At 35.8% G+C, this 144,179-nt stretch overlaps 5 protein-coding genes and 1 long non-coding RNA gene across 7 annotated transcripts; 4 read left to right on the forward strand and 2 right to left on the reverse strand.

The window, feature by feature from the left end:
- Positions 1-28,270: 28,270 nt before the first annotated feature.
- Positions 28,271-52,817, forward strand: Lk6 (MAPK interacting serine/threonine Lk6 kinase). Of its 2 annotated transcripts, XM_073084952.1 has the most exons (7): positions 28,271-28,641; positions 42,137-42,325; positions 43,735-43,976; positions 46,466-46,735; positions 49,084-49,305; positions 49,675-49,868; positions 50,175-52,817. In XM_073084952.1, exons 1-7 carry the CDS (start codon positions 28,605-28,607, stop codon positions 50,476-50,478), a joined length of 1,458 nt encoding a protein of 485 aa, XP_072941053.1. In that variant the 5' UTR covers positions 28,271-28,604; the 3' UTR covers positions 50,479-52,817. The 2 variants fall into 2 exon arrangements, with proteins under 2 accessions (XP_072941053.1, XP_072941052.1); XM_073084951.1 differs by lacking the exon at positions 28,271-28,641 and having other exon boundaries at positions 42,082-42,325.
- Positions 52,818-56,702: 3,885 nt separating this feature from the next.
- Sec24AB (Protein transport protein Sec24AB) lies at positions 56,703-74,796 on the forward strand. Its single transcript, XM_073084916.1, has 16 exons — positions 56,703-56,869; positions 57,039-58,443; positions 62,544-62,646; positions 64,655-64,781; positions 65,377-65,564; positions 66,317-66,470; positions 66,896-67,053; positions 67,299-67,372; positions 67,767-67,918; positions 68,731-68,884; positions 69,634-69,809; positions 70,283-70,393; positions 70,849-71,033; positions 71,544-71,749; positions 72,462-72,698; positions 73,792-74,796. Exons 2-16 carry the CDS (start codon positions 57,050-57,052, stop codon positions 73,901-73,903), a joined length of 3,531 nt encoding a protein of 1,176 aa, XP_072941017.1. The 5' UTR covers positions 56,703-56,869; positions 57,039-57,049; the 3' UTR covers positions 73,904-74,796.
- A 4,406-nt stretch (positions 74,797-79,202) lies between these two features.
- LOC140750998 (cytochrome P450 6B6-like) lies at positions 79,203-85,357 on the reverse strand. The gene is made up of 4 exons (XM_073084781.1): positions 83,916-85,357; positions 83,173-83,310; positions 81,442-81,527; positions 79,203-79,586 (listed from the first exon to the last, which is right to left on the reverse strand). The coding sequence occupies exons 1-4, from the start codon at positions 85,273-85,275 to the stop codon at positions 79,272-79,274; spliced, it is 1,899 nt and encodes a 632-aa protein (XP_072940882.1). The 5' UTR covers positions 85,276-85,357; the 3' UTR covers positions 79,203-79,271.
- On the forward strand, positions 82,637-83,861 carry LOC140750999 (uncharacterized). The gene is made up of 2 exons (XR_012103262.1): positions 82,637-83,108; positions 83,553-83,861. It is a non-coding gene; the product is annotated as an uncharacterized LOC140750999 (long non-coding RNA).
- Positions 85,358-86,373: 1,016 nt separating the features above from the next.
- LOC140750707 (cytochrome P450 6B7-like) lies at positions 86,374-93,540 on the reverse strand. The gene is made up of 2 exons (XM_073084402.1): positions 92,143-93,540; positions 86,374-87,520 (listed from the first exon to the last, which is right to left on the reverse strand). The coding sequence occupies exons 1-2, from the start codon at positions 93,497-93,499 to the stop codon at positions 87,342-87,344; spliced, it is 1,536 nt and encodes a 511-aa protein (XP_072940503.1). The 5' UTR covers positions 93,500-93,540; the 3' UTR covers positions 86,374-87,341.
- A 4,060-nt stretch (positions 93,541-97,600) lies between these two features.
- Positions 97,601-102,431, forward strand: LOC140750957 (dual specificity protein phosphatase 14). The gene is made up of 4 exons (XM_073084723.1): positions 97,601-97,939; positions 99,533-99,761; positions 100,575-100,711; positions 101,123-102,431. Exons 1-4 carry the CDS (start codon positions 97,836-97,838, stop codon positions 101,310-101,312), a joined length of 660 nt encoding a protein of 219 aa, XP_072940824.1. The 5' UTR covers positions 97,601-97,835; the 3' UTR covers positions 101,313-102,431.
- Positions 102,432-144,179: the final 41,748 nt, after the last annotated feature.

Genomic DNA, 144,179 nt, shown 5'->3' on the forward strand with positions numbered 1-144,179 from the left:
TATTCACGGGTTCATGCACAATTTTGTGTATGTTTTAATATAGAGCTCTAAATGGTTCGGGTATTTAAGGTAGTGAGTAGAATGCTACATAGATCAAATTAATCAGAGCTGTTGTAACAAAAGTACAATTTAAAACTCAGCAGTCATTTTTCTAACATTACACGACGTTTATGCGGAGCGAAGAACTGAATCCATACGAACGAAGTAGCAGTCACAACTTGTAATATCAGTACAAGAATCATAATTTTGACCTCAATCTGTAAAACCGTTTACGAGGTAAATAGTCACTTAAAACTTAAAAGAAAAAAATACCATTAAATAAATATTGAAGTTACGAAGGTAATGGGCTCGAGGCCTTACAGTTAGGGGAGTTTCGTGGCCTCCAGCACATATATGGGTTGTAGACGGATTCTAAGCCGATCATAGGCCCACGGTAGGACTACAGATAATAAGACATTTAATGTACAAACCAGGGACAAATATTATCTTATGGTTGGTTTCAATATTCTCTTCGGAAGGTTCGGTGTATTTTTAGGGTTCCGTACACAAAGGGTAAAAACGGAACCTTAGATCTTACCTCTATTACTAAGCCTCCACTGCTGTCCATCTATCACGGTGTTTTATCTCTGGAACTGTGATAGATAGACAGAGTATATATCACGGTTGTCTCTATAACAGTAAATATTAAAAACAAAAAAGTTTTTAAATAAAACGGGCTCCCCGTACAATAAATTGCCTTTACACCGTTTTTTTCGTATTCTTTATCTGTTGAGCCGTAATAAATAGAAAGTTAAAATTTTCACACTGCATTACTCCTATGGCTGCTATGATATTAAATAATGAAAATAAAAACAAATGAAAATTAGGCGGTACGGAACCCTCCGTGCACGAGTTTAACTCCCATTTGGCCGATTATTTTGAACTGAGATTTATACCTTAAGTTAATAAGTACCCACCTGCATTCATGGCCTATTGAACTATTATTAGACATGCATAAAAAGCACAATTCTGCAACTTGCGAGGTCACCTTTATATTTCCTGATAATATATTTACTTTAAAGTTCATAATTTTCGAGGGGTTGTCGACCTATTTATTAATAAAAATGTAATACTAGAGCCGATCGCGACTGTGTCTGCGTTTGTATATTTTTTCAGGAGAGATATTAAGACGAGTACAAATCTGTACAAAAAGTAAATAGAAATCTATGTTTTTATAGACATCATAGAATACACGTCAAATTGTATAAACATGGCATAAACCGATTAAAGTAATGTTGGTAAAATTAAACAAACAACTGAACTTTAGCTTTTGGAATATTAGTAGAGATTTATATATGAGTGAATTTCTTTTGGAATTTCTCCAACATTAATGAAATATAAATCGGGCTGAATTTACAAAGACATTGTTTTTAGGCCATATTTCGCTGTAATTAAGCAGACTTGAAAATAAACGTCGCAAGTGTAAATTATTCGAATTTAATTTTAAAAGTGTTTCGCATTTTAAATTCTTGTTCCAATTTAACGGAATTCGCAAGAAATGTTCGCAGCCTATAATTTTCGGACGCGAGAGTAATGCGCCATTAATATAAGAACACTTAAGATGATTAACAATGCGTTTGAATGAAATACTACGTAGACAAATCGTCCACTTCGGTTGTTATACACGAAATGTGTACATCGTACGTCTATGCGGAATAGTGTTTCATAAACAAATGTAATGTATGGCATAGATATCAAAAATAATCAAAATATTGTATATTAGCATCAAAAAAATCAAAATAATGTTTAAGAAAAGACTGATACAAATTAGGTTCAAGACAAAACGGACATTTCAGTATTATTAATATGCGATAACATTGACGAAATCATATAATGACAAAATCAAATGAAATTAAAGTGGACTAATTATATGTAGTAAAAAAAATACTGCCTAATTAATTAATCTAACACAATATTAATAGTAGTTACACGTATTACACTACTTTTGCGCGATTGCTTATTGGTAACCAATAATCAATATTCGTAACCCAATAAACGTAAACAAGTAGGTACAATGACTAACGACACTGTTATGTAATGAAACTAACCGGTTTGCGAATTAAGGCAGGTGACACACGAGCGACAAAAAAATAAAATATGAACAATATATTGTGGTTTGTGTGATTGGTTGCCGCTCGTGTGCTAGCTTATGTATTTCCAAGTGTATGAAAAAGTTATTAAGTTATTGTAAGTATACAATTTGGGACCTGTTTGAAAGCTTTGCATGTGAAACGCGACGAGTATGCATGTATGCCAAGTTCTTTCAAATTTGAGACATATAAAATTCTAAGTTTTGACTAAAGTTTCGGGCATGTTCTACAGTGCACTTAAGGATGCCCAATTCGGACTACGTCATAAGTCACAACGTCCCGTTTATAACATCTTCAGACATTTAACGTGACATATATGGGCTGGCAAGCAAAATCATATTTTTCATTCATTTCAGTCACATGTATTATTTAATATATCAAATGGTTCTTCATAGCATATCAATTTGAGTTAAGAGAGATCGGATTGTTTGCCAAGATTTGAAGACAACTAATTTGAAGTGACTCTAACGAAAATAAATAAGAAAATACAGCAAAGTATTTACAGTGTATGTCATAAATAAGCATAGATATCTCTTCGCCTTGTAATTGAAGGAAGGCATTAAACGACTTAAACTGCTGACAATTCTGTCAGCCGTTTAATGGCTGTCATGGTGTAATTTACGCGGAATAATACCGACATGCGCAGTTAACACGAAATCGAAGAAAAAGTGCGGAGAAATATTCTTTTATTCGTAAATGATCTAAAAACTACATTTTTTTAATATTTTTCAAACATGAAAATAATTGACAGTGACAATTGTCAAAAGGTTATTTTCTTGTTATGTGCGAGTAATCTTTACTAATTTAAACAGGTAGGTACTAAGGTTATGTAACAACTGCGTCAATGTTTAAGTGCATATACTTGTAGACAAACACTTTCAGTTAAATAATAACCTGTCAAAACAAATCGTAATCGCATGTGAATTACAAATAGATTTTGCATACATTTTAAACTTGCTTTCCGGTTGGCGTGTTTGTAGTTTCACATTTTATTCAATAATAAATAAATTAGTCAGAAATTAATAATTATATATAACAGGTTACACCATAGTTGTAATTTAGTAGATATTTTAATGCGTAAATACTGTCTTCTCTTCCACAAGGAACATGAGGTATTTCAGTGTATTATGAAGGGCAGAAAATTGACTAATAACCATCTGTATTTTTATGATCACAAAAATATATTTGTTATATGTATATAGTAATTTCGTAAAAATAACAGCTCTTGGAAGGTGATGAAAGAGTAAGTATGTTTCGATAGGACAAGTACCTACTAACGCCGCAGAAAGACGATAGAGCCAGTATGGTTTGACCATACACCTCGTTGAACCTCCTGTTCAGCGCCACACACTGCAAACCCGAACCGAATATTTGGTTAGGAGCACTAACTCAAGCCCAGGCTAGCTCGAAATAGTCTATTTAAAGTGGGTATTGTATCACAAGGTCACAGATGTACAATCGGTGTGGAGCGGTCACGTCAACAATTACGAGTATTACCGCAGAGAGGCTCAGGTCAGGAAACCTTTGCGGGTATTATCCACTTGGCCACTGTTGTGACGTGCGTCGCCCACGTTTTATTCTTATAGTCGCAGTATTAGCGAGTAACGAAGAAGTTAAAGAACATCCAGTAATGGTATTCGTTGTTCATCGAAAAATCGCATGACGGTGACAAGTAAGTGCATTCCTCATTTGGCGTTCAGGACAAGGCCCGAATTTATTAGTGGATAATTATAAGTTTATGATAATGGATATGGGAGCTAGTATGTAAATTGGACTCGTCCCTAAATTAGTCTAATTACGTTTAGGATTTATATAAAAGAAGGGCAGAAATTATTTCGGATTTGGCGGTGGTGCTGCAAATGCTTGTGTGCATATCACTTAATTAATTTCATCGTTCACTAATATTCCAAATATAAATATTATATCATGTATGTACATGATAAGTATTCATAATAACAACGAGAATAACAATTCGGTAATCTAATTCCGGAAAAACAATATGTATATGCTTATCTTTCCTGAAATTTGACTGAGGATCTGTGTGATTATGTATAACTTTGTTATGTTCAGATACGTGTTGATAATATGTTTCTGTTACGTAATCGCTTGTTTTTGTTTGTGTCGTTATCGCGGGCTATCGGACGACAGGTTATCAGCAGTCTGAGCGATGAATTAGATAACAATTAGAATGGTTACACAGGACAGTTAGCGGACTTTTGACACAAACCTATTTCTAGCATGAAGCCGTTTCGGTGGAAGAGAATGGATACCAGTTGACTTAAACATGAAGCAATTTAATCCAGCATTGAAAACGTATGTATCTGTGGTCGGTAGGCTTGAGGTAGAATCCCTGTTATTTATGGAATTGGTTACAGAATACAGATATCCATTGGATACAGTGACAACTTACCATCAGGTGGACTGCTTGCTCGCTTGCTTCTTAAATTTTAAAGTGGTCGAGAGTTCTATCTCAGGGCGAGAGATGTTTAGAATTACATCATAGATCTATGCGCTGGACAATTGCGAATTGGTAGACTTCATGCACCTTTAATGGCTTATTTTATTTAAAATACTCTAAGGTGTGTGATTCCTCAAAGTGTGCAAGTAATATTTTTAATACGCTTTTATTAGCTTCAGACGTATGTATGTTGGTATGTTAGTATGTAACGGAATCTTTGAACATGATTTTAACCCCCTTCAAAACGTCGGATTAACTCGAAATTTGGCATACTTATTAAGGACCGATGACAATTCAATATTTTAAACATTCTGACCCGTTATCCTTACTAGGATAATCAGGATCAGCGATTTTTGTTTTCCTGAGACCCGGAAGGTCTGCGTTAAGACCAATAAAGGAATCTACCAGGCGCGCCGATCACCTAACCTGACCTGACCTGACCTGACCTGACCTGACCTGACCTGACCTGAACTGACCTGAACTGACCTGACCTGACCTGACCTGACCTGACCTGACCTCAACTTCGACGCGTCCGTTGTTAATAGCATCATGAAGCGGTGTCTCATCATCCTTATTCATTCAGCACTTCAACATCTGCACCTTCCTTTAACAAGATTTCCACTATTTCATTGTTCCCATTTCTTGCTGCCAAATGTAAAGGCATATGTGATTTCAGCTCATCGTCATAGTCACAACTTATATTATTAACTCGAGCTGTAAAATTAATTAAACTACTAACAGTTTTAAAATCTCTGCAGGCAGCAGCAACACAAAGAGAAGAAATTCTAGAATTATTTTTTATATTAACATCATCATGCTGTAATATTAAATCGATGATTGGAAGACGTCCTTTTGAAATGGCTAGATGTAAAGCAGTTGACCGTTTTTCTCTTGAGTATTGCCATCAGCGCCTGTTTTCAAAAGATGGTCTATCATCCTTTTATCTACTACTGTAATTTTTATTGTAAAAAAAGCGTGGGGTGCTTTTTATGATATTATCAAAATGATAATCCTTCTACTCAATATCTATCAATAAAATATTTATAACTATTGACACCATGCACCCCACGCTTTTTTTACAATAAAAAATATTTTTATCTTATTTACACTATTCTTAATTCAAATTTTTAAAAATTTATATTCTATTTTTTAGTTGGATTTTCTATAAAAAGTGTATTTTTTTAGTTTTTTTAAACTATTATTTATTTTAAAGTGATGATCGTAAAGCGTCTCTGCAGCTGAAGTATCTTCAATCATTAGTAAAAGAACCGAAGACCTACCTAGTCAACCGCAATTATGTTAATGCCCTTGAAAGCTAAATTGAAATGCTTCATGACGATAAGTCTGCCTTCCTACACTATTCAAACTGGAATAGAGCAACGAGTTTATTGCTACTTTAATGTAGAAATATATGGCTAGATATGTAAAAATAGGTTTGAAGGTGGTAGAACCCTTTGTGGTTCGACTCCGGCGGCAACACCGCCACACTTATTTCTGCCTTATAACAGCAGCGATAAGCGCTGCTGTGTTCTGTTTTGAAGGTGTGGTAAGGGAGACATACTTTTCGGAAGCGTCCAGCTTAGTCCTCAGGGGTAGCGTCGCATCTGTGGTCGGCCTCAGGTAGGAATATCTAGACCTATCTGGGGCTGATTACATATGTCCATGGGCGGCAATAGCCACTTGCCATCAGGTGGACTGCATGCTCGTCTGCTACTCCTATATTACTATAAAATGTAAAAATAATTCTATTAGATAAGTATTTAAAGATTATATAAAATTACGATTTCAAAATTCGTTTTACATCCGTTAACATCAAATAAATAATAGTTAAAAAAAACTAAAAAATACGCTTTTATAAAAAATTCGACCAAAAAATGAAAAATAAATAATAGTTTAAAAAAACTAAAAAAATACACTTTTTATAGAAAATCCAACTAAAAAATAGAATATAAATTTTTAAAAATTTGAATTAAGAATAGTGTAAATAAGATAAAAATATTTTTTATTGTAAAAAAAGCGTGGGGTGCATGGTGTCAATAGTTATAAATATTTTATTGATAGATATTGAGTAGAAGGATTATCATTTTGATAATATCATAAAAAGCACCCCACGCTTTTTTTACAATAAAAATTACAGTAGTAGATAAAAGGATGATAGACCATCTTTTGAAAACAGGCGCTGATGGCAATACTCAAGAGAAAAACGGTCAACTGCTTTACATCTAGCCATTTCAAAAGGACGTCTTCCAATCATCGATTTAATATTACAGCATGATGATGTTAATATAAAAAATAATTCTAGAATTTCTTCTCTTTGTGTTGCTGCTGCCTGCAGAGATTTTAAAACTGTTAGTAGTTTAATTAATTTTACAGCTCGAGTTAATAATATAAGTTGTGACTATGACGATGAGCTGAAATCACATATGCCTTTACATTTGGCAGCAAGAAATGGGAACAATGAAATAGTGGAAATCTTGTTAAAGGAAGGTGCAGATGTTGAAGTGCTGAATGAATAAGGATGATGAGACACCGCTTCATGATGCTATTAACAACGGACGCGTCGAAGTTGAGGTCAGGTCAGGTCAGGTCAGGTCAGGTCAGGTCAGGTCAGGTCAGTTCAGGTCAGTTCAGGTCAGGTCAGGTCAGGTCAGGTCAGGTCAGGTCAGGTCAGGTTAGGTGATCGGCGCGCCTGGTAGATTCCTTTATTGGTCTTAACGCAGACCTTCCGGGTCTCAGGAAAACAAAAATCGCTGATCCTGATTATCCTAGTAAGGATAACGGGTCAGAATGTTTAAAATATTGAATTGTCATCGGTCCTTAATAAGTATGCCAAATTTCGAGTTAATCCGACGTTTTGAAGGGGGTTAAAATCATGTTCAAAGATTCCGTTACATACTAACATACCAACATACATACGTCTGAAGCTAATAAAAGCGTATTAATAAAATCTGCAATGCGTGAACAATGAACATGTGGGCCTCTTAAAATTAGTTATGTTTATTATAGCCCCTCGCTACATAATAATGTAGCGGAAAAAATAATTAAAATTCTTAGTTACAGTAAACAAATTAATTTACTTCAGATTTGTTTGGAATGGTCTTTTCATAATCTAGCTCTCTTACAATATGCAAATACGCACAAAACATAGAAAAACTGAACGGACGAAAATTATAAAAATATATCATTATTATCATCATAATATATAAAAATGACATCGTAATTTTATGCCAGTGTCGGCAATAAAGAGGCCAATCCTCCCTATAACTAGCAGTGACAAATGTTTCAACAACTATACAATAAATATGAATAAAATTGAAATGTCCGTATGTAATTTTCTAACACATTTTCTAAGTTTAATAAGTACGATATTATAGTATTTTATATGCCCTAAATATTTTTTCGTGTCATTATTTTTTGCTGATAATATGACTTTTAAAAACAGATTAATTTAATAGACTTTAATTCCACGCAAAAGTATAGACTATTGTTTAATTGATTTAATCTACTTTTTCATTCAAAAGTATTTAGGATCCCTGTTTGAAAATATAATAATAGTGCATATCAGAAGCTTCAGAGCAAAAATATAATATTTTTTTCAGATTGAGCTTATTCTGAACTAAGCATGTATATATATTTATGTCTCTCTGTTATTTAGTTATAGGTAAACGCGCATTTTCCTTTATACCTAAAAATATAGTTTGTTTTGTTCATTTGAACTGTCGATAAACTCTTTATTTCTTTCTTTTGACGCACAATATGTGTTGAATGTAATAAACTATAACTATTACCTCGCGGTTATCACGGTTATATTAAAATAATTATTTATGCAAATATAAACATCAAAGAACCGGCAAGTGTGAGTCGGGATTACGTAATAATTTTCCGTACATGTTATTTGAATTTAAATATATGGGTGAATGAATTATATACTCTGTTTATGGCCATTTTACACAATTTACCCAGTCTTATTATAGGATGATGCTCTTCAATCAGTGATGAAGTACTTAATTGTGAATATTACAAGCAAATAATATGTCTGATAAAGAAGTGCCTTATAATGAATGGAAGGAAATGAATCTGTAATGAAGAAATCTGTAATTATTCTGTTTTTCCTATGCATTACGGAATACTAAAGATTAAAACACAATTCTGTTTATATTTTGTTATTTTTATCTTTATGCTATTTAAAATACCTTGTAGGATGTTATTTTGTACAATTCACTGATAAACTTTTTGTAGGCACGTTATCTACATGTGATTTTTTAACAATAATAAAATTTGGCAAAGGCCAAAAGGTTATCTTAAAATGCACGTGAGTTTACCTCACTATTTAAGAGAACTCGACTAATTTAATACCGATCCGTGGACTTTTCTCGTGAATGATCTTGACTTTCCTCATGAGTGAAATGACAGGTCATCTCCATCCCATCATACAACAGACTCGTGTCCAGCAACGCGACAGTTCCCACTGCTGGACACGGGTCTCCTTTCAGAGTAAGAGGAATTTGGGTATAGTTCACCACGCTGGCCAAGTGCGAATTGGTAGTCTCAAAAATGTGTTAGTTTTGAAACCTTTTTTTAAATAATGTGGAGGCAAAAAGCAGTGATAGTCTACTCCCTCGCTCCTTTTTGGTGCTGTCAGGAATTTTATAAATGATTTAGGTCATTTATAAAAATCCTCAATGTTTCTTCAATGTTTCTCATCTTAAAATATTTTTAAATTTCAAAATTAAAATGAAATTTAAAAATACGTGAATTGATAACACAGTATGTGTCCTAGCGTTATAGTAGCTGACGAAATACTAAATGGTGTTTGTCTGTCCGTACTTTGTAATGCATTTTTAACAGACTTCCCAAAGAAAATAGGTTATCGATTCGTCACGTATTTTTTTTCATGACCCACTACAAGACAGTCTCTCCCTAGAAATGGGGAAGGTTTGAGGGATGCTCCACCGCGTTGCTCCAATACTCATAAATATAATTCATACGTAATTAAATAATAATAAATGTAATTATATACTTACATAGAAGTTTAAGAGCGTAAAAACGATCCGGTGTTTTTAAACCACTGTGGCCACGTAATAAGATACAACCTGATGTAACGGTTTTGTTAACTTCACAAGCTGATTATGAAACGTACAATACATTATACAATGAATATACGCAGTTCTTATTCGATATCATAAAGGAGGTCTTGAAGGTGGTAGAACCCTTTATGGTTCGACTCCGGCGGCACCACCGCCACACCTATTTCTGCCTAATAACAGCAGTGTTAGGCGCTTCTGTGTTCCGGTTTGAAGGGTGTGGTAAGGGAGACAGACTTTTTCGAGGCGTTTCAGCTTAGTCCTCAGGGGTAGCGGCGCATCTGTGGCCGACCTCAGGTAGGAATATCTAATCCTATCTGCGGTTGATTACAAATGTCCATGGGAGGCAGTAGCCACTTACCAAAATCTTCCCGAAATAATAATAATAATAGTAGTATAATTTCACTCGTGATTTTGCATATCACGGGACGTATAAAATAGTGAGTAAAATAGGTTTAATTAATATTAAAGTTTTAGTGTTAATCAAACAGAAATTAAATCAAACTAAAATTATTTTTTCTCAATTTATCACAAAATGTAGTGTAAAAACGTTTAAAAGCTTACAACAAAATCAACGGTTAAAGCAACAGTAAATAAAGAATCGTACTGAAATAATACAAAAGGCATAACGTAAATAGGATTCAATTTAGCAATTTTACTTATAACGTACTTTTTTTAACTCGCAGACTAAAATAAACTACGACACAAAAATATTTTTTTTTCTTTATTCAATTTAACACTATTTATACTTTTTATTCTGTGGCTGTGTTTATAAAATCTTTTTACATCTTCCTAATCTGTATCTATTTAAATAGCTGCTCAACCTTGACCGAAAAACAAACATGAGTAACGTGACCGTATGATCGTATCTGGACGGATTACCGCGTGTTTTTTATTTTATCGACGAATGACGACGGAACTAGTATGACAGGTGCGTGGTAATATTTTGTGGATTTTATGACCATATTTATTCTAAGGAATTTAAATTGGTTTATTTATTATAGCCGTTGGACAACTGAACTAGATGTAAAGTAACTGTTTATCATTTATTGCGATCGATTAAATTAAAATAAAGCAATGCACAATTTTTCGTTTAGAGTTTAAGATGAATTGAATAAAGTATTTTGAATTAGCATTGATTTTTAGCCTAAAATTGATATCAGTGTGTTTTTAAATTACTAAGTAGTTGGTATTTTATCTCTGAATTTTACAAAATAATTTGCATTTGCATTGTATTCAGACAATATCAGTTGGCTCTACTTTTTCAAAATCTTCAAACCATACCGCTTATAAGTCCCTAAAATCATTATTTATCAGCGCCACATGTATATTGTAAGTATATAATTATCTTGACCATATAAAAATAACTTTGTGCCAGTATAAGACAATTAGTATTACGTCTGTTAGCTATGGTTTTAGTATAATTTTGAAATAAGTTGCCAAAATTTTGTAGAGCAGATTACGTGCAAGTTCGATAGAGCAAAGCAAAAATACCGAACTCTACAAAACTACGCGTTTGCCTCGCAAGATAACTGGATTTCGCTCGTTGGCATTCATTTCCTTTTATAATAGACATCTACTCAATAGTCAGTGTGGGTACGAGACGCGATTTAAATTTTAAAAACATATACTGAAGCGCCCGTGGAACTTTCCACTTATTTCCACGGCACATTGAATTATCTATAAGATAGTGGATACCTTATCAGGATTTGGAACTACACATCATACATTGCTTGTAAACTTTTGCGTCCAAAGTTTTGTGTCAACTAACTTCACAATGGAAGCATACGAAACGGGCAAACTTTGTTGTTTGCCCGTTTTACTTTGGGTATCTAAGGTTCGTATAAGGAACGCGATTAGGAGTTTAAAGTTAACCATCCAAGGTTGAAAATATACTAAACATGTCAGAATATCATTTGATTATCAAGAGTTTAGCTTCATATCGTATATTTACTTATGTAATGACGATGACATCATGTTCTCGCTAATGTGGCCAAACTTGTTATGATATTATTATGCCTTGATGTTTTGTTCCAGTGAATCTGAATGTTTATTTCGGAAGAAGATTTTATGTTTTGGTAGGTATTTATTGTAATACGCTTTCTTTTAGTTTTTTTTCGGAAGTTACGCCTTTTATAGAAACAATAATAACATTAACCGTTTTAAAGCGGAGCGGAAGAGGGTAGAGAAAAGGGGTAGAGGGTAAAGATGATTTAGCATCAAGTCTATCTTGTTTTTTTGTTTTCGAGGGGGAAACCTTTGAAAGGTACCCGGTGCCGTGGGAGCGACACAGAGTTATGTGGGTTTCTTACCGCACTAAAATCCCCCCGGTGGCCGTCCTCGGCGCTGCGTACAGGACTTCGAGATCTTCAGAGGAACGCAGGAGTATCAAGTCTACTACGACTGTAACTTATTTTATATATTTTTATCAACTACTGGGCTTGGTATATTCCCACCGCCAGTGTAGGTCAGGAGATATTTCTGTACCACCCCATAACATTCCTAACGCTTTTTTAGGGTTCCGTAGGAAAACGGAATCCTTATTAAAGATTTAAGTAGGAAATAGTACCTATGCAGTTGTAATGACCAGAGGTTCTAAAGCTGTTCATAGATACAATGCTACTCTTGAGGACTAACATGACGCCTCACATGCAAGCCAAACGATTAAGTTAAGAACACTACTACATTTACGATTTCTATTTTCCACAGGAATTAAACTCAGGACCTGCGCAATCGACAACCATGATTGTGCGCCGATCGCCGATAGTCAGTTTGTAATTGATAAGATAAACTGTTTATTTTAGTTGCTTACTAAATGTGTATTTCTAGAAACATACACACATGACATGCTTGCGACATGTGATATTATTCTTTACTAGCTGACCCGGCAAACTTTGTACCGCCTCAAAATCTATTTATCAAATATATTTCATATAAAATATAGCCTATGTTACTCGTAGATAATATAGCTTTCGAATGGTGAAATATTTTTTTAAATCGGTCCAGTAGTTTTTGAGCCTATTCATTACAACCAAACAAACAAACTAAGTTTCCTCTATTTAATATTAGTGTATAAAAAGTTTAATAAACAAGTACTTAAGAATGAAGTTGTTTTTAACACGAGTCTTAAAATTTGTCCAAACCATTCTGATTATTTACTGTACTGATTAAAAGTTTTTTAGGATTCTCAATAAAATAACTTTAATAACTCAATAACTCTAAATTAAATATGAATAAATAGAAAAATGTGGGAAAGATTTTTCTGATAGAAGTACTAACTTGCATGCAGACATCTGATGTGAAGTGCGGCTCAGCCCGATGGCTCTTGTAAGTAAGTACATCCCTTTCTACGCCCTTCAAACCAGATCGAAGCGACGCTACGTTGCTCCTCAAAAATAGGTGTTTCGGTGGTGTCGGCAAACTACAAGAACTCTACTACATTTCAAGTATGTTTATTTTTTGTTACAATGCACATTTTCTTTTTTTTCTATGAATGTACATACGAAGACTCTACTTCGGAATGTGTTCATTGTTGTGAAACTTCTTTAGGCGCGCCAATAGAGAAAAAAAATGTTAAGGAATCGGTTACGGTGACGAGTTACATTACAAAAGTATGTCTTCTTAACCAGCTTACCACACCCTTCAAACCAGAACACAGCAGCGTTTAACACTGCTGTTATGAAGCAGAAATAGGTATGGCGGTGGTGCTGCCGGAGTGGAACCACGAAGGGTTCTACCATCTAAAGTACTTTAGCTATGACTAAATCTTAACAAGGACTCATAGTAGTCATTTTCATGGCTGTTTGCGCGTGTTTGCCGTTTCACTAAACAGGGTCATTGATCCCGTGTGTATTAGCTTCTCCCCTCAGCGAATGGTGATATTCGGCAATCTGAATTTCCAATCGTCTTGTCCTTGGCTTGTGAAGAAGCATACAGGTGAATGTCGCCTAGTGTTTTGCAAGGATGGAGATTTTGTGTACTAGACCAATTTACATGTAAGGATGCTAAACAAAGTATCCAAATTAGTATATATAATAAATATAAAATACTTATTTAATTACCACTGATCAATTGCTCCATTGCGTCGATAACGCTGGACTAAGGTATAGAGGTAACCCAGAAGTAAGTAGTCCACATAATGGTATGTGGCATTACCGCTCATAATATTTAAAATCAACCCCGGATAAAATTTAGATCCTACTTGAAGTCGGTCATAGATGCGTTGCATTTCTGAAGACTAATTTGGAACGCCTCGTAAAACTGTATCTTGTTTACTATACCTTTTAAATTAGTGGTATCTTCGAAATATAGCCACTATGGGTCCTACCACCTTTAAAGTCGGTATTTAATGCGTTCACACCACTCTGGTACTTAAACTGCAAAATTTTGAGTGTTTTAAGACTAGAAAATTTACTTCGAAGAACTTATTCATACATACTTTGTCAAGGCGTATATACTATATCACATTAATTAAGAACTCTACCTTGTGTATAGTTTTTATAATACCTACTGTATGCTTATCTGTTCTTGAAATCATTTAATTATGTTATATTCATAGACTACAGAAAACGTGTTACTTGATTCTATGGTCCAAATCTAATCGACTAAGTCCATGTGTGATAAATAATAATTTTATTTCTCGATTAAACTTTAATCAGAAAATGTTATCTTATATTCTTGATTATATATTCGATATATGTGAAATGAAATGTGTAAAAATGTGGCAGGGAAGTAGCGAAAATAGTCACGTCGTTAACCTATTAGATTTAGACGGCTGTGCACCGGTCTCCTCTCAAAGTTAGAGGGGCTTAGCCCATAGTCCAAGGCGCTGGCGTATTGCGATTGGTAGTTTTCAAACATCTTTGAGAACATTTTTTAAAGAACCTGCGTATAGGTTCTTTGAAATAGAGTAAAATATAGAGAGAATCTTGGTGACAATAGCCAACTACGTCCCTCAGGTCCCGTGCACACGAATGCCTTATTATCTTCAGTAAAATGAGAAATACGCGAAAAAAACGCAGCGAGTGAACTCAAAAAACTATTTGTTTCTTTTCAATGTTTTTTTTAAACTGACACTAATTGCTCGTGCATCCGTAGTTCATAGACACGCCAAAAATAAAACAAAGAACAAAAACTAGAAATATTAATTCCGCAGAACCACAAAGTGTTAATAATAATAATAATATATTTATAACTACTTATTTTCGAAAAAGGTGTATCTCGTATTACATGTATTCAAATAACAATACATAATTACGTTGACCGCAACACGCCTGAGATAAGCGTTGAGTTCGAAGCGGTCTGCGGTCGCGTATGACCCAATTCCATAATTGATTAGCGACCATAATTATAATGAGTCTTCACAGCTCATTTTGCACGATTCTCCGATTATTATCTGCCGCAGAAAATATGTAGAAGGCGCTTACAAATGATTTTAATGTTTTTTGCAAAATCTATGACTGACCACTGATTGGCCACTTTTAGCAATAGTTGCGTATGCTCTCATTTTGACGCTTAAGATACTGAACAGTCGCTTGCAACTGCCGCTCGGGCCACCAATATATTTTATGGGTGACCGAAGAGCGGTACATCTTTGATTTTATTCGAAAAATATGTCAACAGTCGATTTTTTATGGTTTATATATGTATATGCAATTATGCATATGCTACTAAATAGTCGCTAAGCATGCATGAGTGTGCTACCTAGTCGCTCAAGCAAAAGTACTCGTAATAGCGATGGTAGATTGTAAATTAAAATCAAAAAGGTCGCTAAAACGGCTTTTTAAAACACAAAACGTTATGCGTTTGACGCGAATAGCGTTTGTGTTATTCTATATTCATTGTTTATTTTCATTATGCAAGCTAATCAACTTTATTACACTGCAGTCGTTGACCTCAAAATTGATAATTATAATTTATTTCACACTTGCCAAGTATTGTAATTTTTATATGTAGTTATTATTATCAGCGTTTTTTTAGGGTTCTGTAATTTTATAAGGCACAACTCTATATGTGGAACACTGTTCCTGTCTAACTGGATCGGGACGATCTATCTGTTCAACTGTCTGTCACAACTCACAACCCATTTTCTCCAATATGTAGGTACTTCATATTGAAAATAAAGTTTACCTTCTGCAACTTAACATATTTTTTTGGGTTTCTATTTAAGAAAGTATAACCTTTCGTGGTTCCTCTGCGGCGGGTCCACCAACAAAGCTTTTTGCTCTACCATAAGCACGGCTATGTTCTGATCTGTACCCTTACCATGAGTTTTTACGTTTTGACAAATATGACTGTTTTGGTATTTGTTTACGTATTTGCCCGCACTATTTCCAATCAGCGCCCCAAGCGGATTGTGCCAGAGCTTAAAAATTGTATAGGCCAATACGTAAAAAAAATACCAATTATATAATACCATATTTGTCGAAACGTAAAAACTCATAGTAAGGGTACTGTTTATGAAAAAGGCTTTCCATAAGGCGTTGGTGCTCGGTGTTACGTAGAAGTGATAGAATTTGAATCACTCACATCCACTTGCTATTCAATTTTAAAAAACAAACTCTTGACACCCCTCACAAACTAACAATATAAAACGCCTCGTGCGTCCTTATCCCGGGTGCGATAAATAAAATATTGTAATGTTTACATATCTGAGGTTGTCGGCACTGCCTCAACGAGCCTCATGTCATATGTTTTAAACATCATGGCACAACCGCGCAAAAACTTGGAATCAACAATGCAAATCTATTATGTTTTCCGTAACCTTGGATCGGGTGACCGTATACAATACACCGCGGGACGGTAGAATGACGTCTTTCTTAAAAACTTCGCTGATATTTTTAGACTTTTATATAAGATTGAAGTTTCAAACGAGCGCGCTGTCCACTTAAGTGGTAACAGCCGTCGATGTATCTGTAACTCCATACCGATGCAGAAGAAGGGCTATAATTGAATCCGATCATAGGAGCGTTCACGCTTTTGAGGATTAAACTGATTGCCTGATATATGAGCTGGCGTACACAATCTTCTACAGACCAGCAAGGGTGGTGCAGGGTGATCCGGGTGTGCCGGTAATATTTCCCCGACCGAACCATACTCGCTTTTTTATAATATAGGAGTAGCAGACGAGCATGCAATCCACCTGATGGTAAGTGGCTACTGCCGCCCATGGACATATGTAATCAGCCCCAGATAGGATTAGATATTCCTACCTGAGGTCGGCTACAGATGCGCCGCCACCCTTGATGACGAAGCTGGAACGCCCCGGAAAAGTATATCTCCCTTACCACACCCTTCAACCGGAACACAGCAGCGCCTAACACTGCTGTTATGAGGCAGAAATAGGTGTCGCGGTGGTGCCGCCGGAGTCGAACCACAAAGGGTTCTACCACCTGAACCAATCGCTCCACCAACAGTCTTAAGTGCAAGGTTTTACAGATATCCCGCAGGGCCCCTAAGTGTTACAAATACTGGCTTTCGGGGAAATTCCCCTTTATGTAAGTCAACGTAATCTAATCTTTGAGTAAAGTCCCATCAATATTTGACAAGATTTTTTCAGAACGATAGACAGCAACTTTACTAACATATTTTTGTTATATCGAAATCAGAGACAAAAGGATTCTACTTTATTTATTTAGTTGAAAATAATAGAATTATAGGCAGTTAATACAAAACCTATCTACGGCTTCTTACAACTTTGCGTCTAATAAATTTTCATTTATACATACATGTTTATCACTCTCTAATGCGATTTATAACATTCTAAGGTTGAGAACTCTATGTAGTGTACAGTGGCTCGTTGCCCTTTACATCCTATTTTGAAGTGAAAGTGGTTCTAGCCGACACACAGCCTACGTGTATTCTCATATGACCTCTCAATCTAAGGGTTTCAAACATTTCCGTATGCTAAGACACTTATACATTTTAAGATCTAGTCATAGAAAGTATTTCTAGTAGTTTAAAATAATCTATTGTTTTAAAATCTTTTAAGTGAAGTGGTGACGGTGGTAGTGGTACTGTCGTTCATAGAAATTTGGATACTGAATTGTTGCCCAATTAGGAGTAGACTGTAGGTGACTTACGTATTATTTCGCAATTGAACCCAAATAAAGGCAAACGGACTACCTGAGGGAAGGTAATCACTGTCGTTTATGGACATTTGCACCAGCAAAGTTTTCGCCAATGCATCGCCAGCTTTGAAGAAGAGTGTTCGTGAAGAGCCCCATGTCAAAGCGCTCCGGGAATGAATATATATTGCTACCCAAGAGAATTAAGTTTGAACTCGAAGTTTCCCTGCATAGTTACCTAGCTACACACTCCAAATCAGAACGCGGTAGTGCTTAACACGATTATTACAAGGCAGAAATAGGTGTGCGAATCGTCTGCATAATAATGATGTCGTATTAATTTTTATAACACATTTTTTCTTGTTTAAATCTTCGCCCACGTCAGAACAAATATTTAAACTCACGAACATAACCTTGATAGCGACAATAAAACTACTCCGGACATTATGGTATACGCTTACTATTTATAACTGATGGTTTTGACTTTCTAGGTCATTGAAGGGCTAGTTTAAGAATAGTAAACATAAACAGATATTACAATTCAAGGTTTGAAGGCGTGGTTAGTGGTGACGTCACGTCACTCGACAGTTGAATGCTTGTTAGTTTATAAGCAGGATTAACTGTTTTATTACTAAAAAGGTTCCTCTAGCATCTGTGGCTGAATAGATGGTGAGGATTGGCAATCATAGAGGCCTATGGCTAGTACATAATCGTAGACTTAGATTGTTTTCGCTTACATTCTATGGGCAAGTAGTAGAAAGATATACTTAAGCTTATTATACTGATAATCTTATATATAAAATTCAGTAATTTATAACATAGTAGGTATTTAAACTTATAGTGGAACTTTTATTCCCAATTTAATATTTAGTCAATTTTTAAAATATTAGTAATGTATGAATCTCTGGTGTTACTTTAATGTTTCTTGATCCACTAGTTTATGATATGCACTGTCTGTCTATCGTGTGTGTGTTTTATAAAGTAAATCACCTACATTTATTTGAAATTTTTACGGTGAGTGATACGTTTATTTTATATATAAAATTCTCGTGTCACAATGTTAGTTACCGTACTCCTCCGAAACGGCTTTACCAATTTTCATCAAATTTTATATGCATATTCAGTAAGTCTGAGAATCGGCTACTATCTATTTGTTATAACAAACCCCTAAGTGATAAGGGTTGTTCACCCTTAACATTTTTTTATTTATATGGCAACACAACGTTTGCCGGGTCAGCTAGTAGCTATTTAAAATTGTGTTACTACATAATAATGTTTGATATTGTGTAAGAGTTCATATATGGAATTGAAAGTCAATTTATATTCAAATTAAATTTACAATACGATACCTTGTTGGTATTACTAATAATGTAATTTCCAATTACAAATATAATTGTAGTATTTATGCTAGTGTAATATAACTGTAACTTTGGCTATTCTTAAAATATATATTGAGTATTTACTTTTAGATACTATTGTGAAAATAGGTATACTAGTTTGCCGTATACCCATTCTAGGACTACCTAATATTATGAAAAGTTAAAATAAATTACCATTTATTTTTAGTTAAGGTAAACCTGTATCTAGTAAAATACAATTGTAAGGAAAAACATAACAGAATCACTAAATTATAATAATACATGCAGTGTGATGATCTCACGGTGTATGATCGCGAAAACAGTGAAAAATATCCTTATGTCCTAATATGTTATGAGATGGTTGAATTGCAATGAGATATTAGCATACATTATTATTCTTGTTTCATTTTTCTTTGTAAACCGTTATTTTAAACTTTGTTAGGTTCCGTACCCAAAAAACCGTCCTACCAAGCCTCCGCTGTCTGCCTGCCTGTCCATTTGTCACAGGGCTTTATCTCTTGGACCAGAAAGATCAACACTTAAATATTATAAAGTATGTAATGTAGTATCATTGCTGTAGATTACGGGTTGTAGGCTATGGTGATATTCGTTCAGGTTTTATAAAAAATATTGTAATTGAAAATTTGAAAATGTCAATAAAATCAGGACCGACTGACAGGTCAACGTTCTATCCGATGACGTAAATGTTCCAGAGCTGGTCACTAGCGGTCACCTGAAAGTGACCGCACTCGAGTTATTGTCTCACAAAGATGCAAATACTTATTCTGATTCCTGTTGAATACTGAAAAAACGAAAGAAGAGATATCCGGTAAGACATCATTGAAAAGTAGTAGAAGAGTATATTTTGACGGTGGTGATACCACCGCTACACCTATTTCTAACGTGAAGCAGTCTTTGCGTTTTGGAAGAAGTGTATGAAGGCCGGTTGATTTAATACGAGGCGACTATCTTAGCCTTCAATGGCAACGCATCTGTAATCGGTTTCAGGTAAAGTCCCTGTTCTATATATAGTAGCTTATAGATTTCCATGGGCGATAGTGACCACTTATTAACAGGTGGACAGAATGTTCATTTGCTACTTCAAGCTTATATAGAAGTCTATTTATCATGGCGTGTATTTAATAGTAAGGCTCTTTTGCCTTAGAGAGACCTTGTATTGTCGTCTAGAAGTTTGGCGTAGAGCAGCTCCAATTCCCATGATAGAGGATAAGGCGGATTGAACCACAAACAACCTCGTAACTCCGGTAAATCGGATGCAATTTCTCAGTTCCACAAAACTATGAGCGCGTCACGACATATTAGTGTATGACAAATAGTCTGTTGATCCTAGCCGTTCTTTGCTTTGCAATTATCAACAGTTATCACTTGGAGAATTTTAAATGCAAACCCAGGAGTTATGTAACTTGTTATTGCAAGACTTAATGAAACGGATACATGAAGCCGATTCATGCTTAGTTTTCTTTTGTGAAATTGAAGCATACTGGTATATAAACATGCAGTTCACATGTATAGGATTTCTATTCTATTATTTACTATTTCTATCTCTTTTTGATTATTTTATGGTGAAATTGAAGCAGTGTCAGAGCACTCAGCTCAACTGATATTAAGTGGACATTGTTAAATGTAGATATCTGTAATCAACTTGAAATAAAATCGGAGTCCTATCCTAGGTCGGTCATATATTATTATGCATTTCTACACGCCGATGATTGTATTAGACCCCCTCGTCTGTTGTACATTGTCATATTTCTCCAATCAGAACAAAAAAGTATTTGATACTGTTTTTGTATGACATACGTAATACTGTGATAGTGAAACCACGAAGATTTGTATCTCATGTACTTAATTTTAACGTTGAAGTAAGAAAATACTTATATAGAGTCTGATTACATTTTCACTCCATAAACCGATCTATCCTTACATGCAAGGAGAAAGATGTGTCATCAGAAAGATGATATATTTAGAATTCTTATGTCACAAAATTTAAAAAATAAAGGCTTTCACTCACTCAAATTACGCGAATCTTATGGAACCTCATATAAAATCTATCGAGCCGTTTGGTTTGCATGCCATATATGCGCACGTATATATTTAGATACGTACATACATACACCCACCCGCTCAAGAACCATTACCCTCCGCAGCGGGGTAAAAACCGTGCACAGGTTCATAAATTTATTCAAATTCTAATCCCTTTGAAATTCGCTCACAATAATCATCCCCGGGTCCTTATTGTAACGTCCCTAATTTCTATTCGCTATTAAGAAACTGTAGACTTATTCCTTAACATTTTGTCAGGATCAGGTGGGTTTGGTGTACGTGACCAAGCGCAGCCACGCCAGGACAAAGGAACAAAGGAACAAAAATGTTGATCCGAGGGAAACCCTTTGTAGTAGGGTTGTCAACCGTGCTATAAACATGTTGTAGCATATTTCGGATTTACATAATATCGCAAAATACCTATTACTTATATATAATAAATTGGGTTAATAAAGTGTTGAGCAAGAAAAATTAGTTATTTAAGTCAATAAGATAATATTTTAAGTTTAATATTTTTCAACATTGAAGCTGTAAAAATGCTTAATACGGTTGCATTACGTTGTTGTTGACAAAAATTATTAAAATATTTATTGTTTACAAAAATTATTCAACTCTTCACCTATTTATTTATGTCATTTTTTTTTAGTGTTATATTTTTTTTTTTTAGTTTTTAGTGCTATATTTAATTCTGAAATAAAATATTTGAAAGAATGCTGGCAACCCTAATACGATCCCTTTATTCGTGGATCATAAAAGTAGGTACGTCCACTGTTTCCTGCGATTGCGAGTTCTATTATAAAGTAACAAGGTTCATCGTCCTTTGACAAAACGAAATTTGGGGAGCGTCTAATAAATCTTCAGTCTTCACAGCTACCGATGTATTATCATTGGTTGTGCAATAAAATGGTACTAGAACAATCTATGTTCTGTAAGAGCATTACTGAATGGCTTGAATGCGTAATATCTGATTATTATAGATAGGTCATGTACATCATAAAGATATATGCTTAATTGCACGTAACGAGATTGATACAAAGAATATTATCTTACTTTGATACAAGTAGTATTACTTTCTACGTCACAAGCTATAATTAATATATAATGCTATAGGAGTAGAAAGAGTGAGAAAATTGTTTTGAATTTCATCAAATTTTCTGCTCCGCACCTAAAGTTTATTTTCTGTATGCAAGAAACATAATTAGTTACGCTATTTATTTATACCCATACGATTATGCTACTAACTCGTAAAACTCAACAAACGCAGAAAAAGGGTGTATTTTATAATATGAGTCGGACTGCTGCCGCACATAGCCGAACAATTGTCGTACTGCATAGATGTGATGCGGATACGGATTACAAAATAGTAGAATGTGACAATCGCAAACTATCGTCCTGCTAATGGACGTGCAACGGACTGTTCTTGTACGTTCTTGCAGCAAAAAAATAAAAAAAAAACCGTCTGCGTGCAGTAACGACGTAACTACTAAAGTGCAGTAGCAGTCGGGCTCAAATCTTCTATTTTAAAAGGGTTCAAAGATATATTTGGTTATTCGCCAATAGGGTAACTTTAGTTCTGAAACCATATGACAACATCACTCTTCTAGCCTGCGTCTCATACTTTTACTCAGAACAGTCTAGAGTCGAGACGGATACTACAATGTTGATATTAATTATGTGGATTGGTACATGATGTCATTATTTAAACTGCACCTTGGAAGGTCTCACAAATGTCTCGACAGACTAAAAATACTGTCTGCGTTCCAACATGTGTTCAAAATAAATTTTGAACGGAGCCATTATATTGCGATTTCCTTCATTACCAGAATCAAAATCTTTGTTGTCTCATTTCTGGATGATAATTTCGTAGCCTACATATCTTTGACAACGATTCAAATCTGCGCTACCATTATTATCTTCGTATACAAGGTTTTCAGCTGTTTGTTTTAATTTATGTTAATCCTGTGTGTTACTTTTTAATGTAAGAAGTAGTATCATTCCATTGCTCTGTATGTATTAACCATCAAGATTAATTTAAAAATGTTTCTGAAAATATAAACCAACCAAAATACACATTGAGTAACATGTGAATCCAGAGCCAATAACATATCCGTCGTCTACCTCAAACTCTTTCTACTCAATTAAAGGTTTATGGGCAACAGAGTTACCATCAGGTGAACTGCATGTTCTTTTACTTCTTTAAGTTGAAACAGCCATACACTTCAATTGTACTTATAGTTATTTTTCAATTCATAAGCAGGACATTTTTAAAGTCTGTTGAAAGGGTTTTGATGATAACCTCGATTAGTTGTCTCTATCTTTGTCTAAGATAGGCGTAGGTTACATCAGCTAACTCAAGCTGAATAATTGAGTAGATTATGAAACTATGACGAAATAAGACAGGATGAGGCAATGCCGTGTAACTTTGACTGGTTAGTTACTATTGGTACATTTTAGCAGATTAAATTTTGTGAGGTGATATGAGTTTAGTGAAGTGGTGTAGTTAATTACACTCGCCTCAATTTCAATTCTTGAATCTTCAGCTACAGAAAAAAACAAGTAAGAGAAAGGTCTCTCTACCGGATACCTTCTTTATATCTGTTAATTGTGCAATATTATCTTCTTGTAGACATAGTCAGGCGTGTACATGTTTTAAGTGAATGACGTATTCAATTTACTCTTCCATAGCTCTAAATATTAATAGCCTTCTATTGGTGGTAGGTTCCACCTAAGAAAACAAATATAACATTCAAAAATATTTGGTAAATTGTAACACAAAACAAAGAAAAAATTCGTCACAAATCGCAGACATTTTGAAGTAAGAACTTTAAGCGAAACGTCTACAAAGGCAAGAAACAATGAAAACATAATGGTGCACTCAGAACTGAGGGCACTGAAGGAGTTAACAACCTGACTTCAGCGTTAGAATATTCTCCAGAACGTCTCAATGCGTACTACATGTTTGTCAACACATGCTCATTATGAGAAAATGCGAGCTCATTTTTTCGATTTTCCGGTCAATGTTACCCAATCGCTGGATCGGCTGCCAGCTCGCGAGATTCTTTCTTGATTGATTGACAGACGAGTGCGTAGTTAAAAGTTACGAGTATGTTTCATTTTGTCACAAAATCTAATATTGTCTCATTATTGTTATGAGGGCTGCCAACAAAAAATATTTTGAAATATTTTTCCAGCTCTAATATGGTTTAACAATTTTTTCATTTAGTTCTTTCTAAAAATTGGTAATGCTGGAGTCCAGTGTAACATCGAAAGAGTTACAGCAAAACTGCTTCTTCATGTTGTAAGTGACAAAATTACACACGAAGACATGTATTCAATCAAAGTGAGAAATGAAGGACATACTGCAGGAGGCCCTCAGACGTAATCCTACAATACTCTACACTAGTCTGATTATTATTTGTCGGTAGTCTGAATATTTTTAAGAAGTCGGTATTACTTCTAGCATATTGTTTTAAATAGATACACCGTAACAGCTGCAAGTGTTTCGGCGATTTTTCTAAGTATGCATAGTTCCTACTCAATACTTTTCAAAAGTAATTAATATCTTCACATAATGGACTTGCCTAATTGGATTTCGGTCCCACATTGTATGCGAGTTGCGCAAGTAAGCTAGAATTATGACAAGATTATGTAGATTTTATGTAACACGGTGATTTTAGGTAGGATGGGTATTTCGACTAGTTGCGCTGTCATAGTCGTTTTTAGAACAATTTTATTTTATCATACTTGAAGTTTTTCTTTGACAATAAAATATCTTATAGTAGAGACCTGGAGACTTGATTACCGGACTAATATACTATTACTACTCTTCCTAATGTAACGATTCTTTCATACATACTAAATATTTTCTGGGAGAAAATAGTTTCATTAGTATATTTATTTGTTCTATATTATTATTTATTATACTCTCCAAATCTAATACAGTAGCTCCCACTTATAACAGCATAAGGCAAAAATAGTCTGGCGGTGGTGTCACTACAATTGTTGCAGCCAACTGGAGACTGAATCGAACAGACGGATAATCGCCAACGTTGGTAGGGTTTCTGTAATTGTGCGAACCCTAAATTACTGGCGTTTCGTTTCAGCTGATTCCCGGAATTCGTTACGGTGTCGCTACGCAGTTTAGTTGCTAGCTGTTCCCGTGTTTACATTTCGTGGAAATCGAAAACCATACCTGAAGAAACCTCAGCAGTTCTCACGCGCTAAGTGATGATTAGCGAAATAATACGTAGTCTCGAATTCTGTTATACAAGAAGTGTAGTACTTCTATATTACAGATATTGTTGGCGCCATGAGACCTAATGATGATTGAAATTAATTGAGTATCGGAAAGAATATTATATAGACCAGGAATTTGTAGACCAGGTCTCCAAGCACCTGTAAATCAGCTTAATCTTTATTAATAAAGACCATGTCTTTTTCTTTCGGCCTACAGCGAAACAATTCACCAGTTTAAACCCTTTATTCCTGAATTTCATGCACATTAGCTGCACTCATACAGTCTTCCATACTTCGATTAACAAGATTTATTTACTGTGTACGTAATAAAAGTGAAACAAAAATCCTTCTGAAATGTCCTTAAATGACATGGGCTTCTTAAATGCAAAAATTGAAATCTCCCGACTTTGAACAAAAAATTAAAAGTTTTTCTTCATAATCGGGAATGCAATAGCTCACAAATATAAGTTGTATAGTAATAGAAGTACCTATCTATGAATATCACTATATTGTATCAATTAAATGAATCATGAACCAATTAAACTACTAGATTATAGTTAGGTATATAGTGAGATAAAAGATTACATTCTTACCTATGTGTCTACATATATGGACAACCTGTTTTATAACAGTAAACATGTAAATGATATCCGTCTTATAAAAGAATACCTTTATTACGTAAGCTAACTTGTATCTGACATTTGACTAAGCTTCTAATCTTATTATGAATAATTCCTATTTAGCATGGCAAGGACTACACCCACAATGTTACATATTACTTATGTGGAAGATTCCTACGTGTATCTGTTTGCTAAAATGCTAAAAACATTGTTAATTTTTTTGTGTTCGGATTTGAGGGGTGTGTTAAGGAAGATATGAGGCGTTTAAACTTTCGCCTTAGAAGTAGTAACGCATTGTCGATTCTATTCTAGTGGTATCTGGGGTTGATTATGGATACTTCTATAATATAACAAGAAAGAAAACAAACAAATTATAGAGCTGAGTGGTAAAAGATAATCCAGAAACCATGCATTTACCAAGTTACCAGGAAGAAACCCTTTATTTTTGTTTGTATATACCATTTTATATTTACAGAATAGGGACGCATAGGGGAATACATATTCATATTCGTATCGGAATGCATCGACGACATGAATGATCGACGTCAACTCTATGTCTCTACCAAAACGCTTAATGTAATACTTAAAAAGTAGAGTATTAAGTGGTAGAGCTTTTCATATGTGACTATGGCGGCGATATCCATGGGCGGCATTGACCAAAATACAATAAACTTCAGCCAGATAGTCATATAGGTACATGTGAACTGTAATTGGATAGGATTCGAGCATCCTATAATCTCATCGAACTCGCCGTGATTGCCTAACGATGTTTACCTCAACTTTTTGTGAATTAACAAAAAACACCTTCGTGTTTCTTGTTTAATCGCGACGCTCTGTCACGCTTTATCGGTTATCGGACATATTTTTTAGAGATAAACATCTTTTGTTATTCTCGAAACCACCGATACGATGTTTACCTACTGTTTACTTACTTAATAGATGATCTAACGCTAAGCTGCCTAGATATACAGTGTGTAAGTTTGTATATAACTGAAATGTAACTAATACGTGAGATTAGTATGCAGTAATTTCGTTTAACCAAACCAGTTTCAAAGAACGGCTCGATAGATGTGTAGCTGTACAATCCGCGGTGTATTCAATTTTGTTAGGTTTATGTTATTGTCGGTCACGTAGGCAACAGAGAGAGAGGTGCTACGTGAGATAGGTAGAGGTTGATTAGAGGGAAACAACCCGGTGAGTAAGCGAGAGGAGAATATGGCGTGACAATAAACATGGCGGTGCCGGTCGAACCGGTTGCCCCGTAGTGCCCCGTACCACGTGGGTATTGCGTCGTAGCACATCGTACTGCGGCGCTCCCGTACATTGTTTGTCAACAAACGCCCTGTGAAGGTCATTCATAGAAGGGATGGGAAGACAAAGGATTCGTATTGCATAACGCCGCATAACTACAAACAAAAGAAACTCGAAAGAAAACGGTACCCTGATTGTGGGAACAGGAAATTAGGAATAAGAATTGGGATCTTTGTTTATAGGGCATATTTATTTTTATTTATATGTAGGTAGGTTAGTATAATAAGGAATTTAGAATATTTGAACCATATCCGTAATATCATATAGTACAAAAACAATTGAATAGACAGTAATGATTAATTCTGTTGACAAAGAAAGCAGTAAAAACGATCAATTAGGTATTATTATGATTTTAATCCATTTTATCCACTGATCATATTTTTCTTTTTTAAAAGGGGAAATCAAATAACAATGATTACTTATCCTTTTTTTTTGTAAGATTGTCTTATCGATGAATATGTACTTTTACATTATGAGAAATATTTTATATTTAGATTTAGCTTTAAAATTAGCCACACAGAAACTTACAATATTATGTCAATACAGACTCAATATGATATATATAATATTATACTCAATAGGTGATTTCTACTATAATTTGTTGACGGGATGATGCAATAATTCGTGAATGGTAAACAATGTTTGGACGTTGATTTCTAGCGCTATAAAATCTATTAGTGGACTTAACTACGTCTTCATTGCGTTCGAAATAAGTATCTAACTAAGAAAACATCTGGTCTCTATGTGCACACTCATATGGGATGCTACGAAGTACCATACATCGATGCCTATAGCAACTACGAAAAAAACATAAGCGACAAAAAATGTAAACACGTCAGCCGTGCGAGTGAGTACGCGTGCGCGGGCGAGAGAACACTACGACGCACTAGGCGCGGGGTGGCGCGCGGGCGGCGGGGGGCAGCGCGCCGGGCGAGCCGGCAACCGACGACCGACTCGTCTCGTCAGTTGGATTTCAGAACATCGAACGGGCGGGCGTGTGTAGGATGGATCGCTAACGACACCAGTAGTTTTTTTTCATTCCGCCTTCTAGCAGTGTTTGTTTAATACCTTCCGGCACAATTTCCGTAAATCCTTCTCGACCTGGTGGTGCTTCATAATTTTTGATTTTGGCGTTTATTTTCTACTATCTTGTCTCCGAGCGCCGTTCCGATTTCACGTCGAGAAGGCAGCCGCACAAGTTTGAAAGCGGCTTTTAAGAGTAGTACCACCTACTCGTAGTATTTTATTATCGCTGTAACAACGCATCAAGCAAGCATCAAGATGGTGAAGAAGATCTCTGAAGAAAGTGTAGATAGCGGTAAGTTAAATTTTGTTGTATTTTTATGACGCTTGTAAATTGAACGTAGTTTGTGTACTTGGTGTATATTTATTTCGACTCATCGAATTCGCGCAACCGGCTTTTTGTAACAACGTCAAGCCGGCAATCTTTGGCTTTTAGTTGGACAAGTAAACATGAGGTTGGTTATATAAAGATTATTCGTGATCAAAATCGTTATGATTATAAATATTATAATGTAGCCGTTATTAAACCAAGTCAATCAAAATTTGTAGTTGTAGAAAGTGAGAGGGTAATATTTACAGGGTATTTAGAAATTATTTGGCTTTTTAATTTATGGCTTATAATTTATATACTGTTCAGATGGCATATAGTGATCCATGAAAATGTGTTTTAATTTGAAACTTTGAAGATTATTGAAAAAAGAATACCGGCCGCTAACGAAAAAGACCTTGATCTAACCGGCGTTTGTAAACTAGCATCGAAAACAACTCCATACTAGTTATGAAATAAGCAGGCCTTGTGTGTTTCATTCTATTAATACATGATTTATAATTTGATTTTTATAGTAATAGTCCTTATTTCTGAACATTTACCAGAAACAAATTTAAGAAATGGTCTATTGGTAATGTATGTAATTGGTATGGTAATGGTCCCTTATGGTACGACTGAAATTGGGATTTAAAATTTTAGAACTCTATTTAAGGGTACAACGCTGGTTATAGGCTGTTTTTAACTGTCCTCTTTTGCCAACTATAGATTATGGTCCAATTTCAAACGTAACAGATAATATCTAGGTATTCAATGAGCTTTTTACTATAACACCACATAGTCATCTATTGTAATTTGTTGCAAATTGTTATATAACTGACACTGACCACACTCAATATACCACATGTTTATAAGTTTATGACCGAACAATGATGTGACACTTTATAGTTCCTGAGAACCACACCTTCAGATCAAAATATTGTGGTTAATATGAAAATCCATTAAAGATAAGTTATTTAAACGAAACTGCTTTATTTCCTTTCTTTTTCTTTACTCGCTTAAAATAATAATTGATACTCTGTACGTGGTCAATGTTTTAGATAAAAATATGTTTAAATATACCAAACGATATTTTTTAAGAAAACATGTTGTACGATCAAAATAAACGATTAACCGAGAGGAATATTAGGTCAATTGAATGGAGGTCGATGATCGTCCACGTCACTCGTTTCAGATATGAAGTCACTAGCCACCGAAGTTTGTGTGAATGTGTAAATGAATACGAAGACTTGATGTCCACTTTAATGATTTGACAAAGCTTAACTAGCAGAAACTTGTAACATTAAACCTGCTGAAGTTGATTGGATGTTTTTGTGTATATTTCTTGCATATTTGCATAATTAGTAACATGCTAAGTAAATATTTTGATTGTGGATTACTAATATTTTATGATGTGTGGCTCAGTTTAATGACAGTGCATTTTGCATTATGCATCTTAGCGAGAAATAATGCAATATTTGCAATAATAGAAGAAAGCTACGAAATATCTAAAATAAAAGAAGTATGCACCTATGCAAATAAAATTACATACTTAAATAGTGTTTCTCGATAAGTAAATTGGCGAGACAAGCTGTGATTTTAATTATATATGAATGAATCGCTAAATATTTTCGTGGAATTCTTGACTAACTCATTGACCTGATGAAAATACGTTTACGTGTAATTTTATCCGGCCTGTGTAGAATTACACGTAATTTTAAAACGAAACCCCGTGTCAGAAATTTTCATAATTACGACACGTTTGTTAAATAACCATGAGTCATTTATTCTACATAGAGTATATTATGTAATAACAATAAAAAATATATGTACCTATATCATTTCCGTGTTTTACTTTTAATAGGTAATAAAAATAATGTATAAGTGGATTCGGAGTTTGATCTATACTTTCATGGATGACTATTATGGCAAAAGATTATACATCTGAAGCACATGGGTTACAAATTGCGTTTTAAGTCCTACTAATATTTATTAATACCTTCAGCATAAGCGTAACTAGGCCTTCCTGATTGCAGTTATCAGCAGCAGAATAAGATACGAGTAAAATGTGCATTCAAATTTATTTTCATCGTATTAGATCACAATTTCAGCCTAAACTGCTATTTGGAGCTGATACAGTCGTGTTTAACATTAGGTTGATTGGTTTACGTGATTTAATGTTTCATAACAGATTGCTATTATCGGTTATTTTATGAAAATTAATTTCACCGAGAATGCGTGGATAATTGAATGCAATTCCATTATTCTCCTCGGTAACATTTCAACATGGCCGCTGAAGCGAGACGCCCCACGGCGTTCATTGTCAAGGTCACCTCATAACACCAAACTGCGCACTGAACTTGCTATGTACTTATTTCCTTGCATAGATCTTTATACAACGATACAATGCAAATTAAATTAGAATACTTTCAGTGTTCTATTATCCTTACTGGCTTTCCCTTGCCTTCAGTATTTTGTTGTTTGTATCTTTCTGCTGTTAGAGCTTGAGAAGATCTGTATTTTAATTAATTGTTATTTTAAATAATTTATAATGAACATTATAAATGATAATGCACCAAATTGAAAGAAGAAAGTCCCATTAAGTTTTTTATGGGCGGAAATACTGACAGCGATTCAAATTCCTAGATTTAAATTAAAATTTACTATCTGATAAAGATTATAAATAGTTATAGCTAGGCTTGACTTTGCCTTTTGTGATGTTCAATCAGTTTGACGTTTTATTGACTGTAATGCCTACTGATATAATCAAATCGGCCTGACCTTGACCATGATTACTTCATGCCTGATCACTTCAATCTGAACATCTTACTATTGCGTCTTAACCCAAGAAAATCGATTTCTGAGAAAACCTAATCTTTTACTAAGAAAATCATTCTTTCAAACATTTCTGCATATACCGTGGATAATACGCAGAACTTCCACTATCTCCAACGACATCAAATTGTAATCATGTTTAATTTCACTTGAAATATTTTGCCGAAATACAAATAACTGGTTTCACTTTGATTGATATTACGAATTACGAGTACATGTAAATATTTTAATTGAACAACTACGGGCGGATTTGTTGCATTTAAATAATCTTGATTATTATAGGACTTAATCAGTGACCAGTGAAAGCGGTTCAATGGACAGCATAAATACGTAGTTTGAAACGCCCTGATAGAAGTTTCACTCTGATACTATCTGAGTTCAGTGCCAGGCAACGTTGGCAGTTTATCTACACGCTGTTCCACTTGTAACTAAGTCGCCTTTGATCTCTGAAAATAGCAATAGGACTGCTCACGGATCGAATATGTCATTTTTTTTTATATTTAATTACATAACAGTAATTGTAATTTAGTCCACATGTAACATTGAATGAGCGGACCGATATAGCTTTATGCCTGCAAAGATTATGCTAAGGGCATTTGCATCCAATTAGAAAGTGGCTCGTTTCTTTGCAGCTCGAGGGTACACAACAAAAGTATTGGGTCCGTGATAGGCAAACGAGAGAGTGCAGTCGTGGTCAAGCGTTAATGCCAGCCAGATTAGAAAGTAGAAACTTCTAAGCTGAGGGCGCAATGTGGTGGCGACAATTTAGCATTAACAAATTGTTGATATAGATACTCATTTCAGATGCGATACATGCATAAATTGGTGACTAAAATGTAAATATGTAATTATGTGAGCGTTTATTTAGCTTAATAATGTTTATGTATGAATCAAAAGTTAACTTTTCGCTACTTCTGTATTATAAAACTTAATAAGAATTCGTTGCTTTATTTGGGCCTAACATTGTTTGTTTTATGTAATCAGTTTTAAAATACGTGTGGGTCATACTTTGAAATAGGCTTGCACAGGGGTGCCAAATTTACAACGAGACTGATTTCAGCTGTCGTTTGTATGTTTAAAAGTGGCGGTTCGCGGCTGCCTCTTGTTTGAGAGGCTTACGTAAGACACCGGCCACGTTTCGAGCCGGCTCCGCCACGTGGTGCCACGATCTCCATGTCACGCGACGTGTATGCGGCGACAATCGGTGTTCGGTTACTTTGTTAACATCGCTAATGGTTACCAATTGATAAATAATCTCGAACATTCTACTTGAACGTACTACCAAATGTCGCGTGACTGAGTCCTTCAATTGCTGAGATCACATGTGACACTCGTTAATGCCTTCATACTGTATATAAGCGAATAACATAACATAAATATAAAGCGATAAGTTAACAAGAAAAACAAGTTCAGTATGAATTAGATAAACATCCGCATCGTGTACGGAACTGAATATTGTTACCAACTTATTTGATTTGAACACAGTATTAACTCTATATACGAGTAACAATGTCGTGTGCGACATTTCCCAAATAAACGTGCATTAATTTGTTTCAACGGTACGTGGGTTGTGTTCTTTACGAGACTTAAAATGTGGGTTTGCGTATCAGACAGTGACTCACCAAGAATTGGTTATCATTGTTTGGTTTCGCTACCGTTTCTTTGTTTTTGCCTACTTCCGAATACGTATGCTCGCTATACAATACCTCGTTAAATCTTAGATAGTATATTAATATTTATATCTAGACCAACTCAAAACAGGAAACTTCTATGTTGAAACGAATGATTGTGAGTGGGTGTGCCTTTGGTCGATTGTTACAATCGCTAGGTTACTGCGCATTTACTGTTGCTATTCGTATATCCTGTGTTTTGTATACCAAGCTTTAGCATTAGCACCTATTATGTAATATATGGGATTTCAATCCTTATTACTCATGGTAGATAAAACCAAATTAGGCTGAACGAATTCAGAGCTGTAAACATAGCGTGTGGTCTACTGTTCGTTCTCCGCCGAGGTTATCCGTGTAATTAATAGCTTATAGTTTCACTGAAGTTTTGTTATGGCAACGCTTATTAGTAAACTTTGCTTTACTACGTATAGTTTTTATTTATCATCTTAGTGAAAATATTGTTGATGTCAAGAATTATTGGTACTGTTCCTAAGCATATCATTATATTAATGGCATTAAGAGCTTAACGGAGACTGAAACACGTTGATTTTGAAGATTTCATATGATAAGTAAAGTTTTTTTTTTATAGTTGCTACGCGTACATTTAACAATTTTGTATACAGTATCAATGGCAAGGCATTTAACTCTTGCATATAATCGTTTTCCAGAACATTGCAGTAATAACTTGACTACCTATATATTATTAAAAAAAAAAAATCTACCTACGTGACCAATTTAAAAGCAATTATACTTAATGACTACATACATATGACCGTGATTTATTTTTGTACGAGGATCAATTTATAAAGCATATTTCCTACCTAAAAAGAGACACAGACTGGATAAAGAAGCAAAATCAAATCATATAAACAAATAGAACAATACTAATCCTTGTATTGGTTTAGCAACAACAATTTTCATTGCAAAAGAGTAAACATAATGTCCTCAACAGAACGTAGACCCCTAGATCAGTTTATGTCGAACAATTAAAAGTAATTGAAAGTAATAATGGTGCCTGCAGCTTCGTCTCGCTTAATGAGGTGTTTGAATTTGAGGACACAGTGGCAGAATAAATTAGTTAAGGAATAAAGATTATTTTTATAGATAACGTACGTCTACAAGTTAATAACATTATGAATGAGTTTAGCAACAGAGACTAGTTAAACGTATTACACATAAACTAATTAGATTACTTTGTAGTTCTACTTCGTGCTATGAACTATTTAAACACTAAAAGCTGTGTTGATCATAGAATTTATTAATTGCTAGGTATATTTGTTTGGTTTCATTTGGTCAAAGAGTTTAATTGTTTTTTGTCGTTGTTTTTTTGTTCTTCACGTAGAACTTCCTAAGTACTGTAATGTTCATCTTTACTTATTAAACCTCATCTTCCTCACTTGGCGTCGGTGTCATAATATGGTTTTCGTGTATTCAAAATACTATTCCTACTTATTACAAATAATTTTAATTTGATGGATAATATATTTACTTTACACTTTATAGTAGGGCCAATTGAAGCTAATGAATTATTTACATAGTGAGTCGAATAATACGTCGTATACAGCAAAACACAATGACATTATTATCGATACTACAATTATTAGATAAGAAAATACTAGAATATTTTTTATTTGTAGTGATATTTATTTTACAATAAAACATTGAGTCAGTCGAATCAAAACCTGTAAGACTATATCTTACCTCTCTTTAAGCATGTTATGTGTTCAAAATGATATCTATGTCGTAATGTTTAATGTTAATGTATGTTTCTAAACTAATTTAAATATTACGTCTAAACTATTTCCAGGGATTCGAGGTAGTAAAAGTTACTTGCAGCTGTATTTTTATAGACAATCCGGCATAATCGTCTATTTATTCAATTATCTATGAATGATTTAGATCAAAAAACAGTTAAACAAAAAATAATATAGTCGGACTTCAGGCTGCACAATCAGTGAATAATGACACCACGGGTACAAAATACGGAAGAACAGTCGGCATCTAACCTCACAGTTCACTGAAGTACTCAAGACGACTACTTGAGTACTTGGCACTACTCGAGCTATGAAGTTTTGTTCCTTTATGCGCATTATAGGTCTACGGTTATGTCAACACGCAATTTTGAGTTAAGAGTTTGTTGACCGCCCGTAAACTTTAATATTATATTTTTTTAATATTTTTTTTTTTTTTTTTTTTTTTTTTTTTTTTTTTTTTTTTTTTTTTTTTTTTTCGCGGGTAGGAGTGAAATTAACAACACACGTTTTTAGAGCTCTAAGTGTAATTTAAAATTTAAAATATTAAAACTTCCCTACATGTGTACATAAGTGTATGTAAGGGTTTAGTACCTACCAGCTTATAATCCTTTTAAATAATTCCAACTTCTATTTACACCACGAAACAAACAACAAGATCACTACTCTGACATAGAAAATATGGAGTCTGTCAAAGAATCCCTTGCTGAGATGACAGAGCTTTTCAACAATAGGATGAACGAGTTCCAGAAGGAATTAAAGAAGACCAGTCCCACAGCGGTGTCCACCACTTCTTTAGCGTCGGAGTTCACAGCTTTTAAAACTTTCATCCTGTCAGCCCTAAGCACCCTTCAGCGACAAGTGGAATTCCTTGGACATGAGATGGACCGTGTTGAAACTAGGGCACGACGAAAAATGCTTCTGTTGCACGGTATTCCTGAGGAGAAGTCGGAGGATACTGTATCTATTGTTGCTGGGATTATGAGAGATAAACTCAACATATCTACATTTTCTTCAGCCTCCATTAGTCGTTGTCACCGGTTGGGTCGTCCCATGGAAAAGAGGCCGCGACCAGTTATTGTTAAATTCCGTGAAGCTCCTCTGCGTGACAAAATATGGTTTACAAAAACCAAACTCAGGGGCACGGGGATCACATTGTCTGAGTTTCTGACTCAAACTAGGCATGCTGTGTTTATGGAAGCTCGCCGGCGGCATGGTGTCAAGCAATGCTGGACTCGCGACGGCCTGATCCATGTTCTGGCGGCGGATGGCTCTCGCCACCAAGTAGACAGCTTGGTGGGTCTTGATGCCGTTCCCAAAGCGCCGGCTTCAGTTTCCCCGGCCCAGACGACGAGTGATGCACAAAAGCAGGACCGGATTGCTTCCCGCCTCAAAAGAACCCAGAAGAAGTGATGATATGTATTCTCAATGTTTCTTTTCTTACTATTTCATTACATTACTTTTTTCTACACTGTTGGTAACAACTAATTCACTGCTCAATTGTTTACATCACTATTTGCTTTTGGAATGTCTTTATTCGTACCATTGGATGCGATATTTTGCATTGTTTCTTCGAAATTTTCTTATGTGGGTAAAAATAACAAAATACAATTATTTACAATTTTATAGTACTTTGACTTTTGAGTTGTGAGACTTGTGACAATGACAACTGACGTGCTGTCAATTGACTGCCTCACGGTGCCCAGTGCGGTGACGTCTGTTAGTTGTCTAACCTGACGTTTAGTGTTTACCAATGTAGATTGCGTTCCGTTTTTATCATTTTCTTTATCTTATTACCATTGTTTTAATTTTTTTTTTTTTTTTTAATTAGTAATTTTATAAAGCGTAGTGTATTTCAGTATTTGTATTATGTTTATATTTTAGTTACATATTACCTGTGATTCATAATATGTAGCTGGTAGGTGTTAGACCTAAATGATTAATTATTGTTTGTTATAATTATTATTTTAATATTGTTTGCCTTTTTTTAGTATAATAGTTGTAGTTTAATAGTAATATTTATTTTCATGTTATGTCAGCAACTAGTAGTAATGATAGCTTGCCTTATGTATCCTTTTCTTCATCTTCCGACGAGTTAAGCAGCGATGACAGTTTTCAAAGCATTTCCTCCCTACATACCACGTTAGAAACTCATTTTTGTAATTTGCAGAAAAATTTCAATGTCTGTCACATTAATGCACAGAGTATTCCAGCACATTACCCCGATCTCATTAGTACTTTTGATAGCAAAGATATTCATGCAGTCCTTGTTTCAGAGTCATGGTTGAAACCATGCCTCCCATCTACATCTTTCTCACTTCCGGGCTTTCACTTGATTCGCAATGATCGCACTGGCCGGGGCGGTGGCGGTGTTGCTATTTATTTACGTTCACACATCCCTTTTTCCATTCTCCATATGTCAACATTATCTCAACCCGGAAGTGAAGCGGAGTGTCTCTTTGTCGAAGTTTTATTCTCCAATGCCAAGTTACTCTTAGGAGTATTTTATAGTCCCTCTTTAAATGTAGACTACTTCTCCTCTTTCGAAAAAATTTTGGAAGATCTTTGTCCCATTTATTCTCACTCCATACTTATGGGAGATTTTAATACATGCCTTCTTAAAAACGACATAAGAGCTACTCGTCTGAAATCTTTAGCAGAAGCAGCCAATTTACACATTCTACCTCTTTCTGCAACTCACTCATTTCCAAATTCTATCCCGTCACTTCTTGACTTGATATTTGTATCCTCTCTTGACCATGTATCTAAGCATGGTCAATGTGCTGCTGACGCTTTCTCCTACCATGATCTCATTTTTCTATCTTATAAACTAAAACCTCCCAAAGCTAAGTCAAGGATACTTCTTCGGCGCAATTTTAACAACATGGACATCGACGCTTTCCGTTCTGATATTGCCAAAGCTGATTGGAGCCCCATTTATAGTGCTGACAACATTGACGAACAGGTGGCTATCTTTAACTCTCTTCTAGTGCAGATTCTTGATTTGCATGCCCCTGTTCGTCCTGTTCGTGTCCGTCATCTTCCTGCTCCTTGGTTGACTGAGGAGATTAAAGCAATAATCGCCAAGAAGAACAACGCCAAGTCGAGGTACAAGTCAGATCCTAGTAATAAAAACCAACTAAAATATAAGATCATTAGGAATCGTTGCAATAAGGTGTGTAGAGTTGCACAACGACGCCATATTCACAATTCTATTCAAGATACAGATCCGGCAAAAGTCTGGAAGTTTCTTAGATCGCTAGGAGTTGGGAAACCGCGTAACAATTCCTTCCCTAGTAATATTAGCCTCAACTGTCTTAACCAGTTTTTCTCAACTATTTCTTGCATTGATAGCAACTTGAAACAAACTACTTTGAACACTCTTTCTGTACGGCCCGCTCCTGACTATCCCGCTTTTTCATTTAGTCAATTCGACAGTCGTGATGTTGAGAAATGTATCCTCTCAATCCATTCGGATTCCGTTGGCAGTGATGGCATTAGTCGTAATATGATCATTCCCATCCTAGATCTTGTATCACCCGTCATCACATATATCCTTAATTATTCTATTTCCCGTAGTTTATTTCCCTCAGTATGGAAAGACGCTCAAATTATTCCCTTACCTAAAAAGACAAGTCCTGTTTGTTGTTCCGATTTCCGTCCAATATCCATCCTTCCATTTCTATCCAAAGTTTTTGAGCGTCTTATATATAACCAGCTTAGTTCCTTTCTTTCCTCGCATAATCTTCTAAATCCTTACCAGTCCGGCTTCAGACCTGGTCATAGTACGACGACTGCTTTACTGAAAGTTACGGACGACATCCGTTTGGGAATGGACCGGAGGGAGGTAACTGTGTTAACATTACTTGATTTTAGCAATGCATTTAATACAGTGGATTTCGACATCTTGCTTGCTACCTTACAGTTTCTTAACATATCTCCGGCTGTGATTGACTGGTTTCAGAGTTACTTGTATGGGCGCAGACAGCGAATAATGGTTAATGACAGCTGTTCATCTTGGTCAACCATTACTGCTGGCGTACCGCAAGGTGGCGTGTTGTCTCCTCTCCTCTTTTCTATTTATATCGATTCAATATCTCATAATTTATCTTCATTCTACCACCTTTATGCCGATGACTTACAGATTTATTATAAATCCCCGATTGATGACTTACCTAAAGCCATCGGTATTATAAATACTGATCTGACTCGTATCTCGAACTGGTGCCAGTTGCATGGATTAAAAGTAAATCCAGAAAAAACCCAAGCTATTGTAATTGGTAGCTCTAGATTATTGTATAAGGTCGATTTTGCTCATCTACCTTTAATTTTCTTTGACGGCATCCACGTACCTCTAAGAGAAAAAGTGAAAAACTTAGGTATCTACATGGATTGCTATCTTTCATGGGTTCCTCAGGTCAACGAGGTGAGCAGGAAAGTGTTTTCGGCAATGGGATCCCTCCGGAGGCTTCGCAATTTCCTACCAATTGCGACGAAAATCTCGCTTTCATTATGTCTACTGCATCCTATCCTTGACTATGCAGATGTTTGCTATCTAGATCTAACCGTGGAGCAATTAAATAAGCTTGAGCGTATCCAAAACTTATTTATCCGATTCATATTTGGAATTCGTAAATATGATCACGTCTCTGAGTATCGTAAAAAACTCAAGTGGCTCCCAATTCGCCTTCGTCGGAATACTCATATACTTTCTGCTTTATACTGCATCTTGTTTAATCCTAACACACCTAATTATTTAAAAGAGCGTTTCCATTACCTGCATCTGTCTCACGATACACATTTACTGCGCTCCAATAATAACCTTTCCCTATTAACTCCTTCTTCTTCTTCATCATTCTTTAGTAAATCTTTTACTTCAGTGGCTGTGCGCCTATGGAATGCCTTACCAATTACTATCCGACGTGCGCAGTCACTGGATTCTTTTAAAAATCAGGTAAAAGAATTTTATCTATCATTATAATCTGCTTCCTAGTTACTCTGTTATTTTTATACTATTCTATTATTTCCTACTTTATATATTCTCCTCTTTCTTTCCTTTTCTTCCATTCTTTACTACTCTAGCTGCTGATATATTTAAAATATAACTCTCGCTACATTATACTTCTGTACACCCCTACCCTGGATCTCTTTTATACATTATTACTTTCTTCCTATTTGTAAACGGTTGCCTGGAAGAGATCGCTATTTAGCGATAAGGCCGCCAGTTGTACCATTAATTAATTTTCATTGTGTATTTCTGTTTTTTACTATAAATCTGGTGTACAATAAAGAGTATTGTATTGTATTGTATTGTATTATAAGCAATGATTACATTATATGCATAAAAAAGAGAATTCTAGCCTAATATTATAAGCAATGATTACATTATATGCATAAAAAAGAGAATTCTAGCCTAATAACAATGTCTTGAATGATTTTTTTATCAATAATAACATAGCTGTAAATGAAATTGCTTACAATATATGCATGATTGTACGATTGCTAGAGTCATGTTTATATAATAAGTATTTTCTGTACAGTAATTCTGATTTGGCATAATGCAGCAATGCAGATGTGCCTTTGCCCATTGAAATTCAAACGATAAAATTGACAGCCGCCATTTCAATAAGAACAGCTGTGAGTCGCAAATTTATTGCCTGTTGAAGTGTCAATTTAAATGCGATAAAGGATTCGTCATTATTCTGTATTTATTCTGCGAAACAGAAGTTCTTATGTGAGGCTAAATGTATTTAAGTTCTGATAGTCGATTTCATCCCGATCGCTCGCCTCCGACCAAGAGTCGGAGTTCGAATGATCGCGTAACGTGGGCGCGTACGCAGCGGTGGGTGCGGCCATGTAGGTCGATGAACCGGCTTTGTTTGCCAACTCAGCTTGCATAGTCACGTCTCACGTCAGAATAATATTATTGTCGATGACAATTCTAACTCCGAATGCAGGCCCCGGTAGGCTGGCTCGTTTCAAAGGCGTTTTTCGGATAATGGCGTATGACATTCGAATTCAAACACCGAACACGGTGAAAACGTTTCAACAATGGGCTGGTGCCGAAAGCGAAGTGAGAGTCAGCGACACGGGTCAGTTATTGTTTCCAATGCAATATGTAATGTGCTAAAGAGTTAATACCGTCAGAGTGAAACAACATCCGCACTGCATAATCAGCGCGTTAGAAAAAGCATAAGTACCTCATATGTACTCGTAGATTATAGTGCTGAGAGCTTCTATCATTAACATTATGATTTCCCATTTAATACACCTAGTAATATGAAACTAATATGATCATTAGATCTAATAGCTTTTATATATGTTTCTGGAATCCTATTTTTTGTTCGACTTATAATTCAACTCAATTATCCAAAATCAAGTAATGTATCGTATATCCATCCCACAGCAACTTCAAGAACATGTACTATTGAATAATCAACAAATAGAGTATTTTTTTCCGAGAAAGTATGTAAACGGCCTACCAGCCAATATGCAAATGTTACTGAAGTTACCTACCAATCTTGCATAAGCATCCATGGCATCTTTATTGTCAATAGAGGCAACTATGTCGCTAAGACAGATATGGATACGGTGAAAGCTGTATTCGTTTACCAGAAACATAGTTTACTTCGGGCCCTACTACTGTGATACGACAAAATCAGAAGAGGTTGTTTAGATGGATAGTTGAATTCGAAAATCTGCATATGGTGATTAATTATAAGGTCTTATCTTGGTTACCTCCAGTCATGAATTTATGAAATAGTTCCTTTTATGTAAAGTCCTTTGAAATCAATATTATTGCACTCAATAAATATATTTCTTCGAGTTTGGACACGTTTGCTGTCAATCAATATATCTTTTTTGGTATACAGCTCGAAATATCTGAATTTTCAATTGGTTTTAATATAGACCGTCCTGCTTATTAAACTATGTTGGTACATATAAATCAAACTGAATTTAGCAAGCAAGTAAAATCCTTTGAAGGTATTTATCGCTTTATCTCTTGAATTATCCTTTTCATAGTTCCTTGAAAAGTATCTCTTCAAGTTAACGTTGACTTCTATCGCACTATGCTTAATCTCGTTAAATCGAAAATTAAACACTTTATGACACGAAATACAAAGGAAAGTGGCTTCGAGAGTTCTTGAAAGAGTTTTCCAAAAGTCTTGAAGATCTTTGTAAAAGGTATAATGTTACGTCGTGCTAAAGATGGCGTTTCTTTGTCTCCAGGCGTTGGCCGTGGCAGTAGTCAGTCGGGCAGCGAGCGAGAATGTGATGAGTTACCGCGTGGGCCCGAGGCTTCAGCGCCGGTGCCAATACCCGACAGCGAGGAGCTGCAGCGCCGCAAGGAGGAGGCGCGCAGGAAGCGCCGGAGGAAGAAGCGCTCCGGCAGCTCCGTGGTCACGTCGTGTTTCCAAGGTCAGTTGGGGTTGAATCATAGATAGAATAGGATTTCCAGTAAAATGTCTGAAAGACATCACAAGCTTAATAGACTAATTTGGATAATAGTTCTATAATTATGGAGGTGTATGGATTTTGTAAAGTCGACGTTCACTTATTGAAAGGAGGAGCAGGGTTAATACACTCAGTGAACTAGTTTGCAGTGGTTAAAATATTAGGTACTTTAAGAACAATAATCTAAAAAAATTGTCGAGAACATTTATTTCATGCGACTTAGTGTTATTACTTGTGATACAAGTACCTACGTCGCTAACTGTTGCTAATCACGTGTTTGTATGAAGAATCCAGGAAATTCGTTCTAAGGTCAATAAACTAGCCGTAGTAAATTTGTAAAAAAGTACTTTACATTACTGAAATAGTTATTTTGTATTTCATGCAGAGAATTGCGATATCAATCTCCAGTCCTCATTTTCCTGTCTGGTATCTATCCATACGTAGCATTTGTATCGCAATGACCGATGTGACACTAATCCTTCTTATCTGTCCATCGATTGTACATAAATGGTAAAGACACAAGGCGGAACTGTCGTGAGGGAAGTATGAGCCTCATGCAAGTACCCAGATCTACTGACATGAATACGCTTCTGCGTCAAGAAGACGGAACACAATAAATTTGTTTTTTACTTCACAAATTTCGTTATCACTGCAAAATATTGTTTCTGTTTGAATTCAGGTCAACTTATCACTATTTGTGCATAAAAATACTTCAAGCAATTCTAAACGAACATTTAACGTCATTCCACATCGAATGGTAGTAAAATTGTTTATTGAATCTACATTACTTGGTTTGCTTACATTTAAAAGTGTGTTATTGGTCTATTTTAATCTTTTACCACCATCAAAGCTACATTTACGAACAAAGAGCAAACATAAAGATCGTGTTTCTTGTTTTTACTCGGCTTGTGCGTATTGAAATTAACGTAATGGAGCGTGATTGAGGCCAAAACAAAGTTTCTACCGAATTATTTTGTGCCTTGGAATAAAACTTGGAGAAGTTATAGTGTTGACTAATCCAAATTTGGTTCTACTAACTCGTACTTGGTCAGCGCTATAGAGTATAGAGTATAGTATAGCGTAAATACTTTCCTCTGTGGAAGAGACCCATGTCAATCCGTGGGGGATGATGTCTAATGTATAATGAGCTATAATTTCAATCTATCTAGTATTTTAGCAATTTTCATTTAATCTATCTGTGTCATTAATCTTTAATAGTAACTTCTAAAGCACCTGATCTCGAAATCTTAAACTTTAATGTCAGTATGAAATTTTAATTAAATTTAGTCTATCATCTATAAAATGCATCTATGACATCTAATAACTAGAGCTGATAGAATTCGAAGGTCTAACAAGATATATTTCGTCCACAGACCTATATAAGCTGACTGGTGAGGTATTGGGCGAGGGCGCGTACGCCTCGGTGCAAACGTGCGTAAACATATACACGGGGCAAGAGTTTGCAGTGAAGATCATCGATAAAGTGCCGGGGCACGCCCGCGCCCGGGTGTTCCGCGAAGTGGAGACCTTCCACTACTGCCAGGGACACCCGAACATAATCCAGCTCATTGAATTCTTTGAGGACACCGACAAGTTCTATCTTGTCTTCGAAAAGGTGAGGCTTCTTTTATAATATAGGAGTAGCAGACGAGCACGCAATCCACCTGATTGCATGCTCGTCCCCCCCCCCTCTGTCTAATTGTCTTGGTTTGGTGTTAAATGTATTTAACGAGTATATGGTCATAATTATTCTATTTATTGGTGGCTGAATCCTTAATAAACAAATAAATATGTTAGAAATAGATGTTACCGCCCAGTATCTAGCATTTCATATTAATGGACATAATCATATTCATAAAATATAGATCATCAGTCTCATCTGAAGACGATGACAATTGTTGTTTAGAACACTAAGTTGGAACAACTCCAAACATACAGCGATTTTTTTAAAAGCATACCATTCATATAAAACATGGTAGAGAAAACTGTAAATACTGCTACTATGATGCAGAAGTAAGGAAAGTAGCAGACTAGCAGTGCTGGTACAATCGAGCCCCTAGTTATGGCAATACAAAATAAAACCATCTATGTGCGTATTGTAATTACGAGGCGTGATAAGCTCAGATGGAAGAGAGAGATCTATGCCTAACAGGGAGCAATCTTGATCAATCTTGTTGTAACGGTGAAAGATCAAGCCCTACAAAGTTGCACAAGAGTTGCATCATTCCATTGTTGATGTGACATGGCGAATCGTACCTATGCATTGCGGTTTCTTGCATAAACGCGACACACCACACATACGTAAATGTAACCACAAGCTTACAAAACAAAGGGTGCATACTCATAACACCTTAGTTGAAAATATTTGTAATTGTTTGTAATGCTATTATTATTTTTTACAACAATATTTCCAATTCTTCACTTATTGTCAATAGATGGGCAATCGAATGCTTCTGAAGAATCTGATTAAATTAATTTTTGTCTTGTTTTGAATTAACCGTGTTTACAATTTAATCCTTTTGGTACTGTACAAAAAGTTAATGATACCTACTTAATTTCTTGTATGGAATACTTAACATAAAATTCCCAACAAAATTAAGTACATTTGCATAAATTTTGTACTTATGTCATAACAATGACATTGTTTATCAACGTTAATGAATTCAAAAACAAGATAAAGGATATTATGCATATGAAGTAACTTTTTATGCGCTATATTATGCATATCTAACATACGTGTATAACCACTTATTGCAAAGTTCATTCGCTATTCAAGAAACTTCTATAGTTTCCATTCGGTTGGTCACGCTTCCACACTCCATTTGGTCGCTTTGTTGAAAATAACATATGCCAGCAGACGTTCATTATGTACTCATACGTTGACATTGGTAATTAGCAATCTGATTTCACTTATCGACGACACGTAATTACATAATTGAATTGAAAAAGGCGGCAAACGTCTCAGCTTGGTTTATAAATATTTTATTTTTAAACTGGGAAGAAATTAAATACGGTGAAAGGGAAAACCTTCCATTCGTTAGTTCGTTAATTGCAATTTGGTTGCAATACTTACATGCTCTTTTTAGACGGATTTATTTTAAAAAAATGTCTTTTTCTTTGATCCAAACTCAATTATTCATTTTTATCTGATTTTCATAATTTGTATTCTAACTTCTGTATTAGCATTTTAATTACGAATTAGAAGGTATTTATAACAATGAGTCAGTATACAATTTACATTGTAGGTGTATTACGACCAACGTTACTTTTTGCCGGTTACAGACCAAATAGGTACCTACAATGTCGAACAGTGGGATTTTAATGATTTTACCTTATAACTGCGGTGTAAATAATGGAAAATATTTCATGGTTGTTTGTAAACACCAATCAAGGTTTGTGGGCGGGTTTACGAACGTTTCGTTGAATACTAATAAGGAAATGTCGAATAATGAATGAATGCCCACAAATAGACATTACCTACTTGTAAAGGTACCTAATCTAACTAACCTAATCTAATTTATATTTATCATTTGAAAAATTTTACGTAATAAGTCTAAATGGTTTATTCACCATCACCAATGACATTGAGCGAACGGAAATGTTGAAACAACAAGTGATCGGGTGTCGTGAACGGAAATAAACATTCATAAAAATGATTGACGTGATCGGTTTGTAAACAAATTGTACTCGTAACAGGCATACGTTATGTTTTACAACATCAATTAATAAATAGAAATTGAAAATAATATAATAGCAGATACAAAGATAATATAGATAGATCATATCAGAAACAGTATTATTCAACTAAGCGAAGCTGATGTTAGCGATTGGATGAAGTAGACGATGATAATTGGAACGTCAATGGTCAAGGATGAACGAGAGATCGTTTTAATGTACCTGTAGTAAGCGTTAGGCACTAGAATGTTACGTTAATACTTAAAGTATAAAATAATCTAAATGCTTCTTAAATGTAAGTGAATATCTACACTGAATGCTCTATTTTACTCACGTCATCTGAGAAACAAATGACTGGAGACATCGATGCTAATCTCTAATGCGAACCTAAATTTTCAATCTAATGATGTAAATTCTCGATTGTTTCAGATCAACGGCGGTCAGCTCCTCTCGCGTATTCAGGAGCATCATTACTTCTCAGAGCCGCAAGCAGCACAAATAGTGCGCGAGATCGCGAACGCATTGCACTTCCTGCACGGGAAGGGCGTCGCGCACAGGGACCTCAAGCCGGAGAACATCCTGTGCGTGAACCGGGATAGCTTGTGCCCGGTGAAGATCTGCGACTTCGATCTTGGGAGCGGCATCAGCTTCACGTCCAGCCTCGCGAGCCCGCTGGCGACGCCGCAACTTATGACTCCGGTAAGATTTTCAATATTCATAACTGCTTATATTCCTAAGTGTTTATATTTCTAAAAAGATTCACCCCTACACCTTTTTGAATGATGTTTTAGTGGGTGAAAGAAATAAATTTTGATTTGATCATAATTGTCATATGATATATTGATAATTCAGTGAATTATATTAATTTCTTTAGTTTTGGTCGTGCCTTCTATAGGTCTAGCAGAGACTTGATTATTCTTTCTTATTACTTCCGATTTGTTTTAATTATATAGTTAAAATTTAAAGCTATTTTCACTACTTATATAAAACTCTCAATATTAACTCAATAAAGTCGTTTATTGTTAGTTGGGACAAGAAAATTTGTCTTATATTATCTTGTACGTACTGAATTAATATGAAGTGTCGGCATCTAAGTAAGTAGGTGTCTATTCAGGTTCTTACATTGTCGTCATAAATTATGCAGAAATCTTGCCAATCACGATACATAAACACTTCAATATAATAAGGTCGAACAATCGAATAAGTAGGCGGAAATACCAGAATACGTAATTTATATATTACAATTTCTATATTTAAATTGCTAATTCCTAATTAAACATTGGTAAACAACGATAGGCATTTTATATTCAATTGCTTATAAATGACTAAATTGTAAGTAAATTTTGTAATAACATTATGATGTATTAAAAAAAAACTTTCCTCCTAAAAATGCCGTATTGGTATTGTATTAGAAATAAAATCTAATCCTTGCAACAATTCAATAATTAATTTAAAAATTGCACACATGTTAAGCCGTTTTTATAATTCAAAGAACTAATTGAAAGTGGAACGAATCCATTGTTAAAATACATATCAACTCTTTTGTTTGTGAATTAATTGCATTTTCAATTGTATATTTTTTGTCAAAACACATATAATAGTTGTGAAATACAAAGATATCTTGCCCTATTTTGTCTATCTTATGACAGTCAGTAATAAACAATGCAGAGTAAATCATTTTGCCATGAGTGTCCCATCTGCAACTATGCACACAAACACATTATCATGTAAGTTTGCGTACAACGTGTTCGAGCGCGCAGTTCACACATGTAGAAGCATGCAGCATGCAAAAAATGAATTTTTATTTTATTCGTACATCCACTTATTCTATTCTTAAGGTTATTTGTATAAATTGTGTCACGAAATGAAATTTTAACTGTACGTTATAAACGAGATGTCCGTTTATTATCATCTCGCAGTGGAAATGTAACACGTTTTAGTTAACAAAATATTGATTCCTCAATTATGTAATAAGGCAACACAAGTCATAATTATAATCAAGGTCAGAGTATTAGCGGCAGCCGACAAGGTTTGTTAACAAAACAATGTCGCGAATGGCAAAAACTTCAATCTACCTACTGTTTGCTTTATCGCTATCGGGTTATTATTCGTTGTGTGATAAAATTACGTAATTAGCAACAGAAGTTAGTGATAAAGTTAGATTAGAATGTGTTATCATTTTGTTTCATAATCACTGAAACTTCCATTTAGGCAGCTCTCGGCCTTATTCCTGAAGTGTTAAGAGATATTGTTATCTCAGTAAAGGAGGAGAGTTTAGTAAATTATCAATATTTTTAGCTCTTACGAGTAGCAACGTATCTGATCGATATGAGCTAAGACTTCTATAAGAAAATTGGAAACTGAAGTCAAATGGGTTGCATAGTGCATAGTGATTCTCAAGGCATTCTTACATTTCTTCCTGAAATTCCTGTTAAACACATGATGTGCCGAGTCGGCCATTTTTGGTATTCGAGTACTTTAGTACTCATATAAAAAAGAATCGAGTCAGTACTCGAGTCCAAAGTATTCACAAAGTACTCGAGTACTTTGCACAATATACAGTCCAATAGCACGGAAGAGCAAAAAAAAAAAAAAACGCCACTCACTACACAAAATTAAACAAGTTTTTACTTGTACGAGTAGTAATTGTAGTATACGAGTATCGTCAGTATTCGAGTATTACTGGTACTCGAGTATCACTATTGGTACTCGAGTATGCGAGTTTATGTAAGTACTCGAGTACTGACTCGAGTCGACCTGACTCGGCACATCTCTAACACATACAGCATTTCACCCTGAGAAGTTGCAAATATTTATTTTCTTGACCTATCAGAACATGCGGCTTAAGTAATTCTGAGAAGGAAGACCATTCCTATATTTCGCCCACAAGAATGACAATAACAATGATCTTTGGATTCATCGATGTCGTCTTGTAGTCTCCTCGACCAAAGAAATTTCTAGTACTTTACACACTCTTTGCTCTTGATCCCAAGTGAGATACTTAGGTATTTTTGGTGTTTTATACATTCTTCTGTTTTTGTCTCCAGGTGGGTAGTGCGGAGTTTATGGCGCCTGAGGTGGTTTCGTTGTTCGCGGGCTCAGCGGCGACGCACTACGACAAGCGGTGCGACCTGTGGTCGTTAGGTGTGATCGCGTACATCTTACTGTGCGGGTACCCACCCTTCCGAGCGGATTGTGGTGCGGATTGCGGCTGGGAGCGCGGTGAGAACTGCCGCGCTTGTCAGGACCTCCTGTTTACTTCCATACAGGTGTGTAAACTAATCGGAATACTTGCCTTCTTAATTGTTTTCTGCAGTTTCTCGGTTACTACTTAACCTTAATATGAGAAAAGTTATCAGACCTAACCAAGTGAAATTGTTTGCACGAATTTTGTGGTCTACGTTCAGACCAGAATTTTTTGCTGGTCTGCATAAAAAAAACGAAAATCAATACCAGAAATTTAGACAAACATGAATCTGAATCACGAACAATCCAACCTGTAAATTCAATCCCAAGTGATCCGGTACTCGTTTTCGGAATAGCCTTTAATCTACGCTTGGTACCTACAGACCAATCATCAGCATGTGTCCTAACAGACTTTCAAACCAATCTGATAATAAATGTTTTTTCGTTCTCAGGAGGGCCGGTACACGTTCCCGGAGGAGGAGTGGGCGCACATCTCCTCCGAGGCGAAGGGCCTGATCCGGCAGCTGCTGGTGCGCGAGGCGTCGCACCGGCTGAGCGCCGAGCGCGTGCTGCAGCACCCCTGGCTGCGGCGCGCGGACGCCACGGCGCACTACCCGCCGCTGCAGACGCCCATCAACATCAAACGGTGAGTGATGTATGAAGGTCCAGGTCCGGCAGCTACTGGTGCATAAGAGCGAACGTGAACATAAAACGGCAAATTCCCTAAAGTACGCTGAAGATCGCAGTCAGTCTGTAAATCTCATTTTCACAGCTTCAAATCCGGTTAGAAGAACCACTTCATCAATATAAATAATAAGGAAACTATATGTAAGGGGAATTATCTATTAGTACTCTCCTAGTTTTAATTTTAAGTCAACGATAACCGTTTTTAAAGTATTAAAAGAAAATAATGAAAACATCAGTATTAACGCATATTTTTTATTGTCAACAGCAACATGTCAGCGCGCAACTTATCGAACTTCGCGGAGTCCGCGATGGCGGTGAACCGAGTGATCCAGCAGCATTTTTCCATGAACTATTCGTATATGGAGCGGCCGGTGGCGGCGCTGCGGTGCAGCAAGTCCTGCCACCCGAGCCCGGGGCTCGACCGCGAGGCTATCCTCGAGGACGACCTGGATATCGGCCGCGTGACGCTCCTAGACGATTACTGCGCACCGCTCGGCCTATCACCGCCAACCGAGTCGCAACTGCTCCGCCGTCGCCTGCAGACGGACAAACCACTCCCTGTGCATTAGCCGCTCCCCGAGTTATATTAGCGATCAGTGCCGGATTCAAAACAAAAGAATCATGAAGAAGAAGAATTTGTAGCGGATTGTTGCGAAGTAATTTTAATCTTAACTCAAAAGAATCCCCACAAACGCCACAAGTCCTGATCCGGCACTGCCCGAAACCTTCCCACCCAAGCCCGGGACTCGACCGCGAGGCGATATTCGAGGACGACCTGGATATCGGTCGAGTGATGCTAGACTACTGCGTGCTCTGACTATCGCCGCTCACTGAGTCGGAGCTACTCCGCCGGCGCCTGCAAACCGAGAAGCCGATCCCCGGGTTATATCATTAGCGAGTGCCGGATTCAAAGCAAAACAATCCCTATAAACGCCACAAGTCCAAATCCGGCACTACCCAAACCTTCGAAACCCGGTCTCCTTGCCTTAAGCGAATGCTGATCTTAACTGTAGATCAGGAACGATTCTACGGTCTAAGATACCACGCGGCGGGCCTCTCGCGGTGAATCGTTGTGTCGGTGATAAGGAATCGAGAATGGACCTTAGTGAAGCTACGTAGATGATAGTATAAGCCGGAGTTCCAGACACCCGCCGATTTGCGCCACGCAACATTGTGCGGCAGTGCCTCACTTGGCCCTCACTGTGACGTCCGGACTCGCTCAAACTAACTTTAGATCTGTCGAAATTGTTCACCCTATCCGTGTTCGAAAGATCGGTCTCCGGTGTGCTGTTTCGATGGATGTCGTATCCAGTTGTGTTGTTGGTCACATTCCACCGAGCACCAGTACAACGGACCCACCTCGGTTAGCCGGCCCCTAGGGCTTTACTTGCGACTGGCTAAAAGCACAATCGTCTCGCAATAATTTATCCACATGTTTCATTTATTTTTTTGTTTACTTAATCTATTTCAAGTTTTAATTAGGTTCGTTATTTAATTGTTCCTGTAAGTGATTAAGATGACTTGGTCCTCTAGAAATCTCAGTTATGGTTGACAATTTAGATTTAAGTTGGACGATTGCGCGGTTAGGAGTTCGCGAGTTCGAAATGCACCGTTCGAAATGGTGGCAGCGAGTTGGTTAACATCGGCGAGACTCTGTGCCAATGGATAATTCCTCCAGTGATAGATATCCGATCGCAATTCTTCTGTGAACGGTACTTATAGCTGATACAGTTTTATTTGAGCCTTTTAAAGATATATTTTTATGGATAAATAAAAACGACTGAATAGTTTTTATCGATATGTAGAGTATTTGTGAGTTTATGTTGTGGCGGTCCTCGCCGCCGCAGACCGCCAGCGGTCGATAAAATCGTATTATATTGAGAATAGTTGTGCTGATCTACATACTTTATATCGACTACATATTTTAAAAAGAATAATTATTTTTGGATTTATGAAATCCGTAATTTGAAATTGAGCTTATTTTGTGTGATTGCCTTTTGTTCGTGGCCTATCCTTTGCAGTAAGATACAAAGCGGCCGGCCGACATTATGTGCGATGCTAACTTAATGAAATTTTGATACTGTCGACGAATTACTTATTATATTCATAATAACAGCTTGTAGATTCTTCAGGTAAATAAAAATAATGCAATTAAGATTAATATTGATATGTACAATATGTTCGTCGCATGAGGGTGCCTCGCTCGTACAAAATGTCGGCCGGCCGCAACAAAAACAAACGAGTTGTTAATTTCGATAGCGTTTTCGGATACTAGTCTGTTTTATGTGATTGTTTTTGCATTTTTACCAACGATGGAAAAACCGCATCTCATTAATTAAGAATGAAGCTATGTTTTTTACGATTGTTAAGGGCAATATGTGACATTTTTTTCTGTGAGGTTCAAGTGTATGTAGCGCATAACGATAGTAGTTACGAGATAAGAATAAGATTCGCTTTGTACTGTGTACTGTCGAGGGGCACTAGTGAACTGATGTATGAAATTGAAATGTCATATATTTCTGACCTGAACTGTGTTGGTTAAGTGTTGCATGGGGTTCCATGGAACTGCCATAATATTGTGATCAGTTTGAATACTTTTATATTGCTGAAAGATGGTAATGTTGAGATAATGTTAAGTGTAGACCTGCTAGAATGTAACCTGCGTAGAAACTTGATTGGAGAGAGTAACGACCGGCGCCACCCGCTTTTGGCCGTTAAAGTTTATACTTATTTCACAAATTTTATAATATTTTATTATTATTGTAAAATATAATATTAGGTACTTTTATAACCTGGTGGCTTTATCCAATCAATTCTAAAATTACTTACGCAGTAATTTGTTATAATTTTGTTTTCGACTAAATCATTGATTTGAACTGTCATTGAAATACAGATGTTTGAATTTTTCCTTATTTGTTTTTTTCCTACAACCTCTATCAACTGAAGATCATCGCGACTATTGTATGGGAAACAATTTCATGCAATTTCAATATTATCCTCGAACATTGAATATAATATCACAAATAGGTTACTTTGGAATTAGAATTCCTAGCTTAGAACCACTTGCTACTACTTCCTGTATGAAGTCAGACACTACTTGCCACATTTTTACAGTCTTTTTTTTTTTTGCTTGGGGTACACGAAACGGAAAAAATATGGCAATGAGCTGCTGATAGCCAACATCATTTAACAATTTACTACACCTTACTAATTTTATCTCTGTTATATTTAAGTATCTCAGTATTTTTAAAATACGTAATACGTACATAATATTACACATACCAGAAACAACCAAATATTTTTTTATATAAGTAGCGCGTCATCCATGTTAATATTTTATTGCTGTTAGATTGCTAAAATTATAAAAATATCTATTTCGAATATGCTAAAGCTAAGCAAAATCCGAGACCAAGTATGGGTTCACAGCACAGACCCTGTATTTGTATGTGAGTCAACGTATTGCCCGCCGCTGTGAAATCATACATTTGGGTGTAAACAAAATTTGAATATGGATTAGTTAAATAAAAAGCTTAAAACTGCTAAACGCTCGCTGTCTCTCGGCGGCCGAAGCAAACGAGCAGTTTATTGTATCGGAAAATAACTATAATGGAAAAATTGAGAACGTATATAAATCTCCATACATGCACATGCACATCAGTTAATCTTGCAATTGATTCGCTTATAGCATTTAATATCTTTCTAATTGCATTACCGAATCTTATAAGGCACTGGCAATTCAAAGTTGCCGTGTACATAGCCCTGTTATTTTATCAAGCATCCGGATCAAGCCGGATATGTTTGGATTTTTATTGCCGTGTCTGGCCTATCCGGTTTAATGTATACTGTGGTCAGGTACATGGTGGTACAGTGTGGTGGTCTTACAAAATGTTCTTTAAGCATTAAATCTACAAAATTTCAGGTTTATTAAAATTAGCTTTACAGCCCCGGTGACAGAATATATCGGGACGGGGATCTGTTGAAAAAATCCATCTTTGAGCAGTAAGCAGTAAATAACAGTAGAAGAATCATCCAATGGCGCCAGTGTAGCAAAAGAAATTAAACGATCTTAGGCGGCCCCTAGACCTAGAATAATATTGTACAAAGTTAGCAGTTTTGTAAACAGAATGAAAGCGACGAGTTGAAAAATTAAATATTTTTTGTGACAGGAGTAATTTATAGAACTGCCGTGTATTTAACTATTTAAGTAGTCCAAAATAATTTCGTAAATTTCTTTCGTAATTCCTTATTCGTAATTTCGTATTCCTAGTACCTTTTAAAATTTACCTACGTGCCACACTAACGCTACCTAATAATATAATGCAGGGGTGGCACACTTCCATACAAAATGACTTTTTGTGTAGATACTAGCGCCACGTAACGACTCGCCCCGGAAGCTTCAAATTAAAATGGCGACGGAGTGACAATTAACCGTCAAAATGATGTGTCTGTTGTCAAATGTCCGCAACTTCGTTAGTCGTTTCTAATTTAAATAGTTGTTTTTGCACTTTAGAGAGACACCGTTGCGACAACTATACATATTTGATGCCTCCCACGTAAGTTGTATCTTTAACATCAACTGTAAAGGAGCGTGATTCGAAGATTCACATCGTGACAAATTTTTGTATCTTTCTGAAATTTTATAAAGTATGTAAATGTAGTTTTGTTCTTGTATCAAAATTAAGAAAGATAAAAGTATAATGCAAATGTGAATCTTTGGAACACAGTCATTTATAGTTCGTGTTTTGGAGATACAACTTATAATTTACCTAATTTTAATACATATAATGAATATATAATAGGTATCTATAGATATGTATGTAGAACCCATGAGTAGTTCTGGGGCAGGCCACTAGGGGCGCTTTAGGGGAGACAAAAAATACGTAGAGTTTCCTCTCTACAGGGTTACTGATAATTCGATACATTCCCTTGGAGGGGTAAAAGTAGAGCTCATTTGCAATAGGTTTTGTCATTAAGTACCCTAGCCGATAGTGATTTGTTTTTGAGATATTGAAGTTTTTGTGTTTTTATTTCTAAGTACTGATTTCAGGCAAAAAATAAAATGCTCCTAAGTGAATGTCCTATTTTGATCCTATTTTTGTGCATAATCTTATACCTAACATCGCAACACTTCCTTAAAATGACAATACGCTGTAGTAGTACCTTTAAACTTTACGTTATGGAGGTCAATTTGCTAGAGTTCAATAAAAAAACCCTTTTTATTTCCACTTCAGAGTGAATTTGCATATAAAGGATATATGGAATGTGTCGTACAAATTATTAAAATAATAGCCCTATTTCACTAGCTATCCAAAATGGCATAAAACTTTTATCTACATTGACAATCACAACAATAACACAGTTTAAAGTGTTAACTAAGGTAATGTGCTTTACCTGTGGCGAACAGTAAGATTCTTGTGCAGTATGCGAATCCGAAAATTACTGATGTTCTGAGTAGTTGTTTCTAGCTAATTACTTTTTTATTTAAAAAAATACCGTAATATTTCGTAGCACTTTGGATAGCTAGTGAAATAGGGCTATTATTTTAATCATTTGTACAATACATTCCATACATCTTTTTTATCCAAATTCACTCTGAAGTGGAAATAATAAGGGTGATTTTATTGAACTCTAGCAAATTGACCTCCATAACGTAAAGTTTAAGGGTACTACTACAGCGTATTGTCATTTTAAGGAAGTGTTGCGATGTTAGGTATAAGATTATGCACAAAAATAGGATCAAAATAGGACATTCACTTAGGAGCATTTTATTTTTTGCCTGAAATCGGTACTTAGAAATAAAAACACAAAAACTTGAATATCTCAAAAACAAATCGCTATCGGCTAGGGTACTTAATGACAAAACCTATTGCAAATGAGCTCTACTTTTACCCCTCCAAGGGAATGTATCGAATTATCAGTAACCCTGTATAACATGTATATAATAATACTCTATGATATAATGACTTTCGACGTACATTTTTGGATACATAGAGACTGTACTCCTTAAGCCCGCTCCACATTCTCACGAGAACGCGCGAAAAGGGTATTTCTCGCGAGAATATGGAGCGAACTTTAGATTTACACTCGAACACTCTATAAAGCTTGAGTTTTGCATTTTAGAGCGTGGTTAATATTACTATTAACATACATAATATTGTAATTGTCAATACCAAATATTTATAAATATGTAATAGCAAAAATATATTTAATATGTATGAAATAATTTACTGGAAACTTGAGGAATATTTTTCAAATATGTAAAAAATATTCTTTAAACTAGAAGCTGAGAATATATTATAAGATTTATTTAGGCGTGGCCGAGCCGGTAGATCTTTATATTTTTAAAAACGACGGACCGTGACGGACGGGACTGACTATGTAAGTTATATGACTATGACTTCCAGTATAGGTTTTATACTCTTTGACTATGACGAACTCCGTTGGGAGTATAGGTGTTCTGTGATGACGAACTAAGTAGCGGAGTTAGCGTTTTTTTAAACGTGTTCTACGTGTTCTCCGACGTTATGACGAAACATTGACGTTATGCTATAGATAGAACATAGGTTAGTAATAAAAATTAATCGATGTGAATTAACAATTACAATTTATATTGGTACCTTCCCGTAGTGCTGCTTAATGTCGTCTGGACAAAACAGTACAACTGTGGCACGCGACTAAAATATTTTGATTATTCAATAAACTCTTTTAATATTGTATGTTACAAAAACATTAAGATATTATGTGTAACGGAACGTGTTTGACATGTCAAGTCAAAAATCAATCTCATCTGTCTTCCAGAGGGCGCTTGTAATCGCTCGGCCACGTAAGTCAGGGTCGTATTTTTCATCATTGTAATAATTTCTTACGTTATTTTTACCTTCTGTGATAATATGTGAGAATGGTATAACAGTATACACTTAAATATATAGTTTTGTGTGCCTCCACTTCATCCCACGAGCGGTAAGTCATTGCGTGCGATTGTCCTCCCGTCATTCTTAGTGAATTAGCATTAATTAAACATCCTAGTGCCTATCAGTATTATTATCACAATACAAACAATGCTCGAGACCGTCTGGTGCGGCAGTGATTTCGGTATGTTGTCGTAATAACGCCAAATTAACAATTCCAGATTGCCAAGCCATGTCAAACTTACAACCCAACCCGTACAACAATGTACCGGGGCAGCATCAAAATGCGAACCCTGGGCCGTACCAATACGGGCCAGTGCCCTCGAGCCAGCCGCCCGGAGGACTGAAGCAAGATGCCAATTCAAATAGCTCACTGCCACATGGAGGATACAATACAGGAGCCCTTGCAAATCACTTCCATCAAAGCGCGAGCAGCTCGCCCGCGTTCAACCACCCTGGGATGATGCCGCCGCCGCCGCCTACGAGCTTACATCGTTCACCAGTTCACCCACCAAATCCTAAGCCCACTGTGCCCAATCCAAATCAAATTCCTATGCAAAACATTCCTCAGAGCTCAGCTAGCCCTCAAACTGTACCCACAAACACAACTTCTTCACCTTACCCTCCTGGCTATCAGCAACGTCAAATTAATGATAATGCTCCACCTCTCATTCCTTCTAGTCAATACAATCAAAATGTTACTGGGCCACTGGGCCCCATGTCAGCTCCCCCTGGCCCTTTAGCAAATCAATATCCCGCACCTTCAACCTCTTTTAGTCCTACACCTATGGCTAATAAACCTCTTATAAGTGGTCCAGGCTTAATGAACCCTCCTTTCAATCAAAGACCTTTCCCTGCCACCTCTATGCCTCCAGGATCCATGACAGCTCAACCTAATGTTCCACATAATGGACCCCCAGTGGGGCCACCAAGAAATAGCCCTTTGATGCCTCCTACAAGTGGTAGCTTAGGTCCTGGGCCTAATTTAGGTCCACCAACATCTGGTCCACCATTAGGACCACCAAGAGTTATGAATGGCCCTGCAAGTAATATGCCAGGACCGACCGGCCCTCCTGTGTCTGGGCCGGGAATGGGCCCTCCTGGCCCTATGAGAGGACCTCCAACTGGGCCTCCAGTGTCTCAGGGATACATAAATCAAACTAATGGCCCATTAATGGGTAGTCAACAAGTGGCACAAGGTTTCCCACCAACTTCAATGGCACCCCCAAGTTCAATACAAAATCAAGTGATGCCACAGGGCCCGCCCATGCAGAGCTTACCGACAATGGGGCAGCCACCGAGCATGCCTCCAGCTCCTCCAATTGGAATGAGTGGACAGCCAAAATCCAATATGCAGAACAGGTATCCACAAATGCAACAACCAAATTATGTAAATAATCAGCCACCACCAGGTTTTGGGAAGCAATACCCTCAACAATATAATCCTCAAGCGCTAACACAGCAGATGGGTCAGCTCAGTGTCACCAAGCAAGGGTTTGATCAACTATGGGGCCATCATATGGTAGACCTACTGCAGTGCAAGCACATTCTTCCTGAATACCCTGAAGACCCACCAGAAATAAAGCTTGGTCATCAGTTTGCTGAAGCTTCGAACTGCAGCTCTGAGTAAGTACATTAATCTTTTTTAACTTAATATATATCAAATAAATTTATTCTAAATCTTATTATGAATTTTAGAAAGGTGTTCTGATTTGATAGGTGTGGTCAGGCAGAGATACTATTCTAACTTAGTCCTCAGTGGTAGCACTGTATATTTGGCCAACCTTGTATAGAGTTCTAATTCTATTTATCTATTCACCCAGGTGGAATATATGCTACTTCAAATTTTATAAGCTTCTTAATTTGATTTTTAGCTGCTATTATTATATTTAAAGAATAACTAGTAAAACTTAATTTTGCAAATATTTGGCTATTAGATAGATCCGGTAGCTAAATATAACATAGTTCATCCATTTAATCTAATATCAAGAGTAGATATATATTAAAAAAATCATTTACATATTTTATAATAATTAATAAAGTAGTCACGCTCTTAGATACAAAAATAATAATACTTACTCATTGTTGATTTATAATTGCTAGTGCAGTGGTCAAACTATATATTTTTATATTGAGGAAGTACACTGGTTGACCATCAGCACTAACTTCCTTGCATAAATTAAGTCAGCAAGTTTTTTCATTTAATATCAAGTTCATTTCCTTTATAAATCTGTCTTTTTGGTATATTGACCATATTGTGGTCAATGAATATTTGAATATCCACTCTGTCTCACAAGTATTGATGTGAAAACATCTCATAACCATCAATAGCAGTTTGGATTTTCTTGTGCAGCAAAATTTGTCTCACTGATAATTCTTTAACAATGTTTGAGTTTAACCTTTCTTTCTAAGGAGAATCCCTAATCACTTTTGGAGTATAAAACAGTCTTAGCCAATTTTTGTTACTTTACAAAATAATTAAAATATCTCATGAAAAGTGATGTTACGTTTTAGATAATAGATGTTAAGTGTTATGGGAAGAGATGTTAGGTCTTGGATAATAGATTTTTATATATTAATAAAGTGGAAATAAAGACATAGGCAATACAAAAAAGGCATTAATTCCATATTATGCATGCACACTGTATTGCTCCTACACTGGAATGTGATAAACTGTCAGTTAACATAATCATTTTTAACTAACTTGTGACACACATTGAGTGTAGGTAGTTAGGTACCTTACATATTTTAGAATTTGCAGATTGAGTTTTGTTGCATTCACTTGATTAATACAATTAGTTTAATGTAAACATGATGTAAACTGTAAAAGTTCTCAGTCTAAAATGCCAAACTTAAATTTTTTACTTAATTCAGAAAATTAAATAAATTATTTTTTTTACTTAATTCATAAAAAAAAATTACACATATGAACCAAAAAATGGGTGTAGTTTAAGCCTTATCATTTTCAAGACAACGATATATTGTATTTGTAATCAATTAAAGTACTATTAGGCTTTCATATAACGTCACACATTTATTTATGCAAGTGTTCAGTCAGTTACAATACTTGTATTGTTCACTAGTAATGTACTTATTTTTGTGAAAATAGATCTATAACTTTATAAGAACCTTGCCATACTTCGATGTAACTCAGTTTGATATTTCTTATTGGAACTTAAAGATAAAAAGGAAATAAGGACATTCTACACTAAGGACAAAATACAAATACAATATTGGAAAAAAAAATTACTTATTTTAGATTTTTGCGGTTACGAACATAAGGAAGCTGTATATTATTTGTATTTAAAGATGATAATCACATTTAAGTATTATATACATTTAATTGGGTATTTAAAATGTTATCAAGTATACAAAAATTGACGCATTCTCGCAATTCTTAGTGGAAAATCCACTTTATGGCGTTTAGTGGAACATATAAGCAGATTGTACATTTTTTACATTAATGTAAGTGATAAAAACCTGTATCACTGTTGTAGTCTCATTGGTCTTACTATAAAATTAGTTTTGTTACGAAAACTCAAGGTTACAAAGGTTTTGGGGCAAGGTCGAGCTCCCGCGGCCAGTGTTTCTCAATCTTCGCAATGGATAATGCTGTAGACGCACTGATTGGTAGCGACGCGCCTTTATTTCTGTCACCACAGGATATGTGTCTGTTAGAAATGGCTTTTTAGGAGATCTGATTATTAAATTATATTTATTTAAAAAGACATTGCTAGGTTGAAATTATCGTGCCGTGTAGTGAGTCTAAACTTTTGCTGTACGATTTCGATTTAAAGATTTTATATCTTGTTGTGATATAGTTTTATATTTTCTTGTGTCATTTGCTTGTTATGGTTTGTTTTGGGACGCAAGATTATCGGTAGTTTTGAACCTATTGCTTACTAACAGATTTTGTTTGCAAGATCTAATGTGAACAGAAAGCTGATAACTGCTCAACAGCTAGCGGAAACCGGTTAATACCAGAAAAAAAGCAACATTTACTATTGCTGACTTTTAGTATGCTACTTAATGCTACTGACGGAGTAGGCATATGAAAACATTCCTGCAACTAAATATACTTGTACTCTTGAAATCTTTGATAACAAATCTCGCGCCGATTAGATACAGATACCTTTAAGTTTAGTTACTCTAGTATCGTGCTTCTCTTAACTAAATCCTTATCATAGTTCTTTCTACAATATATTCCATACTATGACATGGTTCCACCTACTAAAGGGGATATAAGTATCTCGTAATAATCTTGTGCGTATTTTTTGCGCGCATAATAAATGTAAATAATACCTTGTGTTTTTTAGCTGGTGCCGTAGCATCGTAAGTCGTAACTTAGGATAAAATGACGTAGCGCGATGGTCGACAGTAAACAATTCGTGTTTTGTCTTGTTTTAATCAGGACTTGATTTTAAAAACAATGCGTAGTAATAACTTTATAATATGTTTATAGTAGATTTTTAAGGTCTTATTCTGATAATCTTTATTGTATATTGAGGAACATTTTTAAGTATTCGTTTATATTTCATTTTATTGCTACTTCTTTTTTACTGTACCTATATTTAGACTAAAATAATACTACGGAACTTTTTTATTCTTTGAGATTTTTACTCTAATTCACTTGTATAAAATCATTTATATTTTAGTTCACTACATTGAACTCTCGGAATCTACACGTATTCAATAACTTTCACTCGCAAACAGTAATGAGAGTAAGTAGTGGTTTATTTGGCAAAAAAAGATTGCCTATAGTTGATTGCTCTATTGAAATGTAGGCTATAAGTAGCTTAAAAATAAGCAACAATTGCCTATATAATGATGATAGATAAATAGTCAGAAAGCCATGGACTTCTGTAATTATTCGAATTGGAGTCCTAATTTAGTTTAGTCATAATATGTGCGTTTCTATTCTTAAGGTCAAAGTCAGAAAGCCTCTTGTCAGTGTGTCATCACACCTTAGAACATAGGAACATTTTAAATTGCTTTTTATGATAGAACTTGACCTTATCTGGTACAGTCATAGGTACCATGTGGGTTATTTATGCCTTACTGTCACTGAACATAACAATGTTCTTACAAGTGCTTTTATTGTATGATATGTAGGTAATTGAAAATTCTGAAATTCTCTTAATACCTAAATTACTTTCTGAATAAATTACTTAGTGAAAGATTGAACGTTATCCTACCTACGAGTATATCAGCTATCTTTCAAGGTAGTTATTAAAGATGTTTCTTCTACTGTAGCATCTCTATTTATCGACCTCTTTTGCCGTTTGTCCTTCAAATTTCCACGGTAATTCTATGAGATTTATTGGCTTCATTTTGAATACTGATTAGGTAAGCGATAACATTTAATGGACAAGAGATAATCCGTATAAATTGTGTTATTAGATTGTCATAGATATGTTATGATTAAGATCGATTTTATACTGCAATATTTTTATGTTTTTTAATACAGTCCACCTGATGGTAAATGGCTACTGCTGCTCATGGACATGTGTAATCAATTCCAGGTGTGATTAGATGCGTCTTTACCCCTGAGGATTTAAATTAGAACGCCTCGGATCAGTATTTCTCCTTTACCCCACCCTATAAAGGGGAAACAGTGGCGCTTAACACTGCTATTATTAAGCGAAAATTGGTGGGCCGGTGATGCCTTCGGAGTCTCATCACCTTCATATGTCACAAGTCTATATAACATTTTATTTGTTTTTCAGAATATTCCGATGTACAATAAACCGTATACCGGAGTCGAATTCTTTGCTGCAGAAATCCAGGTTACCGCTTGGGTTACTAATTCATCCATTCAAGGATCTCAGTGTAAGTATTTAATAAAACCATTTATGTTTTATCTATAGCAATGAATTACCGAACGTGCGTATTACCAACTATATCTACACTAATATTATAAAGAGGAAAACTTTGTTTGTTTGTTTGGTTGTAATGATTAGGCTCAAAAACTACTGGACTGATTTTAATAATTCTTTTACCATTTGAAAGCTACATCATCTACGAGTAACATAGGTTATATTTTATATGAAATATATTTGATAAATAGAATTTGAGGCGGTACTATGTTTGCCGGGTCAGCTAGTCATTGATATACTGTCCCATACTTGGGCATGGGTCGCTTTTCAGAATGAGTAGGTTTTAGGCCCGAAGTACAGATAAGTAAGTTACCCTCCCTCCACCACTCCCTTATTTTAATGATTGGAGTAGCAAACGAGCATGCAGTCAGCCTGATGGAAATGTTCACTGCCATCCATTACATCTGTAACTAACTTCATATCGAACAGGGGTTCTACCACAATACGATTATAGATTGTCACTCTTGAGACCTAAGATAGTCGCCTTGTAATATGTATACAATCGGCATCCACTCCGCTTCCATCGAAACCCAAGAATCACGTTATAAATGTCGATATCTCATCAGTCGAACCCTTTGAGGGCTTTGTGAGGAAAGATTTCGTCACTTCATCATTCTTTTTCTTCGCCGTTAAAGTCACATCGAAAAAATAGGTGCGCCTACGATTTGAACCGCGAACTCTTAGAGGGATCAATACCATAGGTATCACAGCTGTATATATAAATACGGCACATATACTTCTACGATAACATTACTTATGGCTCAGAACGGTCATTGGCATTTAATATTATAGGACACATGCAGATAAGCACTCACTTATCAATACTTACAATTTTAATATGCACGAACAGCATTGCATTGTATCGTAAAACTGGTGTAAATAGACCATAACATAACCGCAATTTCTATTTATCTATAATTTATAGTTCTCTTTTTAAGTTGATTAGTATAATTATAGGTATATATATGGACCTAAATCTGCATTCTTTTGAAATGTGCTTGGCCGGGAATCGAACCTGTAATCCCGTGTTGTCTCTGATTCACTTTAAAAATCTTCATTTATTTCTGTAAACATTTTCGTATCATAACATACGAATTATTGTACTTAAATCAACTGCGCATTTTGTGATAAGCGTCTTTTAAGTATTTTAAGTGCGGATGACTAATTCTGTACTGTTTGCTACTGCACATGTCTGACGGTTGTATGTAACTGAATACTAAACATGGGATCGCATTCGAACCGTCCAAACATCTTGAGAATGTTATCTATGTTATGGTATGTGATTCATGACTACATAGATATGCTTGATTACAATCATACTGGAATTGTTTCGCTGTTAGTTTAGTGTATTTTTATATTATGCAAACAATAAACATTGCAAACTTGTTTTTATATGCGTGCAGAATTCGATGTTCATAAAAGTTATATGAGAGAGATAACCTTAATATTAATATAGCTTACTTTAAAAGACGGCTATGCATTGGAGATTATTCTGGTGTTGCATATTTTTCTGGACGATTGTGATTACTATCCATTCAGATATAAAGTATAAGATTTTTACTTGTATTTTTTTGTAAATAAATTATTTTACTTCCTTTTATTGGTGAGAGTAGATGGTGAATGCTGAGGAGGTCATTTCGTGTAAACTAAATATTTTTGAAGTTGCCACTGCCTCACTGATACCTAAAGTAGCACCCGTTATTACTAGTTAATGTAACCAATCTTTTGTGAAACTAAACATTGACATTTGATATTTTTTGTCTACTAAAAATAGTAAAATTTCGATCTTTTCTAGACTAAACTCGGATCGATAAATCATGAATACCGAGTGTAAATCATGCGTACAGAGGGTTCCACTTTACGTATGGAATTTAAGAGGATTTTTTTCTCATATACAGCTTTTCTGTATTATTTGGACTCTAGTGAAGTTCCTATTAAACGAGTTCTTTTAATTGTTTCAGCACTTACCAGTAATACAATGTTCGTCGATAGTGCGTTGTCGTGCGTGTCGCACGTACATCAACCCGTTCGTGTACTTCGTGGATGCGAAGCGGTGGAAGTGCAATCTGTGCTACCGGGTTAATGAATGTGAGTACTTTGCATTTTTTTTAACTTACTGTAGCTAACTTACTATATTGCGTTTGGCTGCAACGTTACCTGATGTTAAGTGAGATGCTGCCTTGGATAAAACACGCTTGCCTAGAAGTAGCCTATTCAACATTGACTTATAAATGACTTGCGTTATATTTTATTGAAAGGAACAGTAAGGAGAAGCTATTTTAGAACAACAGTTATTACGAAAGGAAAGTCTGTGATGAAGTGCGGTCACCGTACCGGTCTAACGCGCAGAGGGTCCGGGTTAGATCCCCGGCCAGACAGATGTCTCAATGTTATCTACATATTTGCGTATTCGTCTCTGTGCGTGTCTATGGCACCCACGACACAGTGAATTCTAGTGTGGGCCTGTGAGCGTAGATATCGTTTTGTTTTATTGGTGGATTTAAATTTCATATTAAGAATCTAATAAGAGTGTATATTCGATAGAAGAAAAACCAATCTATCGTTCTGGTCATAGACATTAGACATAATTGTTACTTAATGTAATGAAAATGGAGGTTATCAGAACTATTGGTGGAATTAGACCCTGATTTTTTAAAAATATTTTTGTTCATAATTTTTCCAGTGCCAGAAGAATTCCAATACGATCCAGTGAGTCAGTCGTACGGTGATCCGACGAGGCGGCCCGAGATCAAGTCGGCCACAATAGAGTTCATAGCCCCAGCGGAGTATATGCTGCGACCCCCTCAGCCCGCTGTCTACCTGTTCCTCTTTGATGTGTCTCAGATCGCCAGGGACTCTGGGTATTTACAGGTATGTAATCTTAAATGTAAAGTACATTATTTGTGGTTCTCTATTGCGCCCCTCCTATATTCATAGACGTTGAATCTGGAAATCATATTCTATACAATATATTGACAGGTACGGTTTGTATACCGTTAAATATAAATATGTAAATACACATGATTAAGAAAATAGAAAAGTTCAAGTTATTACAATAATAAAACTCGGTTCTTTAGTAAATATATTTGTAATGAATTTTCTATGTAAGATTTTAATTAAGAATGTAATATGTTATGTAAGTAGCGTTGTTTTTGATTGATCAAATAATAAGGTACATATTAACTTGTTGTTCTACAGCGCATATGTTGCAGACAATAAAGTCCATTTTATCCATTCAAACAGACGGGCAATATTTTGAAACTGATTTCTTTTGATATTGTGTTAATAAACCTTGAACTATTAATTTTGATATACAATAGATAACACATATGCAAACAGATGTTTTTTATTTACCTATTTATTTACATTTTATGATTTGACAACTTCAGATAGGACAAGTATTGAATGGGTGAAAATAACCAATTAACACGATTTTCTACTTCATTTTTATTTTGCACAACAGACCAACACACTTTATAGTGACTACTAGTAACCCAAATATCATTAGTGAAGTGGTGGTAGTTGTATTGACATTCAAAAAGTGCTCTGTAAACAACTTATTTTTAATAAAAAAAATGATTTGATTTGATTTGATTAAATAACAAACAAACATTGGTCCCCAGGTGGTGTGCGACACGCTGAAGAGCTGCCTGGAGCAGCTGCCGGGCGACGCGCGCACGCAGCTGGGCTTCATCTGCTACGACGCGCACGTGCACTACTACCTCATGAGCGACGGCCTCACCAGGCCCAAGGAGATGACCGTGCTCGATATTGACGGTATGGTCCGCGCCAAACTGCTCCGCTCTGAATATAGAAATTAATCGTGTCGCCATAGTAAATTGTATCACTACACCTGCTCGCAACAACTTCAGAGTCACACATACCACTGTCCTTCCTGGGGTCGCTTACCACGCGTTTGACGCTCCCAGTCTTGCCACCCGCTTCCTCTCTTACGAGGCACGGGAAACCGTAGTTCTATTATGTTCCCGGAACTACAGGGACAAGACGGCCTGGGGCCTGTTGCGACGTTATCGTGATATGTATCAACGGCGCTCAAAGATTTAGAGAAATAGTATGCGAGCGTGCGCGTGAAAAAACCCGTTTCACGTGTTATCTATTTTTTCAATAGATTTGCGTCAGTTTTAATGGAGTACCCAATACCCATACTTCCCATAGTTCTTATCGTTTTCTTTATTTTTCAGATATATTCCTGCCATCCCCGGAGTCATTGCTAGTGAATTTGGGTGAATACCGGGAAATGATCAAAGAGTTATTGACAGTACTGCCCCAAAGGTACTCGACGCCGGGCGTGCCTGTTTCAGCCCTAGGAGCCGCCCTACAAGCCGCCTACAAACTTATTGTAAGTAACATTATACAAAATGATTTATTTCATCCATTGGTTGGTAAGAACTTAAATTTCGGGTCTTAATATCAAATTCAAGTAAATAGTTGAGGTTGTGTTTCGATACAGTTGTAACTTAAACACTATATTACAATTAACAATTTGTGAGTGTAGGTACAACTACTAATTTATTTATAATATGTCAGTATTCGAATTATCATAAAGATAGGGTTAAAATAATAATATTTTATTTTCTATTTCAGGCACCGACGGGAGGTCGTATAACAGTTTTCCAAACGTGTTTACCGAATATTGGACCGGGAGCATTACAATCGAGGTATATTATTAGATGTTTTGATAACTGCCAAAAATCTTAGTTAATTACAACAATGCATACTTTAGAACTTCAGTTTCAAGTTGATATGGTGTAGACAGATGTTAAAAACATTACCGGTTACTCAACATTAGGCGGGAATTCACTATAATCAGTGCGGTTATACCCTGCATAAATATATATGAATAAATATAGACATTTATCCCAGCACTATTCAATTTCATTTGGCAATATCTAACACAACTTTTTTCAAAAGATTTTGTGCTTTGATTTACTAGTTATTTAGGTAAAAAAATGTCCCCTTACTATGTGTTACCCTTGTGTTATGTTGATTGTTAATTTACTATAGTGCAGAATCCTATTTTCTTATTTTTATATAATTATTATGTTGTTACAGAGAGGACCCCAACGCCCGGTCATCCAAAGAGGTGGCACATTTGAACCCGGCAACAGACTTCTACAAGCGATTAGCGTTGGACTGCAGCGGCGCTCAAGTCTCCGTCGATCTGTTCCTGCTAAGCTCGCAATACTGCGACCTGGCTACACTTAGTGAGTTTGTCACTTTGATTTGTATTGATTGATTGGTTGATTGATTGATTGATTGATTCAGTTCTCAGGAGTGGTAACGCATCTGTGATTGACTTCACATAGAATCCTTGTTCTATAGGGAGTTGCTACAGATATCTATAAGCGGTGCAATAACCAATTGGCATCAGATAGAATAGGTGCATGTTTGTTAATTCAATTTTATTAAAACAAAATGAACGGTTATCGTATAAGTCACGCACCATACGCTTTTCCCATAGTACTCCTATAGCACCTATGTAATATAGTTACGCGGGTAGGAACATCTAAAACCTATATATTGATCTGCTAAGAAAAAACCTTTTTTTATCTTGGCTTGTCAATCAATATTTTTTTCATATTTGTCTGTATGTTTTTAAAAGTTTTTTTCGAACATGTGTTCGTAAATTTACCATGATTTGTTAGTAAGCCAATATTCATTTGGTCATCATATGGAGGATATATGATGAAGATGGAAAACCCCTTGAGGTTCGACTCTGGCGGCACCACCGTCATACCTATTTCTGCCTAACAACACCAGTATTAAGGGCTGCTGTGTTATGGTTTGAAGGGTGTGGTAAGAGAGACATAAAACACGAAATTGAAGAAAAAGTGCGGAGAAATATCGTTTCATTCGTATATTATCTAAAAACTACATTCTTTTAGTATTTTTCAAACATGAAAATAGATAATAGTGACAATTTCAATTGTAAAAACTGGTTACATTTTCTTGTTAGGAGTGAGTAATCTTAGTAATCTATGTGAAGTGATGCTAAATTCCTATTATCTGTTCTTAGGTGGTATGAGCAAGTTCAGCGCGGGCACAGTGTACCACATCCCGCTGTTCCGCGCCGCTCGCGCCTGGCAGGCGGAGCAGCTCACTCGGATGTTCACACGATACTTGACCAGGAAGATCGGCTTCGAGGCCGTCATGCGGGTGCGATGTACTAGGTGAGACATCTTCCAATTATGTAGGAGGTTTTGATTTTCATCTGAAAATGTCTATTATCAACATCAACAACAGAAAGAGCCATGATGTACCACTTCCCGCTAACTCGCATGCTAACACCATATTTGACTAGGAAGATCGGCTTCGAGGCCGTCATGCGAGTGCAATGTACTGGGGTGAGTCTCGTGATGATATAGGATAGCTTGATTTGCTTTAAAATCTTGATTAGTGCTATATGTACGAGTATGTTAGGAGACCTGCCTCGGTATACAGATATGCAAGTGATTTAATCAGTAATATCAATATTATATTAAATGAGGAACTTTAATTTAAATACTGCTGTGACGGTAAGCTACTAGTATTCCTTAGTAGATTGCCTATCAAGGTTCGATATTTTTTAATTTGCCTAGGCAATAATTGTCAATTTTTTTAATTCACATAGAAATAATCGGTTTAATTGATTATTAATTACGGGCGTAGGTAAGCAGGTAGTAATTTGAATCTGTAAAAAATATACAAATTCCTCAGGCCTTGTACAATTTTTCAGGATCAAAATAATGTTTGATAATTATCAAAACAAAGTTCTGATATTATAGTTCACGAGACATCCTATGTCTATGTCTCTTTATTTGATGAAATTGGTTAAGTTAAGGTTTGGTTTGGTTAATTTAAGTTAAGTAGACGCAAAGTCTATATAACATATAACGGTATATAATCATGCTAAGCTATTAACTTTCGATCATGTTACCAGGGGCATAACAATCCACACGTTCCACGGCAACCTGTTCGTGCGCTCGACGGACCTGCTGTCGCTGCCGAACGTGTCGCCGGACGCGGGCTTCGGGCTGCAGCTCGTCATCGACGAGTCGCTTGCCGATCTCCAGCAGGTGTGCTTCCAGGCGGCACTGCTCTACACTAGTAGCAAAGGTATATATTTAACGGTACATTTCATGTAGCTTGTGGGAAAAGACAGATTAGTGTTTATTATGGCGTGTGACGAAATTTCGTTGGGGGAATTTCGTCAATTATAAACAGTGATAGCCTAGTGGTTGAGAAACTCGGCCTCCTGATCGAGGAGTCCGGGATGCAAATCACCCCAGATTTTTTTCAAAGATATCAAAATTATGTGCGTATTACAAATTAATTATTAGTTTCATAATCGTTGACGGTAAATATCGTAAGGTGAACTGCATACTGAGAATTCTTAAACAAAATATTATCAAAAGAAGTCTACCAATTCGCAATTGGCCAGCGCGGTGGTGTTTGGCCTAATTCTTCTCATTCTGAGGTGACCTGTGCTCAGGAGTGGGACAATAACGGGTTGTTGATGTGATATGCTTACAAAATGAAGGTACAAAAATATATTTAAAAAAGCTAATAGAAAATGTCGTACGTCACAGGGGAGCGTCGGATACGTGTGCACACGCTCGCGTTGCCGATCGCCAGCAACCTGACCGACGTGCTGCACTCCGCCGACCAGCAGTGCATCGTCGGCCTGCTCAGCAAGATGGGTATGTTGTTCAAACTAGCTTTTTTTACTTAATACTATAACAAATGTAACAAGATTTTTTTAATGGGATGTGTCAATTTCTTATTATATAATTTTATGACGATTTTATATTGAGTTATGCGTCCATTTGTTAATAGGTAATAAATACCGAATTCACTTTTATATAAACAGAGCAAAAATAAACGGTACGCGTGTTTCTCCGTGTTAGTAGAGTGGTATAGTCCGCGCCAAATTTCTAGTCCGCTCTGAAGTTGTTGCGCGCAGGTTTAGTTAGCTTATACTCGTGGGCAGCGGAGCGGTGCCGTTGGGGTATCGCGCTGTCTTCGACCCGCTAATACTACAATTTGTTATTGCGGGACTCGTTTTATATTAGGAGCGGAATAGCAGTTTGGCGCGGACTCTACTAGTGGGGTGTAAATGTGATTGAGTGAGTGATGATCGCGGTGTTCGTTCCAGCGGTGGACCGGGCCGTGTCGGCGTCGCTGGGCGAGGCGCGCGAGGCGCTGACGACGGTGGCGGTGGACGCGCTGTCCGCGCACCGCCTCGCGCAGAACCTGCCCGCCGGCGCCGCCGCCGCCGCGCTGCACGCGCCCGCCTCGCTGCGCCTGCTGCCGCTGCTGCTGCTGGCGCTGCTGAAGCGGGTATGTGTCGGTGCGCCCCGCTCGCGCAGAACCTGTGTATGTGCACTACTGGAGTAGTGGACCGCATGTGTCCCCGTCCGCTGGGCGACGCGCGCGAGATCTTCAACGTAATGTCCTTGAGTAAAATGGCTTTTGTAGGTAGTGAAGGGGCAAGATGTTAAAATGTAATACTGAGTTAGACCGGTAAGTATTGTTGCGTAATGTAAGATTGTTTTTTTTTATTTAATTTAAAAAAAAATGGCAAACCTAATTGGGCACACAATAGATAACAAATACAAACATAAAAATTGTTACCCCTATCACAGTTTCGTGCGACGTAAAATTGCACTCTTTTGGTTAAATCGTTTATCACGATTAATCATGCCGAAAACTCTTAGTAGAAATAAGCGCATCTTAGAATGAAACCACTGCAAGTATGATTTTTGATAGAATTATTTATGATTACATCGGACGTCCATTAAAAAGGTTATCACCTTTATAAAATACTAATTGAATATTTTATGTTCACAGAAAGCGTTCCGCACGGGCACGTCGACGCGTCTCGACGAGCGCGTGGCGGACATGTGCGCGATGAAGTGCCTGCCGCTGCCGCAGCTGATGCGGCTCGTGTACCCCGACCTGTACCCCATACACGCGCTGCGGGACTCCGCGCACAGCACGCGCAACGACGACGAGCTGGTGCCTGATCCGCCAAGGATGCAGCTCACCGCTGAGAGGTGGGGGACTATTTGGATCATTAGAAACAGGTTTAGATAGGAGTTATCGTCATCAATAACCCACCATTGTCCCATTGGCTGGTCAAGTGCGAATTGGTAGACCTCACATACCTTTAAAAACTTTTTCTTGCAGGTTTTCTCACGATGTTTGTTTTCACACGATTTTAACGATTCGCACGATTCGCACTGCTTCACATTCTCGCGAGAACGCGAGAAAAGCACGAGAAACGAGAATGTGGAGCCGCGGGTTGTTCTCGCGAGAATCTAAGGATAGGAGTAGGCAGGTTTAAATTAGAGTAAACAGACGAATAGACGTCAAACATGGGGAACAGGCAAATAGCTCGTAGTCCCAGATAGATAAGCTAAGATAGAACCATTGTTACTTTGTACTAGGAAGTAACAAATAAAGTAGGTTTGTGAGCAAAAAGAAATCTATATTTTGTGCGTACTTGAGGATAAAATTCATATAATTCAGAACCGATTTCAATTGAGCATATAAGGAAACATTTCATTATACTAGTGTCTATATGTAAATGTTGATCTTTGTTAGGTAAGAAGTCGGTTAATAATTTAGTACATTAATTATTACTAATGACGGTAGGAAACCATCGTTAAATGTTAATCTTTGGTAGCCAAAACATTGCATAGATTAATTATTAATAACGGATGTCAGTCGCAAACAAAACTTAATAGATACCATTTTAAATTCCAGATTGAGCATAAACGGCGCGTACCTGCTCGACGACGGCGAGACGATGATAGTGTACGTGTGCCACGGCGTCAGCCCGGCGTTCCTGTCGGAGTGCTTCGGCGTGGCGGCGTTTAGCCAGCTGGCGGACGAGGCGCGCTCGCTGCCGCGCGTGGACTCGCCGGGCAACGCGCTGCTGCACGCCTTCGTCGACAAGCTCAACGACGACCGGCCGTACGCCGCGAGCATGCTCGTGCTCAGGTGTGTACACGCGTGTGACGGGGCAGGCCGGCGTGCTGTCGGAGTGCTGCGGCGTGGCGGCGTTCAGCTACCTTTCTTTTTTCTTTTTTTTTGTTTACGAGGGGATAACCTTCAAAAGGTACCCTATGCCGTGGGAGCGACACGGGGTTATGTGGGATTCTTACCGCACTAAAACTCCCCTGGTCGCCGTCCTCGGCGCTGCGTAGAGGACTCCGGGATCTCCAAAGGAACGCAACCGGAGTCCTCTTAGCGTGTCACTCCGTCTGATATGCACGACGGTATGCGACCACACATACAGCCGTAGTTCCCGGGATCGCTGGCCGAGCGGTTTGAGCTCCCACTCTTGCCACCCGCAACCCCGGAAGCCCCTTTTAGTCGCCTCTTACGGCAGGCTGGGGATACTGTAGCCCTATTCTGGTCCCGGAACTACAGGGACAGCTACCTGGCGACGTGTCGAGCTGAATGACGACAAACCGTATGCTGCGAGCATGCTCGTGCTCACGTGGGTGGATTAGTCATAGGAGACCAGGAGTCTTGTTAAGGTGGATAGATATTAAAATTATGCGCTCACTGCTCGCGTTCTTCGATACGTTGGATGACTAAAAGCCTTACGTGGCAGACATATTTGTACTTAGGTGGGTGGACTATTGTCTAATTGTTTATGTATTTAGATAATAAGAGAAGGAACGGGGTCAAGCCGAATGACGACAAATCGTGCGCGGCGAATATCGGGTGAGTAGACAAGGGATAAGAGAACATGTGTATTTTGGAAGAGGGGAATTGGGGGGATATTAACATGTACGCATTCGTTGACAACATGCATGAAGTCAGGGCGAAGATACCTGTGATCTGGTGGGTGGACAAGGATTTGTGTATCTGTAGCAAACGTGCAAGTAGTAGACACTTTATATTTTTGTGGAGGTATACGGGATTAGAGATATTAAGACCGCCCATGTTTGTCAACAAGCTACTCAATTTTTCCCAAAGTAGTTTCCAGGTCTAGTCCAAGAAGTGTGTAACTTAGGACTCTCCCTAAAATGTACCTTCTTTTTTTTCAATTGAATTATTAAATTAATAAAAAAATAATTTCCAGGGACAACTCTCCGTCACGACACGTGTTCACCGAGCGCTTGGTGGACGACCGCGTGGAGTCCGCATTCTCCTACTACGAGTTCTTACAGCACGTGAAGACTCAAGTGAAATGAGTGTGTGACTCGCGAGTGGACGCACGGACCCTGTGGGCTAGGCTTAGGACGTTCGGCCGTTACTACATGTTCTCGATCGTGCGTAGTGCGTTTACAAGGACCCGACTGTGCGACACCGCCCTCACTCTGTTCAAAGTTATCTTAAAGTGCTCTTTCGGTTATTGAGTGGTACTTAGGATGTTCGGTCGTTACTACATATTCTCGATCGTGCGTAGTGCGTATACAAGGACCCGACTGTGCGACACCATCCTTACTCTGTTCAAAGTTATCTTAAAGTGCTCTTTCGGTTATTGAGTGGTATGTGTACGTTGCTACGGGCGAGTTTCTATGGTAAGTTTGAGATATTGTTTTCTCATTAAATCTCACGTGTAAGTAATTAAAGAGGATTCCGTTCCTTGGATAGTTTATTATGTGGGTATCACAATATTATATTATATGTCAGGAGTTAAATCATAGTGTTCTATATTTTTTTTATAAACAAGACAGAATGGTTAAATGTTAAAGCAATAAGTGAAGTAAAATAGTGTTATGAATACTTTATAACAATTTTAAGTCATATTATAATGTGGCTATACTAATGTAAAGGAAATTGTCAGCTTGAATAAATTACATTGTAAAGATAAGGTAATTGTGTTACATGAAATACACAAGATATATAATATATAAGACCGCGTTTCCATTGCCCTTCAGTTGCGATAACCCGAAAATGCTAACTTGACAACTGCTGGCCTAACTTATTTATTATTTATGTGAATTTATTATTTGCTGTAGTTGATATTTAATGTCAAGTACTACTACATCCAATTATTTAGCTATTGAATTGAGATTGAATCGATAGAAAGCATAATGAAAAAATCTAGGCATATTTTTCTTTTTAAACATCTATGATGAATGATTGTCATAATTATGTGAACCAGTCCAATTTAGTTAAAAGAATTGATTTATTATATAGGTTTGGTTACATATGTCAATTGACTGCAGATCACTGATTGTATTATCGGTTGTACTGTATGCCAGTTTCCTACTGAGACTTGAGATGACAAGACGAGAAGGGATAGCAAAGTTTTGAGAGGCAAACTTCTAGGTGATATTTATTTATACTATATGATCAAATTTCTGACAAGCAGGAAACTAAATCTCGCGTTTAGCTGCAAACCAAATAGGCCGCCGTCAATAGCCCCCTTAAAACCAATACGTTACTAAACTCTAATACTACTAAAATATGGAAGCACTTCCAAAACCCTTCTTTTACATATTAGTCAGTTCTATTTATTTGAGAATCAAAATCGTGGCGACCAAATTTTATTCATGCGACACACTACTTTTATAAATTTTTTTGCTCCCAAAACCCACTCAAACCCGAAATTTTCGCAATTTAAGTCGTGTTCCGATCCGGTAGTAGTATAAGAAAAATATTGTAACAATCAATGTAAATGCCTACATAGGTCTACAACAATAAATAAAATTCATTTCAATTAATTTTGTATTCCTAAAAATCTAAGTTGGCACTGAAACCAGAAATAAATGTAAATGTGACTTATAATGTGTCAAAATTAAATTAAAATGAACATTTAAGAGGAAAAAAACAAAATTCCACAGAAATGATTACAGTTGTAAGATGTTATGGATTGAGTCAGTGATGGTATGGAATTTATTATTATTGTATTTTATTGTTCTTTCTTTATTTATCTATATGTATTATCCATTATATCTTATAAAAGACAATACGGACAATACATTGATAAAGTGGATTATGCACTTATTGCTTGTTTTGATAATCTGAATAAAAATCGGTCGAAGACCATTTGTCTGATATCGAAAGATATGTGAACTAAGGGCGTCCGCTAAAAGTGAAATTCGTATTAGGATTGGAACAAAGTATAAGCAGCAGTTCGCTCATAGTGGGCACCTACTCGTAGACTATTTCTCAAAATCAGTTGAAAGCCGCTACTAATTAGCGCGTGTAGCACGCGGCGGTCGCCCGCTCAGTGTACACGCGCCAATCTTAAGCCCGCTCAACATTCTCGCGAGAACGCGAGAACGCGAGAAAAGTACGAGAAACGAGAATGTGGAGCCAATAGGAATCGGTTTTCTCGCGTTCTCTCGAGAATGTGGAGCGGGCTTTAGCAAACAATATTATTAACAAGCTAAAATTTTTCGATCTTATTTATTTAATATTATAATACATCTATTACAATGTTGTGTTTTTATATATATAATTATAACACAATAGAAACCTTTTTGACCTCATCCACCTTCAATGAACTATTGCAAATTTTATGTGTTACATGAATTAAATATGTATATGCATTGATACAGTGTTGCCGCACTTGTTTTTTTTGCTATGACACATGACAATGTAAATTTTATTCCATTTGGTCTACTTTAAACAATGTTTTAATATGCTAAGTGTTTATATTAATATGTAATTATATTAGTATGTACATGATATATTTTTGCTTTGTAATTATTTATTGCTTGCATTGCTCATTTATTTATCTTGTCATGATTCTCAAAACTATTTTTTTCAATATACCTATTAGTTAATGTTCATCAAATTGATTTGATCTGCTGTAATACAATAGATACAAAGATAATGAAATAAAAATGTTTTCGCCCAAAGGGATTTTTATAGTTTTATCCACGGTTGTCAACTTAAGTTTAACTATATTAATTAACATAAAATTTGGTCAATGAGTAAGAATAGGGCGTGTCGTGGGTATAATTGCAGGGAACTTTTAAATATAATTGTTAATTACTCCAATGTTTTTAATGTCTTGGTATTTTAAGTAGGTATACAAGAAAATAATGTTACATTGAAACTATTTATTTATCAGTACTCTACTTTTTTGAATGTAAAATAAATTAGACTAATTTATAAAATTTTAGCTAGATGGTTTTATACTGAAATGGCTTGGCGATGCTAATGAATATGTAAATAAATAAAATATTCCAACAGTTGGGGATTAAAATTATTATTAATTTATGCCTGTTTAAATAAACGTATTAGTCATATGTTTGCTTCGTATTATTTACGGCAAGATACTTGTCGGTGTAGCTAATTTTATTATTATTATCATCGCTTGCTTTAATTCTTGGAAAGTTTATTTTTATAATTTATTCCTATTCAGATGTTGTATCAGCTTTCATAATGTAAAATTAGTTTATCATTTATTTCGTATCTTCGTCATTTGGTCTTAGCCAAGAGTTTGCGACATAGTAATAGCTTAGTTTAATAAGTTAACTCATATTCCAGTTTTGATTTTGTCCTCGTAGAAGATTTCTTTAGACATTATATTTTGTCACATAGAACCTTGCCATATGTATCACAATGAAATTTCACTCACAGTAGTTAAAATCTTGGCTACGTTTTATGAGTAAATTTATCATTTAATGATTCAAGAAAGCATTAATTGTATCCGAATCACATTTTTACGTAGTGTTCCTAAGCGGGGCATATTTGGAAGGTCATTATTTCTGGTTAGAATATTTTGATCGAGAGGACAGATACGACAGACTTTTTCCAGGCGTTCCAGTTTAGTCCTCAGGGGTAGCGGCGCATCTGTGGCCGACCTCAGGTGGGAATATCTAGTCCTATCTGGGGTTGATTACAGATGTCCATGGGCGGCAGTAGCCACTTACCTTTAGGTGGACTGTATGCTCGTCTGCTACTCCTATATTATAAAAAAAAGATAGGTTTACATTTATGTTTACTCATAGTTCCCCCTTGAATTAGTCCTAGTCCTTACCATCTCTAGCTTAATTCTGTTAACAATTTTGCATTTAAAACGGGAATCATATTAGGTAGTTTTGTACATTATGGATTTTATGAACAACATATTACCTATGTACCTTCAACATTTTGTGAAACAAAAATTAAGATTTTCCGTTTTCGAATAAGATTATTATCAGGGTTCATAATTAATATGGTCTTGATAATATTTTAATGTCCAAAAAGTTGCTTGAATATTAACAGAATATTAGGGTTAATTGTATAGTTCCAATAAGTATGATTTTGTACATTATCGTTTTGGTAGCTTCAGTAAAACTAATTTTTTCAATTAAAGATTTTTCATGAATTAGAAATAATTGGATAATTTTGAACCCTGATTTTAAGTATATTACTAACAATATTTTGTCTCTTACATATTAGATTATATGAAGAAAGACATTGTATAACATTTGATTAACTTGGCCGTGGCCTTACAAAGAAAAATGTTTTATGTTTGTTTTACACTTCGAGAAAGAGCATGCCTTTTAATTAATGGAACATTTTGATATTATCTAGGTATATGCAAAGATTGACTGAGCTTGTGAGCAAATAATACAATTACAGCATAACATTGTATATTGCAACTACAATAAATCAGAGATACAAAGCGTTCATATTCCACAGTTGCAATAAGTGATAAGTATGTCATACAAAGTCCATCTGATTCTATTTGTGGATTGGAAAATTTATGGCCTGCAATTCTCGCCATAAATATGGATAAGTACTAGGTACATTCTGCCAACAATGAGTCTACGTATTTACTGCCACTTACTAGGTTGTACAGTTTAAATAACGATAAGTTATCGGTATGCAATAATTTGGCGGTGAATTGTAATCTATGGACTTTTCTATTCCACTTATAAGTATTTCTGGTTTCTATGTTATTGGGTCATAATTAAAGATCTTTATAATGTATTTATAGAAAACGAAGTGTGAATAAAACATAAGGTTGATGGAAATAATATTAAAGAGATATCTATAGTGGCAAATATTGAAACAGATTATACAATGAAATAGTATTTAATTTATTGTTAGCGGACTGAACTCGGGAGCCTTGTGACTTGTTTCAATATAAAGGATCTAAAATCATTGTTGTTTTATTTTACCAAATATTTATCTTATTTTTAAAATCAGAAGTCGCCTTTTGATTGTGGCCTGACGATCTGAAGACGGCAGGAAACCGCTGGATACAGAGGGCACGGGACCGATTGTGGATACGGGACCCAACAGTAGACTTAAAAAGGCTGATGGATGGATGGAATAATCGTTGTTACAAAAAGTAATATTAATTGGACTTGTAAAGCAAAATTTACGTATTTGCATCATTATCGTATGCCTCCTACAATTAACTGACATAATTCACTTTGTGATACCCTGCTGTAGATAAACGGTATCGTTATTTTCGAGTTGTTTTACCACTTATTGTTTTCTTATTTGTGTTTATTTTTTGTATACAAAAAGTAATAATAGGTTTTTGTTATAATAATAAGTATATTATATTAATAAAATAAAACATTATATCAAAAGTATATAAGGATATGGAAAGTATAATTTTCTAAAGCCTGACCTAAATATCTAAAAAAGATAATATTCTTTTTACGCTTCGGTCTTGACCGCTTCCAAAGGACCCATGTCACCAGTACAAATGTCCTTTTGGGTGATACAGCAAGTCAAGCAGTCCAGTGGTTGGACGAGTTTCTCGACATCCACCTTGAACGGCCAGACGTCCTTTGGTGCGAAATCGGTACGTCTGAATGTTTGGTCTTCAAGTAACGCCCAGAACCAAAGGTAGGTTCTTGCCCTGGAGAGCCTGGTGGAGGACGCCATCACGGCGTTGATGGCTCGTCTGCACACTACGTCCTGTTCGGCTGGCGTGTTGAAAGACAGATTCTTGATGTTGCATCTGAACACCTGGGTACCAGAATTATCTATCTACAGACCTAAAAATTAAGTGTTAAGTCCTTCTGTTATCGAGAAGGTACGAAGGAAAGAGAGAGAACTTCTATAAGGCATTCGATTTACATGGGTAGTACGCCGCCGTGTTTGTGGACGACCTCAGATAGGACTCCAATATAAGATTGGTTACAAATGTTTACCATAGTCACTTACTTTGTTATTAGAAATGAAAAATAAAATGATGATTTAATTTGATGCTAAACTTATAACTTACACACTAAAACACATAATAATATACAAACCTAGAACAGAAATCGAAATTAACTTTTTAAGTGGTCTTTTGCTGTCTGGTAGAGTTAAGTGTCGATTTATTCAATAGTCTCCTTCACACCATTTTTATGTCAAAAATGTATTACTTTTCGTTTCCCTCCGATTCGAATTCGATTAATTATGGTATTGTATTTAAGATTTACATTTTCGTAAGTGGTTATTAGCGGAAAAAAAGATTTATATTTTCAAAGGTCAATGTATTATGAGTACCTAATTCAAAACTCCATTGTATAATTCTTCCATCATCAATTAGTAACACTAATTGCAGCTTACTAAAAAGGTTATAAATGGATATATAATTAGCATTAATATTAATATTACCGGCATTTCACGGCTTTTTTATATTTATTTTTAATGCAAAAGCATTCATGACTCACAATCTCACCAATCCACTTGTCGGTATTATTTTATTAATTAAAGACAATTATAAAAAATCAGTTATCGTAATCTAATCTTACACATCTTGTTAGTCGTTAACCATAATTACTTGGTTGGTTTATATAATATTAAAAAATTACGTAAAAACCGAAATAATAATAATGTTGTTTGCGGGCGAAAATATTAAAGATATGTTACATATTATTATTATGCTAATCAACAAAATTATATTCATTATTCTCACGGTAAAAAGTGTCACCAAATAATGTCCATCATTTTTTAACGGTGGGAAAAAAGTGTCAAAAGGTATGGAAATTATTTTGTTGAATGCAATTTAAGATTTTTCCATCCGTGGATGTCTGCAATCAACCCGAGGTAGAATTGAAGTCATAAGTACCTATTTTGATCTATATTACATAATTATAATAATGTCGATTAAAGATTCGCTCGAAGTAGTCGAAGTACCTTAAGTACCTATGACCACGATGGCATCTTTATATAATATTATTATAATTCATACCGGCATTCACCCGTCACCGCTCAAATAAATAATTTATTCATTGCAGTCATGTTTATAATAAATATTCATTAATAGTAGGTATCTACCTCAAGTCCTAGCTATGGACTTAGCAATAGGGTCATTTAACAGGGTGTATCTTACTTAAATATTAAATACTAGCTGACCCGGCAAACTTTGTACCGCCTCAATATCTATTTATCAAATATATTTCATATAAAATATAGCCTATGTTACTCGTGGATAATGTAGCTTTCGAATGGTGAAAGAATTTTAAAAATCGGTCCAGTAGTTTTTGAGCCTATTCATTACAATCAAACAAACAAACAAACAACGTTTTCCTCTTTATAATATTAAATAGTCGTAGTAGTATAGAAATATATTTACCTATATTAACAATAAAAAAAGTGGTAGAACCTTCTGTGGTTCGGCCCCGCCGGCACCACCGCCCACCTATTTCTGCCTAATAACAGCAGTTTTAAGCGCTTCTATGTTTTGGTTTGAAGGTTAAGGGTAAAATATATGATTAGCAATTAAATCAAATACTATGTTTAGTACTAGTATTTTTTGAAGAAAGTAAGTTTCCGTAAGATAGTGGAAGATGTTTGTAATAATAAAATAATATGAATAAAATATGTACCGTACCTCGTAACCACATATTTCAATCATGCAATAATTAACGTAGTCGACAGGCACAAGGTCTACCCGGAATCCAAGTTTTTGTAAATGATCTGTAGGAATTGAGTACATAATTTATATTTTTAATATTGCTACACTTATTTCTTTCTTAACAATTGGGTATGTGCTCTGTTTTGTTGTGCGCGGTAGAGTAAAATGAACAGACCGTTCAAAATGTTCGAATCCTACTTATGGATAACAATGCATCTGTGATTTTCAGGGAAAAAAATATTATGTGTCACGGTGTGCAGTCTAAGTTTGTTTGCTAGGATCATAGTAAAGATTACTCACTCCTAACAAGAAAATGTACCCAGTTTTGAGAATTGAAATAGTTGCGTAAAAACATTTTGTCACGTCTCCGTGCTAAAATGTCCCTATAATATTTGAAATAAATATTTATTTATTATGTAAATTATGCTGTATTAGTTATTTATTCGTAATATTTCTCTAAAAATGTTTTAATTTTTCAAGAATTCAAAAAAATACTTACTAATAAGCCGTTTGTGGCTTCATTCAATTTCAAGGCGGCGAAGTATCTTTACTAATCTATGGCTAGGATATGGATTTTCAATTGAACAAAATATTGTTGTCTGGAAGTAATCCTACTGGTAGATTGGGGACTCGTGCAGCACACTCTAAGAATGTATGTATGAATGGGATAAACTAGATCCAGTAGAAGGCTACTGCTGAGGGATTGATGGATGATACTTAATAATAACTGTTGCTTGTTACCTCTAAGGCCTTTTAGTTTTTGTGGCTTGTGAGACAGTGTATAGAAAGATTCGTATGGTCCGTAATATATTTTTACAAATTGCACAGCCATTTTTTTGCATTAAATAATAAAAATATACATGAAATATTAAATATAAAAATAATGTTAGGATATATAAAATGTACTCTGTGATGTATAGGTAAAAATGTTGACAGATATATTAACGATCAGTTTTTTTTAATGGTGTTTTACGGCTTTGGCTTTTTGCCTTTCAGCCTAACTCTATTGTACTTTCATTATATTAACGGTCAGTATATTTGCACAGATATCAAAGTTCGCAGTCGTTTTTTTTAAAAAAAACTTGGTTTATGGTCTTTATCATGCACCATAATATAAGCGCCTAATCACAGTTTAAAGGAAGTCAAATATTGATACGCCACATTACGCAAAACGAGATGTGGAACATAGTTCAGTCACCTTCCTATTGTTTATCTTGTTATTATAGTTTTAACTCTATGCCTTTCTATTATTCTAATATTTCTTATTTTTTGTTTTATATCATAATTATTCTTATCGTTAACGACTGAATCGCATTTTATGTTATCATCGGATTGATCATAGGATGGATCTTAGTACACCACTAGGTGAGCGAGATACGTATAGAGAAAAAAAACACTTTTACAAATAAATAAAAAGTTATTAATCGTTATGATTAATAAAACAATATATTATAATATTCTTCGGTAAAAATTGGTTTCAGAATAGCGTACGTCCACCTGATGGTTGTTGTTACCGCGGTGGGAAAACTGTAACCAACTTTACCTAGAATATGGGGTTTATACGAAGACGACTACGAATGGGTTGCTTCTGAGGACTACGGACGTTGCTTTATATGTCTCAGAAACTGTGAATATGTCTTTAGGTATCTTATCTCGGTATATCTTTTGAATGTTATTGTTTCCTTAGACTAAGTTTCAGAGGCAGACCGCCCTTGATGCCTTGCACGATGTTCTGCGCGTGGTCGAGGTTGACCTCACGAAGGGTTGTCGCGCAGGGCTCCACTGTGAACTTTTGAAGTACAGCTGCAAGTGCGGCGATCGACTGTATCTGGCCTAATCGACTACCTGAAATAAAGAATGAAACAAAAGGTATAACTCAGGTAGACTCCGTGACGTCACTTTTATTTAAAAATAGTGCCCCATGCGGGCAGAGTCGTATTCGAGAATGAGGGTAGTTTACCGTGAGACACTGACCCGGTCACATCTCGAATGCGAAACTGTCGGTTTACCTAATTAACGCGTTTGATCGCTATGGTTATTTTGCTATATACTTGACCGACTATCTGTGATAACTTATTTTATTACAGACATTACTTATTTATTTAAAAGTCGACAGTGTCCGCCGACATTTCGAATGAACATGAAGAAGACAAGAATAATTGTGACAATAAAATGATATTAATATTTCGAACATTATTAACACGAATTCACAATCCATGTCAGTTTTCTATTCAATCAAGATTAACAAGATTCGAATTCGTGTTGGTAGTTTAAGTTTTTTTTAACCTTGTGGTTTTACTGATTCTGGTATGACGAACAAACAAAGTTAAACTTGTGTTACTTTCTATCTGGATAAATTGAATATTTTATAATGGAAATAAATAATAATAGCCATATTTGTATCTTTACAGTTACTTACAAATACTGCTTTAAAGATAGTATCAACTCACCAATACAATATCTTGGACCATCTCCAAAAGGCAAATATGCGTATTTTTGTCGTCCTTTTAATTCATCATTCTTGAATCTTTCAGGTCGGAATTCCTTAGGGTTATCGAAATATTGTGGGTCCATTTGTATTGCTTGAATTGGTATACTAATTTTAACTCCTGGATCTATAGTGATACCTAACTTGGGTATCGTGTATTGCTTAGCACACACTCTGTGAAGGACGCCTACGGATGGAAACATTCTCAATGATTCCTTAAATGCTTCTTGTAGCAGAGTCATTTCAGAGATAGCGTCGTAACATATTTTATTATTGTACTTTGACAGCACTTCGTCTACTTCGACTTGAATTTTCCTTTGGATATCTGGATGAAAGGCCAGTTGATGTAGAGTGTAGCTGGTGGCCGACGATGATGTTTCAAAACCAGCAGCAAAAAATATGAAAACTTGCGCCACCATACATTCTAAATCTATTTCCATTTCAACAGAGACTGGCGAACCATCTGCGTTCCTTTTTTCTATAGATTCACCTTCGATTTTGCCCTGACTTTCCAATTCTAAAAGTAAATCAACAAAATCATTACGTTTCGAAGGCTTATAATCTCTTTGCTTGCGAACACTTGTAAATAATTGCGTCATTATATTTTCGATGACAGGGTCTACGACTTTGATCATACTCCTGATTTCGGGAAATAGTTCAAAGAAAAAGAACAATGCGGGATTTTTTACTGGCTGTGCAAAAATTTTTAATCCAAATTTTGTAAAGAGGGAATTTTCGTCGTTGATCGAATTCATCTCAATACCAAGACCATAAGCGCCGATGACCTCTATGACGAACCGAGCCATAAGTTCGCGGACGTCACATTCTCCCCCACGCGATACAATTTCCACTCCAAGGTGCTGAAGTTTCTCTGCGCTCTGTGTTATCAACTGGAACATATTTTTCAGTTTGGCTGCTGTGAATGCTTGGCTTAGGCGAGAACGAAGCAGCTTCCACGTATCCCCATCCAAATGAAAAATGTTTTTTAACAAAGGTTCGTTTAGCTCCTGGTCGCATGCCCCTCGTTTATAGAAATAATTGAAGTCTACGTTCAGGATATCTCTAACTATATCTAGATCCTTTATAATCAATTCCGGTATTCTACATTTGTAGTAGCCAACGACTTTTTCACCTGGAAATTGATTGTAGAGTTCAGTCGATATTTCTGTAACGTTTCGAATGCCGGCGAGATTTCGGAAGTGATTTCCAAAAAGTGGGATTGGCGGAACACATTTCACATTTCGTTTTTGCCAGTAACCGTGATTGCGTGTTGCATAGTAATAACAACCTATTGCTATGATTAATATTATCAAGTATAACATGTTGCACGTCCGAATCTACGATAGGTAGGCTTAATAAATACACCGTGATACTCTCCTGCAACTAACGATGCAGACTGAAATTTCATTCTAAAAATTGAAGTAAGATATTAAGTAATTTCAATAACAATAAGACAGGTCGTCTTAATAAGCGATCAGACTGTAAATACAGATGTTTGGTAATGTACTTGTAAAAATATTTCTCTTTCACCTTGAGGTTTGTATTATCGTGCTAATTAGATTTATTGAAATTGAATAAAGGCACAGAACCATCGACGTCATTCACTCTTTCTTGCGAAGCTATTTTAATATATATTATATATATTCATGGCTTTCGATATATTGTGATTAACAAGCATGCAAATGAGAGAAATGATGAATCTATACGGACCACAGAATTTCTAGATTTTCAAATTTCGGATCGTGAAATTGTTCACATACGTATATACGTACGTACGTACGTATACGTATTGACGTATTGAACGTACCTACCGTTGCCGGCGTCCTATTGTTATATGGAAGTACAATATAATTTATTATTAAATTTTAAATTTTGTCCAATCCATGGCATAATTTACTGACCAATTTTAAACACGGTTCAAGAGGCTCTGTGAGTTCTGTGACAGACGGAAAGATGTTAAGATAGATAGACGGACAGATAACAGTCTAATCCGTTTTTACATGGACATCTGTAATCAACCTCAGACAAGATTAGATTCATACCGTTTCGAAACACGAAACCATCATTCGTCATAACCTTACCTAATCTAACCAAAGTCACGCGATAGAGAGAAACGGAGTTGAAAGAGTCGGTTGTGTTGCAACCGGTTTGATTCGGTTTACCAAACAGAGGTGACAAATCGTTAAATAATCGTTAATCATGAACGCAATCCTCCACGATATATCCAGATTGTGATAAAGATTGCGATCAATAATTAAACTTCGGTTTGAGATAGAGACACTGGTCAAGTTAAGCATCGTTTAAGGAAGCTATTATGATAGAGGCTATTGCGTAGTTAACTAGATAAGTTGCGAAGTCTCAATAGTACCTACATATTACATAATTAGGTAAATACGGGTGAAAATAAAAAAAAAACAAAATGTGTTGACTATACTTTTATTAATGTTCAACGTATTAATACTGGGGTAAAAAGACATCATTTATATTTAACCTTATTTGTTACATTTTTATTTATAATTTTTATATTATAGATAAGGAATATAATTAAGTTATTCTATACGTTCTATAAGCCGTATTTGTCGGGATGTAGATACACCGATTCATCGGTACCGTTCACTAATACCGTTAGTGACTGTCTTCTTCGAAATTATGTTGTACAGTATCTACTTTAGGTACACACGAACACTCAGTTTTACGTATATTGTATTTATTAATTCAAGTTTCAATCCGTCCTTTCAATTTTAATAAAAATTATTAAATATTAAAACTTAAGAAAATAAGGGTTATTCATATTTTTGATATGACATTTTACATTTTTTACAAGATAAGTATTAAAATCAATACTCTTTATAAAAAAAATCAACTCCAACGTTAATAAATGAACAATCCTTTTTTAAAGTAATTATCGGTCATGAATTTTGGAGTAGGTATTGGTACGTAATGAATACCTAATTGGTAAATCGTTTATGAGAGAACGTTTTCTAAATAAACTTGACATAAGTTAAGGTATAACCTTAAAATTAAAATACAGATAAAATCACAGGTTAAAGTAGAATTAAAAAAATATGCATTACTATTAAAAGTATTGCGTACTATTAAACAAGCATACAAAACCCAAACCGGAATAGAAATCTAAATCGTCATTTAAATATTTTTCAGGCCGGGGATAGACCCCGGGTACTACTGCGTATCAGACCGGTGTGGTCGCCAAATTCATTCTTAGTAAGTAAAACTGGTAAGTGGTTATTGCCGCTCATGGACATCTGTCATCAATCCTAAGATAAGAGTCGTATCTAACGTCCACATATGCGTCTAACACTTCATACTCATACTCAGCTATATTACAGTCTTTGTGGAAAATAATCTCTATTTAATTTTTTCGGTGTTTTTATATCTTCGGTTTCCTTAACCTAAGTTTGAGTGGCATGCCACCTACGACTCCTTGCACCACGTTCTGCTTGTGGTCGACTTTGATCTCGCGCTGAGTTGCTGCGCATGGCTCCACTGTAAACTTCTGCAGTAGTGCTGCAAGTCCAGCGAGTGACTGCATCTGGCCTAAACGCAGACCTGTAATAAGAACACAATCAGTTAAAACCTTGAATTTATCTATCTTAAATAAGTGTCTGGAAAAAAATACAGTTACTACTATTTCTTTTTGTAGAGGATGCAGTCTATCTTATGTTATTAATCACTGTCGTTTGAAGGTGGTAGAACCCTTTGTGGTTCGACTCCGGCGGCACCACCGCCACACCTATTTCTACCTAATAACAGCAGTGTTAAGCGCTGCTGTGTTCCGGTTTGAAGGGTGTGGTAAGGGAGACAGACTTTTCAGAGGCGTTCCAGCTTAGTCCTCAGGGGACCTCAGGTAGGAATATCTAATCCTATCTGGGGTTGATTACATATGTACATGGGCGGCAGTAGCCACTTACCATCAGGTGGACTGCATGCTCGTCTGCTACTCCTATATTATAAAAAAAGCTATATAATAGACATCTTTAACCAAATTCATATAGAACGAACGGAAACAGGAATATATTCCTCCTTGAAATCGTTCACAAATGCGTTGCTACTCCCAAGAATAAAGCAGGAATGGGCTACTTATTCCGCAGAATCGACCGTAAGACACAAATATAAGTAGCGCTGATGCTATGCTATGCTATCAATGAAGAGTGTGGTAAGGGAGACAGACTTTTCCGAGGCGTTCCAGCGTAGTCCTCAGGGGTAGCGACGCATCTGTGGCCGACCTCAGGTAGGAATATCTGATCCTATCTGGGTTCATTACAGATGTCCATGGGCGGCAGTAGCCACTTACCATCAGGTGGACTGCATGCTCGTCTGCTACTCTTATATTATAAAAAAAAAAAAAAAAAGGCAACTTAAGACCTGGCAAACTTTGTACCGCCTCAAAATCTATTTATCAAATATATTTCATGTAAAATATAGCCTATGTTACTCATGGATAATGAATAACGAAACGTGAATAACGAAATGTGGTCCAGTAGTTTTGGAGCCTATTCATTACAACCAAACAAACAAACAAAGTTTTCCTCTTTATTATAATATTAGTGTAGATTAATAAACCACTTGAACTAAAATTTGTGTAAGTATTACTAAATTGGTTAATTAGTCATTTAAAGTAAATACAAATCATATTAAAAATTATCTAACTGGAAACACTTGTTAATTATCATCAGCACATTATAATACATCATAATAATGATAATTGTATTATTTATCATTCTAATGTTACGGACGAGTCGCCTTAAAAATATCATGTAATATTCCACATGTTGTCACAATTCTCCGGTAGAACATAACGTTGAGAGTTATGAAACACACCACATTTTATGTTGTTGTATCCTTGACCTTTGAATTAAGTAAATAAATGAACGTATCAACATATTAGCTGCCGTTTACCTAATTTACTTAATTCCACAACAAAAAAATAACAAGCTAATAAGTTCATTTTTTTTTGTGTAATTGGTAATAACCGAACTCAAATTGGTCGAGAATTCATTAAAAAAATTGTAAACAAAAGTATTGAGCATCATAGTGAGTAGAAATAATTTGAACATGAGTTGAAACTAAATTGAACTAGCATTTATTATTAAAAAATCTCCTACTGCTTAAAAATATAGCCTATGATTTGATCATAACCATAATTTAGACAAATTCAAAAACAGGTTTTGGGTTGCAAGGCATGACAAATAATGACACATAGGTACAAATAATGGTACATAGGTACCTACATATAAGCGTTCGAAAAACATTACCTTCTGCAAATCGGGAAATAATAGAGCACGGTCTAATTCGGACTATGTTTAGGTACGTCACTTTTATCAAGCCAAATGGATACCTACTACATACTTTACATAATAAGTGTATAATAGTAAATACTTCTATGCAAGTTATTTATACGCATACTTTATGAATGAATATGAATTCTTAATGGTACATAGAGGTAATGAGATAAAACTTAAAAGTTATCCGTTGTATTATTAGCGGAACGCCGCTTGCTAATAATATTCAATCTTTCAAATTTATGTCTTCTACCAAAAGACCGAAACTTTACAACTGCTAATAGGCCAAAAATTTACAAACTTCGATCTTTGATAATTCGATCGATCGAAATTTAACAAGGCAAAATGATATAAATTTGAACTTTGGCAATTCGAATAATCGAAATTTGACAATTGCTAATAGGAAAAAGTAAAACAAATTTCGATATTTGGTAGGCAAACAAGGATAAATTGATTTTAGTAATAATAGGCAAGTTTATAAATGGCATAAACAAATTCACACGTTAGAGATACGTCCATACGTGAAATAATTATAATAAGATAAGATAAGATAAAATACTCTTTATTGCACACTTACAGTTGAAATTTTACAATACACAATATACATAACAGGTAAAACAGTATGCAATAGGCGGTCTTATCGCTAAGTAGCGATCTCTTCCAGACAACCTATGCATGAAAAAGAAAAGAGAGGCAAGCGAAGAAAGGAGGATAGTGTGCGTGAAGTTAGAGAAGGATTAGGTTATAAAGGATAGGATACATTTAGTATTAGTGTTAAAGCAACAAAAATAGAGAGAAAAAACAACACAAACAAAACAATGACACGGTACACATGAAAAAGACGAAAACGAGGCGGAATTTCATACGGTCGAGTAATATTTTAAAAGCTGTTTTTTAAATGAATCGAGCGATTCAGCACGGCGTATGGACATGGGTAACTTGTTCCATAAGCCAACAGCGACTGAAGAGAAAGAGTTTTTGTAAAAGGATGAAGAATGAAAGGGAGTTTGGAGAGAAAGATTTACAGAGGAGCGAAGACAGCGGTCGTGTGCAAGGTAAAGGTATTGGAAACGGTCTTTTAGATAGGTGGGAGCGATGGGGCTGAACAGCACGCAGTAAAGCGCAGAAAGAATATGCATATTCCGGCGAAGTCGGATTGGGAGCCACTTGAGTTTAGTACGATACTCGGATATGTGATCATATTTGCGAAGACCAAATATGAAACGAATACATAAATTTTGGAGACGCTCAAGTTTGTTAAGTTGCTCTTCAGTGAGGTCGAGATAGCAAACATCGGCATAGTCGAGAATAGGAAAGAGTAAAGAATGAGTTAACGCAATTTTAGTAGCAATAGGAAGAAAGTTGCGAAGTCCCCTGAGGGAGCCTACAACGGAAAACATTCTTCGACTTACTTCCTGAATTTGAACAGACCATGATAAATGCTTATCAAAGTATATACCAAGATTTTTAACTTTATCGCAGTAAGGAATACGTAAGCCGTCGAAGGTTATATCTGGTAACGTACTCAGGTCTACTCTGGATAGTAATCGGGAACTGCCTATTATAATAAGTTGCGTTTTGCTAGGATTTATTTTAAGACCATGGTATTCACTCCAATCTACGATGCGAGCAAGATCTTCATTTAAGGAATAAATTGTCTTAGGCAGGTCTCCTACTGTGGTTTGCTTATACACTTGGAGATCATCTGCATAAAGGTGGTAGAGAGAAGAGAGATTGAGACTTATAGAGTTAATAAAAAGAGAAAATAAAAGAGGAGACAACACGCCACCTTGCGGTACCCCGGCAGATACATCAGACCAAGCAGACTGTGCTTCCTGGACCTGAATACGTTGCCGGCGCCCATGCAAGTAACTTTGAAACCATCCTATCGCTGTCGGAGATATGTTGAACGAGCGAAGAATTGCCAGCAGGATGTCGTGGTCAACGGTGTTAAAAGCACTGCTGAAATCCAGGAGTACTAACACCGTGAGCTTCTGGCCATCCATACCTTTGCGGATATCGTCAGTAATGTGCAATAGGGCAGTAGTCGTACTATGACCAGGGCGGAAACCAGATTGGAACGGATTTAACAGGTTGTGCTTGGACACAAAAGAACTGAGTTGTTGGTGTACCAGACGCTCAAGTGCTTTTGATAGGAAAGGTAGGATGGATATAGGTCGATAGTCAGTGAGGTCAGAAGGATTGGACTTTTTCGGAATAGGAATGACGTGGGCTTCTTTCCAAGTGAAAGGAAAACAACAAGTCGAGATGGATTGATTAAGGATATAGGTCAGGATAGGAGATATAATGTCGATGATAGGAATGATCATCTTACGACTAATACCATCGCAACCAACGGAGTCCGAGTGGATGCTTTGTATGCTCAGTTCAACATCAGCATCAACCATCATTTGATTGTATTTTATAATACAATAAAATAATGGTTAATTACTTTTATAGTCATAAAAGTTATTAAGTTGCGTAAGATATAATCATCTAAAGAATATAATAAACGTTTTGGAATAATAATTATTATCGGCATGCAATTATGATTGAACTATAAAATTATACGCTTGTAGCTACACATAGTACATAGTAATTAGGTATAATTGGAGTACACGTTAGCACCAAAGGCTGATCTTGATTCACTTCACTTTTGATGTGTAATATTATTATTGAAAATTCTATATTTAAATTTTAATGTTTACGTAAGCATATTGAAAGGAAAAAAGAGTTGCTTATTTCCCTGACAAGAGGGGAAAGCATCAAAAGTTAAAATAAACTATTTTAACGTATTTTTAATGAAGCGTAATTTACTCTAGAATCATTATTTATTATGATAGTTGTTAAATATATTTTATCAATTTAAGAATAAAAAATGTGACTTACCAATACAAGCCCTTGGCCCTTCTCCGAATGGCAAGTATACGTATTTTTTACGTTCATTTACTTCGTCCATCTTGAATCTTTCGGGACGAAATTCCTTCGGATTATCAAAATATTGTGGATCCATTTGTATAGCCTGAATGGGTATAATAATTCTTACGTCCGGATCTATGGTGACACCCAATTGAGGTATAGTGTATCGTTTAGCACACACTCTGTTAAGAACACCTAAGGATGGAAACATTCTCATCGATTCCTTAAAAGCCATATCCAATAGACTCATCTCTGCGATAGCATCGTAACATAATTTATTATCGTATTTGGACAGCACTTCGTCTATTTCATCTTGAAGTTTCTGCTGAATATCGGGATTGTAAGCCAATTGATGCAAAGTATGACTCGTACTAGACGCTGATGTTTCGAAACCGGCGGCGAAGAACACGAATACCTGTGCTACCATGCACTTCAAATCCATTTCCATTTCTACAGGTAATGGCGTTCCATCTGGATTTTTTCTCTCAACAGACTCTCCTACTATTTTTCCTTTGCTTTCCAACTCCAATAGTAAATCAATAAAGTCATTCCGACCGGAAGGTTTGTAATTTCTTTGTTTGCGAATACTTGCAACTATTTCCGTTATCATACTTTCAATTTTTGGATCAGAGACTATTAGGAAATTCCGAAGCTCGGGGAATAATTCCCATAAAAAGAACAACATTAGAATATTTATCGGGCGGTCAAATATTTTCTTTCCGAGCTGTCTAAAGAGAGAGTTTTCGTCGTTGATGGAATTCATCTCAATTCCAAAACCACAAGCGCCTATGAAGTCTGTGGTGAAACGAGCCATGAGTTCGCGGACGTCGCAGTCCCCGCCACGTGACACGATATCTTCTCCAACATGATGAAGCTTCTCTGCGCACTGAATTATCAACGGGAACATCTTCTTCAGCTTAGCGGTTGTAAAAGCTGGAGTCAAACGTTGACGAAGCAGTTTCCAATGATCGCCATCTACATGGAATAGGTTTTTTAATAAAGGCTCACGTTCTGGATCTCTGCCTAGTCCTCGTTTGTAGAAATGAACAAAGTCTACGTTGAGAATATCTCTGATGATATCCGGATCTCTTATGATCAATTCCGGCGTTATTCCTCTGTAATATCCGACGACTTTTTCATCGGGATATTTATTGTAGAGTTCGCTTGAAATTTCCACGATGCTTTTGAGTCCGAGAAGATTTCGGAAGTGGTTTCCGAAAAGTGGGATTGGAGGAACATGTTTAACATTTCGTTTCGTCCAGTAGTCATGATTGCGGGTCGCGTAGTAATAAATCGCGATTACGAATAACACAATCAAGTAAAACATGTTAGGCCTCCGAACGCTACGGTACAACTAACAACCGCACATCATTATTACGCCTATTTCTTGCTACTTGACTGGCTTAGGTATGCAGATATAATACAATGGGAGTGATTAGATTTATCAGAACCTTATAACAGAGAGTTCATTGTATTTGTAAATATTGTGTTGTGATAAGGGAATACAAGAACTTGCTGATAAAGTTTTCTAGTTCCAAGTACCTAGTAAGTACAAAAGTATAATACACGTGTTGTGAATTTATAATACTCATTAAGATATGGTTTAGATCCGAGGCAAAATATAACGTGTAAATGTATTAGAAAGTTTAATTGAGAAACATTATTAAATAAATAATGGTAAAAACCTTAAAACAATCGAATGATTGTGAAACTGGTGTACATGGTCAAAAGTGAATTAATTGATTAAATTTGTAAACGATTTAATTAAGATTTTTATTTTGGATCTAGGTACCGATGTTGGTACTGGATCATAGTCATGGATATTAGAAGTTCAATTTTAGTTACGTGCTGGGCTCCCGGAGTAAATACTCAGAGATTTTTTTATTGAGCGGAATTCAAATTCTTCTTATTATCTCAACTAAAAGTAACTTAAGTTAGTCTACTAATTATTTAGTTAGTTTCAATTCATATTAATATCTAATGATGATGGTTATAGCGTTGGTGATACCAGTTTTAATTGACAAATAAAGTTAAAATGGACGTTACAATATAAGGAGCCCCTGAGGTTGTTTTTGCAATTGCGGTACAAAGTCCAATGTCTGTTGACTTGGTATTAGGGTTACAGGTGTCCATATGGTTATATAAAGTGCGCTATTGGGTATACAAATGACATAATTTATAAGTCCTATTACAAATCATAAAAAAGTGTCATTATCATTATTTACATGTTGTATCATTATTTACATTATTTACGTCTATTGTATCTGTATTTGTTGTTTCAAGTTTATATAGCTTACTAACTTTTATTCAATACACGATAGTTTTTTATCTTTTCCTCGGGAACAGTTGTTTTTGTAGAGATAAAAGATACCCATGTCTTTTTCTGGATCCCCGACAATTGGGGTACAAAATTTCATGTAACACATGTTTTATCCAAACTAAACGCATTTTATTATGATAGGTTATTGACATGGACATGCGTTTAATGTGCTAAATATCATTATCATTAGGTTAGCGTGCACCGATAAAGCAGTAGGTATTCATTTTATCAATGTAGTATATATAGTATATGTAGTATCAATGTAATTCAAGGATGGTTTTTGTCGTTTCAGTTAAGGTTTATCCGTCGGTTGCCTTGTAACTCGTATCATGGTGTTTTATTATCTACTATCATCTTCAACCCATTACTGCCCCACTGCTGGGCACGGGTCTCCTCTCATAATCAGAAGGATTAGGCCATAGTCCACCGCGCTGGCCATGTGCGAATTGGTAGACTTCACATATCTGTGCAATACTTTTTTTCAAGATTTCTCAGGTATGCAGTTTCCTCACGATGTTTTTCCTAAACTGTTTAAGCAAGTGATGAATCATTTCTAAAGCCAAATAACTTTGAAAAATCAGAGGTGCGTGCTTGGGATTTTAACCTCAGACCCAGACTCAGAACTCAGACCCATTAAGAGGCAGAGTTTCTTAACCTTACACTTCCTTATCTCTACTAAGTAGGCTTAAAATGTATGTTACATTTAAATTCATGTAGAATGGCAGTATAGAAAAATAATATCAGACTCAGTACAAGTGATTAATAGTTAATTATTACGCTATTAATAGTTAATTATTACGCTAACAGCAGCGTCTCGTGCTTGAAACTCGACCTCTGAACCGGTGTCCGAGGTTCGAGTGTCGAGGTCACTGTTTTTTTTTTATATCAGAGTAGGTAGCAGACGAGCATGCACTCCACCTGACCGTAAGTAGCTACTGCCGCCCATTGACATCTGTAATCAATTCCAGATAAGATTATATACTACCCGAAGTCGACCACAGGAACCGCTACCCCTGAGGACTAAGCTGGAATGTCTCGAAAAAGTATGTCTCCCTTACAAAAACCTTCAAACCACAACACAGCAGCGTTTAACACTGCCGAACCACAAAGGGTTCTACTACCTTCAGAACTATATTATATTAAATCAAATTAAAATATTTGTTGAGGTAATTAACTTCTACATTATTTATTTGTATTACGTATTAAATTAATCTGTATTTCAATTAAGAATTAAATATAATCCTATCCTATAATCTGTATTTCAATTAAGAATTAAAGTAATCTCATTATTTTATTGTAATTTATTCACTTAGTAATAGGTATCTAATTTAAATGTTTAACTAAAATATTTTTTGTACCGCGTATTTTTTGCCCATTACATGTTACTGTTTAGATTATAATCTTAAATAATTAAAATATTATAAAATAAGTTAAATCATGAACAGTGCCCTTAGTATAAATTTTTACGTTAAATGTCGTTTCAATTGACTATTCAGTTTTTTAAAACTCATAATGCAAAATTTTAGTTCCGATATGGTCCACGGGGGCGCTGTAGGAGCGAATTCGTAAAAGTTGAAGATTTCGAGCAAACGTAAAAACTCATAGTAAGAGTACAGGACATATTTACTTTTCTTTTGTTACGCCAGAAGTTCCATTCTTAACGGGGGCTTAAACCGTGTGGCACATAGTTAACTGTTGATTAACCAGCGATAACTTGAGACCTGCGTAGAATGCGATAACTCGGCCGTTGCTAAATTTATAGTCGTTCCATTTACAGACAGAATCGTCCGTTTATTTAAATAATTTATACTGCTGTTAAAATTCTCTACAATCTCTTAAAATAATTCACTTGCGCATTCTGCTATTAGTTATCGATCGTTGTAACAGTGCCATCTGTTGGTGCATTTTTTAATTTATTTGACATCTCATACTTCGTTATGTGACGATATCACGATAGATGGCATTATATAAACAAAAACAACAATATGGCTTGTTATAAGATTGTTTATTCGTATTCGAATTAAAGGGGAGCTGTTTTGAATAGCCTATGAAACGGAAAGTAATTAAGATATTGATTGTAACGTCAAGGACAAATCACTAAAGTAAAATTAATAAATCGTAATGAATAAGTATGTATTATTATTAAAAGTCGCAAGCAAAAGTTAGTTTAATATTATTAATAACATTAAGCCGGTCAACAAAAAAATAAACTTGAATAATTAAGTGATTACCGAGACTGAAATAAATAATATTATCTTGATTGGGCCATAAAAATAGACAAAAACATCATATTCTAGTTATATTTTTTATACTTACATAAAATTAAAGTAACTTTGGTATTTTTCACAGGGAACTTAGAAAGACGACCGGGACCGGTGGTAAGTTGAAAGAAATAATCAACCTATCCAATATTTGCCCGATAAAGACAAATTTGACATTTTCTGCCTACTAGAAATTACCAAATTTCAATCTTTGGATCTGATGAATTGATCATTAATAATGATAGTAAGATGCGTCACTGATTTGTTTTATAAACAGAAAACAACTTTTCACGGGTTATATTTGTATTGGCAACAAAGTTAAATTTAACGTAGAAGTTATAGACGTCGCAGAATCAAAGAAAGATCGCGGAAGACCCGACGTGAATTATGAGGCGCCTGCTAATAAGATGGAATGTTTACAGCTCTATACAACTATACCTATTTATATATAGATTAAAAACAATTGTTGATGAACAGATACTGTTAGAAATTGAAATTAGAATCAATATAGGTAATTCAGAAATCACTAGTAGAATATTTTCTTTCTTTAACTTAATCTCAAGTTAAATCAGCGTTTCTCCAATTTTCCCTCGCATATAGGGACATCTTTTTTGCAAAATAAATATCAAAAGATGTAAGTTTTAAACCTTTGGTATCATTATCATCGGCACATTGATTAGTTTATAGCCAACTGCCGTTATATCGAAGTGACTGTTTATGTCTACTTTAACCTTCGGGAACACCCAATTACAACCAAAAACAGCAATGCGTAGTACTGTAAACAAAATAACAGTCACCCTCGCACAAAAATAGCTGTGGAATGCCGGATATTGCAGGCGGTCTCGGGCTCGCCACAGGTGCCCAGCCGTGCCCGCCGGCAGTGCGCGTTGACACCCGCGCCTTCGCGCACGCTCCTATCCAAACAACTCTACATCGATCGTAAACACGATAGTTTTCCCAAAAGTTAACTTAAAAGTGCTAAAACTCATAGTGTTTTCAGTGAAGTGCATAAACTTGACTGCGAAAACATAGATTCTGAGGGTTTCAAAGATACTTAATTTAAAACTGAAGTTAGAGACACAATGAAGGTCCTAACAGTTGAAGATAAGGTGGCTAGTGTTGGCAGCGAAAATGAACCGACAGTTGAGGTGGAACAAGCGAAGTTGACCAAGGAGGAACTAAACAAGTAAATAATTAAATTAGAAACATTATAGAATAACCAGTTGAGCGAAGCAAAAGTTGAGCGATTATTAATTTCTCAGGTCCTTCAGGAGGTTTTGTAGCAAATCTCATTTTATACAGATGGTACGATATAATAAAAATCGTTGATTTTCAGTTGTGTTCATTTTAAATTTTCTGAAGCTTTTGACAATTTATTGGTCAAAACATCTCTGATTCTCACAAAATATCTAGAATTAGGTACCAAAAAATTGTGTGAACATGTTATAAAAGATTTTGTTCTTCTAAAAAGAATTTCCAAGAAAAATGAGACGTTGAAGAATCTTGAGATTTTAAAAAAGAATATCTTGAGGATTAGAAAGAAACATATATGAACGGATTTATTTAAATATTATTAAAAAATTCTGATTTAATTTTTTATTACATATGCTTCTAATTTATTACTTTTGAAGTATTTACATAGAAATAATATATTGAATAGTTACTGTATAGTATTGTCACAAATCCAAAAGGGCTCCTTTTTAGAAGTGCTTCTTTTTTGACCTGAAAGTAAAAACAGACATTTCCAATAGTTTCGATGAAATACCCCTAAATATTAAACCAAGTACTGAACTTGACACAAATCAAAACCCCATATAAGTCGAAGACGGTAAAAAAACACCACCATATTAGAAAGCATTGCGCAAAGAGACGAGCAAAGCGTATACATGAGCAAGTTCGCTAGGTCAGACGCGGCTGGCGAGCCGCCAATATGACACAACCGTGTGGTATGCGGTGTTTACGTGCGCCCGCGTCGGATTGTTGTCGTGTTTCAGGCCGCGACGTTTGTGTCACGTCTGAAAATCGTCACAACACTTCTGCCCCAAATTGCTGATCTGTAGTGTGATCTTTGGTAGATAAATCATTACCTGCAGTTTTAAGCGTTTCATCGACAATGGATTTTGTATTATAAGATGTAACGATAAGTAGTATGTGACTATTGTGATTGTTAATAATCAATCTATACAATGCATACCAAAGATCAAAATTTGACTATTTCCAGTACGAAGTACTTAATTGTTAAATGTCGATCTTAGATCAAAATATGTATTGTTATATGTATAGATTGAAAACTAGCAAGGGTCATTCATGTTATTGGAAACATAAATTGGATACGAAATAACAAATATGAGTAGAGCTTTTGATAGCTTTGGCGCAAGCTTGTCTAATCTTTTTATCGTCTCCATGATTCATATGCGATCTTGTTTATCAACAAACGATAGGGCATTCGGTGGGCGGCGTCTATAATCATCTCAGTTAGTAAATCACTTAAATATGCGCATCCTTAGTCTGTAGTGTTAAATGATTTCATGGCAACTGAATTGACCTTGCCTCTAATTAATCTTTCATTTATGTGTCATCATACATTACATCTGTTACTTTACTGTTTAAAAATGATGTAAGAATTTGCGACTGTACGACTGCCATAGGTGTATCTTTTTAGGTCAGCTAAAATTTTATTTTCATCCTAATCACAGAATCATCAAAAATAAAATTGGGTCAAGAGCCTTATATCTGTTTTGTAAATTTCATAGGTTTTAAGTATTCCTTGTTTTCACAGAGGTTGTCCCCTTGGTGTGTCTCGCGTCACGACATCTGTATACATCTGCGGTGCTCATGCCTTGCCTGGTGCTGTGAGAGCATTGAGGCCAGGCCTCGTGGTCAGCGCAGCTCCAGAACTACCACCTCCACCAGAAGATTACGTGCCACGACACTACGTACCGTTACTGGACACTCCAAATTCGGATATGCACCCGTATATGGAAAGGGTTGCTGATTTGATAAATGAGGTAAGAAAGAATGTATCTCAAATTGAATGATGATCTAATATATGCAATAGTATCAGGATATGATCCGTGAGAAAAAGAAACAATATTAGTTTAGGTTCATTCTTACTCATTCAGTAGTTATAATTGTCCTGCATCTGTTTATGATTTTACGTGACTCATGAATTTTTCAGTTTGCAATTGAGCTACAGCTCATTACAATATTTGAAACGCTTCTGAGCTGAGTTGCACTTTTATCAATATTACCAAGAGTTCTACAATTATAGACATATTTTCCTGTGAGTAATTCAACAATGCCCCTTGCTTCTAAACAGGAGTTTCATTCAATTAGCCGCTTAAGCCAGACGTTTATCGCCAGTAGTGTTTACAAAGATCTGCATCAGTTGCATAAATAAACGATAACAGTTTGTCTTATTGCGGAGTGGGTGCAATTGGAAAATAAACGTCGGGTATAAATAGGAACTGTTAAACACGGTTTAATGTGTTTCCTGGTTTCTTGTTATGCATTTGTTTCTTTTCTTTTGACTGCGTTCGTAAAAATTTTGTGTGAACTGCTGTAAGCACTTTTGTATTTGCATAATTTTTTTACGCAAATTGCATCTTAAATAAGAGAAGAGTAGTTTATATGATTTAAATGATATTAAGCCCCACAAAAGAATCTTATTAACATCCTTACATACATTGGAATCAATTTATGCACATATTCTAAGAGCGATGGCAAGCTATTTTTATTTTAAGATTTTGGGATTCTAACGTCCTAATGTCCAATAATTGTAATGTATATTTGATGATTATTTATAAGCACCATTTTTGCAGGTTGTCTTGAGGGATGAAAATGTTCTCGTGCATTGCGTCGCTGGTGTGTCCAGATCAGTCACACTTTGCTTGGCCTACCTCGTCAAATGGCAAAAGATGACCCTTCGGGACGCGTACCACCATCTAAAGCTAAGACGGTAAGTTACTATTATACTAAATATAGTTCATAATTGGTAATCGTAATGTTGGAGGAGAGATTTCATGCTTTGAACGCAACAACCTTGTCGATCGATAATCGTAGATTGAGCATATAACTAAATAATGAATATCGATTTTCACCCTGACTCTAAGCGTTCTTTTTCCTGAGTTTGTGTTACTCTTCATTGTAATCATAAATATTTCTGACGGGCTTTGTTTTTGAATAGTAAAGCCAATAGGGATTTACTAGGGAGATATGACTGTCACACTCATTTCGAGGGTGAAACATTTTTTACGTGAAAGGGTTTGGATACCGGCTTGGATAAGGAGTGGAAACGCGTCTGCGATCGGTTAGTTAATCCATTGTTATGAAAAAAGTGAGCGGTGTTTTAACTTTTGTTTCTTTCCAGACCTCAAATACGACCGAACACGGGTTTCTTCAAGCAGATGATCAAATACGAAGAGCGTCTTTTCGGCGAGGCTTCAGTCAAAATGGTCTATTGTGAGGCTATTGATAAGGAAATCCCTGATGTCTACGAGCCTGACTACAGCGGTATGACGTGGTTCAGGCAGAGGTACGGACCCATCGAAAACAGCTGAGAATTAATAATTATGAAGCTTCTAGGTAACGCCATTTTGTATAGAATTATTAACATAGTAACATAAACTTCGGGTCTACTGAAATGAAATGAAAAAGAGTACGAAGGAAATTTCAAGTCAGAATAAATTCAATTTAACTTTAAAAAAGAATTCAAGTTAGCCCAAAACTTTTTTGGTCCATTCCTTTAAGACAATTAACAATCATTCGCCATTTTTCAATTTTTAGCACTTTTTCGGACATTTTTGAGTACTGACCCGAAGTCCATTCAAGTAAGTGATTGGAATAACCAAATCATTGTATTGTATAATAAGTTATTGTTTTATATGAATGATAGAGTACAAGCATGTTGTTATTTCGTAAGTTCATTTATTATTGAGCTGTATTTCTTTAGTATTCAATAATTGGTTTAAATTTACAAAATTAGAAGCAACAACATGCTTATGTATTGTTTGTTATAAACAGAGTTAACCGTTTAAGTTAAAAGGATGTTTGAAATGGAAGGATCGCACCCTTACAGTTACAGTGATATTTTGAGGCATTGCCAAGGAATAATGACTTATACTCAACTCAAATAACTATCTTTCGAATATATACGACATATATAATCTTTTCGTGTTTTAAAGTCGGTTTAAATGACTATTTGTCAACATTTCCATAAATCAGCAAGTTCACGATTATTAAAATATGTCGATTTGATATTTCAGTTTGAGTTTCATGTAATTTAATTTCTTATGGCCACTGATTTTCTTTACTTCTCATTTTTAAGCTTCCCTCGGCCGTAGGGACACCCTTATCCAGGGGTTGCATTTGTGAAAAAAAATCACTGTAATTTTAATGATGCAATATTGTCGATCGCGAATTTTCTACGATTGGATAATTTCAGAGAGTAGAAAATTTGAGTGTAGAAAACAGAGGCTTATTGAGATTTGTATTGTATGCCTATTTATATAAGACTGAAGAATAAGTGCATACTTGGTTATAACTAACTTACATATAGTATAAGTTTAACCATTTGAAATAAGTTGACATTAAGTATGTATTGTGATAAAATGTTTTGTTTAAGCCATTGTTACGATTTTATTATAAAAGATGGGACCAAAATAAATAAGTTATAAATTTTCATTGTTTTCTTCTATCTTATACCTGTTTAGATTATAAGCAAAATATGGGTGGTCGAATTAATTAATGTTTTAGTTACGCAAATACAGTTACAACGAACAATGTTGTCTGTTACCAAATTATTTACATTTTTTTTGACAGAATGGATTTGGAAACCGAAGCTTTACATAGACATATAATTTCGAATGGATATTTTAAACTACTGTTTACCAATATTCGAAATTTTGGTTAGATAGCGAGCATTAAAACTCGTCAATATTATGGATGGTTTATAAACATCCGACATGGATTGACTACTCATTGGTACTTCCATCCACTACGCAACATGGTGGAGTATGGTCCAGAATTCCTTCTAGCCATTCAAGTCTTTCAAGCCAGAGACACGTGCAGCAGTGATAAACACAACAGATAAATTAGATAGAATCGGCCTTGGATCCGTTTTAGTTATAAAAACCATTTTATGAATACTACCTTGGACTGAAAAAATGCAGATATGTTTAATTGCGTAATGAGTAATGACTAATTTCATTGAAGAGATGTTGTTGGCCTCGTGGCATTGAGCGCTGAAAATACGTGCAGCCCACGAACGAGGCGTGTATGTAATAGTGAGCTAGGGTTGCCACTTTTTGACGACAAAATGAATATAAAATATATTTTATGGGCACAATTTGTGTTTTGCGTATTTCTTGGATATACATAGAACGCTCATTCTATCAAAAAATTGAAGAATTGAAATTTGAAGAGGTAAATTGAAGCGCCGCCATCTTGTAATGCATTTTTTTTTAAATTACAAATGTTTGCAAGTTTGCATTTGTTTTTGGGATTTATACTTAATTTGTATGAAGAAGGTATTTGCAAAAGTATCCGAGTTTTGGAATGGTTATGATATTTATTGACCAGTCAGAATATTTTGTACAACTTAATTAAAAACAACTTTTACGTCTTTAATGCTGGTAGGTAGAAAAAATAACTGTAACATAGTAAAATTATTTTAGGGGGGAGCATACTGATATGTTTAACTTTTAGAAAATTATTATGAAAGAATTAAGCCATTAACAGCAACTAATAGTGAACAGTGAATATCTAAATTTTTGATGAATTAAAAAAAATGCAAATCTATATCTAAGAACAGCACCTCTAAATTCTAACGATTTACACGGAGAGAAATTTCTAGGTTTTAGGTAAATGAGTGGCAACCCTAAGTGACTGAACAGTGAATACTGAACTGACAATGCGCATACGCTTCCTGGTGTGACGTAATGGCGGCTGAAATAGTGCTATTTATTTGCTGATTGACGGCTCTATAACGTTGTTTTGTTAGTTTGGATTTTTGAGTTTAGCTATTTGTTTATGGCGTATAATTCTTGTTATTGTATATTATTCATATCTTAAGCGAATACCGCTAAAGGTTGTAGTAGATCTTACAAAGTTTAATAACGCAACCTAAGGGTTAATTACAGATTAACCTTTATAATCAGAAATACTGGACGCTTATTAACTTAAAACAAACATTTACTTTGATATATGTATATAGCGTGATGATGGTACACTTGCATTTGTAAAAATATTGTCCCATGCCATTTTCTGTTACCTTTATTTATATTAATTATATTTAGTATACCACATCCGCCGGCCTTGTGTCGAATTCAAATAATTTAAAACAATATACAATATATTTATAATGCTCCCTACCGGTAAATGACGTTAAGCAGTGTTAATTGGTGAGGTCCATTATCATACGAACGAACAAAAGTTACCATACCTCTCTAAATTAGCAGGTTTAACACTGTAACCTACTAATTTAGAAGCTTATTTAGCTAATTTAGTGGCAATGTAGCTTATTGTTTAAAGGCACACGAACATATACGCACTTCCATGTGTATATAGACATAATAAGACCGGCACTAAGCGATGATATCAAACAGTCACAATCTCTAAGACGTGTAACTGAAAAGATGAGATTTCTTTTCTGGATTAAGATGTTGTGCGTTTGTCTTTGTACTTGGTTTCCTGCGATGTCCGCGTTACAAGGAATGCTAATTATTTTTCAGTAGGAATACATTAATCTTGTGTTCCTTATAAGTTCTTCAGCTAATCATTAAATACAGACGACATCAACAAGATTCGTTCTAGGTGTAATATTGTTGGCACAATTCTAAGCATTCTGTAGAGATCGACCTTGCGCCACCTATGTAGCTAGCAATAGCAAAATAGATTCAATATCAAGGATTTTTCATTCTCGCTGAAAGAAAAGAATGTTCTAAATAAATATGCGCAGTTATTTTGAAATTTAGAGCTATAAAGAATTACCGCAATCATTGTTACGAGCGCAAACAATAAGAATGTACAAATGACAGTCTTCACCTGATTCTGAAGCTGATTGTCGGCGGTATTGATTTTGGTTGACTGCCAAACTTGATTGCGTCTGCCTTTTGACGGGTTCCACCCGAAATACAGTACTGACAAGTCAAATTACACAGGTCAACGACACGATAATTTTCCTTAGTACACACACCATAAAGACTCGAATCGTGTAAAGGAACTTTTGGCATGCCCTGAAGCATTTTCTGCCAGAACACCTGACGATCACTTGGCGTGACTTGGCAGGAGAACGTTTCAAGTTCAATGTTTTTGCTAATTACCCGAACCTCCTGGACATAATTAGACATTGGCAAGTAATCGAGAGTGTTTTTGTGAAGTTATGACGATTCAAAATAACCAGCTATTATTAAACCGACCTCTGAAACGTGAAAAATAATGTGCCGAAATATTAACAACTAAATACAAGGTGAATGTGGATCAGGTTTATGAGTATCGAGAATATAATGTTTGCCCGTGACAAGAAATAAATAGCAGTGATTCACAAAAATAAATGTAATATTTTAATTATAATGTATTTTAAGTAACTGTACTAATATATAGGATAGAATAAAACTAAGTTCAACTCAAGTCATAGATTCTGATGAATACTGATCAGATCATAGTTAAATCTGTTGTTAAAGGCCTGAAATATGGTATGAGTACTGTTGCGGAAACCCACGAAATTGAACTTTAGGTTTTATTCAATTACTAACATTACATACCTTAATTGCGGCAATTCTAAAGGGCACAGTTGCCACATCCCACGCATTGTCTACCCAAGAAGGCATCGGATCGATGACATCGATGAAGGCGACTAGTGTCAGTTATTAATAATTAGTCTATCCAATGTTTTGCATACCAAAGTTTGACATTTGACAATTGCTGCCTAATAGAAACTTTGATCGTTTAGGGCTAAAAGCAAGACGCAATAAGTCTGCATTTCAAACTTTAGCAAAACAGCACAATATTTTTTAATTCAACTTGTAACGGGCCGCAACTAAAAATAAAGGAAATATTTCTTTTGTTGAAGATAACTGATCATATTTTAATGATATAGTAGTAGCAGACGAGCAGGCAGTCCACCTGATGGTAGTAAGTAACTATTGCCGCCCATGGACATCTGTAATCAACTCCACATAGGAATAGATATTCTTACCTGAGGTCGGCCATAATTACGCTAACGGCGTAGTTGTAACGCCTCGGAAAAGTATATAATATATATCCCTTACCACACCCTTCAAACCAGAACAAAGCAGCGCTTAACACTTCTGTTGTTAGTCACAAATAATATGAATTGCTATTGTCATCTTGATGATAATACCTTATTATCTTCGCATCACCGTGTAGTTAGGAGAACATTTTTGGATCAATATAGAATGCGTGGCGAACATGACGTAGCATGCAGACCACTGATAAAACTTTTCAAAAATATTTAAATGATCGCAATCTATAAAGAAATAGGTTATTTATTTTCGTCTTCGCTTCTAGAATGTTTCTACGGCGTATGTTGATTACCCTTCAGAATGAGGAATTCAGCTATTTGGCAAATGTCACCTACCTTGGCGAAGGTACGGAAGGTGGTTAAATATGACATTTGGAGAGAACCCAAACATTTGACCTTGAGAAGTGATATTTACTACCAGCAACATTTATTGCACATAGTAAAATTATATTACTGTCCCATTTAGAAGTACCAGATGTGAATCATGGAATTGCCGTTGTTCATATTTGAAATAACATATTGATGTACATATGTTTGTAATCATTCGATATATAATATAGGTAGCAAATTTGAAAACAATTTTCCTTCTATAAAGTAATCTCTGCTATGTTTTTTGTGTAGTGTTATAGAAGAGTGAAGACTAAAACATGCCATTCTTAGATATTGCACTTATCTGCTGAATTGATATTTTTATATCAATCGAAGGTATGAACCCTATAGAATGTACAATTGAATATAGTCGAATCTTTCGTGAAGACTTTGGGGACACCAGTGCCAACACTATTTTTTGTCAACAATACCGTTAAACGCTGCTTCGTTCTGGTTTGAAGGGCGTAGGAAGTTATGTGCACTTATACGATACCTCCTAGGTTCACAATGGTAGCATGGCCTGTGACCTACCTCAAGTAGGATTCTGATTTTGTCTTGATCCTTTAGACGTTCCTGACCGGCAGTTATCTTTTACCATCAATCAATCTTCATGCTTGTGGGCGCGCCGGTAGGTAGATCTACAATGGTATTTCGATTCAACTAATTTAACCAATATTTATAAAAATTATAGTTAAAATAATTAAACGAATAAGCGTTAATGCCACCACAGTAACAATAACACCCAAGCAAAATACCAAACAGTTCAGAGCACCACCGTGCCGTGCCCACTATTGGACAACTTCTGATCTGTTGACAGTTGCGCGCCCCTTTTTTATACCATGATACAGGTAGCCAATTGTTAATACGGAGCGGTAGTTCGAAATTAATATCATGTGATTTTAAAAACGGAATATTTATATATATGAAATGAAGCATTCTCCCACACGGCCATTCTGACGAGCAGCCGTTACGGCTCGCGAACAAAAGTTTAAAAAAATCAAATTCAATAATATTAAAGAAGTGGATAAACTACTTTAGATTCGCGGATAATATAGTCTCAATTTTAACCACAGAAGCCAAATCTCATGGTACACAAAACACGTAACTTTAATTGGTTAACCCCATAACCGGTGTCTAATAGTGTAAATAAATGGTCGTGTCACATGAAAAGAACTGCCAAATCACATGGCTGATGTTAAGTCACATGACATCATAAATTCGCTAAGTCACATAGCTTACGTACATAATTGATTATTATCTGAAAAGAATTGCCAAATCACATGGCTGATGTCAAGTCACATGACATCATAAATTCGCTAAGTCACATAGCGTACGTACATAATTGATTATTTCCTGAAAAGAATTGCCAAATCACATGGCTAATGTCAAGTCACATGACATCATAAATTCGCTAAGTCACATAGCTTACGTACGTAATTGATTATTATCTGAAAAGAATTGCCAAATCACATGGCTGATGTCAAGTCACATGACATCATAAATTCGCTAAGTCACATAGCGTACGTACATAATTGATTATTTCCTGAAAAGAATTGCCAAATCACATGGCACTCGGGTTATTATCAAACATAAACATGACTGTTGGCCAGACAATCATCGATATGCAAGACAATCCCGATAACACTGAACTTACAATCCACATACCGTTCCAAAGTTCGCAGGTACTCAAGAGAAACACAAAGTTTTTACCAGATTTTTGACTGTCGATACTGTCATTGCTTCACAGGGTTCACAGTCATCTGACATGTTCAAATAGTTTACTTTCCATAGCACATGTTCTCGTAGTCTGAAAACACATTACATTATATGTATAGTCAATAATTATATACGAAATAACGAGAGAGCTCCGCGTTTCGTTCATGGTTTGAGAGTAAAATCTACAGATCTTTTCGTTTGGCTCGCTTAAATCTATGGCATAGTCTTCTGCGTCGTCCAAACGTACACTGGGTAGACTCCAGATACCCTTGAGAATATATTTCCTGTAAGAACCCTGATGTGTAGTTCTTCACGATGTCTTCCTTTACCGCTATAAGCAGGTGATAATTAATGTCCAATACGTACATAACTTCTTTTTTTTTTAAAGTCAGAGGTGCGTGCCTGTGATTTGAATCTCGTACCCCTCGATCGAGAGGCAGAGTTTCAACCACTAAGCTATCACCGCTACATAGTGGCGATAGTCTTCGTATTCCGTCTTCGACTCCGCCAAAACTATTCGAGACCTGTTCGAAACCATGCACGAGTGCTTTTCTTATTTAGAACTGTAAACAAATAAGCTGTAACAAGCATAAAAATAAAAAAAGTAAAAGTTAATTTCAAACCGAAAAACCTGATGTCTAAAACACAAATGTGTGAATATAATAATAAAGTGAATTGTCACGTTCAAAACAGTTTTAATGTCAACTTTACATACAGTAAAGAAAATATCAGAGCAGCAAGTACTCCGTGGTCGTTATTCTTAATAAAATAATTAAAATACTATTGCCTTACCATAACATGAGCTATAGTTCGTACCGTTCATGTGATGACGTTAAATGCCAACGAAATAACACTCTGAAGTCCACAGTTACATTACAACGAAAACCAGGTCATTAAACGTAAAAAGTTATTGGAGTCATCCTACCTTCATTATATTATTTACCTTATATCATTTTACTTTTACCTTGATTATTACAATTACCTTCGTTTGTGCGATAGGCATTGCTGCAAACAAAGTCTTTACCACACAATAATGATCACACATTGCAGAGTCCAATTTGACAGTAGTGTGTGTACTCTTGTCTCTTTTTCTTTTTGCAGTATTCGATTTTTTCGAATTTTATCAGAACTTGCAGTAGGTATATAATTGCTCGTCCGAACCTGACTTTGACTTATAAATCTGCAAAGATATACATTTTAATTCGTAGAATAACAAACAGCGGTCAAAACAGTATGAACACAAAATAAAAACGAATATTTTGTGGTATGAACCTCGAGTTCCAATACAATATCTGAAAATAATAGAATTACCTATTTCAATTTAATATAACTCATACGTAACAGTATCTGTTATCACAAGAAATTGTGAATAACTTCCAAAAGTTGTTGTAATTAACCATTTGCAAGAATAATAAGTACCTACAAATACCATTATTTCGTCCCGGATTGATTTATACATAATATTCGCTCACACACAAAAACTTTAAACCAAATTTCATACCTCTAGAAGTAGCAGACGAGCATGCAGTCCACCTGATGGTAAGTGGCTACTGAGGCCCATCAACACCTTCAACACAGCAGAGCCTAACACTGCTGTATGGTATTGGTATTGCCGGACCATAAACGTTTCTACCACCTTTATAACCTTTACCCTTTATCTATGTAACGACGACAAAATTATGAATAGGAGAAAAACACGCCGAATTGTTTCGTATAATATAAACATTGCGTGCGTGAATATTCTGAATTTGTTATATCCACAGCCGTATATCTAGACGTAATGTCGTCATCTGCACAGTTACAAAACTAAATAAAATAACAATAAACTCCTTATGTCAATGAATAATTAAAACTTTAGATTGTTAGCTAGATTACATGATTGTATAGTTGACTTACCACTGTTAAAGTATAAAAGGTACCAACATAATATAATTTCACACGTAAAGTCTAGGATCGTGATGTACGTCATCTCGAAAGGTATTATTTACTATGACACAAAATAAGAAAGAAGATCCAATAACAATTTAAAGTACTGTAAAACAAGTTCAAACTTTAAGTTATTATTAAAAATACTTGATCAACTCCGAGCGAGGCTGATGAATTGTCTTTATTAAATTAAACCTTTAAACACATTTGACCGATCAAAATGCTTACAGCTTTGTACCATTATAGTAACTGTTTTTTTTCTACAGTCAGCTAAGCTTCGATTCTCTTTACTTCTGCAATTATTAAAGTGAATAGCAAGTAATAGTTACACATTATGTCACAAACAATGTGAAAAACACAGAAGACTAAATGTTTATTAATAAGTTATAACTTACGTTAATTCACCTTTTTTTTTGCCTAGTCTAATACACCATTTGGGGTGATGCAAACCTTACCAAACTCGTTTTCTTCAGCTTTACCTTAATGTATCCTTCGCAAATTGTAACCTTTATCAATAACTTTAAATACACAAATTTGTAAGAGCACAAAGTCGCTTACCGATAAACAACTTACTGACTCACCACCAGAATCTAAATGTTACATTTTCATTCAATTTTGGTCCACGTCTACGGCCATCACAAGTCAAGTGTTGTTACAAAACCCCCAATAAGCAGCTTTCATTTTAGTTACAGATTCTGGGAACAAGCGCTAGGTAAATATTATTAGATAGCATCCTGCTAAAAATGACAAGCGCTGGTTGAGAGTACACCTTTCAATGAGCATAATACATATCTCACTATCACGGTGTTCCAGGTGAAACTAGAAATATAACTTACGAAATTCACGGGCCATGGAATTGCGATGGCAAAAAGTATGCTACCTGATTTATCAAACCTTTTACATCAATAATAATCTTCATTGTGACTAGTTTTATTTTAAGACTGGGAGTTTATTAAGAATGTTAAATGCATTACAACGAATAGGTACATACAAAAGGGTAGATAAGTATTCACAATCGTAAAATATTTTTTGCAGCGCAATCATTTAAAACTATATGATCGTTATTCATTTACTTATTTAGCATAAGCAAGCATCAACTCTTAAAGAGTTGATATAAGCAACGAAACTGTGAGAAGCATAGTTGAAATTACTCGAAGATTTTAAAAACCCAAAACATTTCTAAAAAAATGTCGGTACCTACGAGTGTGATTGTTAAATTTTTCGCGCATAACCAAATATTTTCATATTAGTGATTCTTATAATCTTTAACAACTTTCAAATAGCAAAATCGAAAATATAAAAACCATTGGTTTGATCATACCGGAGCGCCAATCGTTCGCCAATGAGTCTCGGCGCCAATGAGTGTTAATTACGTAGACGGTTAACATGGACGATGCTAACCACCTTCCACCTCCTCAATTTTCATACCCAAGCTTGCGGTACCCAAGCTTGCGGTTGCTTTCACACGCTTGCTAAAATAATGCACATAAAATTATTATAATATTTAGACAAACCGTACACGTTACTCACGCAACCGGTTTCATCATGTGTTTCACACACAGCTCCTCCAATGTCGAAGGCCTTGTCAATATTGCCTCCATTGCGCGTCCCAAACTGTCGTCAGGAGTACAGCCACCATAAATTCTTCAGTTGAACACTTCCTTATACACGCGGTTGATTATCTTCTGTTACCGTTACTTTAAAACTATTACGTAATAAAAGGGCGTATCCTATCCCGATTCTGATGTGGGCGCGCCGGTAGGTAGATCTACAATGGTATTTCGATTCAACTAATTTAACCAATATTTATAAAAATTATAGTTAAAATAATTAAACGAATAAGCGTTAATGCCACCACAGTAACAATAACACCCAAGCAAAATACCAAACAGTTCAGAGCACCACCGTGCCGTGCCCACTATTGGACAACTTCTGATCTGTTGACAGTTGCGCGCCCCTTTTTTATACCATGATACAGGTAGCCAATTGTTAATACGGAGCGGTAGTTCGAAATTAATATCATGTGATTTTAAAAACGGAATATTTATATATATGAAATGAAGCATTCTCCCACATGCTTGCATGCTATTTCGATTCATAGAAGAATATTAATAAAATAAAATAAGCCTTTATTACTGCACAAGTGATATAAGTTACAAACTAAGTATTTTGAGGTTTTAAACTTTAAAATTTACACATGTATATGTTTTTAATGTTTTGTTATTATTATTGTTTTCTTTTTTTTCTTCTTAAAATCGACAAATTTTATTCCCCTGTAGCAGCTTGTCTTCCGACAAAGGCCTACTCTAAAGATTTCCATTCATCTTTATCCTTAGCTATGCTATCCATAGAAGAATAAATATCTATGTAAATGGTATCAATAATGACATCAATCCATTAGTCAAGTGAGCGCATTCAAAATAAACGGATGTACAAATTGTCAAAATTAAAATGGTCAGCAGACAATACAAATCATTGTCATTTCCCGTCATATTTTAGTTGATATTTTAAGAGGAATTCAGAGAGAATTTCAAAATATTATCTCTGAAAATAATTTAGAACATTTCGGTTGTTTTTCACAGAAGTATACGATAGACATATATTTACGAATCGCTTAACTGCATTGCATGGCAATATCCAATGTTTTCTATAAGTCCTTAAAATTTAAATAGATATCAGTCCATTGCTGAACTTAGGTCCGCATTTAGTTGTTTCAGCCGCATTAAAACTTATGGATACTTATGAATAACTTACTTATGATTTAACTGGTGCAGAATCACACCTGTAGCACTACCATGAGTTTACAAAAGTATTACTCGACTGCGTAAAATAAATGTATGAAAAATTGTACAGCGCCTCTGGTGGTTACTCGTAGAACTAAAATCCGTAGTGGCGTAACTCGATACGTAAAAACCTATCGAAATCAAATCGCTAGCGAATGTCATTATGATCTATTGCCATACAAATTCGGTCCCATGAGTCATTAATTTGACAGACGTTGTCAAGAAATACCGTAACGATAGTAGTTATGTTATTCACTAGCAAAATGACAATAGTTTTCTATTTACTATTTCTATAGTGGCGTTTCTATGCCAATTCATGGTAGTGCTACTGTACTTTGATCAATTAGTTCGTATCAGTGGCGTAGTACGAGTTCGAAATTTTCGGTGAAAAAAGCCCTTCTATTTAAATTACTTGTTCTTAAGGGGCTGGGTTTCGAAATCATTAAAAACTCCTCTTATATAGTCTTCAGATTTTGGGAGTATAAGTGGTCTATCTCTGATTTAGGATTGCGTACATTTTGGACCATATTGTATTAAATTATTATGTGTACAAATTAAGACTGAACCGTTCATATTTAAATTTAAATTGAACCGAATCCAAAAAGACATACTATAATGGGAAAATGACAAACGTTTTCTGTCAAACCACATCGTATTTCTAAAGTTATTATCGCCGTCAGACTGGTAACTGCCCAAGTATGTGGTACTTCGTTTATTCATAGAAGTTTGGTTTGAAGAAAGTAAACAGGAATGCGTGACCTCCATTTCCCACGAATTCCTTAGCATTCCGTCCTATTTGTATCCACTCATAACTTTGAGATGGCCTTTGGGGCCTTGTGCCACCGTCAGCGACGGAACCGTGGACGAGCTCCCAAACAAGGTTACCGGGAATAAGTATCATAGGTACTCGTATGCCGTTTATTTATCACCGGATCATAAATTTGATAAATATAATACTCGCATTGAAGTCAAATGGTGAGCGATTGGTTTGCGATTGGTTGGTTGGAGCGACATATGAATCATATGTGTGATACATATGATTCATATGTAGAAAAAATAGAAAACCATTCTTACCTGATTGCAAAATGTTATGTTTTCGAACGTATGTGTGTAAATCTCATTCTTTGGCACGCCCTGCAGCCCTAACGGCTAGAGTTAGACGAATTTTGACACATGAGGTGTCGTTGGATTCGTCTAAATCATGCGTGACAAAGTTTTTTGTTTCATTAAAAATATTTAAAGATAAATATTTTTAAAATAAAATATTTATCTTAAAATTATTTATCTAAACATTTTTAACGAATCTATATATAAAATAGGTATCCAATATAGCGACTAGGGAACATTCTGATTTTCTTCTTCTTAATTATATAAATTAAAGTATTATTAATTTTATATTAGTTTTTTTTTTGGGAATAATTGGTTTCAAAATTTGGTAAGCAAGATGTAGTACTTATTTGATAATCATGAAACCTGTAGATAACATCTGGTTTCTTCATTTCCACTAGAAGTTTTAAACAAAATTATTTACCCAGATGCCATACAATAATCGTTAGTAAATTTTAATTATTATAATATATCTAAATGCTTACTTAATCGTAAACAGTGAAACTCTAGGCTAAAGATAGCCTTTATTACTCCGTCGTAATTCAAATATATTATGATATATAATTCAAGAACATTATGTTTACAGGATCAGCTTTTGATGATTAATTCAACATTTACGAGAAATAAAATTGTTTGCAGTACTCCGTATAAATGGCTGATTAATAAGGTTTGTAGGTAACCTCGATATGATTTTGCAATCGGTTCATGGAATCAACGGCTTGAAAGATGTAATTTGGTAATTTACAAACATTCGCGAAGTGAGTTTCTACGAAAATGCACTATTATGGAAGCGCTTTCCGCTTGAGGATTCATTTGCATTAATACGCGAAACACAAACATACAGTCATATTCTTTTCCATTCATTTTCACGTTATTGTAGAGGATAAGATGTGTTACTATTATAACCTACGAATTAATAAACATATTGTCCGCTAGAGACTTTTTCTTTAAGCAAATTTCGCTGCGCATTTCGTAGCCTAATAAGGACACATTTTTTAAAGCTGATGCTTGCATAAAAAATCGCTCTACGATTTTATTCGAGTTTATTTAAAGAGTTTTAAGATACTATGATTATATGGGTGGTTACCCATACACCCATACCCAAACACCGTGTAAAATTTTCGTATTCAATTTTGAACAAGCAGTAAAAAGACATGAGACATTTCAACTAAAATAATTAGCGTATGATGTAGCATTACATTTTACTATCAATTTCAAAAAGATATCTGAAAGAAAATCTAAAATGATTTGCTCTCACATGTCCGTTATTTGCAATGACCATTTGTATGACTGCCGGCTCCTTTATTGCATCTAAAGTTGCCAAGCAATTCAATGCACTCTAAACTAGCATAGACAAAAAGAACGCCTAAACGAAACGCCAAACAGATTTCTCGGAAGCGGAGAAAGACCTTCTCTCATAGTTAACCGGCCGTAGTCAGCATACCACGCTAAATTCCTTACTATTAATAACATAGCACTTAGGTCGACTCATTCCGCCTGTCTCGGCTACATTCCCGAATATTTTTATATACGATCTGTGACAACAGTTTATATGAGATTCCGTTATTATGTGGTATCTGGGCTGGAGAAAGGATGGGAGCAACATAAGAATACGATCATCTTTTCAAGATATTGCGATGTTTTAATGATTGACTGTAAGTATTTGTTTATTGAAATTGTGTACTTTGTTTGAAGGTGGTAGAACCCTTTGTGATTCGACTCCGGCGGCACCATCACCACACCTATTTCTGCCTTTTAACAGCACTGTTAGACACTGCTGTGTTCTGTTTTGAAGGGTGTGGTAAGGGAGACATACTTTTCCGAGTCGTTGCAGCTTAGTCCTCTGGGGTAGCGGCGCATCTGTGGCCGAACTCAGGTAGGAATAGCTAATTTTATCTGGGGTTGATGACAGATGTCCATGGGCGGCAGTAGCTACTTACTATCAGGTGGGCTGCACTGGACGGTGAAAGACATTGCTAGTTTTAATACCAATAAAATTTCTTTAAATTTATTTGTCGATAAATGCATATTAATCCGATATAAATCCGTTTCCATTGAAAATCCCGAAAACAAATATAGATTATCAGATTACTCAAAACCATCCCGCAACAGAACGGTTTCTCAAAAATCTAATTATTGATGTGAAACATCTATAGCCGCACGTAAAACCGATTTCTGGCGTGGCGACGCATGCCGTGGCGAGATTATATGCAGTAGTGTGTACGGTGTGGCGACGCGTCGCCATGCGCAATCGACTGCGATCGTAATATTTTATTTTATCATTATGACATATTTAGTTCCTATCACAATATGTTCTTTTCTGCATATTACTTTTACAAAATAATGTCGATGTTTCACATCTGCCAGGCGTCCCGTGAGGGCTCACATTTTTTCACCTGTTTGCCTCGTCATAACGAATTTACGTAATATTTTTAGCAATAACACATAACATTGTTTTCGTATCGACGAAAGAACTAACAAAACAAATGACGCGTTACAGAAAAACACTAACAAGCGTTTCTGACATAATTGCGGACAGGAAAAATAAACGTCTTTTACTTCTAGGCGCCATCCGTTCCGATCCTTTCAAATCGAGGAATGTGTTTACAGACCTTTGCAGTGGTCGTAAAAGTTGCGGAATGGCAATCAACGTGGACATTAGCTGATGCTGAGGTGAGATGTGTTGAGATCAAAGAGGCCAGTCAAAAGAACATTGTTGCTCTTGATTTACGATTGAAATTATCGCTCGTAATGTCAGCGGAATTCCGCTGCAGGCGCCATGATGGATCGAATTATGCATCGGATTCCATTTAATTGAACGAATGGATGCGACTTAATTTTTCACTTTATTAAAAAGTTTAAAGATATATTATTTAATAGATTTAATGAAATTTTAAATTATTTTTTTTTGGTAAATATTTATAGGTTTTTAAAGTTAGCTACTTGTGCAGTAGAATTTATATTTGCAATGATAGTGGTTGTTACCTTATTTAAGTGGAATTTCTCAGTATTGAACAATAATAATTAATCTGCTCATAAGTGTTCGTAAGTATACTTGTTTTTGGATTTTAGGAGAAAGTCGCACATAAAATAATAATAAAGTTTCTTTATTTGACATAACTGGGCTATTAGAAACGTATATTTGGTTATATCGACAATTTGGTCTTGGTCGTACGACTGTTTTATTCTTATTGTTATTGTTATGCTATCAAGGTACCTAATTAGAGCCGTCGCCTCCAATCAACATGTTCACAGTAACAGTTTATTTACGTCGAATGCGTACAGTAATTGAATTCCAACGTCCAGACTCAAAGGCTCACACCTTGCACCTGACGACATTCATATCATAACGGCATAGTTTTTAAAGTGGCAGCCCTGACTTATCGGTATGTTGGCAGCGCGCCAAAATGACACGAGCTGTTGGAATGTATATCGACATAACACACTGAAATGTTAATGGCAAATTGGTAATGTTGGAATTGGAGCATTTTTCTCTGTATGGAATGTGGTAGCACTGTTGCTGGACTTTGGAGACTTTTTTAAAACTTTTTGCCTCACACAAGAACCTACGTATTATAACACTCTTAAGTATTAATCGTTCTTCGTGTTTTGATTTTACGGGAATTTTATCTCTTAGGGCTGACAGGTACTAAAGCGTTGCGATGCCGCGCCCAAAATCGGCGATGCCGCCTGTCGCAACATAGACATTTGCGACGTGCAACACGTCGCGTACTCCGCCGTTTGCTTCGAATGATCCCCTCCTTATACGGTAACAACACGCTTTAATATATATCGAACCTTACAAGGCATTATAATTTAGTCACCACGACTGTCAATATATTTGTTACTCTGACCCAGAGCTCTCACCCCATTGGAGTTCATTACAAACGTCCATGTCTAAGTAATTTACAATTAGGTAAACATACCTGTTCGTTATTTCAACTCCATAAAAATATTATACCGTGCAATAGTATTTGTATTGTGCAAAGTCAGAAATAAAATTGAATGCCATCATAGACAGTAGTCTATGCGTCAATAGTTATTTTAAATAGTTTTACTCTGTTCTCAATTCGCGAAAACAATGTCAATGACCCTTAATAATGTGTTGGGATCGACGGAATTTAATCACATTATTTATATTAACAAGTGCGAAACGTAAGGGTCTTAAAATAGGAAGGAATGCGAAGAAATTAGAAAAAGTTGATGGTCTGCAGTGCTTAGCGCAGAATTTAATAGTAACACTGTAAAAATGGTATAATCATCGATATACTACTAATAAGGTATATGCCAATACATATTGTAACAAAACTTGGTTAATTTAATGCAATATTAAAATTATAAATTGCAATTTGTATATTTTTTAAATAAAGCGAGGTATATCAATGCAATGCAGTTTTCCCCTCATTAAGAAAAAAAAGGCAGATCGGGGGTTATATGTATTTAACAAGGGATTCCTAATTCTAAACCACAGTCCAACTCCGAAAGGACATCTTGGCTAAAGCCTTGCCGTAGCCTTATATCTAAAAACATTAGACATGGATTGATCACTTAACAATATTTTTAACGTCTATTAAACTGCTGCTATAAAACGGTGTAGGTGTAGTGCTATCTAGAAGAACTTTAATATTGATTATTTGATATTAAAGTCACGTTTAGAATATGAATGTAATATTTAACTCATTATCCAGCATCCCATTAGTGAAAATAAACTATTTCTCTCGCACCGGTTACAGCGATCTACTTTCCCAAGGTATGCGAGTCGGTCGAGTTATGACACCTGGCTGTTCTCACGTATGTCATTTGTATAATTCACGTGTCTCTCCATGCGACTTTACATGTGTGAAACATCAATTTATATTTTTACTTTGTATGGACAAGTTCTATTTTTCGAAGAAGAAACTACATAGTTTAATGGATGGGCAGAAGAGCGACTAAAGGAACGAATGTATGAATGAATGGATGAACGAATAGATGTATTCAATGGATTGAAAAACGAAACTAACTACGAAAGGATTGAACTGAAGTGACAAACGTCGAAACAAAAGAAAAGATATTTATGGATAAATGAATTGAAATGATATAACAGAGGATTGGATGAATGAAGAGGCGAAGAGATAAGGAGGCAATAGGAGGAAAGAACGAAAGTATGATTGGACGTATTTACGAATGAACATATAAGGACGAAGGAATAGTTAAAAAAATTAAATAACCAAATTTTAATAAATAGGGTTTATAATCTTACCGACAACCGGGAGCAAAAACCTTGTAACCTTAGAGTATAATCGTTAAATTATATATATTGAGTTATATGGAGTTACAGACAGACAATTAAATTCAAATCATTTGTATACAGTATAGATTACCGTGACGAGTCGGGAGTAGCAAATAGCGAGAAAAGTTATAGAATGGCATGCCGGATGCGGGCGACCCACTTATTGCTCAGGTATGCGGGCACGTGTGATGAAACCTGGCTCTTATCACTCTTTTGGCTCGAAGACAACTATGTTATCGCAATCTAGCAACTTTTGTTGCGGACGTGTTATCAGTGGCGTCTTTAATATCGTACCGCACGGTTATTGGGCAAAGAAATTGAAGGTGATAGAACGCTTTGTGGTTCGACTCCGGTGTCACGGTGTAAGGGAGAGCTACTTTTCCGAGGCGTTCCAGCTTAGCCCTCAGGGTTAGATCATCCCAACCGCCGCATCTGTGTTAGACCTCAGGTAGGAATATCTAATCCGATCTGAGATTGATTACAGATGTCCATGGACGGTAGTAGCCACTTACCATCAGGTGGGCTGCATGCTTGTCTGCTACTCCCTTATTATATAAAAAAAATCCGTAACAAGCACCCTTATGTTGACGTAGTGGCAGCGGATGTGAGTCCCAGAGAGTACGGCGGCCCCTATAAGCAAGGCGTTTTTGTACGACGAAAGCATCACACGAGTTTGAGGACTAACGGACCTCTGTCTACCAGGCCGACCGTCAACTCAGTCCTCTGATTCAGCTTCATCCACTCAACTTCGCACAAAACCATACAGCATGCATCAGGGACATACGATATACGTAAAGATCTTAAAATTATGTTCCTTCAACCTCGCCACATTATGAGTTTTTGTAAATTCCATTTTTCTGCCTTCATTACGATTCATTCAAAAATTTAGTTTTTAACAACCTGGAAATTCCCCTGGAAAACTACCTTTACGTTTCTTACGCCATAACTCAGAAAGAAAACATCTCATAAAACTGGATGTTAAGTTATTATAATGCAATTGTTTACGTGATACGGCGCCGTCGTACATTTTATGTACGCTCTGAAATCTTCATCGAGCTTTATTATAGATAGCAGTCTGATCTAAGAGTTTTTAATAAGTGAAACCAAAAGTTGACGGAAAGATCAAAAAAAAAAATGTTACAATATTTTTGCAAAATATGGATAGAAGATTAAAGTGAAATTAAAAGTATCGCAAAATTCAAGTGAAATTAGAAAATATTACGCACGCTAGGGATGTCAATCAAAAAAATAGTTTTTCGACTAAATGTATAAATACTATGATAAGTCAATCGATTCAGATACCAGATTATCGATAATCGGCTCTCTTGTTCGAATTAGGTACATAAAAGCTTGCTACGTTTTAGGGTCCTAGAGTAACGGGTCTCTATCTAAATATAATAAAAGTCCCAGCTCCCCTTATTGGTCTCCCGTACAAGGATCATGCTAATCTGATGATACAAATACTAAAATCAGTATTCAATATTTCACAGTGATACGGAACCTTCATTAGCGAGTGCGACTCGCACCTGACCGATTTTTTACTGATGTATCGTTTATTGTGCAAATGTTTGTTTTCACTGTATAAACTTTACATCGTCTCGCCCTTCCACACTTTTAATAATATTTTCAGTTTAAACTTCTGTGTTATGTGTTGTAACTGCCATTCATTCCACACCTCGTCATTCACACGACTGGTATCTACAAATTAAATTAATTATTACCTAGTACTGTTTGACGGGAGCTGTCAACTGCACATTGGGAAATTGTGCAAACATTTTAGTAGTGGGACTGTCTACAAGTACAGAAATATTGCAATTCTAAAGTCCAAATGTATGATGAAATCCTATGAACTCTTTTTTTAAATATAAGAGTAGTAGATGAGCATACAGTCCGCGCCCCTAGCGGATTGTATCAGAACTATAGTGTCAGTAACGTAACGTTAAATGTCTAAATTGACAAAATGGCGCTTTATGTTTCGTCTCTCTTTTTTGCGAACATGTGAGGCAGACAGAAAGACTTGAGCACTTACTTATTGTTACGTTTACTCAGTCTACTGAAGCAAATAGAACAAAATATTGGATTGAGTAAGCCTAACGTAAAATTGTGGGATGTTTTGAAAACTCATGGTAAGGGTACTGTCACTTCAGCTAACTCATATATGATGATGGAGTCAGCTTCGCCGTAGTTCTTACAAATCCCACACTTACAGGGTCTGAAGCATAGTGTTACTCATTTACAAATTATTGGAATCATGCTTAGTCTAATGCACATAAACAAAATTTGCCGATTTCGATATGATTGATTGTAGATTATGATGATGATTGCCAATAAGCTATATGAATATTAGAAATGAGGAAACACCTATTTCAACGTGTTTAAATCAGCAATTTGGGGAATATCGCTAAACCTCCTTAGTTATGATAATCTTCATCATCATTAATGTTATTTTTAGTGGTTTTCATATATTTATGTTGGATAATATCATATTTTATTCTCGCCGTCTAAAAGCTTCTTATGTCTAACTAAATAGTGTTACTAATATACAATGTGTATGTTTTTCCTTATTTATTTTCTCAAAATGCTTTCAAATCAGATATTTTGAATAGTTTCGCGAGATAAGTCTGAAATATACGAGTATTTGTTTTAAACGCATTAGTTTTGAGTAAAGACGTAATTTTGTGGACCATTAAAATTCTATTAAGATCGTTAAGAGGATAGTGTGCATGAAATATTATTACATTGTCAGGATTTTGGTAAAATACGACATCTTGTGTTCAGTTTTTGTGTTCAGGTCATAAATTAGTAAAGATTACTCACTCCTAACAAGAAAATGTAACCGGTTTTGAGAATTGAAATTGTCCCTGTCATCTATTTTCATGTTTGAAAAATATTTAAAAAATGTACTTTTTAAATCATTTACGCATAAAACGATATTTCTCCGCACTTTTTCTTCGAATTCCTAGTCTTAACTGCGCATGTCGGCATTGTTCCCGTAAATTACACCATGACAGCCGTTAAATGGCTGACAGAACTGTCAGCCATTTAAGTCATTACGTTGATACCAATGATAGTCTCATGACAAGCATGTTTCTTGTAAGGGAGAACATTAAAGGGCTGGGACATTTATTATATTAAGATAGAGACCCGTTATAAGCTCTAGGTACGAGACCCTAAAAAGTAGCAAGCTTTTATGTACCTAATTCGAGCACGAGAGCCGATTATCGATAATCTGGTAACTGAGATCGCTAAATTGATGTATCTTAGTATGGATATATTGGGTCGGAAAAATATATTTCTGATTGACATCCGCGATGAAACGCGCGCTAAGCGCGTAATATTTTCCAATTTCACTTGAATTTTGCGATACTTTTCATTTTAATTTTATCTTTTACCCATATTTCGCAAAAATATTGTAACATTTTTTTTGATCTTTCCGTCAACTTTTGGTTTCGCTTATTAACAAAACTCTTAGATCAGATTGCTATCTATAATAAAGCTCGATAAAGTTTTCAGAGCGTACATAAAATGTACGACGGCGCCGTTTCACGTAAACAATTGCATTATAATAACATAACATCCAGTTTTATGAGATGTTTTCTTTCTGAGTTATGGCGTAAGAAACGTAAAGGTAGTTTTCCAGGGGAATTTCCAGGTTGTAAAAACATTTTTGAATGAAACGTAATGAGGGCAGGGAAATAGAATTTACAAGAACGATTCATCTTATAATGTGGAGAGGTTGAAAGAACTTAATTTTAAGATCTTTACATTTATCGTGTGTCCATCAACGTAACGTAACGTAACAATGTTAAAGGTAAGTAGGTTAATGAGGGCTACGGTATCCCCTGCCTGTCGTAGGAGGCGACTAAAAGGGGGCTTCCTGGGTTGCGGGCGGCAAGAGTGGGAGCTCTAACCGCCCGGCTAGCGACCTCGGGAAGAACGATGGTAAAAAAGGAACGCTCTGTAACCCAAACGGCTTAGCGGGTTTTAAGATATGAGGTGTCGTGACATTCGTAAATTTTGAGTATTATAGACCACACTTTTAACTAACCGCTTTTTTGTTTTTGTTTTTATAATAATTTTCTAGTCTTATTAGAGCCTCCTACAACAGTCAAGGCAATAGAGAGGACATTGCTACTGTAAACAAGCAGCTATCATAATGCCAATGGTTTTATAACAAGTGAAAACATACGACTTGGCTCCAATACAATCGTTAATCATGGATTTACCTACGCGCCTAATCTGAAAACCAACTGAAAAATAAAACATTGGTACAAATTAAAACAAGGTATATTTTATTATAGCACCATTAATCTCTTATTGAAATTATATAGCCACTAATTTGCGAACAACTTAAAACAGTCCTTTAAAATGTCATGTTTTGCCAAATTCATTCATATATTTTTTTATTGGACACTAAGTATTATGGTTTAATTAAAACGTAATAAAAAGGATTAGTGATTGATTGCGTTCTATGACAAATGACAAAGTACGCGAAATGTATTGAAGTAGGTCTATTTAGGAAATCGTCTTTCTAGCAAAACGCACAGCTATCAAAATTAACTAATCGTAATCGTTTTAATAGTTAACTGATACAGAGGCATACATTTGTTTGTTGTACATATATTCTTATTAGAATGCTTAACTATTTACATGTTGGTAAATATTAAGGATATGTTATAAGTGACTTCCTTAGGCGTTACTTTGTATAACAAACTTAACATTATATACCTAAACCATAGATAAGTATAGATATCTCACCGCCTTGTAATTGAAGGAAGCCATTAAATCCTACGCAGTCGGGCAAAAAAAAGAGGACAATTATTAAAATTTGTTGCTCGCACTAACCGGCGGATTCAACTCGCATCAATTGCTTAGCTAATTTACACGTGTTTGATGAAAAGGCAGTCTAGAGTCGGTTTAGAAACTGCAATATAAAACATAATATATTTTTTTTGATAAGTATCTTTTTGTTTAGATAAATATCTAAATGCCTTTGTTACTTAATTGTCAATCCAAATCTGATCTACAATTTCTGGAACAGGCTTTTAATCGATCAAGGTAGCTTAAAAAGCAACCTTAACTATGAATTTACCATTAAAATACTAAATAATAATCAACCTTCAACACCAATGAATTTACTAAAGTATAAACTGTGGATTTTACGGACCCCTAACCCGCGTCGTATTCGCACTAGGCCGGATTTTTTTAACTACAGCATTGTTATTAACCTACATATCGCACAACGGACAGGCTACCGCGGTTAATCAATCTACAATTAACCCAGAAACTAGTCTATTGTCTCAGCTTCATAAAATGTTGTATTTCCATGTTATTTGCGACCTAGAATTCGGGTCCATCATGTCGCGTATGTATCATTCAGTATTGCGACCTCCTTATTCTACATAATATACGAGGTTTTATTTTGAGAAATAAAGTGACCTGATTTTTCGTGATTTTACGATTCGCGAATAAGTTCTGTGAGTTCTGCCTGCGTTCATGGCTTTTTAATTATGACGCCGAACCCAATGTAGTATCCCTGTACTTTTATCATCTTGATGACCCGCGTGGCGATACAGTCAACATACCGGTCTGACATGCACTGGGTTGCAGGTTCGATCTGACCAGACAACATATTTGTCTAAATCTAAATGATAAATTTAATTTTCGTCTTTGGATCTGGGTGTTTGTAAGTTCATTTTTGTATGTACCCATGACACTTACGATTCAGGAAAAATCCTAGTTATGAATAAAATACCCACTTGCATACGGTGTTACATAAGTGTCATATTGACATAACAAAAGATTTGAAATGTACGCAGTATATAGAAACCACTTTCAAAAACTCAAAATTTATTCAGATGTATAGCTATAAATCATCTTAATATCATCAGCCCTGATTCTATTTAAACACAGAAATATTATTATTGTGGGTAGAAACACGTCATCATAATGTTTTTGTCCTATTTCCAATATTAATGATCAGCGCAATTTGATTTAATTGGACACAAATATATCTGGTGTTTTTTATAAGACTGAAGTAACTACAGCTGAAGAACTAGCATACCATCCAATGGTAATTGGTCACAATAGCCTATATACTTTTACAACTAACTCCCATGCTAGCTCCATATAGAACGGACTATCTGAAGCCGATATTTTGAATGGCATTTTTAGCTAAATTGCTAGAAAGTCACGAGGTTTACCATCTGACTGTTGGTTTAATTTTTTAATCTTTACTTTGCAATTTTAATGTTTATATTTCAAAATATAGAGAAACTATTTTTGAAATAATTTAGCTATGGGTGTCTAAAGTTTCAGTTCATTTTGAAAAAGGGAACTTGCCAAAACTCTTGCCCAAAATATTTTTTAAATTTCTGGCCTTATTTAACGGGTGACACAAAAGCAGTTTATATTGCTAATATAAGGCAGCAAGGGGTACGATACCTCCAAAGTGAATTTACGATGAAGTCGACCTCTAGTTACATAAAAAGTATTTTGAAAGCATAGCGAATATTTGCAAAAAGATGTCTCGTCGGCTGCAGAATTCCAAAGACATATTTAGGAGCATCAAAGAGCCGAAGTCGGTCAACTGCATAGCGTGCGGAACCCGTCTATAGATCATTTATAATGATAAAGCTTTGCTCACAGTAATGAAAATTGTAAGAATTATTTTGTTTTATCTTTTATGCATTGGATTCCAGGTACGCTTGATGTTCAAAAAATGTGTCTTTTATGTTTGTTTTTAATCTTATGAAAGATTAGTGCATACTGTCGCTCGTGGACATCTGCAATCAACCCCGGATAAAACTTACAGTTTGATCCGGGGTTATCAGGGTTATCCTTGAGGTCGGCCGATGCGTTGCTACCTCTGAGGACTATTGCGACGTCACGGATCAGTATGTCTCCCTTACCACTTGATAGTGAGTGCTAACTAACGCGTATAAACACCTGTAACCAACTCAATGTAGAACGTAAAGCCGATTAATAAGGTGGTAGAACCCTTTGTGGTTCGACTCCGGCGGCACCACCGCCACACCTATTTCTTCCTAATAACAGTTAGCTGCCATATTATAAAAAAAAAAGATTATGAATGCATTGTCACTCCTGAGAAGTAAGTTTGCCTCGTGTGTATCTCAGCCAGCATACATTTGCAGAACGCAAGAAACACTCAACTCTAAAGAATTATATAGTTTACTAACTTTTGATTTCACTAATTTTTTAGACTGTACAATGTGTCTACAACCGCTCTGAAAGTCCCAATCTATCCATCGTCGGGAACATTTCCTAGATTTTCACGTTCTAATGAACGCTAACTAAATTATTTCCGAAGCATTCCAACCTGTTGCAAATAGAGAATTATTGAGTGATTAATGCTTATATTTTGCATACTATATTAGAGTCAGGAAGTCGGTCATCATCATTTATCGTGATACACCTATTTGAGCTGATGTGACGTGTACATTATATCCAGGTGTCTGTGTGTTATAGTAACGGTAAGTATGTTGTGTCTTTATTTTGTTAACCGACTTCAAAAAAGGAGGAGGTTTCTCAATTCGACCGTGACTGCCGTCCATGGACATTAGTAACCAACAGGCATCATATCTGAAGTCAATTACAGATGCGTTGACGCTCTTGAGAATTAAGATGGTCGCCTCCACTTCTATTGAAACGCAAAAAATGCTTCATGCTAGAACTTTGAGACCCGATCACCCATCTAAATGATTACCATGCCCGATATTGTTTAACATTACAATTTTGTTTAGGTTTTGTCAGGTGTGTAACCAAGGCTTCTTTTTAACACAAAATCTCAAATTCTCCGCCAAAAACCTCCGCACACCGGCGGTATTCAAAGACGTAAGTCAAAATTCGCGTATGACTAATCGGAATGTTAAGTGGAATCATACTCACGTGTGTAATATCATCAATATTACCTCTAGTTGGCTGCACTGAGGAGAGATATGGTGCAGATGTAATCTTGAGTGTTTGTACTTCAATACGAAGGAGCGATGTAGGCGCCACTTGTGACGCAAGCATGGTTGCCAAGTCTAAAGAAAAAAGATCTGTAAGATCTATATTATGTGTCTATCTAAGTAATAAAACCCTAAAAAACTACACAGCTTAAGCTTTTTTACTTGGGGAAACCCTGCACTTAGCCGCGGAGACAACGGAGAGGATGAGGATGTGTTGTCACGTGGTGTTGCCGTGGAGGTCCTTTGTCGGGACCACGGGTTCGCTAATCTAGCACTCGTCCGTGGTTCCAAGATCGATTTCCCGCGTTCGAGCCCGTCACGGTTCGAGATGGAGCTGGAGCTACTTCATCCTGTCATCTATGATGTACGCGTGGGATAACTGTGACCGCCACCTCTAGGCTTTAACCAGTGTGTCCAGGATTTAATTCATTCTGTAACGTGGTTATATAGGAAGTAAGATCTATCCCTTTTTGATAAGTATTTATTATTTCACATTGTATAGAATTAACCTCATGTAGATTACATATTATCTAATGAGGGTTGATTACAGATGTCCATTGTCCATTGGCAGGTATATTGTATGCTTGTTAAGTAAATAAATTTGTTTTAAAATATATGTAGTCTTTTTACGAAAGGAAAGGAAATAAAACGTGGGGCAAATTAAAATAACCGATGATATTGAAGCCGAATCCATTAGGGTCAAAGACGAAGTCGTGTAATTAAACCCAATTTCTTGCATCAGTAGCCGGATTTTTTCCGTATAAAACTTTCTGTTGCCAACGAGAACACGTAAATTTACTAAAAATGTGTACGAATACGAATGTGCTGTACAAATGTTAAGAAGTCAGTGCGATCATATTCCTTTATAATGGAATCTAAAAGTCTTATCCAAAGTCGGCCGGCCTTATACCATTTTTAAGCCTTGAATGAATGCCACCATTGTCTCTCCCTTACTGAAGGGTAAGACAGTCAGAAAATACCAGCGCTTGACACTGCTGCTACAAGACAAAAATACAATAGTTACCTTGTTAGCTTTAAAATTTGTATAAAGTCGCTCAACAGGTCAAGATGGAATAGGATAATAAAAACATGAGATCATTTGCCCCGAATAACATGAAGCGATTACTCGTCGAGTGCCCCCGATACTTCTGAACTTCAGAATGATTGCGATTTATGTATAGGGTTGACAAACATACTTTAGTATCTGAGTGTCTGTCTGGAGAACATAAAACACACGAAATGTTGTTTAAGGGACACGCGGACACGGAATATTTGTTGTTTATTTAAAAAAAAGGCAATAAATAAAACCGACTTCCTTATCATTATCAATTTAAATTTAAGTTGGTTAGGTAGCTACTTAGTCCTCAAGTCGTCATCTGAAAACCACTAATATTATAACATATCGTTTGACGGTATTTAGTTCGGTGTATCACGAAGTCAACTATACCCATTATTAGCGCCAAAATGAGGTTTTTATGACCAGTAGATGAAAAATCATTATTTTAGTTAGTCGAATATTTTTTTAAATACAGAAAATACCAGCGCTTGACACTGCTGCTACAAGACAAAAATACAATAGTTACCTTGTTAGCTTTAAAATTTGTATAAAGTCGCTCAACAGGTCAAGATGGAATAGGATAATAAAAACATGAGATCATTTGCCCCGAATAACATGAAGCGATTACTCGTCGAGTGCCCCCGATACTTCTGAACTTCAGAATGATTGCGATTTATGTATAGGGTTGACAAACATACTTTAGTATCTGAGTGTCTGTCTGGAGAACATAAAACACACGAAATGTTGTTTAAGGGACACGCGGACACGGAATATTTGTTGTTTATTTAAAAAAAAGGCAATAAATAAAACCGACTTCCTTATCATTATCAATTTAAATTTAAGTTGGTTAGGTAGCTACTTAGTCCTCAAGTCGTCATCTGAAAACCACTAATATTATAACATATCGTTTGACGGTATTTAGTTCGGTGTATCACGAAGTCAACTATACCCATTATTAGCGCCAAAATGAGGTTTTTATGACCAGTAGATGAAAAATCATTATTTTAGTTAGTCGAATATTTTTTTAAATACTCGACTAACTCAAATAATCATTTTTAGTGACGAATGAGGTTAATAAAAACGTATTCTTAAAAAATAAACTTATTTCACTTTTTAAAATATCTATGTTATTATTTCATTATCATAAATGCATATTTATATTTTCTTAAATGGTCATACTAATTTTACGAATAAACCCAAAATGTTGTTATTGTTTAAAATATATGAAAAGATGTCGGAGAAAACACGATTGGGACATCCAAGGGACACGTCAGTCAGTAATTCAGTGATAGTAAAATAAGTTATCACAGTAAGTCGGTCAACTATATAGCAAAATGACAATAGCGAGGGCTATGATAGCCTATTGAAACAAATAGCGATCAAATGCCTTACTTGGGTAAACCGACAGTTTCGCATTCGAGATGTGTCCGGGTCCGTGTCTCACGGTAAACTACCCTCATTCTCAAATACGACTGTCCACATGGCGCACCTTTTTTAAATAAAAGTGACGTCACGGCGCTTACCTGAGGTACAGGTACTAAGATAATAAAATAAGCAATCTTATTAAACAACGATATAAGTAGATATCCACGACAAATATTTATTTTAAACGTTCATTTGCGACCCTAGCTCAGCATTATTCGTGAATCGTGATTCACAATGCAACGCCGCGGCTATCTCGATTTAGACAGATAATTGTACTACAGGTGGATTATTTTGGGAAATTGCACTCTTTGCGAATTTATTTATTTTACAAATTTCAATGTCCAATGGCTGTATCTTTAAACAATGATATTTAAAACATATTGCATGAATAATAAATACATTAATACTTAATATTCTACGTGAAAACACTGTAACGCTTGACACTAAAATAATTAAGATAACGAATGCGTCCGCTCAAGAATAAGTTAGAGTGCCTCGTGTCTTTTTCCTGTCACGTAAAATAACTCGCTGCAGTTTCACCCGTTCACGGAACCCTCTGTGGTTCGACTCCAGCGGCACCACCGCCACACCTATTTCTGCCTCATAACAGCAGTGTTAAGCACTTCTGTGTTCCGGTTTGAAGGGTGTGGTAAGAGAGACATACTTTTCCGAGGCGTACCACCTTAGTCCTAAGGGGTAGCAGCGCATCTGTGGCTGACTTCAGGTAGAAATATCCAATCCTATCTGGGGTTGATTACAGATGTCCATGGGCGGCAGTAGCCACTTACCATCAGGTTGACTGCATGCTCGTCTGCTACTCCCATATTATAAAAAAATATATATGAATACTTAATATTCTACATGGTGGTAATACTGTAACGCTTGACACTAAAATAATTACGATAACGAATGCGTCCGCTCAAAAAGTTTGAGTACCTCGTGTCTTTTTCCTGTCACATGAAATAACTCCCTGCAGTTTCACGCGTAACAGGAAAAGTATCTATTAAAGTATGTATTATAAGTGGTATGCATGCAGACCAAATGTCGCGCGCAAAAGGTGGTCGCGCTACGAAATTAAATGATGCAATTTGTTCATTTTTCGGAAACGGCGCAATATATTCACACCTGCGTCTATTAATTTCCTTCTAAACGAACGTAACGAATGCATTTATTACGTTAAGACTGCACTCGAAGGAATTTGTGTATATTTTATTCGCCAACAATTAGAGCTAAAGTCGTAAAAGTCTGTTGGAATTTATTTTTGTTTTCGTGTCCGTCGGTCGATCCAAGGGTGTTAGGAACGTCTACAAGAATAGTAACGAGATGAAGCGAAATATTTTAGTACTTTTAATGTGTTTTTGATACGAGTTGAGGATCGGATGGCTGGGACATGAAAAATTGTTTTATGACGTCTTGTGATTTTAAATTCTGCTATTTTTTGAAGCACACTCGTGCGCTTGTGCATGCGAAGAAAGAAAAACTTTTCTTATATATATTGTTTTCCTTGTAGTCTCAGAACGAGAATAGAGCTACGGTATTCCCTGCCTTACGTAAGAGGCAACTAAGGCTTCCGGGAATACGGGCAGCAAGAGTGGGAGTTCAAACCACTCAGCTAGTAGTCGCTGATGGTATGTGTGGTTGTATATTGTCGTAATCTCGAAGGTGTGGTGAGCTTGAGTGCCCATTAAGATGGAGACCGAGCAGGGCATCATGTTCAGAAGAATCTGTTTGTGTTCCTTTGGAGTTTTCGAACTCCTCTACACAGCGCTGAGGACGGCCACCGCTAGACTTTTAGTAAGCAAATATGATACTTTTGAGATCCCTCCATGTATGTATCCACATATTCAGATCTTGGTCAACAAAAAACGTACATTAGTTGTATATAAATACCAAACAATACAAATATGCATGCAATAGTTGTAAATAATAAACAGTGGCGCAGAAAATGTTAGTCATAAGAACGTTATTTTCGGTTTGTTTACACCGCTTGGGAAGTATGGTATTTAAGTCGTTTATTTATACACAAACATTTTGGCTGTCTGCTTGTCTTTCTTTGATTTTTCACGACTGCAGTTAAGAGTATGAGCGATTTTATATTCACTGAGCTGGTCAAATACTCAAGTGCTAAATAAAATACTTAAGCGTTCCAGTAAAAAAATGTCTTTATTATGGTATCGATTTTGGAATGTGTTATTTATGTTATGGAAGCAGCAAATGAAATTTCTACCTACTCACATAAAATTAAATGGTAACCACCACCAGCAAAGACCGTAAATAGAGGGAGAGACCTACCTGCAGTCGGTCATAGATGTTTTGCTAACAAAGCTTACTAACATTTAGTACGCTTTGTTCGGCACGTACGCAATCTAACTCTAATGAATTAAGTAATAATAGAACAAAGAATGAAAGCGGTCTCTCGGTCGAGGGGTTCAAAGTTCAAATCTCAGGTATCCACCTCTAAGTTTCCGATTATATGCGTAAACGGCGAAAGAAAAAATCGTGAGGAAAACTACACCTTTGAGAGGGAAAAAAGGATTATGGAGTGTGTGAAGTCCACCAATTCACACTTGGCCAGTGTGATACACTATGGTCTAGAATCTTCTCACTACGAAAGGAGACCCATACTCAGCAGTGAGACATTAGTGAGATAGTAGTGGGTTGGCGACGAAATAAAAAAATCATCAAAGAGAAAGGAAAATATTGTAAAGAATAATTCACAACGAAATTAACATTCGTGTTATGTCTCGCAGTGCGAATGTACAAAATTACTCAATGTCTCTTTTTAGAGATACAAAATTGCCAGATACTTACAGAAAACATGCGGCCTTAATATAGAGACGGTTTACATACTCAAACAATTTTAGGTTTGTTATGTTGGGAAAATATTTTTTTACCTACTTATAATAAAATATACTCGTGATTAATAAATTGCTCGCAATAAAAATCTTTTTAATTATTTATAAGCAGTCGGTTTTTTGAATTAATACAATATTGTAAAATTGCAAATACTATATATATAGTTGTACTTTTCAGTGACACAAAAAGATAAAGGGAAGAAAGAAATAGGTAATGTTTACGTTTTCATCCACAAAATATAAATAAACGGTTACCCCTAGAAAAAAGAAATTAAATAATTTTACTAAAGCTTAATTATTATTCAACTAACTAAGGAACAATACTTGGCAGTGACACAAGGAATAGATAAACAATACCGACAAGCGACAAGCTATTTGTTGTAAGCGACACAAAATAATATGGGCTCAGTGATTTAATTGGATGCAATTTATTAACTGCTTGTTTTCCGTAGTTAACGGATGAGTAATATGGATGGGATGATCCTTATAAGACAGGAGCGATCTGAATGATATAAAAACTTAAATCTATTGTCCATTTTATCGTGTTTGTCATGTTTGAGTTTAAGTATACTTTACTGCCTTAATACTATATTATACTATACTAATACTGTACTATACTATACTAATACTACATATTAATACTTTAACGTTATCAGGCACTGAATAAGTCACAATGTAAATTTATTATAGTTTAAAATTATTATATGCAAAAAATGTCTTCTTTAATCTACATTGGAGTGTGGTAAAGTATGACAATAAGGAGTGCAGCAGTGAGACAATAAGGGTGTTTCGAATGTTCAAAGGCTGTTCAAAGGTTGTTTAATATAATATATGTTTGAAGGTAGAACCCTTTGTGGTTCGACTCCGGCGGATTGAATGATAGAGATATTAAAATAGTGTTTTTGTCATATTTTTACTAAGATGAAATATTATTATTTGATTTTCTGTTGCTGAAAAATGGTATTTCTGAAAATAATAATAGACCTAAAAATAAATACAAAACTCATACGTACCAAAATAAATCTCTTTGGCAAATACGATTATTTTCGTTCAAGTTCGTTTTCGCGATTGCATATTTGCGAAGGTGAATCTATACGACTCGTGGGTTGATAACTAAACAAATGGGGTGCTTTTAAACACTAAAAATAACGAAATACTAACAAAAGTGCATTAATTTATACTATTGCTGTGAATCTACGGATTTTTTGGATTAGAATAACCTGTTTGTGTATTTTTACACTTAGCAAACTGCGCATGAACATGTCGATTTAGATAGAAAATAGCACGCAATTATAAACTGCGGAGAAAGTGATGCTTATTTTATAGGTACTAAATTTTCAATTTACCTTTGTTGAACTGTATGTATCTTTTGAGCATTACAAACGAAAATAGTAGATTTTGTTTTATAATATAGGAGTAGCAGACGAGCATGCAGTCCACCTGATGGTTAGTGGCTACTGCCGCCCATGGACATCTGTAATCAACCCCAGATAGGATTAGATATTCCTACCTGAGGTCGGCCACAGATGCGCCGCTACCCCTGACGACTAAGCTGGAACGCCTCGGAAAAGTCTGTCTCCCTTACCAAACCCTTCAAAACGGAAAACAGCAGCGCCTAACACTGCTGTTATACGGTAGAAATACACTGCTGTTATTGGGTTTCGCCGTGGAGTTTTATTTCATATTCAATATAAATGTTCATTATTTACTCAGAAAAATTACCTCTCAGAGTGATTTGGTACTTACGTACATTTTTCTGTCTCTGGGAGTCAAACTGCGAAGGGTTCTATCTCGAATCCAATCACATACTTGCAACGTTTGCTTTGCCAAAGTTTGAAGTATGTGAATCTCCAAACATTACATTTTCATGTGTATCATTCTTAATTCCATTTTTACAATGATTTATATTTAATGGCTTTAATTTTTCAACGAATACGTTTATTGGCATCGAGAAAGTATGAAAATATATTCGAAAAAGCGATCAGCTGTTCCGACAATAACGTTTAAGATTCAGCGATCAGATATAGCGAGCAGGAATTTAAGCGCCCAAAGATAGATTAGGGCGTCGTATTATGCAAGAGATAACCAAACAGAGTAATAGGTAATATTTCTTGAGCTCTGATCGCTTTATAGTATTTTGAAGTGGAAATATATGTTGGTTGGTTTAGAGATTTCGTTTAAGTGTCAAGAAATTGTAATGATTTATGGTTTTAAGAAATGTATGTTCTCAATATTAAGTAAAGACTTCCTTTGCATGGATGGGTATCAGTTTTTACTATAGCTGTCATTTTCTGCAGGCCTGGATTTTTTTAATACTTGAACCTGACGATGGCAGACCTGATGGAAACTAGTAATCGAAGTCTTTGGATATTTTTAACACCAGATGCTTTACTCGGTGTGGAGGAGAGCTCTGACCTTAAGAGGAAGCGCATTGCACAACTTGCACATGTGGCATCTCTCCACATCAGGCGAGACAGACAGTACATACGGTATGTATGTGGCTAGTACATATAAGTTCACTCAAAACGCGAACAGTTAATTTTAAAATAGTTTAATAAAGGGCATAAAGAATTTACACAAAGTTTATTACCACATTTTTCTCTTTATGATTATGTAAATATTTATTTAAGACTTGGCACCAAGGTATTGCATTCCTAAAGGCAAAGCTCTTATTTTATTACGAACCGCGAACATCCAGATGTATATTGGCATCACATTTGTACAATAAAAGGGGATTGGGATGTTATTAAATAGTTTGCTTCGTTTAACGATCTGTAAAATAATAAAATGTAAAGTAAAACGCGTAATGTAGAAATATGGTCTATTAAGATTTATTTTAAAACACGTGTTAGACTTGGTATCTTTGAAAATGATATGTGTTGAATATATTATACTATAAACATTCTTTATAGTAAAACGCCAACTACATATAACATATTGAGATGAGATTATTTATTTTTATTCGTAAAAAAGGAAAAAATAGACTTTTAACCGTACTTGCCTTTTATTGTTTTTTTTTTACATATCAGCGTTCTCTTTTGCGCCAGTATTACAAATACTATGTTATTACATAATATAGATAATTTATTTGTTTTTCTAATTATATTATTGCATAATAATACATTACACATTTTAGTAGACAAATGTAGTTAATAAATCATTAACAAGAGTGAGAAAACTTCAAAAGTATCTAACAAACTATTTTGTTCAGAAAAAAAACGTATGTGAAACTGACATTAAGTCAGTAGCTGACTTAATAGTAAATAATCGTAATATATATATTGCATTTCCATTGGTATGTTTAAAAACGAATGTCGACTGAATTATAAATAGTCAAAGTATTTCTGTTGGTATTCATTCAACAGAACAATAATTTTAGATGCTGCCTTGCCTTGATATAATTTAGATGCTACCTTGCCCGGATAACGGGTTAACGGCATACATGACATTTCAATGTTGGCAGAATCAATTTATAACAAACATGTCAACCGACCATCGGTTGACATGTTTGTTATAAATAGAAGTGATATTATAAATATGGACTAAATACATTAAAATGTAGGCCATTGTAATGTTACAATTTTTAGTGTGCAAGAGTCGGATACAATTTTTTTTTTATGTCGAGGAGAGGTTACTGTAAAGCTAAATTTAAGTTTGTAGGTAACTCTTGTCTTTTGTACCTGTATTTCCGGGACAAGAATAGGGCTACGGTATCCCCTGCCTGTCGTAGGAGGCGACTAAAAGGGGGCTTCCGGTGTTGCGGGCGGCAAGAGTGGGAGCTCGAACCGTCCAGCAAGCGACCCCGGGAAGGACAGCGGTATGTGTGGTCGCATACCGTCGTAAATACTACATGGTGTGGGAGGAGCGAAAACTGCTCCCGCAGGGTAGAGCCCGTTGGGCATCGCGCTTGGAGGGCTCCGGTTGTGTTCCGTTGGAGATCCCGGAGTTCTCCAACAAGCGTTAAGGACGGCCACCGGGGGGTTTTAGTGCGGTAAAAATCCCACATAACCCGGCGTCGCTCCCACGTCGGTCCCCCTCGACAAAAAAAAAGGTAACTCTTGTCTCTAGCCGCCATATTGAAAAAAGGTATGTAAACCGTTTTCAAGCTCTTAACGTCGCTTTATAAACTATTCGTCGCGAACTCACTTTTGGAATCCAAATGTAACTGGTACTAAATATGGACTAATATAGAAGTAGCAAAGAGGATGCAGTCCATTTGATTGTATGCGGCTATGTGTCCTAGATCTGTAATAAACCCTAGATGTGTTGCTACCCTTAAGAACTAAATTGGAACGCCTTGTTATGTACATCTCTTTTACTACATCCATTTACCTATAGCTCATAGCACCAGTGCATGAAACGTATTTAGTACGGGAGATGTTCCATTTTAGTCTTCGAGAGTTTCTTAGTACGATTGTTTAATTGTATGAAGATACAATTGCAATCTTTAAGATTTGACTCATGTCTAAAAAATTTCGTCAAACACGTTTTTGTTCCGAAAAAACATCTTGATCATCTTAAAATGCATTTTTATTGTCAAATAACTCCTCCTTTAATCCTAAAATCTCTTTAAAAATATTCTGCACTGTCACGTTACGAAAAATAAATCTAATTATATGTCTCTTTGTTCGTTCTTAAACAAAATTATGTACATTTAAATAAAGGTGACACAAAAATAGGGAACAAGGCTCAACTCAAGAACGGATATAAAAGTCATGACTCGTGATAAACTCATGACTCAGGTCTCGATTGAGTGGGCATTTACGAGCTCACAGATTTAGCAATTCCCTCGTAAATGAATTTTATAACCGGGAAATTGTTTCCATTCGTTCAAGTCGACAAAGGTCGCTAAATAGGGTTGTGCCGTAGTCTTTGTGCTTTGTAGACAAATCATCATCATCATCATCAACCCATTAGGGTCCCACTGCTGGGCACGGGTCTCTTCTCATAATGAGAAGGATTAGGCCATAGTCCACCGGGCTGGCCAAGTGGGAATTGGTAAAGTTTACATACCTTACCTACCTTTACCTTACTACCGGTGCCTTTAAAACATTTTATTAAGATTTCTCAGGTATGCAGGTTTTCTCACGATGTTTTCCTTAACCGTTTTAATAAGTGATAATGTATTTCTAATACGCACATAACTTTGAACAATCAGAGGTGCGTGCCGGGGATTAGAACCTCGGACCCCTCGATCAAGAGGCCGAGTTTCTGAACCACTAGGCTATCACGGCTTGCAGGCAAATGCTGATGTCTAATGCCCATTCTAGAATTAAAAAGCAGTCACTTTTTACGTCATCTTTCAGAAGATATGAGTATTGTTCTAGGATTTTTCACATGATCATAATCGTTCTACGAAAACTGAAACATATGTTTATTCATTCATAATATTCTTATTGGCAAGTAAATCTTTCGTTATGTTTTACTAGAAGTGCACTCGATATCTATTCTTCCGTCAGTTATTAATAAACAATCTATCCAATGACTTACTTACTATATATCGACATTTGACAATTTCTTGATATATGTACAAAATATTGTTAAATTTCGGTTTATGGTAGGTGTGTCAGCTCGAAGTACTAAGACAGGCCGTACTAAAGCCGATAACAAATGTGTCGCTAACAAATCTCTACTAACATAACTCAGGAATAAATGTATTTTACTATTGCAATAGAAACTGATTATTTGATAATCGATTTCAGAATGATGACTCACACACACATAATAAGTGTAATATACGTAAATTTTTGTCTATTAAATAGACAACAGTATACATAAATATTTCAGAAAACAATAAATCAAGTCAATACGCGTTGTTATGAAGCCCGCAATATGAGTCATAACTCGTTTCCCGTGTCTATAACCGTCACAGATGAGCGTTAAACGTTTTGCGAATACGTCAATCTGCATAAATCTTGGTTCGGACCTCCCACTTCGTCACATGACACTGGTGCTGTAAGGTGACGTGTACATGTGGTTCGAACAACTCATTCTTAAAGATGTTTGACTGTGGTTAAGTTCACAAAGTCAAATAACAAAGGGTTTGTCACCTTTTCACTAGTTATAGAATTACGAGCTTTTGCCCGCGGTTTCGCTCGCGTTACGAAGTAATAATTTCATCCCCTATTTTATCCCCTTGGGGGTAGAATTGATCAAAATCCTTTCTTAGGATGCCTACGTTATAACATCTACCTGCATGCCAAATTTTAGCCCGATCCGTCCAGTGGTTTGGGCTGTGCGTTGATAGATCACTATGTTAGTCAGTCACCTTTGAGTTACAAAAATATTTAGATAGACACACATCTTAATGACGAGTTATTGAGTAGTTGTGGTGAATTAGACTAACATGCGGTCTACGTGTTATTAATATGGTTAGTTCGTTAATGGAATTGCAGCCAAATAAGACTCGAATAGACTTCAGGTTAATTATATTCAAAATGCTAATTACAATTCTACTTCAGAGGATTAAGTTGGAATGTAACGCTCCTACTACTGTCAAAGCTCTATATAATATCTCTTCAAGCTTTCTTTATATATCATATGTGAAACTTCCAATAATTATTCTTATTTGGATAACAGAAAAATAATAGATACATTTTTTACTTCCGACAATACACAGCTAATTTATCGTACAAAAAATTCAAACATAAATTCATATCGCCTACGTACGCTTTACAATCATAAATATTTAGCGATGAGTGAATGGATACATTTACATTCATTCAAGTTCAAGCCGGTGTGTAGTCTCACTAACGTGACGTAGCGGGGCTCGCCTACGGGACAATAAAAAATTGGCAGAAGCTGTAGTGATGGGAACGGCGCAGAAATAGCAAGTATTTGCGAAAACAGGTGCTTGCGTTTGCTTGTACGATTATAATTTGGATAGATGTGAGTGTACACGTGTAGGTGCTTGTGTCCACTGCATTTATGGGTATATATAAGGAGCTGTTGTACGCAATTTGGACCCTTAGGTGATAAATAATCTAAAACTAATTAAGCTTAAGCTGTGCTTTGTCTGCTGATTAGTCAATGTTAGCGTAAAAACTTAAGTTTTGTTTTATGATTTCTTGATTTGACGTCATTAAATTGGAATCAATGAAATATTGAAAGTTTGCATCCACAGCTCGAATTAATGATACAACTGAAATGAAATAAAAAAAGTTCTTAAAATTAACTAATGCGCCTAAAGAATAACTATATTAATTAAATTTACAAAATATTTATTATGCATTATTATTCAATGAACTGCCAGTGATTCAGTGAATTCCTTTATGTAATAAAAAAAACATATTATAATAAGGATAGCAACAAAATAAAACAAGTCATACTAAATTGTTAGTATGACTTGATATTGATCATGGGCCGGCAGCTTTAAACATGGTACTTATATTAATTTATAGCATTTTTCTGTCATCCAAAAATCTCGTATCGGATACAACAACGCGCACAGAGCCACTTCCCCGGCCATTGATGTTTGACGTGCGTTTTTTATACTCGCGAAAACACGTTTCGCCTGTAAACTGTTCGTATGTGAATGGAATTTACATCACAAACAACATCACGGAAATTACGTGGGCTATCGTTTACATCATGCACGTTTATGACTGATTATCATGTTCATTCGTTGTTTTTCGTGAAATACTCGAAAATACTTAAGAATAAACGCTTTCTATACGCACAGCCCCATAGTTTTCCCGGTATCGTGGGTGCCATGCACGCACACAAAGATGAATACACAAACACCCAGGCCCAGAAAATCAGATGTCTGCCTGGCCAGGGTTCGAAACCGCAACCCTTTGCGTGACAGACCGGTATGATGAGAAAAAGTAGAGACGAACATCGCCGCCTCACCTTTTTCTACCTAATAAACACAGTATTCAGCGCTGCCGTGTTCCGGTTTGCAGGGCACGGTAAGGAAGACATACTTATCCGAAGCGTTCCTTTAGTCGCCTACCTGACACCTATTTTAAATAGGATTCCAATTCTATCTAAGGTTGGTTATGATTATCGGCGGCAGTAGACATTTCGAGATGGATTTCATACTCTGTTGCAACTTCTATATTACAAAAAAATACTGTATGGTGGTATTTTTGAACCTATTAAGACTATTGTGGTGACATACAAATTGTTTTTACCAATCTACGCGCTGGACTGACGCTTTTTTTTTTTTTTTTGACGAGGGGTAAATCTTCAAAAGTTACCCGACGCCATGGGAGTGACGCCGGGTTATGTGGGATTTTTACCCCACTAAAACCCCCCCGGTGGCCGTCCTCAGCGTTTGGTGGAGAACTCCGGGATCTCCAACGGAACACAACCGGAGAACGCGCTGGACTGACCCTGCAGTATAAATTATTGAAGAACAAATTGGGTTCAGTATTTAAAAATAAATATGAAGATCTAAAAAAAATCTTTATGATTATATTTACTTTCTAGCAGTAGATATTTTTAAGCGCCAGCTAAAGATTTATTAAGGTCACAATATTATCTATGAAGACTAGAAATAATTTAAGAATGCATAAATCTTATCCTGAGGAATTTTGGTTTATTTTAACTTTGTACGCATTGATGACCTCGCAATAATTATAATCGTGTATAAATAGCATGAGCTATTAGTTAATATTAGTTTTTATACAGCTTTAGGTAAAAAATAATGTTATGTTATTTGAATTTGGTCTTGTTTTACTGTGGTTGTACGGGACTATGTGTTTGTTTAGCGACAAAGTCCTTATTAAAATAAATAAAATTGTAAAGATAGTGATTTTATAGTGTAAACAGTATTTATCAATATTTATGTTTTGATTTTACTAAATTCATTTATGACCGAGACCACACGTATGTCTCGGTATATCATAATTAATTTATTAAAATATCCATACGTAAAATTGGAAATCTCAGATATTTATTTTATAGTTGCGTTTGAAATAAAGTATTTAGTGCGTGATAGGTACCTACTACAATGTTTGAGCAGCGATAGCCTAATGGTTAAGAAACGCTGCCTCTCGAACGAAGGGTCAAAGATTCAAGTCCCAGGCACGCACCTCTGATTTTTCAAAAAGTTATGTGCGTATTAGAAATTAATTATCACTTGCATAAGCCGGTGAAGGAAAACATCGCGAGGAAACCTGCATACCTGAGATATTATTATAAAAAAAAGTCTCAAAGGTATGTGAAGTCTACTAATACGCACTTGGCCAGCGCGGTGGACTATGGCCTAATCCTTCTCATTCTGAGAGGAGACCCGGGAATGGGACAGTAATGGGTTGATGGCGACAATGCTTCGAGTTTCAGGCACGCCGATTTTTACTTACACGCGTACTAGAAATTAATTATCGCTTGATATTTATTTCATAGTTGGGTTTTGTGGTGTATGTTCAGAGAAGATATAAGGGAATGCACGTCAAATAAACTCGCCGGTTGGTTGCACACTCATTTATTCACTTCTACCCCCGACTTGCGGGACGCAGCCCGCACAAATACATAACAGGTTTTAAAAGATGTCTGTAGTGTGTAATACGTACTACAATAGAAGCAGTGAAACTAAATCCTTAATCGGGGGTCCGACGCTCGAGTCCTAAGCACACTGATTTTAATATTACTTAATGTCACGTTGAAAGAAAACACCGCATTACCGGTATTTACAACCATTCACTGCCATCTATGAAAATTGCGTAGCACTGACGTGCCCACAAGCTGACTTCGCGGCCTTCTAAACATAGCATGCAGACAGAGTAATAACACCTCAATCCGTTAGATGGCGTAGTTTTGCGTAGTACGTACAATGTAGTAGTGCGTAGAGTTATGTAGATGTTATCAAGTAGAAGGTGGTAGAACCCTTTGTGGTTCGACTCCGGCGGCACCATCGCCACACCTATTTCTGCCTCATAACAGCAGTGTTGAGCGCTGCTGTGTTCCGTTTTGAAGGGTGTGGTAAGGGAATACTTTTCCGAGGCATTCCAGCTTAGTCCTCAGGGGTAGCGGCGCATAATGGCCGACCTCAGGTAGGAATATCTAATCCTATCTGGGGTTGATTACAGATTGCCATGGGCGGCAGTAGCCACTTACCATCAGGTGGACTGCATGCTCGTCTGCTACTCCTATGTTATTAAAAAGTACGTTGTGTTACGTAGATAATATGTTGATAGTATTTCAGTAACAAGAAAAACAAATCAGCATCTATTTTTTGTGATCGTAAACAATTTCTGCGGTGTAATTTTGTCCTACATATAAGCTGTTATTTGTTACATTGGTTTCAATTTAATTGACGTCAGTTTGATGATAATAATGGCATGTCAAATGTACCATTGTGTTATTATAGAATTTATAAAACCATAGAATATACCTTTCCTATAAAGACCCAGAATTAGTAATTTGCAGAAGCAACGGGCTAGTCACGTTGTGTGGAAGATTGACAATTGGTTAGAATCATCTTATAGTAAATTCAGAGAAAAGGATTAAAACTACCCCAAATATGTAGAATGATCAGAAACCAGAAATTACTGAATCGAAATGTCGATTATAGAGCCTTACGTCCAATTACGGGTATTTCCTTTCCTTGATATGTATTTCCAAAGTCTAATTTCTTCATTGACGATCTTCATTGCCATTATGGTGCAAAACTCAATAGATATTGTTCCATGAAAGGCCAATAGCTCCTTTTAAATCATATCGATTTAAATCTTATAATCTTTTTTTTAATATTGTATTAATATTATTTTTATAATATAGAAGTAGCAGACGAGCATGCAGTCCACCTGATGGTAAGTGGCTACTGCTGCCCATGGACATCTGTTATCAACCTCAGATAGGATTAGATATTCCTACCTGAGGTCGGCCACAGTTGCGCCGCTACCCCTGAGGACTAAGCTGGAAGGCCTCGGAAAAGTCTATCTCCCTTACCACACCCTTCAAAACGGAACACAGCAGCGCCTAACACTGCTGTTAGAAATAGGTGTGGCGGTGGTGTCGCCGGAGTCGAAGCACAAAGGGTTCTACCACCTTCAAAACAACCTTCTTACAATCTTATAGTTTAAGGCGCCTACCAAATTCATACCATTAATACCAAATTCATTGTAATAGTCGCGGAACGCACACGAATTACGTTTGTTTATAAAGGGATTATTATTTTCTAACAGAATTATTTAAATAATCAACGGCTCATCTGCGACTTCGCGTATGAGGCGGAATTAGGTGGTCAGTCATTACAAGCATATTAATATGAACAAGTGACCAGAAAAGGCACCTGCCACAAATGTCGCGAACTTAATCCGACCGGCACTCAACGGAGCCGGTAAAAATCTACATAATCGCGCATCCCCAGGGAATTCATTATGTTGTCTGCATAAATAAATATATTCGGCTAACCCGGGCCACCTAACAATGGACAATTTATTATTTAGATTCCGTTCCGCCTTTGCTCAGTGGGAATTTTTTATGCAAATCGGCCGGGTTCCATTTCTTGTTTTGCGGCCTGAAATTGTGATTAATCTGGTGTTTTGAGGAAAAACGTTTATATTAATAAAATACGTTGTTAGATCGGTTTTTTGTTCCCGAGTGGTTCCTTGTTTGCTTTTTTCTGCTACGTTAGTCATTTTTTGAATATTTTTATGGTTCTGATAATGGATATATTTCTATTTCTTCACTAAATTTGTGCTCTTGCTATTAATCTTTAAAAAAGAAACTGTGTT

This window comes from Epargyreus clarus, unplaced genomic scaffold (genome assembly GCF_041222505.1).
Source record: "Epargyreus clarus isolate Ecla_fem2 unplaced genomic scaffold, WU_Ecla_fem_2.2 ptg000021l, whole genome shotgun sequence".
In the NCBI taxonomy this organism is placed as follows: Eukaryota; Metazoa; Arthropoda; class Insecta; order Lepidoptera; family Hesperiidae; genus Epargyreus; species Epargyreus clarus.

Bases quoted from the DNA above. Each gene is read 5' to 3' on its own strand.
- Lk6 (XM_073084951.1), top strand. From the start codon at position 42,097: ATGTTACGTCGTGCTAAAGATGGCGTTTCTTTGTCTCCAGGCGTTGGC. The intron at 46,736-49,083 runs GTAAGATTTTCA...TTTTGTCTCCAG, and splicing joins CGCCGCAACTTATGACTCCG to GTGGGTAGTGCGGAGTTTAT. The intron at 49,306-49,674 runs GTGTGTAAACTA...TTTCGTTCTCAG, and splicing joins TCCTGTTTACTTCCATACAG to GAGGGCCGGTACACGTTCCC.
- Sec24AB (XM_073084916.1), top strand. From the start codon at position 57,050: ATGTCAAACTTACAACCCAACCCGTACAACAATGTACCGGGGCAGCAT. The intron at 67,919-68,730 runs GTGAGTTTGTCA...ATCTGTTCTTAG, and splicing joins CTGCGACCTGGCTACACTTA to GTGGTATGAGCAAGTTCAGC. The intron at 70,394-70,848 runs GTATGTTGTTCA...TGTTCGTTCCAG, and splicing joins CGGCCTGCTCAGCAAGATGG to CGGTGGACCGGGCCGTGTCG.
- LOC140750998 (XM_073084781.1), bottom strand. From the start codon at position 85,275: ATGTTATACTTGATAATATTAATCATAGCAATAGGTTGTTATTACTAT. The intron at 81,528-83,172 runs GTCTGCCTCTGA...CAATTCCTACAG, and splicing joins CGTGCAAGGCATCAAGGGCG to ATCATTTACAAAAACTTGGA. The intron at 79,587-81,441 runs GTACGGTACATA...TCTGGTACCCAG, and splicing joins TTGAAATATGTGGTTACGAG to GTGTTCAGATGCAACATCAA.
- LOC140750707 (XM_073084402.1), bottom strand. From the start codon at position 93,499: ATGTTTTACTTGATTGTGTTATTCGTAATCGCGATTTATTACTACGCG. The intron at 87,521-92,142 runs GTAAGTCACATT...TTCTTATTACAG, and splicing joins AGGGCCAAGGGCTTGTATTG to GTCTGCGTTTAGGCCAGATG.
- LOC140750957 (XM_073084723.1), top strand. From the start codon at position 97,836: ATGAAGGTCCTAACAGTTGAAGATAAGGTGGCTAGTGTTGGCAGCGAA. The intron at 99,762-100,574 runs GTAAGAAAGAAT...CCATTTTTGCAG, and splicing joins TTGCTGATTTGATAAATGAG to GTTGTCTTGAGGGATGAAAA. The intron at 100,712-101,122 runs GTAAGTTACTAT...GTTTCTTTCCAG, and splicing joins CACCATCTAAAGCTAAGACG to ACCTCAAATACGACCGAACA.